A 122,882-nucleotide genomic window follows, 5' to 3' on the forward strand; every position below is an offset into this window, starting at 1 on the left:
GTGAATATCTGAAGGTTAGGACAGCACAGGGATATCAAAACTGAGAGACTTTGGCACCTCTGGGAGATGAACCAAAGACAGAGTTCATGATGAAGCAGGGAGGGGAAAAGGCAAGGGATCTGCATCTTGCAGAGCTGCCCATGTGAGAAATTGTCACTGTTGCTTGTTCTCCACTTTTAAGTGGAAAATGTCTTCCTCACATGGAGCAGAGTGTGAGATTGGAGGATGCAACTTAGACAGTGCTGGAATATGCAACTATCCTGGAATTACAAAGAGAGATGGTTTAGCTGTGTGACAAGGGTTGGAATTGCATGGTCTCCTGGATGGAACAGGATGTGGTGGTGTTTGCATGGCACTTCTGAATGGTGTGGGCGAGATGTGCACGATCAGGAAGATACCACAGATTGGCAGTGAGCAACATGCCAAGAAAGATTTTAAAATTATAGATGACCTGAGAAGAGGGAGGAAGATAAAATCTGCTTCCTTTAGAAAACTACATGCTGATACAGGAGCCAAATGTGAAAAGAAAGAGGAGAGTCAGAACCACAGGATGCAATGGCACCTCTGAAGATCTGCCTCAGGCAACAGACAGGGACAGACAGGAGAGGGAAGCAGTGAAGTTGCACTGAGTTTTCTCTCTGGGGATTATGATGACGTGCAGCCAACTTGGGAGATGAAGAAGGAAAATGCTGCGCCCAGTACTCTTGAAATAGCCCTGATTGTTCCACTGCTGATATCCTTTGCTGGCAGCACACATATCCCTGACTCACAGCCACCTTCCACCCCACACCTCCCCAGCTCAGCAATTCCCTGTTGCAGTGCAAGAAGCATCAGATTCCTGCTATATAGAACCAGTTGAGACAATGTCAGTGTTTCATTTCACAACCTTTGAATTTCTGTTGAGGTTATTTAACACCTCTGCTTGTACTTTTAGAGCAAATAAAAAAAAATTAAAAAGAAATTTGATTTAAAAATGTCTGAAGGCTGATACCCAAATAGATATTTAAGAGTGATAATTTGAACCTTTTGTAGCTAGGCTAAAAAATATCCTTGCATTCAGCTACACACTTCCTTGACAGCCCTCTTTTCCATATTTGAATCCATCCCCGATCTGCTTTATTTCAAAAAACTATAGCCCTTGTGAAAGATGGTGCCAAGTTGACCCACTTTTTTCCACACATCTGCAGGACCACTTCTACCAAATCCTATGGATCACACGGAAGTAGCAGAGGAGATGTAAAGCTCCTTATTGAGTAACACATGCAATCCTGAAGGAAAGGGGGTGACATAAGGGAAATTTTTCCACAAACTGCCTTGTGAAAGGACTTCACCTTTGCTTAATGTCATTTCTCAGCTCTTTCACTGCTGTGGGCTTGTTTATCCATAGCCGTGTTGCACAAATACTCCTGTTCCAGGACTTGCCCCACTGCAGCTGTGAAAATCCTTTTTCTTCTTCACAGGCTGACAATCCCGGGTGCCCTAAAAAACTCTGAGGATAGAGAGGTCGAGATTCTCTTTATAGTAAGTAATTTGTGAAGTGGGTTAGGAGGGACAGATACATCAGCATGTGAGGGATATTTAGGGAATGAGGAATTGTAGGACTGTAGTTCTTTTTCCCCCTTTCCCTTCTCAAGCTTCAGAGGGGTGCCAGAAATACTGTTGAAGGCAGGGGCATCACAACTAATGGATAAAGGCATTTTGGAACAAACAGTCTCTACATAGCCATTTTCTGGACAGACTTGTCATCTGAAAGCTCAGAGCACTGGGAGCACAGAGAGGGCCAAATATGAGCAGTTCCCAGGCTTTACTTGTCTTACATGGCAAATAGGAGGTCACAGGCACACCCAGAGCCACAGAAATTGATGCTTGCTGGTAAATCCTTGCATGGTAGATAAGGAGTAATCAGGAGAGTCTCTGCTTTTGAAGGCCACAGATGTGGGCTTTGCAATGATGGTGCATTTGGTGCATTGCAATTATATCCATGCAGCCTCCCAGGAGCAATGGTGAACTGCAATTATACAGAAAGCATTCAATTCCAGAAAGGCTGTTATTTACAGATAAGAGTTTTGTAATGAGGTTTCAGAGACACAAGTGTTCTAACAGCTTGGTCACTGAGCCTCTGTGTCCTCACAGTTTGATTACCTAAAGATCTGTATCTGACATCCTGTAAACACCCACCTTTAAAACAGTGCTGGTCCCTGTACATTCTCTTCAACTCATTGACGTGGTTTCCCAGAACTTCTCTATACTGTGATACCCATTCCAGCCTTACACCCCAAATCTGTGTTGCAAAAATGCCCAGCAACTGGAAGAAAGAATCATAACATCACAGAATGATTTGGATTGGAAGGGACCTTAAAGATGGTCTCATTTCAACCCTCCTGCCATGGGCAAGGACACCTTTCATTAGACTAGACAGACCAATGTGCAGAGATGGACAAGAAAGCAGCCACCTCATTTTCTTGGCAAATGGGGTTCAAAAATGGCAATACATCATAGAGAAACAAGACATGATGCATGGATTGGGCTTTTCCAGAAAGCAAATTATCAGTGCTTCTTTTCACTTTGAGTGTGTGTTGTGAACAGTCTGAGGGTGGCTCAAGATGAGCATGAGTCAGTAGATTCTTCTCACCATTTTGTAGCTTATCCTCTTACACAGAGAATATTCTCATTATCTCATTTCAAATGGCACAGAGATAAAGATGCTACCTATTTCTGATGGATCTACTTGTTTCTGCAGAGTAATGTGAAAGCAGTGATGACATCTCCGGGCTAGATATTTCTGCCAAGTAATTTCTATTTACTTCTGTCATCTCTGAAAAATCCAATAGTTATCCAAAGGAGCCCTTATTAGGAAAGATTTTGAAGATGGAGATCACCATGAAGGCTGCAGGAATTAAAATAGAACAGCAGGTCAGCAAGGAAGGCAAGACAGTAAATTCATGGCAGCTGCAGTGAAATGCCATCTGTCTGCCTTGTGTATAGAAGGATAACCAAACTGAATTACAGGCTCAGATGACTGTCACTTTTCCCTCAACACTGAATGCCTTGGAAAACCCATCAGCATATGCCGCGAGAAATAATATGATGATGCTTGCTATAAAAAGCTATTGAAACATACTTGTGATTGTGAAATGTAATCGTGAAGAAAATGTGGCTTCAGCCCAGAAGCCTATTTATCAAGTGAGGTTTACACCTTCGTTAGGGGGCACCTCGATATAATTGATCCCAAACTTTGCCCCTGAGGTAGAGCAGACAAATACACAAGTGCACAATTGTGAGAATCAGATATTGTGACTTGTGGCAGCCTAAGCAGTGAAGGGAATGTGACACAGCAGATGAAGAATGAGCAGCAACTGCACCAAAACAGAGCAAATATTTGTTCCAAGGGTCTAAGAATCGGAGAAGCATGATGAGGGTTCTGTCTACACTCTGCAGTGCCCCCACCCTGGTTGTACTCTGCCATAACATGGTGCAGAACAGAACTCATTTTTCCCAGTACGTCATTCTGCTGAACGATGGGAATGGGAGCATTTTATGGTCTTCAGGACCATGGTTCAGCTGCAAAGGAGTCTCTCTGAAACCAGAGCTACAGACAATTCTGGTGCTGCAGGCTGGCCTGCTTGTCAGGAACGTCTGCATCACAGCAGGATGGTATTTGTCTGCCAAAATACCCTTGTAATTCTCCACTCAATTACTCTCAATAACAGGCTATTGCCCTTCTTGAGTCACTCATTTTCCAGGTGTTTCTTCAGAAGATTTGTCTGAAGATTTACCTGGGATTTGCCTGAAGCTGAGGGAATGATCACAGCAGTCCATTTTCCCTGAGGCAACTTCTACCATTAACTGACTCAGCTGTACCTGTCAGGTGGCTTGTTTAGTCCTGCAACACCAGAACTGTTTGAGAACCATTTCCATATCCTTTGGCTTTTCTTTCTGCACAAAGAGCCTGTGGGAGTTTGCTGCTATGGTGACCCTAAACACCTCTGAAAACTTACTTCTCTTGGAGCTGCTGCAATGTCACTGCTAAAGTAGCAGCTGCATTTAGTAGGACAATGTTCTCATTAGTCCTTTTAAACTGAATTTCTACCTATAAGCTACAGTAAATGTAAGAGGTGTAATGAAGTGGGTGCTTTACAAATGCAGTGAAAAGACAGTCTGTTTCCTAAGAGCGAAATATTTAAATTAAACTCGTTAAACATAAACCATAGGGATCACAGAAATCCATGTGGTTTTTGTTGGGTTTTTTTTCATTAAGTTAAACTTCCCATGAAGCATTAAGTTAAACTTCCCATGAAGTACAATTTTTCTGATTCAAGCCAGCTTGCTTTAATCCATTCTTTATGTTGAGTCCCTGCAGAAATGGGCTCAGAATATCACTCTGCTTTGTCACTGCTAGAGAGCTAAAGAACATAATTTACATTTCTAAATCTGCTAGGAAGGTGTGACAATGCTTTCCATCTAGTGGCTTCCCTACAAAAAGAGGAAGATGGAGAAGGAGGAAATGAGGATACTGGGTTTGATTTCTCTTATTTTTTTATACATAAGTAAATCCACTAATCTTATCCATGAATTATTCCTGACTTATGCTGCTGTAAATGAAGGGATTCAGATTCTTCAGTCAACACATCTGTTATGTTAGATCCAGGAAAATATAGAATTCAAAAGTCTGTTATAACACCAAGAATAAGCCACTCTCCACCTCTACGGTCTCCATTTTATTGCTGCTGGTTGTGAAGAATCTCTGATCACAAGGATGTAGATGAGGAAAAGGAATAGTTCTCAAATTCTGTTTTGGTTGGCAGGATGATTTCAGGGTAAAAAGAACATTAAATATACTTACAATGTGCACAGCCCATGTACAGACAGATATAGCTTATATTCCTGAGTACAAATAATACCTACAAAATATACTAGGTATGCAAGTGAGCCAAACATAGCTTGTGCTATGGTGGGAAAATGCTTGGTGGGAAAAAAAGAGAAGGTTTTGGAAGAGCTCTTTCACCACTGTCTTCTGCTTGATTGAATTTAATAGGCTTTTCCATGTGGTTTTCCAAATACTTCTCTGGAATAGCATACTTCCTTGTGTTCTGCACATCACTTTCTGCTGTGCCTGTGAAGGGAGTCAGTCTGTCAGCCAGTTCACTTCTCACTTTATCAGCTGCATTTTTCCAGAGATTCTCTGCAATAATAAATCATTAAAATGAGAATGTAAGACTGCAGACACTTAACAGCAGGTAAAACACAGGATTGACACAAACTCCCAGCAAACCAGGTGAAAATTTTCTCTGGGATCTTACAACCCCCATTGATGCACCCTTTTGCTCAGAAAGTGAGATGCACTGTGGTGCGGTGTCAGGTACTATTTTGCTCTCAGCAGGGAAAAGGGCTTTCCATGTGAATCTTTAGCACTTCCAGTCTTCTTCCTGGCAGCTGAGCTAAAACATAAGGCATGCAATTCTACACAATTGAGGAATAGTGCCTTTACCCACCACATTTCAGTGGCTATCTATTATCTCCACACTTTCACCTCCCCTTACTCCAGGCAGATGACTAAACATGAAGAAATGACAAACACTGATAAAAATGCACTTAGATCTCCAGGTAGAACATGCTTACGAATTGCCTCTCTTCTGTTCTCAAGTGCAGAGAATGAGCCATCACTCATCTTCCTTGGAGCCTGTGTTTTCTGCTTGGCCCGGAATATCTTTGGCTCTTGGATCCATGCGTGTTTCATTGCTTCATCAGGAGTCATGCGCAGGGAAGGTTCCCACCTTAAATCCACAGGAGAGAAATCATTATTCAGCTATTTCTAACTGAAAATTAGTACAAGGCAAAAGATTCAGTGTTGTCTTCTGAAAGGTCATTTTTTGAAACAAAATAATTTTACCTTTTTATCTAAAAATATAGAAAAATTCTCTGTGATCTTCTCCATCCTTCAAAGCCTATTTACTTCAGCACTGTGCTGATCAAACCCTCTGCAGAATCAAACCATTTTTAATATGCGATTCCTGGTGTTTTTAGGGTAGGGACCCAAAATTACTTGTGTGAGGTTTTGTTTTTTACTTCACTGAAATTATTTTCTAAAAGTTCTGGTTCAGCCAGAAAACCAAAATGGATCAATGATTCACAGAGACTTGGCAAACAGAGAACACTGAAAGCAACCTTTTCGTGAAACAGAGTGGGATGATTTTTTTCCCTTCCTATGTAACCACAAGTTAGTAGTTTCTTTAGGATTTCTTTAGGAAAATGCTACTGAACTGCTAGAAAGACATTTAAAGTCACTACTAAAGAAGACATAATAAACTGTCAATAATAATAGTTATACAAATGCTGCCATGTGGAGAACAAAACAAACTTAAACCCAAAACATCCCACAAAAAAATGAAAAACCAAACCCAATAGGTACAAAGATTTTAAAGGCACAAGAGAATGAAAGTAAAGTCAAAACTAGCTTGTTGCATGCAATCTGAACTCACATTAGGCATCCTTTCAAAAAGTCCAAGAACCCAGCATCATGGGTATTCAGCACTGTGCTTAGATCCTTGGAGTCTGGGCATCTCTTTTTCCCCTTGCTGTTAGTTATGGATTTAGGACATCCTTTGGAATCTTAAAAAAATAAGGAGATGCTCCAAAAAATTACATTAGAAACCTTCACTAAATATTTTTAAGAGTTGCATGAACAGTGTCCATGTCCATCCCTCTAACTCCAGTTTTGCCCTGATAGATTGATAATCTGCCAGCTTTATGGCAAGCAGGATTGGTTACATCCTAGAGACCATATCCTCCACTTTGTTGGTTTGTTTGCTTTGAACAATTTCCAAAGCCAAATTATACATAGAGAAATGAACAAAGTAAATTAGTTCCCAGAGCCCATTGCATTCCTTCCAGCATCAATATTTTTACGGAGTCAGAGTGGAATAGTTTTCCCAATCCCTTCCCTATCACTTTGGCAATTAGAGGCTTGTAAGACAAGAAGAGCAGGGCACCATTTGTAGACCTCATGTTGTCCTTTTACTTTTTTTCCATACCTCTGCCTGGAAGAATTTTTATCAGCTAGGAATTAGCTAAAGGTCTCTGACCCTACTCTCTAGCAGTGCTAATTATTAGTGATTAACTACCAGGGAGGGATCCAGCAAGGACAAACAATCAAAAGAAATTACCAAAGAATGTTCGTTTCCTTGATGCAGCCTGGATAAAATCAGCTGGTGGAAGACCCAATACCTTCAACATAGAAAATGAATTCATAGAGTTACTCCTCGTTTCATAGAGATACACAATACCACCAGTCAGATGTGGCGTTTTGCCCTCTGCACAAAAAGATGTTGAATGTTGCAATTTACTGTGAAATATCTAAAAAATATTTCCTCTTGTGCCACTTACTGTGGAGGGAATTAAGGGATTCTTTAGTGCTCCCTGTATGTGTCTTTGTATCAAAAATAGCATGGCCAGCAGGACCAGGATAGTGATTGTCCCTCTGTCCCTGGCACTGGTGAGGCCAAACCTCAAGTGCTGTGTCCAGTTCTGAGACCCTCAATTCAAGAAGGACATGGAGGGGCTGTAGCATGTCCAGAGAAAGGAACGGAGATGGGGAAGGGTCTGGAGCACAAGCCTGCTGAGGGGAAGCTGAGGAACCTAGAGGGGCTCAGCTTGGAGAAAAGGAGGCTCAGGGGGGATCTTCTGGCTCTTCACAATTCCCTGACAGGAGGGGGCAGCCAGGGGGGATGGGGCTCTGCTCCCAGGAAACAGGGACAGGACAAAGGGAAATGGCCTCAAGCTGTGCTGGGGAGGGTCAGATTGGACATCAGGAAGAATTTCTTTGCTGAAATGGGGATTACACACTGGAAGGGACTCCCCAGGGATGTGATGGAGTCCTGATCCCTGAAGGTGTTCAAGACATAACAGGACTGTGGTTTAATTGATGTGGTGGTGATCAGTCAAAGGTTGGGCTCCAATGAATTTGGAGGCCTTTTCCAACCTAAATGATTCTATGATCTTATAAAGGATGACACTGGGATCTTCACCATCACAGAAGGTTCTAAGGACAAGCATCTCTTTAACAGGACGTCACATGAGGAGATGCTGCCTTTGGAAAAACTTGCATGAACTAACATGGCAAGAGAAGGATCAGAATCTGGGGCTGAGTTCTACATAGGTTGCACTTTAGAGATTCCTATGGAGTACCTAAGTAACTGGCCTTCATAGGTTGGTTTTCCACCCCTTCTAACATTTACACTGGGTAGCTGATCTGAGGTAGGAAATGGCACAGCTCATTCTTAAAACTCCCTGAAAAACATTTACAGAGGTGATAGAGCCAAACTCCTTGGTAATGACAGTAATGAGAAGCAACATCCACAAAGTGATTTGAGAAGTGCGGAGTGACTGTTAGGAAAAGCTTTTTTCCAGCAGAAGAGCAGAGCAGAAGCTCAGCAGGTCACCCAATGTGTTTCTACTCAAGCCTCTGTGGTTTTCAAGGTTTGTTAGTCAAAGCCACAGCTGACTATTCCACTGTGAGCAAAAATATCTCTCAGTAGAAGTTTGGACAAAAGACATCTGATTTGACCAACACAGTATTTGATTTCTAAGAGAAGAGGAGTCTGTAATAATTGGAATTGTCTTTCTTTCCCCTTAGATATGCTTCTTCTGTTCTAACTCTTACAAATTCTGAGCAGGTTAAAGCATGTTTCCTTCAGTAGCAATGTGAGTGTACAAAGCAGTGTTTAGCACATGAAATGTGACAATAAATAATAGCTTTGTTCTGGATCCCATCCTCTCAAAGAGCCATTTGGCTACATTTCGCCTCCCTCTGAAAGGCCAGGCCACAGCCAATCATATTTCATTAGTGCTTGAGATTTCTCTTTGTTGCTAGTGGTGCAGTTTATCAAATGAGTATGCAAACCAATCCCAAAAGTTACCTCCATGATGCAGGCAAGTTGGTCAGCTTCATTTTCCCCTGGGAACAGTGGGTAGCCTGTGTAAAGCTCTGCTATGATACAGCCTAAGCTCCACATATCAACAGCCATAGCATAAGGATGACCAAGAATCACCTCAGGGGAGCGATAAAAGCGGCTCTGAACATAGGTGTACACTGTATCAAAAATTAGACAAGAAGCAAAATATCACAGTTGGGACTGAAATGTCAATTGCAGATTTCATAGAAAAGTGGAATATGTTCAAGCATCATAAATCTGTCTATCCATGGATTGCTCACATAGGCTCTGAAAACATTTTCTAATCCCATCCTAAAATTAATGGGTGATACACTTTCCACTGCTCTATTTGGAAATTGTTCTTCAACAAGTTTCAGTGAAGGAAATTTTTCTGCTAAGGCTTTGATTTGGCACTCCATTTCCCTATTTGAAGGTGTTGCTTTTGCATCAATCAAAAGTTCTTAAATTCAAAGCACAGTTCTCATTCCCTTCCCTGTAGCATTCATACAAAAGGTACCAATTATAATTTAACCATCTCACTGAGAAAGGCTCCCTGGACCTGACAAACCTCTTGGTAAGTGAAATATTTGGATTATCCTCATAAGTTTGTTTCAGCTAACCATTCTTGAAAGTGCAATTCTGATTTCAACAGGAATAGAGGAGCTGATCAGGCTTGGGACAAAGAAAAGGAATGGTAGTATCTTACTTGTCTCTACCAGTATTTGCTCCACCACCAGGGCTGAACAGTTCGTCAGGTTCTAATCAGGGGCATCAGTCAATATATTAGCCCAATCAAAGAAACAGTTTTTCCACATTATTTAAAATTAAAAAAGCGTATGAAGAAAATTACATCAACTTGACTTTTCTGCAAACCTCTTTGGTCTTCATAGCAGCTTGATCCAAAATCAATAACTTTGACTGAACCTTGGCCATTGTGGTATAATAGTATGTTCTCCTGGAAAGAAATCACAGGGAAAAGGGGGGTTTAGTATCATATTAAGTTAGTGAACACTTCAGAAAATCAGAATGCAAATCGCATTTACACTTCTCTGCATAATGAGAACTTCAAAATTCAACCTCCTTTGCAATGCATTTGCTAACATGAGAAGGCAGCCAATAATGTGCAATCGGGCAAATCAGAGGGGAGATTTGGAAAGGTACCCAAGCTGAAGGTGAGCCAGACAGGACAGCAGTGAGCTCACCAAAACTCAGGGTTGCTTATCCAGTAGAAGCCAAACTGCACCTGGTTTCGTGCTGTGCTAAATTAACCAGAACCATTCTTTTGTAAGCACAGACAGCCTCTGGTCCATGAAGGAGCAACACTCCACAGTTCTTCCCTGCACTGCTTGCTCCAGACTCTGTCAGCCCACCCCTCTCCACCTGTGTGGTGCCCAGGTCTCAAGTGAGGGATAAGTGGAAAAGGCAGGGTCCTTTGGATTCTTAGCTGGGTGCAGGTGGATACAGCACTGGGTGCCTGCAATTCCAGCTGGAGAAGTGATCCTTAAACAGCCAGCTCAGGGATATGTGCACTGATGAGCAAATATAGCCTTCTGCTCTCTTCTGCACAGTTGAGTTTTATCCTCATTACAAGTCTGTCTAAATGAAGCATTTCCTTCTCCACTCCTCAGCAGACAGATGGTTACCTTTACCAACCAGTTTTACAGTGATTATATGTCAAAGCTTTGAAGGACTGAACACTTCCCACGTGGATGCCAAATAACGATGAAGTGGTTTCTTGGATAATTAGCTGGTAAGGAAATGCTTCATGTGCCAGGAAGGAGAAGATGCTGCTAGTGAAAGTCAAGGCAAAGAGTGACTTCCACACTCCAGGTGCTCCTGGCTCCGGTAAGGGAAGTAGCATCCCCTCTCTGCAGCTTAATCCCCCTTCGTGCTCATGGTAGAACTCTGTCTGTAATACTGAAACCCTCACAATGCAAGGCAGCTGGAAAAACAGGATCAACTAGAAAATCAGGCTTTGGAGGCAGTGATTACATTGCATTAAGGCCAGAGAAACTCCATATTCCACCTTCTGTTGAGAAATATCATAGGAGGCAGATGGGATTACAGATGTGAGTTTCAGGCAACATAAATTCATGAAACTATGATTGTTGAATGAGAACAACATTGTCTTTTAGTTAGCTCACTAATTTTTCTCTGTTATGTTACTCTGTTTAAATACAGTCTGTTTAAATACACACTACACTAATTGATGCTGCCAATGTGACTCCTTGTCAGTGGCTGCCTGGAAACAAGTTTCCCACTGGGCTAATTGTTTCTGATTCAGACATTCTGGTTATCTTGCAAGCCTCTCTTCTCACTGCAGATTGGTCTGGGAAAGATATTGGTGAGACAACGGGTACAGACAGTATGTGACTTTTCAGAATTCTGAATCAAGATACATAGAGTGAAGTGAGAACAGAAGTTTATCCTTAGCATTTTTACTTGAGATCTTATTTATTTCATTTGTTGCTCATTTGCCCTTTTGAAAGGGAAATCAAGAGAAACATTCACTTGAAATGAAAACAGAATTAAAATCCTTCAGAAATCTCAGAAAATTGAAAAAAAATTAAATTTGAGGCTTAAGGAGAATGGAAATGTTTCATCTAGCATGAATGCTTAGCAGATACAGGAGCAGGAACTGGATGACAGATGTTCCTGTAGGAACAGATGAACACCCTAAATACTGTTCTACAGAATTCCCTTGCCATTTTCTAGGCTACTCAATTTTACAATTAAAAAAGGCATATGGAATGAAATATACTCAACAGGATAACCTGAAACAGGTTGCTTTGTGAATAATCCTTGCATTACAATGTCCCTCCTATTGAAATCCTTAATTTTACAAGCACTTTTTTTTTCTCTAAACAAAAAGTCATTACATGAATTTGACTCATATTTCCATACATTTTGGCAACCAAATAATCTCATTTAAGGCTTCCATGAATGAACTGCATCAATGGTAATAATCAGTTGACTGTAGCATGAATATAGTCTGAAATAAATGACAGCTTCTGTACAAACATCCTACTGGGTTTTAGGGTTTCTCCTAACAGCTCCTCTCAATCAATAAAAAATAGGATGAATGAATGTATTCTGTACAGAATAGCAGGTGATGAAATGATTGTACTTACAGGCTTCAAATCACAGTGAATGATTCTTTCCTGGTAGAGCACTTGTAAACACCTCAGCACACACCGAGTGAAATGACGAATCAAAGACAGGCTGAAACCTTGGAAATTGTTCTTTTTGATCAGCTCATACAAATTTATTCTGTGGGGGCAGAAGAAGCAGCAGACAGAGAGCAGATAAGAGATTGGGGAATTTATTTTTAAAGGCATGATGCACATAATTCCAGTGCATTAAGAGCTTGTCTTCCCACACAAGGAAGGACTCACGCAAGCAAAATGACAGCTATTTTCCTCCCTGAGAATGCTGCTCTTCATGTGACATGCACAAACACCTCCCAGATCTAAAGCAGACATAAAATCAGTGCACTTGCTTGCTAAACTCTGCGCTGCTTAGCAGCTGTGCTGATTTTCACAAAGAAAAATATCCATTCAGGAACTGAAATACATTTTCTTCTGTCTCCTTTTGCTGTCATTCCTCTTCGCTTTGGCATCTTGAGTAAATAATTTCTAGATAACTTCCCCATCAATTCAGGTCTCGTTAGGTTTTTATATCCCTTCTGTGACCATCACATCTTAGCTCCTTCCAGTAGTCCTGCCCAGCAGTGTGGAGAAGGGAAGGCTCTGGAAGACTTCATAGCAACTTTCCAGTATCGTAAGTGGCTTATAAAAAGGAGGGAGAGAGATTTTTATAACGATAATGATAGGACAAGGGGTAATGATTTTAAACTGAAAGACGAGTAGGTTTAGATTGGATATTAGGAATAAATTCTTCCCTATGAGAGGTGTCCTCAGCACTAGCACATGTCTGCAAGGACATAACCACTAGAGATTTCTGCCTTTGCCACTTAAGTGTCCACTGGTGGCAGGCACAGCCCATTCTTTGAGAATTAATGTTGCCAAGACTTAATGGAAAAGATCACAAATCAAAAACTTTTCACTGTATTTTAAAGGCAATAAAAATTTTACCAGACAAATATTTTTCTATGACAACCAGTCTTCAACTCCTCTGTAAAGAGCTAAACATAGTGGCTATCCCATTTCCCTGCGTGTTTCCACAGCAGCTTTCAGAAAAGACTGGAGAGGAGTCAACTCTTACCCTGTGTGCCTGCAAGTGACAGACTCACATGCAGCAACACAAGGAGTTTAGGTTTCTTTGGGATAAAGCTGTCCATATGATGCTGAATCTTCAGCAGGGGCTGTAACACAGGCAGCAGTGGGGGTTTTACTCTAAGGGGTGGGGAACTGTGGGTAGCCTCCATAATTCTAGTTTGATTCCCTGATTACAAGGAGGCTGGTGAATAAAAGCATCTGACTTCTCCAAAATTCCTCCTAAGATGTCCTGCAGCAAAGACTCATAAAAAGCAAGAGGAGGTTTTATATTTAGATTATTTGATATTATTCATATTTATATACCCTGAAGTTTGCCAGTCCTGCATTGACTCTTTTCCTCATAGGTCTTTCAGGGAAGAAGACTTCAATACCCAGCACAGAAAATAAGGGATGGATCATGTCATTGCTCGTGTAAAATCTGAGCATGGCCTTTTTCAGTTCACCTTGGGTGATCAAAGGCTCAGTTATGCAGTCTGTAACTAGACAGTGCTCCTTTCTAGCTTCCAATTCTTCTGAAGAAGGCATAAAAATTAAATCTTGTAACGTACAGGATCTACAATTCTCCTTAAGGTGTGTGTAAAGGAAAATATACTTTACCCCAGTAGTTCAAAGGAGATACAGAAGTGATTGCGAAAGTAGAAGTATTCCTTCATGTGGATGATATTGTGAGTATCATCTTTGTCTTTCTTCAGGAGAGCATCAAGGATCTTCACTTCTACCAAAGCCTGGCTGTGAAATCTGAAATATCGCGACACAGGAATGGTGACATTAACTCAGAGTAGCCTTTGTATTTCTGCAAATGCTACAGACACCATGAGTTAACCACAGTAATTTTAATTTCTTATGATTGATTCCTAGTTTAAACACACTGGCCTTACATAACACTACAAGGTACCTAATTTGACTTGTCTGAAAAAATCTTTAAATGAAAAGGTTTCCAATAAGCATCCAGACTAAAATCCTGGTGCTCTCTAAGTCCATAGGAACGCATTAGTTTCCTTGAACAGGGCCATGTTTCACACCTACCACAGTCAGACAGCCAATTTTGAAAAGCATCTTTGCACTCAGTGTTCACTGAGGGGGAAAACTGAACATCTGAACATCTGTTTCATTGACTCTGCTTCAAGTTCACAAATTTGTAATCAGCCACTTAACAAGAGGTCACTTAAGACCACAGTGTAAAATTTTTCATGCTGAAGCAAGTACCGGGAGCCTCCCAGCACATTCCTGTAGTTTTGGAGCCTTGTGGGGATGCTCCCCGCTCTCAGTCCTACTGGGCTGGTTACCTGGGTTGTGTATTCACTGTGCAACAGATAGAGACCTCCTTGTAAGCTTGGAGAAACTGTGCTTGCTTTCATAGACTGTGTCTCCTCCAGGTCCAGGCCAATTCCTGACATCATGTTTCCTCACTCTGCCCTCACTGTGCTTAATGAACATACATGAGGTTTGATTTTGCTTTGTTCACATTGTCGCAGTTTGTCTCTGCCTCTGTATAACAAGGATGATTGCACTGGTTTAAAGTCAGCAGATATCTCACCTTTTCTTATTCCTTATTATTTTCAATGCCACTAACTCATTGGTTTTGTGATCCAAGCATTTGGCCACCTGCCCAAATGACCCTTTCCCAATGACCTCCAACACTTCGTAGCGGTACGCAATGTGGTCATGTAAAACCTTTAAAAGAACACAAAGTTCAGATTCAAAGAGTACAAGAAAGATCAGGCTTCCAAGTAACTCGTGTGTGTGAGTCTACTGTCCATGACAGGTGGTGGGTTAGCTGCAGATGAAGTCTACAATAAGGGTGACAAGGAAAATCACAAGTGATGCTTCAATAGACCACCTGCCTTGCATCAATGGCAACGACAGGCAAAGTGGATTCTCTGTGAGCTTTAAAGTGATGTTTTCACTATGTGAATATTTCTTTTCTAGAAACAACATTTATCTCACATACAACACTTAAGAATTGGCATAAAATCACTACAAACTTATCGAGCTCAAAATGAATACCATTATTTTTCCACTTACCTTTAAGTAAGAACCATGCTCATCATCATAACAATCATTATTCTGGGTTTCAGGCAAACCTTCAATCTTTTTAGCTTCCAGGCCAAGAAACCATAGCTCTGTATAATTGAAAATTTCTTTTTGCTCATAGACTGTTAACTGGTTTCTAAAATTTTTCAAGGCTTCTAAATCAGAAAACAAGAACGTAAAACCAAAAATCAATCAATTGTCAGAAACCTGATGGCAAATTGCTTTTACAAGGGAACATTTCACAGCAGAGCACACCACTTTGAGCAGGATGCTGAGAAAAGCTGTTAAAGGTGCCTTTCAACTAAGATTTCTATGCTCCTACAATTTTGTACAAATATTTAAGTTTTTTTTCTGGCTTGCAGTATTGAGTCAAATAAAGCATTCACCATCTGTCATAAAGACTTTTAAGAGAGCTTAGCTAAAATTATTTAATTGTGAGGGAAGTTATGTACCTAGATGATTTTGAAAATCCCATCTGTTGTCTATTGGATCCCTCAAACTCCATAGCTTACATTAAAAAGTTATATTTTCATTGGTTTGATTGCCATATTTATAAAATGGCAGTAGTTAATCTTTAGTTAACCAAAGCTTTCAAGTACTTGTTTTTCTACTAAAAATCATCAAGCTCAGATATCTGAAGTTAGGGATTAAATGGAGCCCAAATCTGCTCTTCTCCTAGTTCTGATTCTTCCTGCATAGAATTTCAGCTGCCCTAACAGCTCCATTCCCATCGTTTTAATGTGGGTATATATTCAGACAGGAGCAGTATAATCAATGTGTTGCATGCATGTGTGGGTGTTTTGTTAAACAGTGGCAGATCTTCATCCAGTAATGCAGGGATTCTAAATAATTTCAAAGCAAAAGGCCACTACTTTTTTTTCACTAGACTCCTTCTAGAAATAGATTAACTCTGTCAGAAGCTTTCTAGATCTGAGAACTCCCAAAATGCAATTTAGCCCACATCAATAAAATGGGACACAGCCACAAGCAAGTGGGAAAGGGTTTTATCACTGTAATAGAATATTGCTATCACCTACCCCACCTAAATCTTAGACAAATATACATTCTTTTTTATATTGCATTTGTGTATGCAATTGTATTTGTGTTAGTCAAATACAAACTGTATTTGTGTTAGTCAAATTTTTCTCCTTTTGGGTACCTCCCCAGGCTGCATAATTAGAAATCACTGAATCCATCCATGTTGCTGTGCTCTAAATTGTTAAATATTTCAGCAGCCATTTAGCATGGGAACTTTAGTCCCTGAGTATCCTGAATCCTGACTGCTCACACTCCTTGTCTGTGCAGGCAGCCTGTCACTCCAGTTCTTTTAGTTTATCGAGGGATATTCTACCTGAAGCTGTCATAGGCAGTTTGACACTGATACTGGTGCTCTCCATTTCAGATGGTTTTGTCTGGGCACTGGTTTCACTCTCAGGAAGACTGTCTGGAACGTTAAATTGGGAAAAATTGCCTTGAGTTCCATTTTCCTGCCAAGCAGAAAAAAAAAATTAAAAACCACTATAGTCACAGAGACAAAGCTGCAATATATTTATTTTGGATTAGTGGAGCAATCTCTATGTCAATTTTGTGCTGAGACAGAACAAGGAAGCTTGGGTATTACAACACTGCTTATCTAGACAGCAAATTCTACCAAAAGCACTGAAGGTTGTTGGACCATGGAAAGATAAATTTCCATAAATGAGAGAAAGAAATTTATCTTCCAGATTCATTCAGTACACAGACTCTCTAGAAATGCCACCTATACCAATTCTGGTCAGCCTTTGGGGGCTATAGAATAATTCCTCTTGGAAACCATTCCAAACCAAATGAAAGACAAGAAGCTGATTTGGAATAGCCAAACAACAAATGTTTTCTGAACAACTTGGTTGTGTTCTCTGATGAAGTGATTGACTTGGCCAGTGAGAGACAAGCAGTGGACATCATAGACTTTGCCCTGAGCAGGGCCTGTGACACTGTCTCCCACTGTATAGCTGAAGCCCAAAGAGTGAGAGATGAACTGGATAAATGGATCATAAAGTGAAGAGCCTTTTCCAAGTTTGCTCCGCTTATTAGTGGGAGGTTGGGCTAGATGTCCTCCAGGAGTCCCTTCCAACCTAAATGATTCCCTAATTTATTTATTATTTCTCATCCCTTGAGAATGTCCTGATGACCCACAAAAGTGGGGCAGGATGGAGACAAAAAACCTCAGTGTCTCTCAGAGTCAGAAGGATACCAAAGCCATATTCAAAAACCAGCACATAGTTGCCAAGACAAGGAGAACCCAGGTGATGGAATATGGTCTAATCAGTGGACAAGCTTAGTCCACTGCGTTCTTGCAAGTAGTCCTGATTGATACCACTTCAATATGAGCATCTTGGTGCTTCTGGGGTTTCAGTTAAGGATGTGTGCAAGTAGAAATGGGTTCTTTCCATACTTGTCTCTGATTCTGACACTTACTCTCTCTTCCCCCACACTTACACACCTGTGACACTACCACTGACACTCTCTCAGTGGTACTTAAAGAGAGGCTGGTTCACCAAGAAAACAAGATGTCCAAGAGCTTTATAACTCACCTGAAGAGAGGGGAGGACACTCTGCAAGCTCTTATTTGCTATTTGAGGCAGGCTGCCCTCAAAGGAGGGAAGGTTTGCAGTGTCTGCAGCCAGACCATGCTTCACTTGACCTTCCAGATGTGGGAGGGAAGGGACACCACGACTGACTCTCTATACAGAAAGCACAAGTAAATGTCACGTAATGACCTAAGCAAGCATTTCTGTGCCACACTTATGAACAACAGAGGGATTTAAATAATTGGAAAATGTGTGTGATTCACTTCTGACAGTTAATGGCAAAGAGGAAATGAGCAGATGGTCCAGCAGCTCTCGCTGAACTAATGGGCAGCAGAAGACCGTCTGGGCTATCTGACCCATTTTAGGGAATGAGATTCCTCAGAAGAACACTTCCATCCAGCATCCGAGCAGTGACTGCTTCAGCTGCAAGAGATGGTTGGGTTTGGAAGCCGAGCAGCCATTCGAGGCAGCAGGACTCCCGGGAGAGGGGAAAATAAAGCCCACATAGGGTAATAAGTAGGCATGAAGTGTCAGTGGCAGAAAATATAATTAGCTATTTCCAGTGGCAGAAGAGAAACTGGGACTGGACTGCTGCCAAACACCAGGGGTGGGCACAGTGGGAAGTATTCCCTGCACAGGTTTCTCCGTATTTTCTTCCCCTTCATTTCCTGTGGTGTTCAGTTTGACAAGGCCCATTTGTTGCACTCCTTATTAGTGAGGAAAAGGCAAGATCTAGGCAAACTTTCCGAAAAAATAAATGCTTATACTCATTTAAAGAATCCAGGGTTATTAGTCCAACCTAACTTCTCCCATTTATTATTTGCAAACATTTCTATACCACTCATTATTTAGAGTCAGTCATTTAAGGGCACAGTTTCATGAATATCTTGAACATCTTTTACCATTGTCTTGAATATTTCAAGTCAGAGAAATCACACTCGTAGAAGCAAAGAAAATATTTCAGGTAGACTACTTTTTTGCTAAATAATAATAAAAAATAGATCTGAAATAGATCAACTATGCACTGTGAAATGCATAATAGGGTCCAGAGAGCTAAAGCTACAATCCATATAAACCTGTGAAATTTTTCTCCTCAGGGAAACATAGAAACATATTTGTCAAGCTTTTGACAACAAAGGTGAGGTTTGATATTTTCTCAAAAAGCAAAGGAACAATGCTCTCAATCCAATCAACTTCAATAAGTAAGTTTTTCATTTCTGTGGAAAAGTCTTTAAAACCTTAGAACTGGGATTCCAGTGGACTTTTCCCGAAAGCTTCAAGGAACAAAGTGATTTGGCAGAAGAAATGCCGTAAATGCTACTGAACAAAGCAAACCCAAAATACTTGCAGGCATTTGGGACAGTCATACAGCCACAGGAGAAATGGAAGAGCACAGGGAATAGAGGACTTGCCTCTACCCATATTCACTTATAATATCACTTAGAAAACAAGCATTCAGGTATTTTTAAAGTCAGCTGAAGAGTCACATACCTGACGGAAGACTCTGTTAGAGCCCAGATGATCTCTCTCTTGAACAGTCAGCTGAGACTGAGCAAAAGCATCCACATGGGAAGACTACAAACATGAAGCGATGCTTTAATAAAAATTATTCTAGAGAAGAAAAATCACAGAATATCTGCACAGTTTCTGTGTTTCCTTCCTTTGTGGTAATGCCTGTGCCAACATAGGGTGTGAGAGAGGGCCACAAAAGCTGTGAAAACACGTTGCACTCTGGCAATGCCTGTCTCAGTTGAGAAGCCGTTCTGTTGGCAGGGGCAGAGACAGTTTATTTTGCTATTATGCCTCTCAGCATGCTTGGTGTGCCCCTGTGCTCAGCCAAGGGGAAGGGGCCCCTCTGCCATCCCTCAATATGTACGTAGAAGCTGGTAGTGAATCAGCTTGGAAGAACAACTTTAAACTGCCTCACGAGGTAGACTGTGACCTAAAGGTAGCATTAAACTGATTCAGCTTGTGGTAGAGCTTTTATAAAAACAAAATCAGTGTTTGACCTTACTGACATACAGAAAAAACCCACTGCTTCCAATGGACAGATAATATTAGCAATACCTACAAAAAACCCCATCAGGAAAGTGCTAAGCAGCTCACCATTTTTAAGACTTTGCTGGTGCTCTCAGCAGTTTTTTAATAAATATGGTAAGTAGCATTGTACATTTCTGTCCAATAACAAACTGCAATGAAATGCCAAAATCTTTAGGATAATTTAGACTGTGAAAACTCTGGGGCTAAAGCAGATTGGAGTTTTGCTCTACAGGCTGCAGTGAGCCCCACTGTGTTTGGTAAAAAGGGCTCCTGCAAGAGTCTGTCTGAGCCTGGAAGAAACAGGGACAACTCAGATTGGATGCTTCACCTGTGCCAATACACTGCAAATAGATAGATATACAGATATAGATATTGTAAAAATATATAAAAATATACATATGTATATATATACATATATATAAGCTATAGTGGGTGAGGGATGCTTGTGTGCAAACTGATCCACACACATGCAGTGACCTTGATATATGCAGGGCAAACTGGCATTACCATAAAGGTGGGATCAAAACGAGGATAATGTTATCCAGGTCCAACTCCCTGCCATTGGCAGGGTCAGTTCCACTGTCCCAGTGTTGTTCCAAGCCTCATCCATCCTGGCCATGGACACTTCCAGGGATCCAGGGGTAGCCACAGCTTCTCTGGGCAACCTGTGCCAGGGCCTCCCCACTTTCCCAGGGAACAATTTCGTCATCATATCCTACCTAAACCTACTCTCTGTCAGTTTGAAGCCATTCCTCCTTGTCCTGTCATTCCAGGCCCTTGTCAATAGGCTCTCTCCATCATTCCTGTAGGTTCCCTTCAGGCACTAGAAGGCCCCAATGAGGTCACCCCAAAGCCTTCTCTTCTCCAGGCTGAACAATTCCGATTCCCTCATCCTTTCCTCACAGCAGAGCTGCTCCATCCCTCTGATCATCTTGATGGCCTCCTCTGGACTGGCTCCAGAGGCTGTGGCATATCCAGCTTTGGATATGTCCATAGATTAGAGGCACTAAAAGACTTGCCCAAAGTAAATATGGAAACAAAACTCTCTTTACAGATCTACTGACCACATGAAGGAAATGCTGCCCTTTGACAGGTTCAGATGTCTCATCATCAACCATGGAGACACCACTCATCTGGACAAACCAGCTGGAAACTGCCCTTGAGATAACTGTGCTGTGTGTTCTCTTCCTGCTCATCTGAGCACAAATGAATAAACCTTTCTGGAAGGGCAAACTTCAGATTCAGAACAAACTGAGAACAGCAGCTCTGGCTTGAAAGGAAGGGTCATGGGTGGCTGTGAAGCACAGGAGAATGGCAGGAAAAGCATAGATCTCTTTGCTAGACACAGTAATTCCCATCTTTCAAACTGGAGATCAACCAGCCAGGGATAAGGGATGATATGTTTTAAATCCAAAATATTCCCAGTGCCGCCACCACAAATGCCACAAAAGAGAACCACTGGACTTCTGCATCCTAAACAGGAGTGTCTTAGAGCACAACATAGTTTGCCCAGAGCACCAAATATCCCTCTGTGAATTTCTTTAGATGATGGTTCCATGGACAACTCTGGGCCAGAGTATTTTTACAGACAAACACTTCTCATGCAATCCACATATCTTGCATTTTATGGAAGAATCACATTTGTTATGAAGGTGAGTCTGGGATACACATTCAAAACTTATTAGATGTATCAGCCCAGCTCTTAGTAAGACTATTAATTTTTGTGACGTTACACTTTTTCCACACTTCATCTGTACTTTATTCCCAGCTAGCTATAATTTTGAGTTTCTGGAGCTGATGAAAATAGTACATTTCATTTAAAGACAGTTTCTTAACTGCTTCATGCTTGCCTAGCTACAAGTCAATGTAAACCTAGGATTATATGGAGAAAGAGCTATCACTGAAAACCAAGACAACAATGGACTTCACATACCTGTACAGACTGCAGAGTCATCACTCCAGAATGGCATTTTGTTTCTTAGCAATACTTCTAAAAATCTGAACAGCTATGTCTTTATTACTAAATTTTTTAAAATAGATTTACTAATTGACACGAAAAATTCCCAAAATGTCTTTAAAACTGAGCAAGAGCTAAGGAAGCAGGTGAGTAGGCTCCAAGAGGTGCTGCCAGAATTTGGAATCCCTTTCATTTCCATTCAGTGGGGAAATATTAACAAGATTTTGAGGTGGACATTTCTCCTTTTACTGTGCAAAAGCAAAATCAGTCCCTGCCTTCTTTTAACTGTGGAAATCTGTGATCCTATTTGTCCCCCTTTCTCAAAATCTACTTTTTAGGGATTTATTGCTCTTCAGGCAATTTATTCAAAACATCTTAAAATCAGTAAGTGACAAACCTTAAAAAAATTCCCCCAAATAGCTAAATTACATAAACTTTTATCTGTAGAAAAACTGATCTGTGCTTACACCAGTCCTGCTGGTGGCTGAATGGGGAGCAGGTGGATTTATTGGACAGCCACACAGTGGTTTATTTGATGGCCTTGATCCAGGTGACCCATCAGAGCTGCTCTAGCCAAATCCTGGACTTGTCCTATGGGCTCTGTAGCTGAGCTGTTGTGGCTGGATTACTTCTAGCAGATGAACTCCAAAGAAAAACTGCAGCAACTGTTACTATTCCACTCCATTTCATTCCTGGTTTCCCTGCTTCTATAGCACTCAACCTTGTCCTACAGTTTGAATGCTGCAATCCCAGACTATCATCTCTTGCTCTTCCAGCCCTTCACATCCTGGATCACCTTGCTCATTCCAGTTACCACTAATGAAACAGAACAACGTCCTCATCCACCACCTAGCCTGCAGTTACAAGGGGTTTTAAGTTTATTTTTTCATTACCACATTGATCATAGAAATCAGAAATGGATTAAAATTTTGTAAATTTTAAAATACACAACCACATAAAATAAAGACCCCATTGTCTCCTCATTCAAATGGGCACTTTCTTCCCTCTGTTCTCAAAACTGAATGAAGCCTGTAGAACACATGGAGAGAATGCAACACAGGTGCTAAATCATGCAATACATTAAAAAGCCAGAGCAAATACACTCTCACACACTCAAAATACAGTAGGAACACAAACATTTTCCCCACCTTGTCAACTATTTCTGTCAGCATTCCTGCAAGAGCTGATAAGTGCAGGATAGAAGCTGTTTATTCCATTCAGCGAAGGCATTTCAGGAAGCCCACCTTCATCTAGTCAGAGCATAGCAGGAGCAGCTTCATGCACAGTGCCCTGAGCAGCAAAAAGTGGATCATGCTTCTCCTAGGCTTCAGATTTAAATTTTTCTCCCGGAAATATGCCAGTGACTATTAGCTGCTCCAGTATTCTTTTGGTGGCCATCTGTTCCCTTTCTCAGCCTCCTTCTAGCCAAATATAATTTTCCATATTTATCATGGCAAGTCAGTAATAAGAAAGACAAATGTAACAGGATTGGCTGTTCTCCTTGCCATCTCAGTCTGTTCTTTCTCACTGAGCTCATGTGCTTGCGAAACCAAAAAACACTTGAACTTGGATTTTGCCAAAATTTGTCACAGCAACCTTGCTATATACAGTGAGCAAAATCTATTCCCCAAGATTGACAGACTGGAAAATGAAAATAAATTAATTCCTCCAGGGCTGGTTTCTCATTGGGTATGATATGTCAATTAATGAGGATCAAGCTGTGGCATCTTATTCTATTGTTCTTGACAGTGTCAGTGCAGATATGCTCTGCCCTGTGGGATAATGAGGCTCTCCTTTTTATTTCATTCCATTATATCCACACCATTTTGGTGTGGATAATGAGACAGAGCTTAGCTTCCCTCCTGCTTGTCTTGCCTTTTCCTCCTTTGGTGCATGTGTGAGGGGGCACTGATGGAGGTGTCCCTATTCCCTAGCTGTCTCAGGGGAAAATCTAAAATGAAAATACAGTGTGGTCTCCTCCTTCATACAGCCAAAGAATGGCATGTTCTCTGCTGATATGAAATCTGTCAACAACCCAGATTAGTTCTACTTTCACTCAGAAACCAGGGTTTTCAAGGAAGAAATACATGCTCACCCACAGAAGGCTGCTGCTTTTACAGATGCTCCTGGAATGGTCAGTGCTTCCCTTAGTGGTCAAAGGACAAACAGTTATTTGTTTGCACGCATGGTGGTCTCTGCAAAGCCTTTCCTAATGTAATTGCTGGGCTGCAGCATCCTAAAAAGCACATTGCTCCCATTTCCATCGCTCCCACTTTTCCATTCATCCAAGCTAGGCAACCCTCTAATCAACAAATCCTCCCCAGTATTGTAAAACTCACATGCAAGAGAAACTTCTCATTTTCTCACCAAATAACCACACAGGCCACAACAGAGGCGGCATGGAGATCATGGAGTCCCAGAACAGTTTGAGTTGGAAGGGACCTTAAAGACCAACTCATTCCAACCCCCTGCCATGGGAAGGGACACCTTCCACTGTTCCAGATTGCTCAGAGCCCCATCCCATCCTGGCCTTGGACACTTCCAAGGATCCAGGGGTAGCCACAGCTTCTCTGGGCAACCTGTGCCAGGGCCTCAGCACCCTCACAGGGAAGAATTTCTTCCTAATATCCAACCTAAACCCACTCTCTGTCAGTTTGAAACCATCCTCCCCTGTCCTCTCACGCTAGGCCCTTATAAAGAGTCTTTCTCCATTAGCATTCCCAGGATAGCCTCCATAGAAAGGAGGAAAAGACAGATCTGTCCATGTTTCAGCCACCCCCTCTTAAGAAGAACACCTTCTACTTTATTTCTTTATTTCTCTTCTTTTAAATGCTTTCTTTCCTCCTCATTTTATTTTATTACATTCTTGTGAACATGTTCAAATTTGCTGTGATAAGTCATGCAGGAATAAAAACAACCTTCAGGATCATTCTTTTGTCATAACTGAAGAGGACCAACTAATTTTTGACAACACAAGAAATGAGTAAAATTTTCTCCTCCGTTTCTCAACAATATTCTCAAAGCAAGAGAAGACTGCCCAGATTCTTACTAAGTTTCAGTCATGTTACACTGAAGTAAAAAGCAGTGCATAAATATTTTCAGCTATAAATTTCAAAGCAGTTTTTTTTTAAGTTTGAAGGAAATATCGGTGATCTTTGTAAGCAATTTGTTTTTAAATTACCCACTTCTGAAAGTGGGTAATTTAATTAATATTTAGTTAAAGGAGTTGAGTGCAATGGTGCATAAATTTCTTGTGGATGTGATCACTGTCTGTAATCATCAAACAGACAACATCTTTAACTACAAATTCCTTAAGTTTGGCAACTTCTCTGTGAAGTAGCATAGTATTGGTGGTAAAGGAAATTAGAGAGCTTCCCCAGCAAAGAAAACCCCATGCATCCTGGAGTGGGAAGAAGATTCATTCCATCTGAGCTAAGCATTGAAGGTAAACAAATTTCCCTGTGGAAGTGCCCCTGTCTTTTTATTGGCTTTGCTTGAGAAGGAGACAGTTCCAATAATGTAGACTAAATATCCCAAGCTTTTACATCCCCAGAATTAGATTTGACTAATTCTACTCTTTATAGCATTTACTCTGCTACTCCTGCACTTGAGTCTTCCTAAGAGCAAGGGCAAAGGACACAGAGGAACAATGTACTGAGCGCTGTCTCAGTCTTGTGCTGTTGTATCCATCTAGGCCTGAGCAGTGCCACAGAGAAAGTCCAACGCTGCCACTGCAGGCTGAACTAGGGAAGATAAATACCAAAGTCCCTAAAGTAATGTGAGTGGTATTGACAGAAAACTTCTTAAACCACACCTGCTCTATTTGCTCTAATAAAGCATAGGAACTATGGTTTTTGCCTTTTGCAAAGTTAGTGCAAAGGAAATGGGTGATTTAAGGTTTTGCATACATTTCCTTGTGCAAAGAACCCACCAGATGAACCAATCAGCCCAAGTCTGCTAGAAATGGAAAAGCCAGTCACAGGTTCTGGCTCCTTTAGAATGCGCCTTCCACAGAAGAGTGCAAAAGCTTGGGACATCATAAAGTCAAAATTCTAACATTTAAATTAGTTGCTAGTAAATTGGTTCTTTAAAGTTTATTAATAATTTCTGTCACAGTTAAGACCTGCTCTTTCTCCTAGCAAACAAGAAAAAGAAATTATAATACTGTTCATTCTAAATGTGCTCAAAAATGTGGATAAGAATCATGAATGCCATTTTACACAAGAGGGAATTAAGGGACTTCGTTGCTAAGGACTCTTTGAGATAATTCCTAACATTTGAGCAAGTGTCCTTGACTGAATTCAAATGTTATTTGGGTACATAGGGATTTTCCAAACAGCTCTCTGAGCGTATAAAGCCAAAACGACCCCAGCAACGTCATCATTTCTAGAAAACAGACTGGGCAAAGAAGTGACAGCCCAGAAATCAGTACTCCAACTGCTTTTTCTAATGCATCAATCTGTTCTCAGGACTATTCCGAGAACAGAAAATACGGTTATTCCTGGGCTCACAAAATGAAGAGGAATCACATGAAAAGCAGGAATTGGCCATGAACCAGATAAGCTGATTTAAATCAAGCAGGGTGCACAGATGAAATGTACATCCAGGTATGTTGAAAAGTCACAGGCAAAAAAACCCACACCAAAATTTGACAGGTAAATATATCATAGAATCCTAGACTATCCTGAGATGGAAGGGACCCACAAGGATCATCCAGCCCAGCTCCTGGCCTTGCACAGATGCCCCAACAATCCCATGCTACGCCTCTCCTGGAGCTCTGGCAGCCTTGGAGCCATGACCATTTCCTGAGGAGCCTGTTCAATGCCCAGCCATCCTCTGGGGGAAGAACTTTTCCCTGATATCCAACCCAACCCTGCCCTGACACAGCTCTAGCCCTTCCCTGGGTCCTGTCCCTGGTCACCACAGAGCAGAGATAAGTGCCTGCCCCTCCTCTTCCCCTCGTGAGGAAGCTGCAGAACTGCTGTGAGCTCTGACCTAGTCTCCTCCAGCTGAACAGACCAAGTGCCCTCAGCCACTCCTCACGTGGCTTCACCTCTAGGCCCTTCCCCATCTCCATAACCCTACTTTGGACACTCTTTGAGAGCTTTAGTCAGTCTTTCTGATATTGTGGTACCCAAAGCTGCCCCCAGGAAAGATGAGGCTGCCCAAGCCCAGAGGAGAGTGGGACAATTCCTTCCCTGGTCCAGCTGGTGATGCTGGACCTGGTAAGATCATTATCATTATAGAAAATAATTTTTGGCTTTCTTGTCAAGCCCTGAAAGCTTTGAAAGAACTTCCATTCAGGAAAGAGCTTCACCTCTTTCTATCAATTTTCAAGTGAAATTTGGGGAGTGCCTGTGTTATCCCTGTACTGCCTGTAGTGGAAGCTGGAGAGGCAGATCCAGGAGAACCAAGGCCTCTCAGTCTTTGTGTAGCTCATAATCATAGTTCCTAAATACCTCCCCAAATCCTACTGATATCAGACATTCACCTGTGCATTCAGACACACATCCTAAATAATGCCCTCTGAGGAGGAAAACCAGGGACATCATTTCACAACTTCATCACTTCAGAGGGGCTATACTGTATGAAATCAGCAGCTCAGTAATGAGTGACCCCTCACAGTGATTTTTCTCCAGAAGGTCAGTTTAAATAAAAGTATCAAATGTCAATTTTAAACTTAGAAACACACTTTTTTTTTTTTTTTTTTAGTAATGCAGAACTTTTGATTTCAGAGTAATCCAACTCACTGGGATTTCTATGTAGCATCTTTTTTTATTCTTCTAAAATAAAAAACAGACCCACTGTCTACAATATACATATATTTTTAATAAAGCACAAAGCCTTTCAGATAAACCCAAAGGTCAATCTGAAATCTTCTGCAGAACCCTAGGTACTCTGAGGTTCTATAAATTAATTACTTGCTTAGTATTTATGCAGAAACCTGTAAGATACTCCTGTAATTTTAAAATGTTAATTTCTTATCTTTGCAGTAATAATGATGATACTGCTTTCATTAAAAGTTGCCATCATAAAATCATAAACTCATAGAATATCCTCAGTTGGAAGGGACCCACAAGGATCACTGAAGCCCAAATCCTGGCCCTGCACAGGACAGACCCAAGAGTCACACATCTTAATTCTACTTCTCCAAAGAAATTTAAATAATGGTTAGTGTGATAAAAATATCAAATGGAATTGATGGCAGATGGCACAACTGACCAAACTGTCTTCTTTCTGTTTTCTAATAGTTATTTTCAGCTCCTCACAACAGGTATGTCACAACCTAATACAAACATTTGTACATCAAACAGTAAAAAAAAAGCCAACCATTATTACCTTAGAATGGACTCTTATTTCTTCTAATTTGTAAACAAGAGTTACTGAAGAAGCTGAAATCACAGCAGCTCTCACTGCTTCTTTCTTGCTTTTCCATGACAAAGCTCCATGTTTTAAATCTGTCTCCACTGAACTGTTCTCTTTGTAATTTAAACCTAACACTGAAATTAATCTGATCCAACCCATGCCCCTCTGTGAACAAAAGCCTGGGCTGACTAATGATTTTTAGAGTGAGCTGGCTGGAATCAAGTCCCAGGTTGTTTTACCACGTTCCCCAGCACTGACACAAACCAAATTAAGCTGAGTAGGGAAGTTGATGCACCATGCAATCTTTGAAGACTTTGCACAAGCACATGTTTGTCAATTAGGCCCAGCAGGGTTGCAAACCCATCCCTTGTGGTGCCTCATTTGCTTTGCTTTCCTTCCTTCCATTTTTAAATTCTTTTTCAAAGACACAGCCACAGCTTTAGCGCACCTGCTCTAAACATGAACTGTCTGATGGGGGTAAATCGAAGGTAATTCCCAGTGTTACTGAGAATCCCAACAGTACCCCTGAGCATCACACTCACAGCTCCCCCTTAGCACTCAAAACTCTTGGCAATCCTGCAATGAGTGTTTCTAAGTAGTCTTAGAAACTCTGTTTACACTCTAATCCTCTATGGACCCCTTAGATATTCCATCAGCAAATGCCTGCAGCAGGAGCAGCCTCAGCTTGGAATATTAAAGGAACAGACCTCTGCGATCTTTTATTCAAGCGCTCCTGACAGACTCCATGGGAAAATAGCTAATGCTCAATCTCAATTCATTATTTTCTTCACTTTTCTTATGAAAATGATAAAGCAATTCATGTTTTAAAAATATGCAGGAAAAATTGCAGACACAAACTTTACTAAAGTGAAAGAAAAGTTTTTAAAAAGTAGAGGATCACTGCCAGCCTTAAAACAATAAAACCACAGCAGGTTTTGAATTAAAAAAGATAAAAGAAATCTTCAAATCAGCTTTTCTTTTTTAATCATGGCATCATAAATTAGCCTGCATTGGAAGGAACCATTGGAAGTTCCAACCCCCTGCCATGTTCCCATCACCCAGTTCCAACACCTTCCACTATCCCAGACTGCTCCAAGCCCCATCCAGCCTGGCCTTGGACACTTCCAGGGATCCAGGGGTAGCCACACCTTCCCCGGGAATCATGTGCCAGGGCCTCACACCCTCACAGGGAACAATTTCTTCCTAATATCCAATCTAAACCTCCTCTTCGTCAGTTTGAAGCCATTCCCCTTTGTCCTGTCACCCCAGACCCCGGTAAAGAGTCTCCATCTTTCCTGTAGGCTCCCTTCAGGCACTGGAAGGCCACAATGAGGTCACCCCAAAGCCTTCTATTCTCCAGGCTGAACAATCCAGATTTTTTCAGACTTTCTCCAGGGGAGGAAAATCAGTTTGACATGAAAGTGCCAGTGAACCATTTAATAGAAAAGGCACATGACAAATGTAATTAGAATGAGTGGATAAGTACAGGAATGAACTTCAGCTCTGCAGATGAACTTCCTAATTGTTACCAGAAAATAAGGTCCAGATCAACATGGAAAAAAATCAACCAAACAACGCAAACAGTAACAACAACTGAAAAAAGAAGTCTCTGACTTCCCAACTTTTGGAATTAGCCTCCTGAAAGAAATCACCTCTCTCTCCCTACCTCACTTCACTCATAACCTCAATCATCACAACTGCAATTGCATGGCTCCTTCTAAAACAAAAATAAGGACAGTACTGTTCCTATATTTTTGAATAGACTTAAAACCAGATCTATTGATTAGGTGTAAATATGGAAAGGATGCAAGTTCCAAGTACATCCCTGTGTCCACACTTTCCTCTAGACCTGCTCTGAGTGTTTTGGATAGCTCTGTCTTCCTGCAAGGGCTGTATGTGAAGCCCAAAGATTTTATTTAGGGAGGCTGGACTGCTTTCTGCTGGAATCTACTTTTAGCTCGTGCAAGATGCCTACATTTAGCTACACAGGCCAAAAGCCAATTTTCAGGGATGCTTCAGGCACTTGGGCATATGAGGAATGCAGCTGGATGCTTGGTGCAGTGGCTCACAGCTGTCTACTTCCTCCCGCTCCTAGCCAGTGGACAGCACTGGAAGCTCCTGGGATTCAAACTGCTGTCTGCATTTCAAATGCTGTGTACTCAGTTATGTCTTGAATAACCTAGTCAGCCTCCTTTTCTCCCGGCTAAACACCCTCAGCCACTCCTCACAGAACTTACTCTTTAGCTAAATATCTCTGTATCTGCATATGCTGAATTTTAATACATTAATCTCAATGTATGGAAGATAAATGTGCATCAAGTCCATGCTTGGCACATGTGTATTGCTATCATTAATTAAAACACAGATTCTAAGGATAATTTTGCCTTACTTTCTCTTTGGGGAGGAGGAATTTGTCAGTAATCATCCCCCAGTGGTGTTTCAGGAGAAATATGTATTTATTAAAAGAGCTTTCCAACTATTTGTAGAAAACATTTTAATAATACTCAATGTACATTATAAAATCTCAGAATATTAAGGAGATTTCAAAGGAGAACTGTTTCATTCACATTATTTCATACAAAGAATAATTAGAATTAAAGTAGATGATTTCAAGCAGTGACTTCAAATCTAAACAATTATGTGTCTGTAATAGTGCAATGTCACTCCCACCACACCAGCCCTGTGTTTTCAGGTGTGTTACCACAGCCTTGTCTCACATTTTGCACAACAATACTCACTTTACACCCTGTGTGAGACCTCCCTGCATGTTCAGCTACAGAGTGCAAAATAATGTCATCATCAGGACAGTAATAAATCGTATCACATTGATGCCTGGAAGTAAAACAACACACTTTCGAGATAATATTAGTATAGGAGGTAATACAAAGGCTGGTCTTTATTGGAAGCTTCCAAGGGGCAGATATGGAAAATGCCCAAATGTGCACCCCCACATGGGGTGAATACAGTTTTATAAGTTTAGCAAATTAGCATAATTGACAAAAATCCCCAATTAGAGACATAAGGGGTGAGGTAATTCCTCCCCAGTTCAACCCTCTCTGAATCCTCCCACCTCAGACAGTAACTAAACTTTGTTTATGAAAATGTGTCTCGAAGAGCTGTTTTCAACCTTGGTTCCCAGGAAGAATCAAGATAGGATAGCCTAATACCACCAGCTTGGAGTTCTGGAATGAGTTTTGTCTTTCTGCCTATGGAAGAGGTAGGGCAAAATACCAGAACTAGCTACAGATACAATAATAGGCTACAGAGCTACAAATGTATGTGTAAAGAATATAGAGAATATGTAATTTAAAAGAATCATTCTGGCAACAACATGTTAACAAACCCAAAATTTGCTCATAAATCTGCTTTCTTCCTTTGGACAGAAGAAATGAAGAGTGTACATAGGAGCTACTGCAGTATGGGCTGGGTAACATCTCAGGAATTATACAGATCAAAATTTGGGAGTTAGGCAGTGTTCCCACTTAGGAACAGGCTGTAATGTGTGGAGGACAGAATGCTTCCCATCACTTCAATAACACACTTCCCCACTCATTTGGGAGCAGCTGGAAAAATCTGTCTCCAAATTTCTTTGACAAGAAAGATGAATCAAAGCAAGTCAGGAAAGGGGAAGGAGAAGCCGATCCCAGACAGGCTCTAAAGGGGACACAGTTCAGCAGGGAATGTATTCTCCATTATCACTTATTATTGCAACCTCACTGGGGCTAATGAAGATAGAGGGCACGAAGGTGATGGATGACGAGAATCAGACTTTATTCTATACACAACCATCCAAATTAAAGGTGGAAAACACATCTCCTACAGGCCATGATTCTTCTTAAAATGATCACTTCCAAACTATTCAGTGCTACATCTCTTCCTGATTTGAATATTCCCAGGATTGTTGGCAGCTCTCCACATTTGCAGTTCCTCTGCAGGTAACCTAAATGCAGCCAGCTCTGGGTAAATGTATCTCATCTGCCTTTGATTTACGGGCAAGATTCATCCTTCCTAGAACAGGCTTTGAGTAGGTGGAAGGGGAGGTGGAATGGGTGGGGGCACCAGAGAAGGAAAATGAGCTTAGAAGTGTTGCACTTAATGATCTTTCCCTCAAGCATAACAGCTGGCCTGCCTTCCCAAAACCTGGCAGTAGCTTCACGGCTACATTTGCACAGCCAAGTGAACATAGTCAAAGGGATTAACTTTTACAACGGAATGGAGCTCTACCTAAAATCACTACAGGACATCTAGATATTATCAGAGATTATTTACAAGGGCATGGAATGACAAGACAAGGGGGAAAGGCTTAAAACTGACATACAGTAGGTTTAGATTGGATATTTTGAAAAAATTCTTTCCTGTGAGGGTGGTGATGCATACTAAAACTCTGTATCTATGGGTATGAAGACATAGCAGATGCATCGTAATACTCAGAATCATATACATAGAATATGGATACATAGAATACATAGAATCATGGAATGGTTTGGGTTGGAAGGGACATTAAAAACCATCCAGTTCCACCCCACTGCCATGGGCAGGGACACCTTCCACTACCCCAGGCTGCTCGGAGCCCCATCCAGCCTGGCCTTGGACACTTCAAGGGATGGGACGACCACAGCTTCTGTGGGCAACCTGTGCCAGGGCCTCAGCACCCTCACAGGGACAGTGACTCCACCACCTTCCAGCAGAGCCCATTCCAATGTCTAATCATGCTTTCTGTGAAGAAGTTTTTCCTGACAACATTGTCCAGTTGCTGCCTCATTTCAATACAGAAAAGCACCATGGCATTTTGACTTACTGGGGAGCTCAATTTGGGCCTCCAGCTTCTGAGGCTTATGCAGTTCTCTTAACTTCTGTTGTCCTGAATGCATCCCTTCTCCTGACTTAAATGCTGGAGAAGATCACAGAACCCCAGAAAGTGTCAGGTTAGAAGGGACCACAGGAGGTCATTCTAGTCCCACCTCGCTGCTCCAGCAGGGCAATCCCAGAGCACATGGCACAGGATTGTGTCCAGACGGTTCTAGAATATCCCCAGCAAAGAGACTGCACAGCCTCCCTGGACAATCTGTTCAGGGCTCAGTCACTGCACAGGACAGAAGTTCTGCCCTGTGTCCAGGGGGAACTTCCTGGGCATCAGTTCCTGACTGTTCCTCTGGTGTCATTGCTGGGCCCCTGGAGCAGAGCCTGGCCCTGCTCAGAGCCCTCCCTGCAACCGGGGACAGGGATGAAGGCTCCTCTCAGCTGGGGCTCCTCTGGAGGCTGAACAACCCCAGCTCCCTCCGCTTTTCCCTGTAAGAGATGCTCCAGTCCCTATAAATCATCTCTGCAGCCTCCACTGGCCCCACTCCAGGAGCTCCATGTCCCTTCTGTCCTGAGGAGCCCAGAGCTGGGCACAGCACTCCAGATGTGCCTCACAGGGCGGAGTAAAATTTGCCTCTTCTTACATTTTTTGACTTACAGGCAACTCTGTTCCTATGAAATCACAACAGAGACTCTGAAGCAGCTTAACCATGCTCACAAATTGCATCTATATGACTTTTACCCAGGGAGGGGCTGATATACGCTTGAGAAAAATAATAGCAGACCACTTAAAAAGAACTATATGTTAAAGCTTCTAACTGAATTAAATAATGCAATAAATACTTATTATTATTCACTTACCTATGAAAATGTATTGGAGTGACACTGTGTTGCTGATAACACTTGTACAAAGTTAAGATAGTTAAGGCTTACTAATTTCCTTTTTGTTTTTCTGTTCTTGATATTTTGCTCACGCTTGTCATCTGACCATTTGATATGCAAACACTTTGCAAATACAAGTGATAACCATAGAGCTCTACTGCACTGGAATAATAACTTGATGTTATTATGCCCTCTAATGTTGATTTCCTACACAGTTACAGACCTAACATTCTATAAACTGTGCACCTGTCTACTAACCTTTATGCTGGGATGCGGTTCACAAGGTATTTCTGAAAGAACTGCCTGATTATAACTCTTTAGAATCTTCAGCTTAATGAATCCTGCAATGATAATAAAATGAAAACAAGATTTACACAGATTTACTGGAAGTAAAAAAATGTGTAACACCCAGGTGAATCTCTTGTCTATTCAAGGAGGGAAACAGCATCTGTCATCTTTGGCTCCACAAGATGGTCTGTCACCAAGCAGGTAAGTATCATCTGTTTCAATCAGTTCTAATTTCTCATAATTTCTTTATGCATTGGAGTACTGTAATTGTCCCCAAGGGCTGTCAATTTGGTGAGAGGAATTGAGATGCCTGAGCATTAAACAGAGCTTTAATACACTAAGGAACATGTAGATTCCTTTACACTCAAGGCCAGTTAAGCTTTAAGTTCTTCCATGCTCTTATTTAGTTGAGGCTAGAAAAAACTAACCTTAAACTCTTGAGGTTGTTACATTCAAAAACAATTTTAAAAAAACAAACTATGGGGAAAATACAAAATGTAAGAAGAAATTTCAGTTTTTCAATATCCCAAATGTACAGGGAGAACTCGTTCAAAGTCTCCATTTAAATGCACACAAGTACATTTAATGTATTTAATGTATTAAATACACAAGTGTATTTAATGTAAATATGAGGGTGGGAGGACAGATTCAGCACAGCAGAAACAGCCTTGACCCAAATAAGGGTTTTTTTTCATCACAGCTTTTTGGCTTCCTCTCAAGAGAACAATGTCACATCTGAGTGGAGACAGACCAGAAATTCTTTGTAAGCAGCAGGACAGTGTTTTAAATGCAAAGAGCAGGGTTTTGCACAGAGGGTCACCAGAAGGGGTTTCAGAATCCTGTTTTCACCTTTGTAGTTTGCACTGATATGCTTCAAGTCTGTTGAGTAAAAGAAAGTTGGAACAACAAAAGTGATCTGACATGAAAGAATAAATTTATCTGCTTAGAGCAAATTATACCCAATGCCTCTATTGAACATTAAAGAGCAGTTTATGGAATTCCTGATGCAATTGATCTCAGGAAATGGCATTTGGATATTTTTTTTTCTATTAGAAAAATAATGGGAAAATATTCAGTTTCCTTATTAAATCCCATGTCGCTGAATAAGCATTAAGATACATCTTTATTATTTAGCCACTTTAAAGATACACAATTTCACATTAACAGAACATCTGAAAATAACCAATACAGACCTGGGAAATCAAGGTTTTGGACCTTCTGAAGTACATAAAGAAATAATCACATTCTGAAAGTTTCTGAAACAAAACTAAATTCTGCTTTCTTCAGAAATAATGAAAGCTGAAACAGTGACCTTTGCCTGATAATAACCTGATTGCTAACGCATCAAGGGCCAACAGACAACCAATCTGCAACGAATCAACAAAACCATTAACAGAAGGCTTTGCAAAGGCATAGATTACACCTGAAGGATGGGATGTCATCCAGAGGCATCTGAACCAGCTCCAGAAGTGGTCCAAGGGAATCTCACGGGACATAACAAGACCAAGTGCTGGTGCTGCGCCTGGGATCAATCCAGACTGGGAATGAGCAGATGGAGCAGCCCTGGGAGAAGGACCTGGGGATGCTGGTGGGTGAGGGCTGGCCCTGCCCCGGCCATGTGCACTGGAACCCAGAACATCCCCTGTGCTGAGCTGCACCCAATGCCCCATGGGCAGCAGGGGAGGGGGTGATTCTGCCCCTCTGCCCTCCTGAGATCTCCTCTGCAGGGATGCATCCAGCCCTGGAGCCCAGCACAGGAAAGACATGGAGCTGCTGGAGCTAGTCTAGAGAAGGGACACCAAGGGGATCAGAGAGATGGAGCAGCTCTGCTGTGAGAAAAGGCTGAGAGAATTGGGATTGTTCAGCCTGGAGAAGAGAAGGCTTTGGGGTGACCTCATTGTGGCCTTCCAGTGCCTGAAGGGAGCCTACAGGAAAGATGGAGAGAGACTATTGACAAGGGCCTAGAGTGACAGGACAAGGGGGAATGGCTTCAAACTGATAGAGAGGAGGTTTAGATTGGATATTAGGAAGAAATTGTTCCCTGTGAGGGTGTGAGTCCCTCGCACAGGCTGCCCAGAGAAGCTGTGGCTACCCCTGGATCCCTGGAAGTGTCCAAGGCTGGGCTGGATGGGGCTCTGAGCAACATGGGATAGTGGAAGGTGTTCCTGCCCATGGCAGGAGTTGGAACAAGACAATCTTTAAGGTCCCTTCCAACCCCAGCCATTCTATGATTCTATGGTATTCCTTTGTTAATGCAATTCCCTCAATCATGAGTAATACAGGCAGAAATGGAACTGCTGCCCTCCACTGTAATTAATAGTGATTAGATAGGAAATTACTGAACTTGTGGATTAGTAAAAGCTCAGTTTCATTAATCAGTAACAATCACTTCACTGCTTTACAAAACCCCTGACCTTAGCATGCTATCAGGGTCCTGAATGAAGCCCCAGGAGCTCCAAGCAAATTCCTCATTGTCTGTGCCTAATGCTGCTGAGTTCCAGTAAGAGCACACACAGACAAAAATATTTGCAGACTGCAACCAACATTTAAAGTGACCTTCAAAATTAATAAATCAAAAGAATAAAATCAGACTATAGAAAGCATTTTATTTTAGTTTTTCTCTTTTAAATAGAACATTCTAAAAAACATTTCCCTATCATCCATACTGCCATAGTGCTGTCTAGACTATTTTAATGCCAAGAGTTGAGGTATTAGAAAATTAAAATTATCACAAGCCAACAGGCAACATCTCTGAATATAACACATCAAAAAGCTGGTGGCCCAGATGTCACCTTGTTTAAATAATGCTATTATTCAGGAGCACTTAAGGGTGCCTAGCAATTTGCAGAATAAAAACTCGCCCTAACATGAGACACATCCATAGCAAGAGTCCTCCAAAACGGATGATGCCAGGATGTTGCCCACCCTCTGTTTATCAACAAAACCCTTTCCACAGTCTTTTCCTCTGTGTGGCACTTTGTCACTGACCATTTAACTGCTGGTAGCACTGGGATGGAGTGGTTTGACTCTTGCCAGTCTGGAGAGGCCAAGTCTAAGGCAGTGAGTAGGCGACTTAACAGGAACACATTTCACAGAGGCATTACTGCTTCCTGATGGTGCTGGAAATTATTTTAAAACAAAAAGAAGGTATTAGAAGTTTAAGGGGGAAAAAAAAAATCGTATGATTGTTGTCTTCTAGTAGTTTTGCTAGCAGAACAAAAGAAGCATTCTAAAGAGAGTGCAAAACATTATGAACCACAAAACACAAAAATTACCCACCAGGGATCCATCCCTCTGGGAGCCAGCACAGCAGGAATGGTGCACAGATTAATAAACCAGCCACACAACTGCAGCAACACTGGGCAACTCTTCCCAGCGTCCTGTGCATTTTCAGGCACTCCCCAGAGAAACACTGAATGTAACTCCAACAGGGAAAAGAAGGCTTGAGAGAAAGGAGCCAAACAGAAAGAACCATGTACAGAAAAGAAGAGCAAATACGGAAAAAAAATCAAAGAATCAGGAGTCAGCAGCAGCATGCTCAAACACCTTGACAAAATAAAGCTTCTGAGCATTTGCTTTACTGGAGCAGTCAAAACACTCCAACATTTCTCTAATATTATTTGCATAGAATAGATAATAATTTAGCACATACCAGAGATGAAGAAAGCTTTAATAAGAGAGAAATGGACACAAAAGGATCTTTTGATTAAGATCTGATCTGCAGTTTGGAAAATAACACCATGCAGATAAACGAGTTAAGGATAACGGTGTAAAAGAAGCACAGATATAGCTTTCCTTCCTTTCGCTCTTTTCTGTTTTAAATCTGTCAAAAGAAAATCTTTATAAAAGGTATATAAAGGGCAAGCATTTTCCTGGAATAGTTTATTTTTTTGTTTGCTTTTAGAAGAGATTTCTAAAAACTTAAGTCAACCCATGTATGTGTCTACAATTGCAACCTCACCCATCCATACCTGGTGGTGCCCATTCAGGCTTTTTATCTGTGACAGGACTTGATGTATACAGCAGCTTCCCAGCTGCTTCTGACATCATCTTCTGCCTCGGCTCAGAGTTTTGTCCTGTCATCCAGGAAGGAGAAACCACAGGTGACAATGGGATGGAAAATAAAATTACTTTAGGAAGATGCTTTTTAGTAGAGAAATCGTCACTTAAGACAACAGATCACTGCACAGCAGAAATGATGAGGATGGTACTGTATTATCCCATCTGAGAGAAGCAAATATTTACTCAAACACATCACCTGTCAGGGAGTGACAGAGAGATGGATGCAGCTTCCTTTTCCAAGAAATGAGAATCAGAGGACAGAAAGAAGGGAGGCTACTTCCTTTTTTTAAAATAAGCTTAAACAAAGCCAATTGTGAAAACTCCAACACCTGATGGGTGTCCAGTCACTGTTTCAACACAAACACCAAAAAACAAAAGGAAAAATGAACAGAGCCTTTTTGAAGAGATGAAACTTTCCTGGATAAGAAGGGCAGAAGAAATTTCTCCTGACATACAAATGCAGAGATGCAGCAAAATTTGGCTGGTTTAGGGATGAATAAGCTCCAGTGTTTAAATTTGTAAAAGTGCAATTGAGCTATCAAGAGTATGAGGAGTAATGCTTCAGTAAGGGGGGAGTAAGGGAAAATACAGTCAAAGCATCACAAATTTCACTGAAAATTGAAACAAAATATAAGACATCACATTCAAAGCCCATCTAAAGAGACAGTTTTTGTGGAGAACTTACTGGGTACTGAGTCTGGCTCAGAATCAGGATCATGGTTTCTGTCACCACTATTTACCATCAATTTGTGATGTGCTGGAACTTTGGAGGCTGCTGTCCTTTGCCTCCCATCACCCTCAGATGCATCATCCTCCATAACCTGATTGAGACCTAGAAAACATTAAGTGGCTCAATTAATTCAAATTCAGAGTAAATCAATTCTCCTTCTCTAAACGGATTTGATATTTGAGTCCCCAGAATTCGTTTTGGTAATTTGGAGTTACACTCTACAGAGTGTAACTGACATATTTCACTGACATTTGTTTTCACGTGATTCTCATTTTATTTTCTCATTGTCTAATTTATCAACATTTCTCTGTAATCAGGCTAACAAAAACACAGAAGACCAAAAATAAAAGTGGAAAAATTAAGTTTTAAATGGCACAGCAAATATCTGGTCATGTTTGGTTGATCCTTAAGACATTATGAACCCATTAAGGAGTTGAGGGCTAGGAGTAGCTTCCTGAAGAATTATATAAACTCAGCATCTAAAAATGTCACGTCTGGCATTTCCAATTTGTTACAGATCACACTTTTAGTGATCTGTAACAATCTCACTCAGCAATCCACAGATTTGCCCGTTTCAAGACTAGGACCAAATTTTTAATGAAATAATTGACACATCCTTCAACCTTTATTTAAGATAAAGACTCTTCTTTCCACATCAGTGAAAACCAGAAATCAATGGAAACAAAGAAGAGATAAACTACTTATATGCTCTTTCTGAAAGAGTATGAGAACAACTTACCTAAAAGTTCACTGTCTATGCTGCAGTTGGAAAAGGGGGGTCTCCTTTGTGTATTTTCTGATTCGACATTCTTACCTGTTTTAAGATTCAGGGAAAAACATAAAAAGAAATATTACTATACAAAAAACACATTAGAAAAAGTTATGATATTAAGAAATTAAAATAGCAAAAGTTTTCATCTGTATCTAATTCAAGTATCTATTTGGAAGATCCTATAGAAGAATTACTTTTCTCACACAAAGAAACCCAAGAACATAAGAAAACAGGCAATACCTAGAAACTCTCACTTTCTTGTCATGACACCTTGAAATAAAATATAATTTTCAATCTATTTCACTGTAAAAGAAATTGTTCAAATTCACTGCATATAAATAGTGTTACATGGAACTGTAAAGTAACCTTGCTCTTCTGAATTTTGCACCTCTTGGGGATTTGCAGACTTTTCTTTGACAGATAAGGCTAAGGCAACTTCCAAATCTCTTTTATAAAGTTTGTCATCCAAGGACAACCTGGAGAAAAAATGCCAATATGTTAAATAATAAAACAATTACATGGCTGTTACAGATCTATTTCTATCTCACTAAACTTTTAAAAATTCAGAGACTTGTAAAGAGATTAATATTTCAAAACGTACTTTCTAGCATGCTGTGTTACAAATATTACATTTTGAAATTTTTAGACAAAGTACACACTAATTTTTAAAGCACTCTATACTTAAAAGCGTTATGATCGCAAAACATTGCATATACATACATATATATCTATACACACTATATATATATGAACTATTAACTGGCATCATCACATTTGCTTGAAATGCCACACCAAAATGTAATACTTAAACACAACTTTACTAATAAAAATTAGCTTTCTCTTTTTCATTGACACTGACAGCATCTTCCTTTAAATATATTCTTTTGGAAGAAATCAAACTTCTCTCTTTATATTTCTCTCATTTAGGAGTCCCTTAAAATCTCAGAATTTTTAGTTATTTGCAAGTGGATCAATAAAGCTCAAAATCTTTATTACAATCATGTATTAGTTGTTCTCAGCTGCTTAAAACTCTAGGGGAAAAGAAACCAAACCTAAATACTCTTACTGAAATCCAGTTTTACACAGAGTTGACCACAACATTTTTTACCTTTTAGTAAGTGTCCGTGGTGGAGTCTCTTCTTTGGATGACTTTTTTTGCTTCTCTTTTTTCTCCTTCGCTTCCTTGAGCTGTGTTCTGGATTTTTTGCTTGAAGGTGCAAAGTCTTCATCTGTTGGAAAACAGCAACAAAATCTGATGAGTTTTCCTATATTCTTAAATGTCATACTTATGTTTCATTGCACACTGAAAATACATCAAAATAACATTTTTTGGAAATGAATTCTATTTTAAAAGAACACAACTATAACTGCCCTATCCTTAAATGTATATAAAACGAAAATTCAGCAGACTTCTTTTGCATGTGCTTTTATGTAAGAGGCAATGATTTAAAATTCTTGATGTACAAGAACATACCACTTACCATCATCTTCCAAATCCCCAAACTGAGAATAATTGACAACTTTCTTGTTCCTGTGGGAAAAAAAAAAATTTAAAAAGTAAAAGATTCACTATTAATCCTTTCTGAGTGAGCATCTTGATTTGTTAAACACTTGATTTTCAGGTAAATCATATTTTGCAAGGAAAAAAAGGCAATATATCTTCAGGTGTACAGGATTACGGAATCGTAGATTATCTTAAATCGGAAGGGATCCACAAGCATCACCCAGCCCAACTCCTGGCCCTTCTCAGGACACCCCAACAATCCCACCCTGTGCCTGAGAGCATTGTCCAAATGCTGCAGGAGCTCCGGCAGCCTCGGGGCTGTGACTATTCCCCGGACATCTGTTTCAGTGCCCACCACCCTCTGGGGGAAGAACGTTTTCCTGATATCCAGCCTAAATCTTCCCTGACACAGCTCCAGCCATTCCCTCAGGTCTTGTCACTGGTCACAGAGGGCAGAGATAAACCTACAACCAGTGCAACTGTACAGGATGGGTTATTCAGAACAGCTTGTAGATTTTTTTAAAAAGACTGCATGTATGGGAAGATGAAATAAGAAAGCCTTATAAATATGATTACCTGGCAGAAGATGCTGAGAATATGGAGACTGAAATGAAGGCAAACTTTGAGTTACCAACCCCAGTTACTGAACAACTAGAAAACAATGGTATGGCCGACATAAGGTAATCCCCCTCTTGATGAAACAATACCCTCTGCCTGCAGGCAGGTCCCAGGGTCAGAGCAGACCCTGCCTCCTTGGCAGAGGGTCCAAAAAGCAGTTTTTAGGGTTTAAAATATAACGCCGTATGGTAATGCGATGATTCTTGTAGGTTGTATGTAAATGTTGTAGGATTTGTAGCTTGTTCTAGATTGGTTAATGAAAATTGAACATTCAACACAGAAGATGATTTATTGTATTGTAAACGGCAGCTCATGCTCTTGGTATCGATATCTCTCTCTCTCTCTCTCTTGCTTCTCTGACCTGCTTTAGGCTGCATCTTGCAGCCCCTGGCAGCTCTCCTACACCCACGCCCTTTCACAATAAACCCCATGCTCTAAGATCTGACTTCAGAGATCTCTCGTCTCTGTCCCGACCATCCGAAACCGACAAACAGACCTTCTAATCCTACAGATCTACAAATCTTACAACTGGACACCCTCTGGACAATCCGTTCAGGGCTCAGTCACTGCACAGGACAGAAATTCTGCCTTGTGTCCAGGGGGAACTTCCTGGGCATCAGTTCCTGACTGTTGTAAAGGCTGTGCTGGGCCCCTGGAGCAGAGCCTGGCCCTGCTCAGAGCCCTCCCTGCAACCAGGGACAGACAGGGATGAAGGCTCCTCTCAGCTGGGGCTCCTCTGGAGGCTGAACAGCCCCAGCTCCCTCAGCCTTTCCCTGTAAGAGATGCTCCAGTCCCTATGAATCATCTCTGCAGCCTCCACTGGCCCCACTCCAGCAGCTCCATGTCCCTTCTGTCCAGGTCCCTCTGAAAGGCTGCACAGCACCCCAGGATATGGGCAACTCCTGCCAGCTTTGTGTCATCAGTGAACTGCTGAGGAGACATCAACCCCCTCATCCAAGTAATGGATGAGCAACTTAAACAACACTAGATCCAGTATTACCCCACCTGCAGAACTGCCTCCAGCCCTGGAGCCCAGCATAGGAAGGACATGGAGCTGCTGGAGCCAGTCCAGACAAGGGACACCAAGGGGATCAGAGGGATGGAGCAGCTCTGCTGTGAGAAAAGGCTGAGAGAATTTGGGATCGTTCAACCTGGAGAAGAGAAGCTTTGGGGTGACCTCATTGTGGCCTTCCAGTGCCTGAAGGGAGCCTATAGGAAAGATGGAGAGAGACCCTTTACAAGGGCCTGGAGTGACAGGACAAGGGGCAATGGCTTCAAACTGACAGAGAGGAGGTTCAAATTGAATATTGTTCCCTTTTGAGAATGCTAAGGCTCTGCCACAGTTGCCCAAAGAAGCTGTGGCTGCCCCATGCTTCGAAGTGTCCAGGCTAGATGAGGCTTGGAGCAACATGGGGGAGTGGAAGATGCTCCTGTCCTATGGCAGGGGCATTGGAATGGGATGATCTTTAAGGTCCCTTCCAACGCAGACCATTTTACGACAGAATCCCTGGAGACATCACTAATGCCAGGCCTCCAACACGACCCTGCGCCACTGATCACCACTGCTCCGGGATCCGCGATCCGCTGGTCCGCTGGAAGGGAAAAGGATCACCCTGGAACCTACAGAGGCCCCGACGGGAGCGGGGAGCCCCTCGTCCCACCCCCCGGCAGACGTACCTCCTGCTCGGCCGCGCCATCCCCGCCGGCGCTGGCGCTGCTCGGCACGTTCGCCACGGGAGCAGGGCCGAATCTTCCGCTCCGGACGCGCAGCTGCGATGACGCGTAAGGCGGAACATTCCCCGGCCCTCCCTTCCCCGCGGCCCGGTTAACCCGCGGCTGCCCGCCCGGAGCCAGGTGAGCTGGGGCGGGCCGGGCATGGCTGGGAGGCTCCTGGTGCCCGCGGGCGCTGCCGCAGCCAGAGGAGGGAATGAGCTACACCGGGAGCTGCCCGAAGCGGGGAGGGGGCAGCTGGGATCCCCCGGGCCGTGCCCTGCTGGCTTTGATCCTGCTTTTCCAGGAGCAGGAGGTGGCGCTTTGGGACACGGGCTTTGTCCCCCTCTCACTCTCCATCACCTTCCTCCCCATCTCCTCCCTGCATCGGGGAGCAGCAGAAAGAGCTTGGTCGGGTTTGTGTTTCTTTCTGAATGTTTCCCTTTGCATCCTACTCCCAGAGGGGCCGGGACACTGCCTCTCTTCAGTATCGGCGCTGAGGTGTTTGTGAGATTGACTTGTTTAATCTGTGTTCAACACGTTTGTTCACAGAAAACCCACCCCAAAAAAATCCACAAACCCTAAACCCATGAATTCTGCTGTAGAATTTTTAATTGTTGTTGTTTTTTCTTCTCGAGCTGTGGTTTTTACCACTGGAAAGGGTTCAGCTGAAGCAATGTGTCCAGCTTGGCAGGTGGTCTAAACAGAGGGATATGAATGAGCAGAGGAGCACAGTGGAGGGGAAAAATACCAGCACAGATACGTGCTCCCAGCCCGTGTTTTCATTCTGCGCAGTTCCCTTGCATCTCTTTTGGCTTATTTTTAATACAGGGTACAGCATGACAAAATCAGCTCTTTCTAAATATCATTGCAAATATCTGTTCCCCCACTCCCCAGGCCTAGCACCTGCAGAAAGGAAGAAATAAAATCACTATGCACTGTGAAGGATTTCAGCTTTTGAGACATCCGTGGCAGAAGTCAGAGTATTTAAATTAGTTTTCTCTTTATCAGGATTCCCATCTGCCCTGGTTCTGCTTTTAAGTCAGAGGATTCCTAATTTTTAAGAGTAATTACCCAAATTCATATACTGACACACTCAAATAGATTTTACAATCACTTCATAGTTTGGAAACTGTTTTTTATGCTTCAATTCCAGCTGTGTGTGTTTGGAAGTCAAAACTGAGTATCTATGAAAATTTAGGGATGATTTATCTATGAAAATTCTTGGCTGTTAATTATTGACAAAGCCATGTGTTTCATTAGCATTTTTTTACTTCTGATTTTGCAAGAATGTAATTCTTGCTACTGTCATTTCTGTTGCAGGAAACCAGCACAAGAGGATGAAGCCTAATAAAGGAAAGACTTTCACAAGGGAAAGAGACTATGTGTACAAATTCAGTGCTGGAAATGAACATTTGGTGCTTACTGTGCCTCTCAAATTCCCTGTGCAAGAGAATATCAGTCATTTGCATGGACGTCTGATGGTTCTGCACAACCTGCCATGCTTTATAGAAAATGGTATGAATCAATTTCCTAAGTTAATGTCATGTATCCTTGTCCACAGGTGTTTTATAGTTTGCTTTAAGAAACCAAAAGAATGCTGTTTTACTAGAACAGTGCTTAAAAAAATTGGTTTTTAAACAGCAAAACATCATAGAAAATTGCTGTCAGTACTAGCAAGTGCTAGCAAGGAAAAGTTTTCAGGTGAAAAACTGTATGTATAGATTTCCTGGAAGATTGCCAATGTGTTCTGTTGATGGACTATTTTCTTCTTGTTGTAATAGACCTGAAGCAATCTCTTAGCAAGTTTGTAGAAGAGAAAACTGTAAAAGATTATGACAGAGAAGCTGAAGTGGCTCTGGAAGCAGTGAAATCAGGAAAAGTACACATCAACGAGCTGGCAGATACTTGGGCTAAAGCTTATAAAGAGGTAAGATTAAGGCTGGAAAGTGAATATTCAGGGCTTGTTTTATGAGAGTATGTGTGTGTGCACAATCAGTGAAGATGAAAACTTAAACTGGAATTCATTTTTACTAATCAATTATTACAGTTTTTTCTTTTTATCTGAAAGTGAGCATTAAGTCTTCATCCTACAAGTTTTTGGTCAAGTTTTCCTTGAATTTAGTAGACTCAAAACATACAAGATGGAGAGGCAAATGGTTTGTTCATTTAATAGCTGATACTCAGAAAAAACCAGATACAAAGCTTGTAGTGCCTTAGAATTAAAACAAGAGGTAATAAAGTGATACTCCTATCCTAAATCTCAGTCACAGCAATTAAGGCTAGAAGGGGAAAGTGTACAGTTGAGAGAGACTTTCCAGTTAATTTTTTGAGTTCGTGTGACTATTTCACATTATTTAGGAAGGATGAGGCTTTAGCTGGAATGATGTTTCCAGTTTTGCATGTCATCTTTAAAGTAGTGGAATGGAACAGAGCTGAAGGAGTCCTAGTGAAGAGAAAAAAAGAATGAAAAACCTGCACTATTTGGGGAAGGGTTTGCAGGAATTGAATTTGCTTCTCATGTAATGTAGAAAAATGTGAAAAATTCCATAAAGAGCTTGCAAAGCTGGTGTCTTTGGGCCATTCTTTGTTCAATAAGAATAGCTTTTCTTAAATCAGTGTTATTGGTCAGATTCTTAGTGATATCAGAGGTTAGTCATCCGTACTAAAAAAGCATTTATGTTTGTACAGATGCTGGTTTTGACTTTATCTAAAATTCATTAGGTACAAATATTATTGTGGACAGGGCTGCTCTTTCCAGATTAGTGTTGTGTGAAAAGTGGTAATTCCTCACTGTAGTCCAAACCTCAATGACTTTGACTTCAGTTGCTTTGAAATAGAAAGCATGGGAAAGAAGAAAATTGAAAGCTAAAATAGAATACAGAACGCTTAAATTAGGAAAGATAATTTATATATGGTAAAGGCTGTGTGTGTGCCTCCATGGTTTTACCCCACCTTTTTGAGGGATCCTTTTATGTCCTAAAAGGAACCTTATACTTTAAAATCTCTTATTTTCTTTAGACAACGTTAGAGCATGCCAAACCTGAAGAAACCAGCTGGGATGAAGATTTTGCAGATGTTTATCATGATCTGATCCATTCTCCAGCTTCTGAAATGCTGTTAAACCTAGAACACAATTATTTTGTTAGCATCTCGGAATTAATAAGTGAAAGGGATGTGGAACTGAAAAAACTACGGGAAAGGTATTCTTTTTTTTTTCTAATGTGTTCCTCTCTCATATTAAATAGGGGTGCATGCCCTTGGGTGTGTCAACTTGTAGGGCAACATGTGTAACTTGCATTTGTCTGTATAAACCCAAAGTCCTTCAATGCTTGGCTGGCACAAGACCATGTAGAGATAGGACAAGGGGGAATGGCTTCCAATTGAAAGAGTGGAAATTTAGATTGGGTATTAGGAAAAAATTCTTTACTCAGGGGGGGATGAGGCCCTGGCACAGGTTGCCCAGAGAAGCTGTGGCTGCTCCTGGATCCCTGGAAATGTTCAAGGCCAGGTTGGATGGGGCTTGGAGCAATCTGGTCTGGTGGAAGGCATCCCTGCCATGACGGGCTGGAATGAGATGAGCCTTTCTGTTCTTTCCAGCCCAAACCATTCCAGGATTCTGTAATAAAATTAGGGTCAGCTATCTTATATTATTAGTTTAATGGCCTTTTATTATTTTCAGTGATTGAGGAGAATATAAATTTTGATTTCCAGAAAGTGTTGAGTTCCTGAGTTCTGGGATAAGCTTGGATAGCTGCAGGTGACTCCTTTGTCCACAAGAGGGAACACATTGAATGTGGATTTTTCTTTTTTTGTGCCAGAGTAATTTCAGTAGGTCTGTTTTAGCATTCTGGGTGGCAATATTCATCTTGAGCTGTGTGTGTTTAAGCTCACATTACACAGTGCATATCAGTTCATACTATGATTTCTTCTACACTGAATTGAACAGATTTCTAATTTAGGGGTAAATGTTGCCAGTAAGGTGTTAGCAAAGCTTTTTGCTGCTCACTGACTGTTCTCAAGTGTGCATATAGAAGAAAGAGCAGTAATGTTGTAGAGCTGAGGTGTGATGTAGTTGTGTATTGACGCTGTTGGAATTTATCACGTCTCTGTTAGAATTTATCACATTCCTATGTTGGTGAGAGCTGAGACTGTCCCAAATGAGCATAAATGGTGCTCTGTTTACACAAGAGCTGACTTGAGTCCCTGACCCTTAAGTCCAGTTTGTTTTGTGGATATTCATTGTTAAATCTGTGATCAGTAACAAACAACCAAGTAAGTGTTGTATCACAACAAAGGGTGTTCTGCTGCCACTCTTGAAATCTGCATTTGCTTCTCTTTCAGGCAAGGAGCTGAAATGGATAAAGTGATGCAGGAACTTGGGAAATCACTGACTGACCAGGATGTGAATTCCTTAGCTGCTCAACATTTTGAGTCTCAGCAGGTAACTAGAATATGTCATGCACATAATCACCTTAAAAAGAATATCCAAACCACTCAAATTATCACTGTTCTCCTGTCAGGATTTGGAGAACAAATGGACCAATGAATTAAAACAGACTACCGCTATCCAGAAGCAGGAATATCAGGAATGGGTGATAAAGCTTCATCAGGACCTAAAGAATCCACACAACAGCTCAGTCAGGTATTTAATTCTTCTGTGTAATAGCTCAGCTGTGTAATTCTTCAGCTGTAATAGTTCAGAGGATTTGCATTTACATAATCTTTTAAATAGGATATTACAGTCCTATTCATTAGGATTATGATAGTATCTATACAATAATTTAAATAGAATAATCAAAGTAAATAAAAGGCAAATAAACCAGCATAGTTAAATATGAATAATTTTAGGAGCTTCTTCATGGTGTGATGTTACAACCTCTCTGTACCAGAAAGTGTTGTAATGCACTAAACTACAGCTTGAGTTGAGGGGAATTTCCTCCTATTTTACCTTTATTTCCTACGTCTGTTTTAAACACTGTTTCACAGGGCTTTCTGTTACCACCTAAGGATGTTCTGTAGAATAATGGTACCTTAATAAATGGTAACATTTTTTAAATGGAATTTTTTAATGTGAACACTATTTTATAACTAGGTATTGTGACTTATTTTTATTTCTCAATCTTGGAGTGCTTTACAAATGAGCCAAGCAATGTAAATCTAACTGTGGAGTCTACTCTTGCTGCTGCCAGGAAGATAAAGGTGAAACCTCACGTGAGCAGAGCTCACGCTCATAGGTCTGGTCCCCTGGTTTCCACAGACCAATTGAGAAGACTCAGGATAACTTGCCCAAGGTTTTTGGTCCTGAACAAAAATTAGGATAAACTTTCCAGTACTTTTCTCATTATTTTAGTGATGAAATAAAAGTTCAGCCCAGCCAACTGGGGGAATCTGTGGAAGGAAATGTGAGAATTTATGAAGAACAAAGGCTGTTAGAAGAAAGCTTTACTATTCACTTAGGTAAGTGAAGTACACCAAACGTAATAACAGCTGCTAGTAATGTATCCAAGACACATATTATTTACAGTATTTAGCAGTCAGCGTATATAATCTGCAGTTTGTAATTGTTTTATGTTCATTCTTTACATATGTAAGAGAACAGCCTGGTGTAAACTGTATCAAGCAGTATCTGGAATAGGCTTAATGGGAACCATTCTAGAAGCAAATTTTTATCGCCTCTGGCAGGGTGACTCATGTAAAAAAGCACAGCAACAGCAAAAGACCTATTGCTTAAGAATGATACTTCAACTTTTCTTACATTTGGTAGAAAATGTGTTTACTAAGTTCAATTCCCATGATCAGTTGACAGCAGAATAGATACTTGAAATTCATATTTTTTGCTTGTGCAATAGAGTCTTCTTGTGCTGTTTTGAGCATATTATGTTGTGAAGGAGTGGTTTAGGTCACTTGAAAAATCACCAGCAAAGGCATCAGCCAAAACAGGTTTGATAAAAATTTGCAAAAGAGCGAAGAAGTTCAAAGGCAAGGTTCACTCTATTACTATATAGGTAAAGCACACAAAGGAAAATTGGATTATAATCAAATCTGAAATTATTTAGGCAGAGATGGGCAACAAGAATCCTCCCAGTATCACAAACGTGGCAGTTTGCAAGCTCTAAGAGGCATCTCTGTCAGAGGGAGATGCTGGTGAAGCCTGCTGTGGGTGCAGGAAAGCTCAAAGGACATCCCTTAGTACCGTTGTCCATAGGGTCATAAAATGATTGGCTTGAGTAATTTGGAAAATGTTCATCCTCAAGTTGAATTGCTGGAGTTTTCAAAACAGCTAGAAGTTGTTTCCAAAACTCCAGCAGCAGTGGTACTGTTTCCCTTGGGCCATGGGTCAGGTAAGGAATGTTTCCTTCCCCAGGCTGTCAGGGGCTGACTGATTATCGCTTCCCCTCCATGCAGTTCCCACTTTGGCCGTGCAGCAATTCCTGGGATGGTCAAGGGATACCTCACCACCCAACCCATTGCACAAATGCCAGGGCATAACAGGAGTTTGTGGAGTGGTTCTGGGGAAGGGTGGGAAAGGATACACCACCACACATTGATATGTCATCCCTGGCTTTGCAATATTCCTCAGGAAGAATTTCTTCCCAGAAGGGGTTGGAAGGGGCTTCCCTGGGGGTTGGAGGAGTCCCCATCCCTGGAGGTGTCCGAGGAAGGCCTGGACATGACACTTGGTGCTCTGGGCTGGGTGAGAAGGTGGGGATCAGTCAAAGGATGGACTTGATGACTTTGGAAGTCTTTTCCAACCTTAATAATTCTGTGATTCTGCAATGGCAGCAAGGCTCATTTCAAGCATGAACAAGCCTCACTTTGTGAAAACACTGTGTTTTTATTGCTACTTTGCAAATTGCTCATGTTTCTAAAACTGAGTGTGTGGCTAAAAGCTTTGGTTGTTACTGGTTACAGTTCCCTTAGGGATCTTTAGAGAAGCACTTTGTTCCCTTGCGTTTCAATCCCAGTCCTGAGTTTAATCTTCTCCTGGGATTAAGCCACATGTGTTCTGTGCAGGAGCTCAGTTGAAGACCATGCACAACCTGAGACTGCTGAGAGCTGATATGCTGGACTTTTGCAAACACAAGCGCAATCACCGCAGTGGAGTGAAGCTCCACAGGCTTCAGACTGCAATGTCCCTCTACTCAGCTTCCCTCTGTGGCCTGGTGTTACTGGTGGATAACAGGATCAGTTCATACAGTGGAATCAAAAGAGGTGAGCCCTCTAATGGGGTATATCATCTGAGGGAAAATGAATAAAATAATAAGGATAAAATCTTGTTGTCTTCTCTCACAGAAAAATAATCATTGTAAAATTAAAATTCAGTGGAGTCACTAATGTTTTGGATATGGTATTGCAAAAGGGTAACAAATGCAAAAAGAGATAAGGATGAGGATGGTGGACAGTGTTGTGCTGTTATCTGTCATCTCTTCCCTATATTTTGTGTCTGAGTAACATACTGAAGAGGACCCTTAAATGTTGATTTTGCTGCCTTAGGCAAATTTTTTACAGGCGCTTCTAACTCTCCAATACCAGATTATCACAATGAAACATATTTGCAAAAATGAAAAAGGAATATGCTCATTTAAAGTGATAAGTAAATGTATAAAAATACCATGTGCTTTTGATACTGTGAATGCCATTAAAAATGAACAATAGGAATATTACTTCCCTACTACTGGAAAGTTTGATTAATAGGCATTTTAAGCTCATTTATTCTGAGTAACTGGGCACTGTGATGGTGTTTTCTATCAAGGTTAACCAATAAAACTTATGTTTATTCCTGTTTGACATTCCCACCTCCATCTTGAACTTTAATACCAAAATACTCACACTTGCAAGGTCTTTTTTTGTCTACTACTTCTTATTCTTGCATGCCATAAAAAAAAATACTGTGGTAGTTGATATTTTCTGGAAAGAGTTGGAATTAGGCTTGTAGCAAGAAGAAGAGGGAAGTGTACCAGGAAAAACTGCAGTTGCATTTGTGCTGATGATGGTTCCCAAGTTGTTCAGTTGTAACAGTATTATTTTGTTCTTGTATTTATTTGCAGTTACTTTTTTAATTGCTTAAATATTTAAATTAATAACAAAAGGGGAAGATTTGTTTTTATGCTAAATTTCAGGCGATGAGAGAGGACAGACATTTAAATAATACACTTAAAAACTAAATTGCATCTTCAAGCCACCAGCTAGATCCTGCAGCCACAGTCAATGGGAAAGTATGTCATAATCATGTAATAATCTGTAAAATAATGTCATAATCTGTAAAATATAATCCTCAGTAAATTTTAGGAGAGGAGTCCAGCAGGGCTTTATCTGCTTTTGGGGGCATTGCCTTTATGGCTGGATTTACTTGATCAGTAGAGTAGAATTATATAATATTACTGAACACAACCTCAGAACATGCATTTCAATTTTATTTTCTTCCTAGATTTCGCAACCGTTTGCCAAGAATGCACAGATTTCCATTTTCCTGGAATCCAAGAACAACTTGAAATTGTCCAGAAGGCGGTACTTAAGGCCAGAGCACAGCGTAGCAGCAAGAAAAAAAGACACCATGGTCAGTGACAACCACAATTACCCATCTTGAAATAGAACCGTGGTCAGCTGGATGTTTGTGGGCAGGGGCGAGTTGATGCCACTCTTTTGCAGTTATTTCATCTGTAAAATGGAATGTTTGGGTTCATCAAGAAATTCTGCATTAAATTCTCTCTTCCCAGAAAGAATGTGATATTCAGGTGGTGTCTTTGCTACCATAACAGGCGTCCTTTAGAATAAAGCAATATAAAAGTCAGCATGGGAAGTATGTCAGGCCATTCTGCTTTCCTAAGCTGCCTGTACAGCACAGACTTTATCTGTCTTTATTTTTTTATTGCCAGTTAACTGTAAATCTTTAAAAATTGCAGAAAAGGAGTTTATGACTTTCCCTCCTTCCTTTAAAGTGAATGCTGAAAACCAGATGCCAAATTGCCTAAATGTTTATACTTTGCTGACCCAAGCTTTGTGAATGGTTTTCCTTGCAGTTGTGTTTACAAATGGCTGGGCAATGCTCTGATCAGTTGGTGTTAAGGCAGTGCAATTGTCCATCATGAAGCTTTGTTTTCCTTGCAAAAAACTGCTTATGCGATTTAAATGCATCAGGAACATGAACAAGTATGAGTATATAGAAAAACAAGTTTTCTTGGGAAGCTGCCTATTGCTGTATCTCAAGGAAAATGGTCAAAGCTGTTTTTATTCTGCTGATTTATGTAAATCCATTAGCTACAAATTTGCTTTAATTTATTATATTATTTAGTAAGAGCAAGGTGCTATGTGGTTGTGGGGCAATTTGGAAAGCTTCATGTTATACCTGAGAATATTGTGTTTGCTTTCGTCCAAGTGAAGAAATATCATAGGAGGATAGTAAAAAAGGCAATGACTTGAGGTAGGATTCAGTTTGGTGTGTGTTGAAGACAGCAAAAACACTGCTACCTGTCTCCCTGCTTTCTGGGGACTTTTTGGTAACTTCATGGTCAAAATTCAAGCCAGATACCGGTACACAGAACTTTTCATGCCCAAGTGTAATTAATAGAGGATGTGTTTAACATTTGTTCCATGTGCTCATACACAGAAAACAAAATCAGTGGCAATGAAGATAAATTAAAGAATATCGAACGAAACCAGTCAAACATTTTGCCGGGTGAGTTGTGTTGCATTGATGCTCTCTTCTTGAAGCAAATTGTTTTTATACATTCACATTTTTAGCTCCAAAGTCAAAACATAAATTACAAACTAAACCCGAGCTGACCTCAATCAGAGGAGAAGGATGTTGCTGTGGCTGAGGCAGAGGACTGGGTGTCAGGACATCTGGTTTCTATTCCCAGCTTTGCCACTGCATCACATGGTATTGGGCAAATCACTTCTCTTTGCCTAACATTTCCTTTTAGAATTTGAGGGAGAAAAAAAAGGAGAACCTTTCGAAAAGGTGAAACTTCAACACTAGCAGCTAATTTTATTTTTGAAAATGGCTATATGTGCATCACTTTCGTCATACAGAAAACCATTTTGGAGTGGATGTGTTGACTTTGAGAAGTTCCTCTCTCAGGGAAAGTATCTTCTGTGATGTTTAGTAAGGAAAGCTGCTGTGGAATTTGAAGATGAATTTACAGTTGGAGGGGGGAGGAATTAAGTCCATGCAAGCCACTGGCTGAATGAGGGCTTCTTAAAATTGATTTCATGACTGTCTTAAATCTTGTTAGTGGGAGTGGATTATAAATCAACTTGGATCAAATAAATCCAGGTGTATCTTGCAGCAGTGGACTGTTTGTTACTGTTCGTGGATGGTCACTGCTGGGGATTCCTGCCTCCTTAGCAGTCACCCAGAAGGAGACCCATTCTCCAGCTGTTCCAGTTCAAAGAAAGGATCTTAACTTCAGTGACCAGTGGGAATAGGGTTGAAGGAAGATGTTTATCTGTTGACTGAAACAGTGGGGGCATTGCACACCTGCTTTTCTCTTGAGTGTAGACTATAGACTTTGGATCTCCAATGCAAAAGAACAGTGAAGAGACCTGAATTTCACTGCCCCTTATCTTTGATAAATGAATACCGAGTCTAAAAATATCCCCAACAAGATGTCTTATATATGTTGCTACTTTTTTCAAACAACTCTGTAACTCACCTTCCCACTACTCTGAATTATTTTAAATTCTAATGATCACTGATTTCTTTGAGTTCCAGTGCTGTATCTCAGCTGTTACATAACCCACTATCTTTTTGCACAGGCTCTGTGCATCCTTTATTTGAACCCATCCTTTTTTTGGCCTTTCCGCCTCCCACGTCTGTTTGCAATTCCATGCTTGCATTGTGTATTTTGAGTATCGCGCCTCCTCTGTGTTTGTTTTTCTGTTTTGTGCTATATAGAGATCATATCCTGTACTGGCACTGTTGTGGTTTATTACACCACGTGGCCATGATGGCAGTAGAACCCATCAAAGCAGGGAAGAGAGTGTGGGATGGATGTAAAACTGATATTCCAAGAGGGGTTTAAATCTCTGTGTATCTTTGTGTCTGTTCTCATCTCTGTTGTATATTTGTATTTGCCTTTTATCTTTCTTATATTGCGAAACAATTGGATTTCAGTACAGATCACCACCATGATTTCTTGCCTTCCTGGTTTGCCTTATTGTGCAGGAGAGTTCTACATCACACGGCACTCAAACCTCTCAGAAATCCATGTTGCCTTTCACCTGTGCGTGGATGACAATGTCAGATCTGTGAACGTGACCGCTCGGGACCCTGCCATCATGGGGCTCAGGAACATCCTCAAGGTCTGCTGCACACATGACATCACCACCATCAGCATTCCCCTCCTGCTGGTGCATGAAATGTCAGAAGTAAGTTAATGTCAAGATTTAGGTTGGGTTTATATCCTTGGATTTTTGCAAAGGGTGTGTTTCATGCTGATTTACGCCAAATGAGATGATTTTTCTCAGTCATAGGCTTGTGTCACACCACATGGCACTTGTGTCTACATGGTGACCCAAATTAAGGAGCTGGACCAATTAAAAACATCTCAGCCAACTGAATCGCTTGGAGTTTTTATTCCCACCCCTCCTTTTGGAAAATTTACTTCCTGGATCCAGCGCACTGCACAGTTGTACAAGTATTAATTAAGGATGAGACTGGAACTCTTGTTGCAGCAGCTCTTGCTTAGAAACTCTACCTTCATAGTTGCTGATGCAGTAGTGATACCAGATCCCCACTTCTAATTGTTATTAGCTATAAAACATTAAAACTAAGTTTCGGGAGCAGCAGAATTGGCAAAGCTTGGCTTAGAGTTCTGTAAATCTAACCATCCTCTACCGCCTCAGCCCTACACAGGAGCAACCAGATTTCACCTTTACTTTGAACTGTCTCCTCTTTCACTACCTGATTTCTGTCCCTGTTTCCTCTTGAAGTCCCCCCAAATACTGGCTGTGCAAGAGGCAGCATATTGCTGATGCTCCTTCTGTTCTTACTGTGCTGAGTTTTATAGTCTATCCTTTAGTGGGACTCTGTTGTAGAGCTGTTTTTTTAATCAGCTGTAACTCTTCTCAATACACAGTAATTTAAAACCATTGGCAACCTCCTTTCTCTGTCACACCTGGCTCACAGAGAAGAAGAGGGGGTGAGAAGTGATGGGCAGGGAGTACAGCGATATGCCTAATATCCTGAAGAGCTGGAAAGTCTGTAAACCTAAAGAAATGAGAAAAAGAAGATAATTCTGTAATCCATTCAAGGGTATCAGCAATAATTACAATCTGTTGTAGGTGGGGTTTTTTTTAAATAACCTCTAGATTTTTCACTTGTAAATTCAATATTACCTTTCCTTCTTTGAAAATGGCTGACTCACAGCAAGATAAAGGTTCACCAGTGGATTACCTTTAATAGTGGCTGGTTTTACAAAGGAATTTCGCTGGAACACAGAATAGAACTGACCCTCTTTTGCAGGATCAAAGTCTATTGCATGAAACGCAAGCAATGAAAAAGGTAAACGCCCAGTGATGAAGCTTCTAAAGGATGTATTTCCATACATAAAAGTAGACCTTCAGAAACAGATGAGATTATTTCTGAAATTTTTCATCTGTTGTATTGAGACATGGTTTTGGGCACAAATGCAAGTAATCAATGTGCAGAACAGCAGCCTGGGTCACTTATGGGACCCAGTTCCTGTATTTCAGGAATTTATTGATTTTTTTTCTTAATCCAGTTGCCACCTGATCACATGCTTCTTCTTATTTTTGTTTTCTTTGAGCATGGTTAGTTTTAGCTTCTCTTTGCATGTCTGTATTTTAAACTACAAATAAAACACATGAGCAAGTGTTCAATGTGCCTTGAGAGCGTATTGCTGTTTGGATGTGTGAAACTGAAGAATTATCTTCTTGTCTAGTGCTGGATTCTTAAAAGGTTGTCATGGGTTTTAGATAGGACATTGCCAGGAGGACGCACGAAAAAGAAAAAGGGCAAGCAGACTTCAAGCTTAAAGTTGCAAAAAGTGTTTTAATTACTTAACAGAGCTGGAGGATAAATGCAAGGTAAAAATAAACTTTTCATACAGTTTTTGTTCACTCCCCCCTCCCTCTTACAAACCTATAGTATTCACCGCCTTTCCTCCTTTACAATCCACAAGCTGGGTAGGGAGGCAGGGTGTAGGGTCTCTTTTCAGTCCACAGAGCAGATTCTCAAATTTATTCTTCACTACAATTCTTCTACCACAAATACTCTTTATCTCTACTTGTTTTTCTCTCTCTCCAGACAGCTTTTTTGCTCTCATCCCCACCCTCTTAAGAAGCAGTCTTTGCACTCCCCCCCCTTCCCTCTTCCCAAACCAGCAACACAGACAGGGGGCAGGGTGAGAGGGGTTCGCTGGTCAGTCCAATCAAGGAGACGGGGTCTCTGCTTAGCTACGGGGTCTTTTCCCACGAGAGACAGTCCTTTGAGAACTTCTTTGGCGTGGGTCCAATCTCACGAGCAACATCCCACCCGAATTCTGCTGCAACATGAGTTTTTTTGTCTGTAAGGTGCTGTGCAGACTCCCCCGAGCCGAGGCCAGGCTGCTTCCATCCCAGGAGCAAGGCCTTTCTCTCTCAGTCAAGGCCTTTTGCAGTTTTAACTCTTAGATGAGACTCTCACTGGTTCACAGTCTTTTCCAGGCATCCACCTGCTCCCCTGGAGTGAGCTGTGGGTGGATTTTTGCATCCTTATAGACTCCATGGGCTGCAGGAGAAACATCTTGCTCCCTCATAGCTTCCACCACGGCTAGCAGAAAGTTTTCAGCTCTGGTGCCAGGAACACTGGAGCACCCCTTTCTCCCCCCTTTTTCACTGACCTTGGCAATCTCCATGCTGTTCTCCCTCACATACTTTCACCTCCACCTCCTCCTCCTCCAACTACAAAGAAGTGAAAGAAGTGCGTGCCTCTTTTGTTTTGATTTCTTCTTAAATATGTTTTCACAGAGGCATAACCAGCACCTCTAATTGGCCCAAATTTGGCCAGCAGCATGTCCATCATTTTCAGAGCCATCAGAGATTGGCTCTGCTGGACTTGATGTAAAAGCTTCCAGAACTTGCACTCAGGACACACAGGAGCCATCTTTGTGCCACACCCCACCCCTCAGACACCTCCCTAGGCCTACTACAACAGCTTCTGAGGGGTCCAAATTTCTCATAGATGTTAAAAATACTTTACTGATGTTTTGGACCAATCAAAACTACCACAAAGGTCCTGGTAAAACAATTTGCCTTTTGTATTAAGTTGCAGGTCTTTGTGGAGGAAGCAGAAAGTGACCTGAATTGTTTTGGCACAACTGCTTTATGTGAGTTAAGGTTGCTTATTACAGTGCTTTGCAGCTGGCTGACCTGATTTGAAACACACAAAAATGTAACTCCTTGATGAGGAAAAAGTGAATAATGAGAGATTTCTGAAAGTTACCTTGAAATCAGTGCCTTTGGCCCCAGTTCTGACTCTGCGTTTACCACCTACATAAGAGCATTTTTGTGAGGTGGTTAACCAGAAGCCCACTTGCAGAGATGTTTCCATGCTTCCCTGGGACAGGCATTCATGAGCAGTGTTCCCTGTGCTTTTCCCAAAGGTTCTCTTCTTTTACAGATACAAGAGTGGTGTTTATAGCCTCACAAAAGTAATCACAGAATCATAGACTACTTTGCTTTGGACCTTAAAGATCATCCAGTGCCACCCCTTGCCATGGGCAGGGACACCTTCCACTATTCCAGGTTGCTCCAAGCCCTGTCCAGCCTGGCCTTGGACACTTCCAGTGATCCAGGGGCACCCACAGCTTCTGTGGGCAGCCTGTGCCAGGACCTCACCACCCTCACAGGGAAGAATTTCTTCCTCATATCTGATCTAAGCCTCTTCTCCATCAGTTTGTCTGTGTCAATCTCAATGAAGCCATTAAATTTCATTATTAGTATGAAAAAAAATAGTCAAGATTTCTGTTTTCCTGGTTTTTTGTTATGACAAGGAAAAGCAAAACAGATCTCTTTCTAGTCTGATCATTAAGTTATGTGAAGGAAAGAAACTGGATTTGATACCTAAGAAAGGCAAAAGCAGGCGAGTTTGAATTCAGGACAAGTGAGGTGTTTCTGTCTGATCACTGGAATCTGATATAAACTGGGGAAGGGAAGGGTCTGACAGCAAGGCATTGCTAAAAATGACAGAACTGGCACCTTCCCTTGGTAGTTTCAACTTCGCTTTTTGTCCTGGCAGCTGTGACAAAAATGTGACTCTTTAGTGATATCAGTCCAGTTGTCTCCATTACCATAATTTAAGACAAAATTGTTTTTAAAAAATGTGGAAATGAAAGGAGTGTAAGCTGTGTAGCAAATATTTATGAACATGGTTTGTTTCCATAGAGAGGTTGTGGATGGGTGTATTAACCTCAGATGTTTCTCTCTGAGTTTCCTGTCTTTAAATTTCTGTGTGTTCATCCAGTGTTTATAATTTGCACAGATACACGCTGACTTAAACACCTTGCTGATTCTTACTGAAATTAATCATTGAATTTTGGTTGGAAATCTTTTTCCCACGTGATGTTTATGGACTTTACTGTTTTCATTTCCTGATTATGACATTGGTCTGCAAAGGCCAAGCCCTAAGCAGCCCCATGTAGCAGCCTGTCACCAATTAAATGAAAACAAAATCAAAACAGTTGCAGAATATCTTCCTAATCAGTGAAGCTGGTCTTCCTTCCCCCCCCCTTTTTGCGTAGAAAAACTTAATGTGACAAAATGTTTGCATCCTGAAAAGGGTGTCTCTGCTGGTAAACAGCACCCAAAGTTCCAGGTGTTTTGGTTTTTTTTTTTTTTTCACTTTCTTGAATGCTATTAACCAAAACTCACTATAGGAGGTTGGCTGTTTGCTTTTTTTTGCTTTCCTGTGTTTTTCTCTGTATTTTGAATTGGTGCTTAGCTGATCCTTCATCATTTCCACAACAGAGAAAACTCTGGTAACGTGGTGAATTCATGAGAACATACATTTGTGAAGATGGATTAGAGTTGAATCACTACTATGTAATTTTCAGTTCTTGTGGCTTGCGTGGAAAAACATTCTGTAATTTCCCTGAGTGCCTACAAAGTTTAACCTCTCTGTTCTTCTAAAATAGTCCAAGGAATGGTGTCATATCCTGCTGTGTTCATCAGTCCTTCTAAGGCCTAGTTCCCATCACTGATTGTACAAGGTGCTCCCAAGAGAGAACTTTTCTTCTTAGTCACTTGTTTTTTACTTAAGCCAAAGCAGTGATCAAAACCAACAATAAACACATTACTTGTGACAGAAAGCACACATGGGCGGATGAGCTACAATAAAGACCAAGTGTTGCTTCCAGAATACTTAAAAAAGTCAAAAAGGAGCCACAACAGTAAAAAATACAACCCCAAACTTGTCCAGGACTGTTCTGTCTGATTAATGTGGTGTATATCCTAAAAGCAGCATATAGTGATGCAGTGATTTACATAATGAAAGTTTTATGACAAAATATTTCAAACTTACCCTGTTCTTAATGTACAGTGTATTTTTAGGGGATGACTGGAGATACTCCCACCTAAGTAGGAACTTTGGCTTTCAGTAGTAGTTTAATGAAGCTGCATGTTCAGTTTATCAGTTGTGTTATCAGTGGGTATTCTTAGATCACTTTGCTTCTCAACTTTCTTTAATCCTGAGAAACTCTTTGATTATGACAGATTGCACTGTGTGTTTGACATTGCAAAATAGAGACTGGCTTTAGTGAATAGAAAATTATATAAAACTTACATTTGAAAAGATACCTAGAATGATAAATTGGTTTCCACACCCATGTTCCTTTATTCAGACTAGAAAATGCTCATCCTCATGTTGAAGAGTACATCAGAACAAATAGATACTGTTTTCTTCTTTCTGAGAAGTGTTTACAGTGAGTCATTCTGTAACTGATAGAATTACATCATCATCATGTAATTGACTGTCGCATACAACCAGAAAATGTTTCATGAACTTTAAACTTAAATTATTTAGCCCAATGCTTGTAGCCCTATCTTAAACCACTCTGTTTTTCATGTCACATTTTCCAATTTAACTTTCAGTAAGTATTTGCTGGCTGTTGATATCTGAAACTCCTTCACCTGATGAAGATCAATTTTGTTTGTTCTCACACTTACCATAAATGTGTCGTTAGGGAAGAAGGTCTTCTTCCCATTCGAGTATTAGAGAGAAGGTTTTACTGAAGGCTGTAAGTATACCAAGAAACCTTAAACAAAATCAAGACCAGATAGGAGTCATCATTATGCCGTTAGGATGTAGTCTTTACCTTTTCATTGCTGAAGCATGAACCTGATAGTTATCAGTTGGATATTAGACTTTTTCTGCAGCTCCACAGGGGAATGAAAGAGCCCAGTTTCCTGTGGACTCAACAGCATTTTTATTCAACATCTCAGCTTAAGAATGTATAATATTGTTCTGACACTGGGTCTCCTAGCAATAAAGAGTGGCAGTGTTTTTATGGTCACCTGTAAGGTGTAGCCACTTGCCTAGAATGCTCTGGAAAACTGGGTCCTTAATGCTGCTTGAAAATGATGTTCTAGGGCAAAAATCTTACTGCTTTTAATAATTTCTCAGCTGCCTTTTCTGGCTAGATCCATGGGGCATTGAGGCTTTTCATTTCTTCATTTTTAGGAGATGACCATTCCATGGTGCCTGAAGAGGGCGGAGCTTGTGTTCAAGTGTGTCAAAGGTATGGGAGTGGATGCTCCAGAGGGACCTGGGGAGCCAGTCCAGAGCAGGGACATCAACTCATTATAGGTCTGGAGCAGCTCTCCTGTGAGGAGAGGCTGAGAGAATTGGGATTTTTGAGCCTGGAGAGGAGAAGGCTTTGGGGTGACCTCATCGGGGCCTTCCAGTACCTGAGGGGAGTCTACAGGAAAGATGGACGGAGACTCTTTACAAGCACCTGGGGTGACAGGACAAAGGGGAATGGCTTCAAACTGACAGAGATCAGGTTTTGGTTGGGTATTAGGTAAAAACAGTCCTCGTGACTCAGCATGGTTTTCTGTCTTTCCAAGTGGTGCTATTATTTTCTGCATTTTTGTGTGCTGCCCTTCAATAGTTGAACCAGTCCCTTAGAGTGTTTAAAATGTTGGTAGTGTTCTTTCAACCACCTGCTTGAAGAACTTCTTCATATTGTAATAGACCTTTAATACTTCATAATGGATGTGTCATTTATGTAATCCACTTTTATTAATCAAGTATTTTCCTGAGTGTCCCTATTTACCACGAGAGTATTCCTGTGGCCTTTGTAGTTCATTTGTAAAGACATGGTACTGTAAAGAACTGGTACCATCTGTCACCACTTGAGCAATAAGTGAGTGCTGAGCTATTTCCATATAGAATCAGCATAGAATCATAGAATAGATTGGGTTGGAAGGGAACCTAAAGATTCCAACCCCTTGCTGTGGGCAGGGACACTTTCCTCTATCCCAGGTTGCTCAGAGCCCCATCCAGCCTGGCCTTGGAAACTCCAGGGATGGGGCAGACATAGCTTCTCTGGGCAATCTGTGCCAGGGCTTCACCACCCTCACAGAGAACAGTTTCTTCCTGATATCCAGTCTAAACCTGCTCTCTGTCAGTGTGAAGCCATTCCACCTTGTCCTGTCACTCCAGGCCCTTGTCAATAGTCTCTCTCCACCATTCCTGTTGGCTCTCTTCAGGCACTGGAAGGCCACAATGAGGTCACCCCTGTTCCTCAGTGAAAGGAAGCCATGGAAAGAACTTCTAACACAGTTTGGAGAACCTCCTCACTTCTGCTGGTTGTCACTGTGCTGCATAGTAGGACTCAATATTCTGTTTGTCAGTGTTGATATTCTGCAGAACTCCTTGTTAGATTTTCCACATTTCATTCAGCTTGCCCAAGTCAGATTTAAAGACAATTGAGGACATCCTTAATTAAGGCAGTTCAAGCCCTGTTCATCTATGAAAACTCCCTCACTGCCTGATCATGCTGTAACTGTTGGGGAGTATTGTGCAGGTAATCTAGACAGTGTCAATGCTGTTTTTTTAGGTTTCATGATGGAAATGGCCTCCTGGGATGGAGGAATTTCTCGGACTGTACAATTCCTGGTACCACAGGTAGGTGAAACCAAATTCATATCCAACCTAGGAGACAGCTGGTAAAAAGTTAGATGTCAGCAGATATATTCCCTGCCCCTTGTGAGTGAGTTTAAATTAATCAATCTGGTGTATTTTCTGAGAGGATGCTAAAATTTCAAACTGGGAAGTTCATCTTTAGAAATGGTGAATGCATCACCTTTGAGAAAGAGACTTTTTTGCTGTTACTTACTCTGAAGAGATGTGCTAACCTTGCATTATATAACGTGAGGTGTTTATTAGTCATTCTATCTAGCAACAGGGAAAGTTGCAATACAGTGAGTTAAGTCATGCATCCACAAAAACGTTAATTACTCCAGGCGTTTGAAGTTAGTTGGAATTAAGATTCTGAAATTACTTAATTTGGAGTTCTAGCTGATCTTCAGAGACAGAAAGTTTTCTGAAGGTGGCCAGCAGTAGGTTTTCTTTGTTCTAGGAAGCAGTAAAAGCGGAGTTATGTTAGGAAAGGAGTAACATGTATTTCTTAACAAAGTAAAAAGCTGCCGAGCAAGGAGGAAGCCACAAATGAGTTCCAAAGTTGAATCTAATCCTGGAATGCAGAGAGCAGGACTCCTGTAGATAACAAGCAGCACTGTCTTGCTTATGTTTGGCCGAAATAATCCCTGGAACAAGAAATCTACTGGAAATGGATATATGGATATGTCACATAAATACTCAGCCAGTATTTTTAGGTCAATCTTTTTGTTTACTGGATTCAGTACAATTATAACACACAGTTTAAGAATGACCTTTGTTGTCTTATGAGCAGCAGCAATTCTCTTAAATACCAAGAAACGAAGTTGAGAGAAACTTAATTCTTCCAAACTACAGCAAAAAGCCAAAGCTTACCTGTATGTTGTTTTTTTTTTCCAGACAATTTCTGAGGAAATGTTTTACCAGCTGAGTAACATGCTGCCACAGATCTTCAGAGTATCCTCTACATTGACTCTGACCTCCAAGCACTGATTTCTGTGGAGCACTAACATGGATCCTGTTAATTGAGAATGAGATTAAGGAGATTCTCGACTAGAATGTCTCTTTCCTGTGGAGTGATGCCCCTGAAGTGGCATTTGTTGCAATTTCAAGAATAGTGTTGTCATAATAAAAGATAAATGCTGTCTGTACTTGGGTGATAGCAGCTGATTTGCACCTCTTGCTTTGTTTCAGCACAACACTGATGTTGAGTTCCTCACATTTATCTGAAAGACTTTCAGTGTAACTTGTATGAAATCTACATAAACATATAGGTAATTCTCATACATAGGTAGTAGGAATAAGAGCTTACGGTAGGAACAAAGTCTTCTGGCTGGTAACTTCTACATTTTCTGAATTTTCTCAGAGAATTTTCAAAAAATATGGAGCAGGTCAGGTGTCTCCTTAGAATAAACAGTGTAATTTGTCACAGTGACCACGGAGTAAATGTGTTACTGCCTCATTTTACTATTACAAAATGGAAGACTTGAATCAAATATTTACCCTGCTTCATTTTGTAGATCATGGAAGTGTTTAAAAAAAATCAAATTAATATGCACTTGTGAAAATAATGAGAACTTCTAAGTATTATTTCTTCTTCTTTTTTTTAACTATGTTTGCTTTTTGCTTTATTTACAGACTTCAGATTGACCAGTTTATTATATGAACAACTTTATAAGAACACTGAAGTATTCTGGACCCTGTTATATAGATAAAATTGGCTGTGTATTAATCATTAACGTTTTATGACTAATCAAAAATGCCAGGGAGACAACTAAAGGTGCAGCTAAGAAATTTCTTGGGACAAATTTGAATCCAGTAAAAAAAAACCTAATGAAACCACCTGTGAATCCCAGTGATCAGGGATAAGGGAGACATTGGGAACTGCTTTTTCCCCAATCATGGATATCTTGGAACTCAGCTGTAGACCCAGGAGGCTGAAATAACTGTCCATGGCCACAGGGAAAGTCCTGTCTGGAACTGGGATTCTTGGGATTGCCAGAACCACTGCTCTCACAGCAAAGCAGCTGTGGAGGCAAAGGTCCCAGTGGTGGGATTTCCAAATCCACGGTTCTGTGGTGTAGGAATCATAGGGATCCTGGCAGAGCAGGCTTTGACTCAGAAACTTCCTCCTATATACTGCTGAAATTCGTCACTCGGAAACTGGAGAACCTGAAAGCCAATTAAAACCCAAATTATTTTCTATCTTCATTGTGATTTTTTTTAGCTTAATAAATGTGAAGATTGTAAAGCTCTCTTTTGAGGGAGCTGCATAATTTGAAGTTCTCACAGAGAAGCAAAGGAATATTCACCATTTCACTATGATAATAAAGTCACTGCATAATGAACAGACACAGCTTAGTATTTTTATCAAGTCCTGCATGCTGCAAGTAATTTTATCAAGTCCTGCATGTCAGTGACCCAGCAAACATCTCTTGCTGAACTGTCAAATACTTTCTTCTCCTCTGCCAGCAACTTCTAAAGAAGAATCATGCAAGTAATGTGACCTAATTTGGTGTTCTAGAAAAGAAGGATGTAAATTCCTCTAGAACGAGCTGGATTAACCCTGTTGGAGCTCATTTTACATTGCTGGCAGTAAGCTGAAATCAAACTCTGGTCCCAGAAAAGCAAGTGGTCTAACAGTATTCTGTCTGGGAAAGGTGTAGAGAGAGCTATGCAGAGCTATATCTTTTCAGAAGTTGTAAGACATATCTGAGATGTGAAAAAGGTCTGTGTAACCTACTTACATTAGTTTTATATTTTCTTTCAGTCAGTAAATCTACCAACAAGGAACACCAACAATTTTTGAGCAAGAGTCTTGCTAATAGAATCTTGCTAATATTTCTAGACTCTTTGTTAATAAAAATTATGCCTGGTATTTTTGCCAAAGCGTGAAGACACCATTTAATTTAGTAGCACTTGTGTAAAACTGCCACTAATTTCTAGGAAAATAACTAAGCTTTTTGCCTTTTACTTTTGTAATGTTTGTTTTCAGTCCTCAGCAGATGGAATCTAAACTTGTCAGCAGAATAACCAGTTTGTTTTTCATACTGAAATGAACAAACAAGTTCTAATGATGAGGTTTGGAAAGTCAAAGTGGAAGGAAAGGTATGGGAAAACTATTAATTCTGCTTGCTGAAGTCTGACCCCTGTAAATGCTGAATAAGCCTGCCAAAGGGAATCTTTGTCTGGAGGATCTGTGACAGAACATTTAATATTCCCATTTTTCATATGTGTTCTCAAGGAAATGCTAACAGCAGATTTTTGCTTGTTTTTGTACAAAAACAGAATATAGAGATGGGCTGACCTAAGCTGTACTTTCTGTTTGCTCTGTGCCTGGCAGCTGTAGAATACAGGCTCCAATTTATGATGCAGAGCCACTTTAGGAATCCTGTTTCAGTCATGAAAAGCTCTTCAAGATTAAGAGGAAAATGACTTAATGAGCATGAGGTTTTCTATTTGTATATGCAGTGCAGATTCCTTGGAAGGGTGACAGTGTTTAATGCCATGAAAATGTCATGTAAAATTATACACATGGCTTGAATTGAAAAAAAACTCTTGCCACTGGGAGAAGTGAGGAGTCAATGCCATTGTTTAGCTTTTTTAACCTGCCCATGGTGACCACTGTAAACTACAGGTGCCCTTTACAGAGTCTGAACTGAGGTTATTGCAAGGAAAATAATGCCAAGTCTGGATTTGTCAAGGATGCAACTTACTGCCCTTCACCTCTTGTTACCAGCTCTAACACCTGTGTCTGTTTGCTTCTGTGGGAACTGGTGACAAAGAGGAGGAGAAGAATGCAGGTAGTTGAACACATGTACAGACATTGTCCTGGCCAGGTACCTGTACCCTGCAATGCCAGAAATGTCACTGTTAGTAGGTGGCACTGCCTGGACAGTAATATCCAAGGTCCCACCTTCTGCAATAGTTCCCTCTGGACAGCAAAATCTCTAGTTAATGAAGCACAGTTTAAAGATGAAAGAGTTATTTTACAACTTACCCTGTTGTATAAGAGGTGAATGAAGCCATAGAAAATTATTATGGAGAGGAGATATAATGTAAAGGAGGAAATTATCATTGAATGGTTTGGGTTGGAAGGGACCTTAACATCCAGTTCCATCTGATCGCACATTTAACCCAATTCTGCTATTTCTGTGAGATTAAAAATTGATCAGTTTATTGCATCTGTACCTCATTTCCCCCTCATTAGAGGAAAGTTTAATTTATGCTAGTCTAGTATTTTGAGCATTAGTCTTTCATGTCGCATTTACGCCTATTTTTTGTTGATGCTGTACCAAAAATGCAAAGCTATTCCCTGGTATTCACACCAGGTCAGATGTGTAAAGAGATGCCTGTCCTCTTCTTGTATCTTTGTCTCATGGGACCCTCAGGACAGACTATCAGTGCTGCATAAAATAAATTCATTACTTCATATTATATACTGGATGTGGTAGAAGTCAGTAGCAACCACAGGACTGTGGTTCCATGGGACCACAGATTTACAAGAATTATTATTATTATTATTATTATTATTATTATTATTATTATTGACAAACAGGTTTATTTCTGGTTGTATAAGTTGAAGGGCTTGATTTATGCTATAATAGCATTCAACACTAAGATGTAATCTTACCCCAACATTTAGAAGCAAGTTCTTTTGAAGATTATTTCTTGGCAGTTAGACCAGATTCTGGGTAAAGAATGATGATTCATGATTCTTTATTTCCATTCCCACTTCTGTCAGAATAACCTGCAAAGGGAAAAAAACAACATTCACCCTTTATAATAAAGGCTTCAAAAGAGAAAAGCCATGGAAACAAGTCAACTTAGGATGTTAAGTCAGTGTTGCAAGCTCTGCCAAGTGCAGCTTGGAGAAGATGAGACAGTTTGAGCAAGCAAAACTTCCTCTGGGCACTTTCTTTCCATGTGAGATATTTTTTAAATTGGGAAATGGACTATGGACTTCAGTATGTAATGCTCAGTTCTGGTCTCATTGGCCAGTTACTCTGCGTTCAGAGTAGTATTTTCAACAAGCCCTATACAGGGCTGAGAAAAGGTGGAGAAATTATCTCTGCTGGAGTAATTATCAGAACTATAGGAAAGAAAAGTCACTGAACAAAACAAGGCTATTGTGCCATGTTTGTAACACAGACATAGAAATATGAAGTATGTAGTATCAAATATTCTATGTAACATAGAAAAAGCCCTCAAAATCTGGCAGTGTTAAATCATGCAAGCACTCTGCATAGACCAGCACATAATGATATGCTATATCTCACTTTTCAGAAGAGCCATGGTAGGTACTGGCATGTTCCTGATGGCTGTTGCTGTCACAGCTTTGTCTAAATCTTGACACCAATCAAGGGGAATGCAGAAAAAAATATCATGATAGAAAAAGCACCAACCTTGTGCAGTCTGTGGCCTGCAGAATGTGTTGCTAGTTTTGACGGTCTTCTGGGTTTTTATTTTGGCACTCACCTTCTGCTTTATGTTTTGCTTCTGTCAATTCAATGTCTACCAAGTTCGCTGACTTACTCCAAAATTAGAGATGTAACTGAGAGCAGAATTTGGCCTTGTGTGCCCTGCCAAGGGTGCTAAGTTTGAAGAGATACATACAGAACAACACTGGCTAAATGGGAACTGAAGGGGTACATGAAAACCATCTGTGAATATTTACAGGATGCAAAGACTAAAGAGAAGGTGGCTTTGGACTGCATGTTCCAAGAAGAATTTCAGCTTAACTAACAGATAAAACTAACAAAGGAAAATAGGGAAGATTTAGAGAATTGATATTTCTGAAAACTTAGAAATCAGTCTTATAGTGTACAAACATTTCTCTGAGAATGGAGTGATATCCACTGTGTCATTTCCATGACAACAGGACGATACAGCAATGCCTTTGTGTTATAAAGTACTCTTAAGCTGCCTGGGAGATGGCAAGCTAGGGCTTCATGTCTGCCTTTCTGTTTGGTCAGCTGAAACAGATTGATTTCTCCCTCCCTCTGTTCCATCTTTGGGAAACAAATGGATGACCATCTGGGTCCAGACAGATGTGGTTCAACTCCAGTTAGCCTAATAAGTTGATTGATTTTAAATCTGCATAAAGGAGGATCCCATGCAGAAAAACTCCACATTCCTTCAAGAGATACTTTCCATGAAGGACAAAACCTTGGGGGAAGAAATCCTTAAGTTAAATTATTTCATGTTTAGATGAGGGGTAAAGAGATTCACATGCTCCAAGGCACTATCAGCTCTTTTCTAATGAGCATTGGCTCACTCTTAACAGTGCCAAATATCATCGGAGTATCTTTGAGATCCAGTGGTTTCCACAGGAGTTCAAGGCCCGTGGCCCCCAGACAGGAACAGACCCTGTACATGTAAATTTTAGGAGTATCTTGAACTGGGAAGTTACCAGAGTTGAAGCTGATTTTGTTGTCTCCCAAAAGTCTTATTTTAAGCTCTTTAAACTGAACCATAACAGCTCCTGCCTGGCATAAATGATAATCCTCCAAAATGCTCTGTACTCTCTCATGCAAGTCATTTATAGTGACTGTTTCAACTCTGTTCCAAAGAGAGTTTTAAACCCTAGCAGAAATAGCCTGACCCCACAAACAGGGGCTGCTTCCTTCCGCCAATCCTTGTGCGTGCAGCACCTAAGTTATCAGAGTGCTCCATTCCTACTGCCACAGCGGAAATCCTACCAGCACAGGCCAGCCAAGCCTCCTTTTTGAGAAATTAATTTCTCTCCCCACTCACCAATCAAAGATGGAAATTGCAGTAGGTCTCTGGCAGGAGCTTGGCCTCAAGCTTGACCAACTACACAAGAGGATGTGAGTGCTTCTGTTGAGTAGTTGTTTGGAAACCACTGCCTGACCACCAGTTGTTATCTTGGATGTGTTTTTAGCCATTTTGGGCACTTCTCCCTGCCCATTGGAAGTGGTTCTTTCTTTCAAGCAGTCCATAAATTATGGGCAAGTCATGCAAACTGATGTAGCAGCATCCAAAATGGCACACAGCACATTTATATCTTGCTTTTTCTTACAGTGGGAAATCTTTTGCTGCAAGAGCACAACAACATTTTCTAGTTTTTCTTCTCCCCGTGATTATTTTACAGCAAGTAGGTATTTATGGATGAGGACAATCAGGCCCTTTGCCTGTGTATGACACCTAGCAGGTGAGTCAGCACCTCCTGATGGCTGAGAAGTGGTGTCCCCAGGGGTCAGTAAAGGGACCAGTCATTTTTGATGTCTTTATCAAATGACTTGGACAGTGAGATAGATTGCACACTAAGCAGGTTTGCAGATGACACCAAGCTGAGGGTGCAGTGACCCACCTGAAGGACAGGAGGCCATCCAGAGGGACCTGGACAAGCTCAAGGAGTGGCCCACCTCTGGAGTACCAACACAGTAAGGACATGGAGCTGCTGGAGCCAGTCCAGAGGAGGGATACCATGGGGATCAGAGGGATGGAGCAGCTCTGCTGTGAGGAAAGGCTGAGACAATTGGGATTGTTCAGCCTGGAGAAGAGAAGAAAGGTCACGGGGACCTTTCAGTATTCCAGGGGGCACTATAAGAAAGATGGGGACAAACTTCTTAGCAGGGTCTGTTGAAACAGGAAAAGGGGCAGTGGGTTTACGTTAAAAGAGGGACGACTAACATTAGATAGAAGGAAGAAATTCTTTACAGTGAGGGTGGTGAAACACTGTCACAGGTTGCCCACAGAGGTCGAGGATGCCCCATCCCTGGAAACATTCAAGGGCAGTCTGGACAGGGCTCTGAGCAACCTGATCTGTTGAAGATGTCCCTGCTCATTTCAGGGGAGTTGGGCTACACGGCCTTTAAAGGTCACTTCCAGCCCAAATGCTTCTATGATCCCATGAAAAATGCATCAAGAATTTGGGAGGATGGGCTCTATACAATACATGCTGGAACCACACCTTTTTTTATTTTCCTCTTTTTTTTTTTCTGGGGAAAGATTCATTCGTTTGGGACTTTTGGGAAACTCAGGCCAAGCACATAAAGGAAAGAGCTCTCCTGCCTATCCAACCACCAACCAATGTCTCCAGTTTTGAGAATCCAAAATAGAGCAGGTTACCTTTCAGCTGGGGGATATTCAAGGCTTTCTGAGAGCCAAGCCAAACCGCCTGGAGTTTAGTGCATCTCGTAATTTAGGGGTATTTGGAATTGCAAGCCATTGGAAAATCCTGCAATGACACTGTGCTAGGGCACAGTCTGACTGTCTCCCTGTGCTCTCACTGATGGCAGCAGTGCTGTTACAACGAGCTCTTTAAAGAAGCATTCTGCTCACCAATAACTGGCCTGCTGGATCACCTACTTTTGTATAATCCATCTTAACTTTTATGGTGGAGTCACACAGCCAGACCTGCCAGACACTTTTAGAAACAAAGGATAGAAAACATAGAGTAGTCAAAGAGAGGTAAGGATGGGCCAAGCTGGGAATGGTGTGAGAGCCTTTAATTTCCTATTTGTGTGAGGAAGACATTGATAATGTACAGCAACCCAGGACCTATTAACGTGCACTCCTGTAGCCAGTCCTTAAAGGGGCTCCTCAAGGTGAGGATTATTGTGCCATGATCACAATTAATTTTCACAACATTATTTCCATGAGAGGTTATTACCCATTAAATTACAACATTCCCATGCCTCCAGGCTTCTTGTAACAGTAGGAGAAATGGTGGGCTGCAGAAGACAGCTGGGTTTGCACGTGGTCTATGTCAGTTTACTTAAGCAGAACCATTTTACTGCTGCTGGAGGAATGCAGCAAAAGGTCAGTGCTGAAACTCCACTAAAGTAAGCTGAGCACACATTCCATCTGCCAACATATGCTCACTCCCTACTTGATCAAAAAGGAAATTTCAGAGCTCTGCTGCATGCTTTCCTTGACCCTGTTCCACACCGCCTGTCCTGTGGGCATCAGACAAACCATTCTTTAATCCTGCATGGAATACACATTCTGCTGAAAGGATGCTTAGAATAGCTGCACATTAGCAGCAGCAGCAGCAGTGTAATCCTAAACTAGGCCCATGTGCAGGGAGAAGTGCAGGACAGCATAGAGAGGGATGTCCAGAGAAGTGTTACATGAATACATGAAATGTGTGGGTTTATTTCTTAGTCCTGTGTGCCCGTCACAACCTGATCCTGTCCAAATGAGACTCATCTTTGCAGGGGAAAAATAAACTCAACCTTGTTATTCAGCTCTTGCATTTTCTTCACCTGTTTTCTTCAAATGTTTCATCATCTGGAGTCTACCTGCTCTGTCACTGTCAGAGGAGGAATTCTGTACTAACAACATGCACAAGAAGCTGCACCAACTTAATTGGGCTGTTAAAATTTGCAGAAGTGAAGCTCTTGTAGCTACAAGAGCTTTTGGCTGATTTAGAATATGCCCTCATAACACCACTTGATAAAAATAAGACTTGGGTTTTTTAATAGAACAAATTACTTAGACTTTATATTTAACCACGGTCACTATTAAAGCTATAACTGGTTTTCAGAATATTTTAGGAATCTGATCTTGATCTTCCAGATGCTAAAAACCATCACAATAAATACTTTACACTGCGGTTCCTGATGAAGAAATAACAAGATGGCTGCAGTCTTAAATACCAAATTTGCTTTGGGCCCAGATTTGATACTGTTCAGAGTAACTGCTGGAAATTATCATTTCAAGGCAAGGAAGGGGGCAGCTTTGTACCAATGAATCTCACAAATTTGCATGATTTTTGTAGAGAGAGCACTAGTGTTCTAGTTACAGCCAGCTCTTCAACGGTGGGAAAAATGGCACCAATATTGAGGCCCCCTCGATGCACTGAGAGCAGAGGATATTTTGACATAGAAAGATGGGCTCCTTTCTGAAAACAGAACTTGCAGGCTTTAAATATATTATGCAATGACCATTGCAATCAACCAGATTAAAACAGGATTTACTCATCTCACATTGTCTTTGGGCTGTGCCTTGGGGGGAAGCTTCAGGCCAGTTTAACTGTAGAGTCACGGATTATGAGGAAAACATCTAAAATCATACACAGACAAAAACGTGAGTGTTACAAAGGTGAGGTTAAAGAATGAGGTCTTTGCTGGCAGATGCCAAACCTGTTTTTCTAATATTGCATTTTGCTATTGTATTTCACTATGTGTGATGAGCACATAGAACGAAATCACACTGAACAATGATTTGGACAATGGAAACAACGTGCTGCATGAATGTGGCAGGCATTTGAGGAAGAATCCATCACTACCCTCAGATTAGTTTCTTTTATCTGACTCCACAAGTTTGCAGTTGGCAACAATAAATTGTAGGAAAAAATGATACAATGAGGGTAGGGCTGGTATCCAGCTAGAAAGCTGGAATAACAGGTTGACAGGACTGTCATGTAGTCTGGCATTAAGAAATGCAGAGCCTTGACCCTGGGAATACCTTATTCCTGGCAATAGTCCCAGCTGGGCACTGATTGACAGGGGAGCAGTTTTGCATTGAGAAGAGGCTGGAGATCATGGTGCAGAGAAAGCTGAACCCAAATTTGTAGTTGTGGTGAGGCCTAGGACAGCCACAGACTGGGCTGCATTAGTCCGAACATGGCCAGGAGCTCAAGGGATGAGGGAAGGGATTATTTCCCATCACTGGCATATATGGTGTGCTATGGTCAGTTTAGGGCATCCCAGAACAGGAGAGAAGTCAACAGATGGGAGGAAGTCCAGTAGAGAGCCCCAAAGATGCACAGGGAGCACATTGAAGGTGTTCAAGGAGAGGCTGAAAGTGCTCACAGCAGCTTCTGAAGGATCAAGGGACGGCTCAGCTGTTTGGAGCATTTTTGACCAAAGGAAAAAAAACTTCTGTTTGCCTTGGAAAGATGCCTTTTGAACAAGACCCTGGATATCATCAGGGAAGTAATTCTGTCATCCTGCTGTAGAGAATTCACAAAATTTTGTCATAAATGCATGCCTTTATCAAGCACAGAAGATGCCAACAGGGTGCAACCCTATCAGCTCTCTGCAGGAACTGTACAAGTCTTGCAGAATGAACAGACAACAGTGGGAATGGGAAGAGGGTGGCAGAATAGGAAGGGAAGAGAAGTCAAAAATAATATCATTTCTACGGAAATTAAACAACAAATCACAACTGCTATCGAAGACGAATTACAAGCTTTAGACCTTCAGATGTTGCCTGCCATACAGGAAAAAGAACAACTTGAAAAACCCAGGAAAAAGTTCAAATGACTGCACGGATAGGTTTGAGAATTCTCCTTTGAAATCAGAGGGAGGATCCAGACCAATGGATGAAGAATTGACATGCAAGAGAAAGTCCTCAACTGAGCTAATGATGCACAACAGAAGGAAGACACAATTACCTGGCAAATTACAGAAATTGCCATTAACATTCTATAATGGATTACATAATTTAGTCTGAATAGTTCTATGTTCAGGAGTCACACAGAGGTCATCTGGGCCATTGGACAGAACTGCATCACCAACAACAATAAAAACAAAGGATTTCTTTGGTTTCCTACTCAAAATGTTGCTTAAACATGACATTCAGTATCCCTGTTCCTGCAGTGTCCCTGTTCCTGCTGTAATGAGAAAACTGTGCACATAACAAACTTAAACCAAATTAAACATGTCCCTTGTCATTCATCTCTTCTAATAAATAACACCAAGCAGATCCCTGTGGGGGTGGTGGCTGTCACTTCTGTTTTCTTCAGGTCAGCCTTTTACCCTTGGACTGCCTGTCCTTGTGGGGTGGGAACAGCTGAGGAGGTGATGAGAGAAGCAGAGTTGGCTGGTGGGCACAGTACCAGGTGGAAAGCCACAGGTTCACTGTGGAGTCACCACTCTGACAGTCATTCCCATTTCTATGGGATATGAAGAGGCAGACATAGCCAGCTCAGGAGACAAACATGGGCATATTTGTATCTGTGCTTGTCATATCCTCTTCAGAGAATGAGTTTAGCATAAATAAACAGTAAACCAAAATCTTTTTCCAAGCAAGCTAGAATCTACCTAATCCAAAATCCTCCAGAGTTTCCTGTGGGAGCAGATCCTTTTTCCCACTTCCCTCCAAAAAGAAAATAGCAACAAGGTGCTCTGTGATTTGTGCTTGCCTGTAAGAAACTGGCATGTGAAATCTCAGCAAAAGATTTCCCTGTAGAGAAATGGGAAGACAATTATTTTAGATTACTCAAAGTTGTTAAATGTACACACTGTCTTGCCAAGGTGTGTCTGAGTGGCCTAGCTAGGACCTCTGTGTGTGACAAAATGTAGGTTCCCTGTTAATATCTTGGCTTCCTCATGACTGGTGATGACAAACCATGTTTGAGCAGGTCTTGTACGTGCTTTACAGCAGCTGTAATGAAGCGATAGTTTTGGCCTGGAAGTTTGCTTGCTTCAGCCTCAAAGAGCTCATCAGCTGCCAAGAGTCTTAGGCAAGGTTGCTGTCTGTTGTCTTGTTTATTCATTTTGAGGATCAGTGTGACAACAGATCTGCCTCTCTGTTGGATTATAGGAAGAGAAATAACAAATACAGTATGCTACAGCCCTTTTTGTAATCCTCCTGCTACCAGAGCTCAGGTCTTCTGCTGATTAATCATCTATGCTGTGGCCCTATCCAAATCAGCCTTGATGCCAACAACACATTGCTCAGTGTTACCAGCTCTGCAGCTATTGGTGGGGTCCTTGGGTGTCAGTACAGCCCTGCAACTCCTGCTCTATTATTTTTTTTCTGCTGCTTTCAGACTGTGATTAATACTTCATTCATAATAGTCCTGGTATTTGTGTTACAAATGTCTACATGCTGGCCAGCAAACCCCTTTAACCTAAAGATGATCAGATGGGACTCCATGGTCAGAATTGGGCTTACAGATTTTTATGCAACTTGTCCAGAGTCTGCAACACTTGTTCTGCCACAAGAGTCAGATTTATCACCTGGAAATCTCCCTTCTCCACAGTCCACCACCAGCCTGGGTCTTCACAGGCAAGGTGAACCATTGTGGTCCATCCTTCTGTGCTCGAATGAGGGATTGCTCTTTCCAGGCCTTAAAATAGGGAGAGGCTTTTAGCAGATTTGAAAATGAAACTTAGGACCCTAAGTCATCACACATTTTTTGGAAGACATGCTCTGCATCCATATCATGTAACTGCTCAGCTGCAGGACTTTTCTTAGACTATCTGAAAGTGGATCTGAGCTGTTCTCCACAGAGAGGTTATTTTAATATTGTGCTGAAATACTGACAATGAAAACTTGTTACTTTAGTTAGGCAGTGAGCACTGTCATTCTGGGTCTTAAGAGTTCAAGTAAGCTTGAGTTTCATTGCTGAAGTAAATTTTCACCATTTTGGAGTTCACAGGGTTTATTTTACTGCAAATGCTATTGGTGTCTCCCTTCCAAATTTCACTGGGCACAAGAAGTCAGAACAACATGCTATCTGAAAATCAAAAGGTTACAGTGTGTTTTCTGGACACAGTCACTTCAAGGGCCAAGAGGACAAGTTGAAGCAGAACAAGGCATCTTTCAGCGCAAACAAGACTTGCCTAATTGAATCAGAAGCTCCAGAGTTTACAGGGCAGTTCATCTTCAGATGTTAATAAACAGAAACTCAGCAGCCAGCTGGCCACAGATCCAGCTAGAGTGTGGTTCAAGACTCATTTCAGCTCTGACGCAGAATTGCTGAGCAGTACAAGATTGCAGAATGCACCCCATCTCTCAGCTGCACACACTTGGTCTGGGGCCAGATACCAGGACTCCTGGTCTTACAAGGGCCAGGTGTCCTAGTGAAATCACATGTTTAAGCTGTTTGGTTTGGTTTACAGATCAGGCAAGAAAAGTCGCGATTTTTTGCAAGCAAGTAATCCATGCACCCGTTCCATACAGAATGCTGTCAGATTGACTTGCTCAGCAGGAAACTGCTGGAGCAAGGCTGACCCCAGGATCACCACAGCCCTCAGCAGTCACTTTCCAGCTGGGCTAACTAAAAGATAAAGCAATGCGTCCCATAGACTTGTCAGAAATTATTGTTTTGTTTTATTTTGTTTTGTTTTGTGTCTGACCACTTGGTTTTTCTTCTAGGATCAAGGGTACTGGAATGAGACATGGTGCATACCACAAATTATTCCTTTAATATGTGCCGTCAGAACAGCTTATGGGGAATCTGCAGTGGCAGACGTGCCAATGAAAGTTAGAGGAACTCATTTAGCTCATGGCTTGTCTTTGCTATAAGAAACCTGAGTAATGAGACATAAAGATGCAGAGGTGATTAAATCTGAGGATGGAAATCCAGCATTGCATCCATTACACTTGAAAAGTTTTCTAAGGGGAAAAATACACAGGAAAGAAAATATTACAATGCATGTTTTTACAGACAGTGATAGTTCTTAGATCAGGCAGTGTTGCCAGGAGTCACATGTATTGGGAATAGGCAGGTTTCAGACTGTAGCATAAGAAAAACTGGAAAATCTGTGCTCCTTGCTTGTAACAGGACTTTTTTTCCCACTGATGCTGGCCTCTCATGAAGACTGAAGCTAAGATAAGAGGATGTAAAATACTAGTATTATTCCTTCCTAAAAATTATCTGTGTGCTTTGCATAGATTAAAAATCCTGAGATGAAGTAGAAGGCAGGAGAGAAAAGGATCTGAGGATTTTCTTTGTCAGCAAATTCTTTCCTTTGGCCACCTACCCCCAAGCCTGCCAGAGTTCAGGAAGTGTTTGGACAAGGCTCTCAGGCACAGGGTGGCATTGCTGGGGTGTCCTGTGCAGGGCCAGGGGTTGGACTTGCATGATCCTAGTGGGTTCCTTCCAGCTCAGGTTATTTCATGATTCTGTGATAATCCAAGTGCTGCTTCAGCAAAGGCACAGAGACCTTGAAATGTCACCTGACACAAGCCAGGGCCTAGCCCTGTAGTTCCCAATTATGTTATTGCTGAGCCTGTCTCACGAGAGCAATCAATATTTACAGACATCACTAACTCTGACTGCTCACCTGCTTCAGGGCTGCCAGGGGCTCCCCTTCACCTCATGAGGCTTGCACTGGGGAGTCTGCAGTGTCCCAGGGCTCATATTACATCTCTCCTAATGTGAAACTGTCATGCTGGGTGTGCTCAGTTTAATTATGCTTCCAGGTACTCTCCTCATTAGCAGGCTTCTCAAATGACACAGAAGAGGCAAGGCCTGTGCTGTGATAAGCTGACAGATATATTCACAACAGTATTTGTTTAAATCTTAGCCATTTTCCTCTGAGTTGTGTCTTGATAAGTTCTGTGAAACTAATTAGACTTAACTAATTAAGTCTAATTAAGTCTAATCTGTCCAGCTCCCAAGGAGCTGAAACAGCATCAGTGGGAAATGAGGGGAAACAATTATGACAGTCTGAGCAAATGGAAGGGGAGACAAATTAAGATCGTCATACAAAAAAAAAAATTATTTGGGCTAGAGGAAAGGAGACAGTGAAACACTGGGAAGCTGTGGCCATCTTGGTTTTTCCTTGTCTTTAACACATTGCCTAAGTCCTTGTCTTATTCCTACAAATACGATTGCCTCCATGCAGGAGGCACACGTGCTCCCCGGGTAAACATAATCATTTGGAAGTCATCTCAGTGAAAAACATGAAGGCCTAATGTTCCCAGCTACATGTCACTGCAAGATCAATGCTTCAGCCTGTGTGCCCTGCTCAGTGGAATTCCTGCTGTGATAAAACCATCAGGGGCTGGGGCTTCCTGTCCCTGTCGAATGGCTGACCTCTCCTTTAGCCAGCCAGGAGCACTCCTTGCAGAGGTACAAACAGAGGTGAGCAGGTGGGTCACTCAGTAAGAGGTGCCTTGGCTTTGCAGGGTAGCAAAAAGAGCTGTGGCCGCCTCAAACCAATTGTCCCTAAGTATTGAAGTGCCCTGACAAGCACCTGCCGGTCGTGCCACCAAGGAAGTGGCTGCAAATCTCTCATTGCTCACTGATGAGATCCAGAACTGTTTTTACATGTTCTTCTCTAAATAAGGAAGCTGCCTGTGAGGCCTCTGACTACCCGGCCAATTTGACTCCTTTGCTTCCCACAGCCAATGAAATCCCTCTCCTGCTTCCAGTCTTGGGTGACAGCACACCAACCTCAGCAGGCAGGGAGGACAGCAGCTTTGGGTTACAGCCCTGGCAGCCTCATCTTAGGCAGGCTGTTGATGTCAGAATGATGATGTGGGGAGGGACAGCCCTTGCACTATAAAGATGGCTCAATCAAAACTAACAGAGGCTGCCCAGTGGGAAACAGAATCTACAAACCATGGTCCCCACCAGCTGGAGTCCTGCTGGCCTGTCTCTGCTCCCAAACCAACTGCTCTCAGGCTTTAGTTTCAGGTCAGCAAGCTCTATTTGCCTTCCAAAAATAAGCCTCTGCCACCATGCTGAAGGGAGAAAAACAAGAAGGGTGGTATTTTTAGGGCCATTAATTCTGACCACGTGCCCAGGAAGTGAACCGGATGGCCACGGCACAAAGACTTCTCATCACTATGTCTTGCGACGCCTGCATTCACTGGACATTTCCTGCGTTCCTTCTCCTGGGTTTGCTAGCCGGGATTGCGTCCACACACCCAGTTGTAAGCAGAACTAATGGCACATTGCTGGAGAGAGGATGGCAATCTCTGTTGTCCAGGTCCATGGCTGGGATGTCAGGGGAGAAGGCAGATGTGAACTGGGAGAGTGACTATTTGCTAGGAATCAAGAGGCAGCGGAGGCTTTACTGCAACGTGGGCATCGGGTTTCACCTTCAAATCCTCCCAGACGGAAGGATAAGCGGAGTTCACAATGAAAACCAATACAGTGAGTTGCATCAAAAAATTAAATAGAATAGATGTCACTTAATTGCTGTGAACTCTAGGAATTGCCCTTCATAGAGTGCAAATGTTATGACTTGATATTATTAATCTCTGCTACATCTGTTGCCTTTTAAAAGTCTTGGAGATCAATAAACATGAGGACCCTTTGGGTTGAAATGTGGCACAAATGCTTAGACAAATTTAGATAGAATTTATTTTTACCTGCTTTGTTGCACAGATGAGAAAAGACAAACCAGGTCGAAAACTGACTCTCTGCTACATTTGCTTGCTCCTCACCTTCTCATTTGCCTTTTGAATCCAGAGTGCCAAGCATAATTTTTGAATCCCAGCCGACCAGTATTTTTGGGACGTCCAGTGTGTCCCATGGAAGGGGTTTGCTGTTCCTGGTTTGCTCATTCTTGTGGGTGATGTTCTGTTACCCTAAGAATTAAAGAAAGCATTAGTCATGTGGATTTGAATTTCCTGTAGAGGGCAGTTGCTAAAATCTTTTGCAGCTAAGATGTCATGTGGGACTTCAAAATGCAAGCCACGCATCTCTAAGGCTCAGTAAAAAAACTTTTTGCAAGTATAGCATACTACATAAAAATAATTTTCTTTTTGAAGAGGTCCAGCATTTGACAGATCAAAAGAGTCTGATAGAGCAAAAGGCTTATACAGAATGTGACTACAAGTCTAGAATAATTACTTTCAAATCCTGTGACATGTAGGAAAACCTATGATCTTCTCTGTGTATATTTAATTTGCTGCACTAGGGAGATAATTCTCATAATGAATATATGCCAAGTTTTTTAGGGTTTGAAAAAAAATTATATCTGAATTTCCTTCCATTAGCTCTAGATTCTGTGATAATACTTCTATTAAACTTCATGTTTTTCAGGTATCTTTGAAATATCCACTGTAGAAAGAGGTGTTGTAAGCCTGCTTGGTGTGAAAAGTTCTCTCTTCATTGCAATGAGCAGCAAGGGGAGGTTGTATGGGACGGTGAGTACAAGTGCAAGTAGATTTTCACAGTTTAAACAAAAATGTTTAGAAGTGGTTTGTTTTGGTTTAGTGTTTTCCTTTGTTTGTTTGTATTTAGTTGGTTTTGGTTTTTTCCTTATGGAAATCTCTGATTACAAGTAGAGAAAATAGCCCTCAAGTTACAGGGAGCCTGCCCAGCCTGGTGTCACCAGTGCTATTAATGCAAGGGGAAGCATGGCTATTACAGGGCTGAGATTTTAAAGCTTTCCTGTGAGACTGTACAGGGAGCACCTTAGGAAAATGAATATATTCTGAAAATAGTACAGATTAATTAGATAACTTCTTTTAAGGTCACAGGGCTTCAAACACATTCTAGCAAAGCTGAGCTCTGTTGATTCCATTCTGCATTGCATTGTGTGTAGGAGAGGCACAAGTAGAGCTATTTCCAACACTGCCCTCAGTAAAATAATGACCACGTGCTCCCTCCTGCCAAAAACAACCACACCACGAAGAATAAATAGGAAGTCTACCCTACAAGGTCAGCATATGTGGCTGCGGTTATTTTAATGATCAGTTTTGTGAGATCAGTTGCAAAGGGTGAGAAAACAATAACTATTAACAATTATATGCAAATCACACTGAAAAACCATCACCTTCATCTAAATGATTTGCTATCTAACTGCAGTTTCACCTCTGAGATGTGAGCAACACATCTCCAGCCCCAACATCCAGCAGAAAAAGTGCTTGTTAGGAGGTGCATTTGAAAGAGGCTGGCTTTGGGCAAAAGGCAAAATCAGCCCATCTCAAAGTAACGAACGGCACTGGTTGTATCCATCTCTTTTGTCAAGGAACAGCAGAGTCCTTTTGGAACAGCTATAATTTCAACAAAGCATTGCAGTTGTTTTAAAAAATGCCAAATGTTCTGAAGGACATGTGGCCAGTACTGACCTGACTGATTCCTTCTCACATGGATAATGACAGTGGGACAGTTTAAGATTCCACTCTAGGAATATTCTTTCAATCATGTCTGATCACAAACACCTCAAAAGTGCCACAAGCCAAACTGCTTTACATAACTGTGTCTTCCTAAAGAAATGCAGGGTCTGGCTTCAGAAATCCCTTTGATTCCCCGCCCCCCCAATTTCAATACAGTTTTGTGTGTCTTCAAGGACACTTTCAAAAGCTGTAAGAGATGTGCATTTTCCCTTGCACCATACAATGCTGTAAGTTAAACTCTTACAGGCTTTGGGTGGTGTTATCACACAGATGCCCAAATAGAACAGCACTGGTGGCATCTCATGTGCCAGATATTTGAAGTGAGAGACTTATTCTGCTTTCTCTTTTAATTTCCTCTTCATCTGTCTCCAGCTTGTCCTTGCTTCTCTTCTCCCAGATAACTCCCTCTCCTTGGTTTTTTGTGATTTGGCATGGAGAAAATTAAAACTGTTTTCCCAGCTTAGAACCAGCTGCATAGTTAAATACCACTGGTGGTTTAAGAAAGAAAAGATTTATTGCTAATCAAATCTCTCTTTCAAGCAAGCAGTTCCCCCTGGACACTGCTGTTCGGAAGAGCACTGAAGGTTTTGACAGCCAGCATATCTTTTATAAACAACAAGACTTATGGCATAAGGGAGGTCTTAAATAAAGCTGTCATTTGGGCAAGAGGGTGTGACGCTGACAAAAATCATTACTTGTAAATAAAACTAAGAAATCCATGATTTATAATGAATTAACTAGATCTGCCACAGGAAGTACACAGTCTATTATCTGGGCAGGTGGCATCTGAGTTCATCTGACGCCAAATTAGCACTGAAGAGGGAGATTTATTGTTGGCTGCAGTGGCTGCAGCACCACCTGTCGCACACTGCAACGAGCCCTGGTGTAAAAACGTGAGGAAGAAAGACGACCTGGGCCTTGGTGGAACACTGTACCTGATTTGTACCCCAACCCCTCTCCCCTTGCTGTTCCTTAGGCTGTTTTCCAAGATGAGTGCAAATTCAAGGAAACCTTGCTGCCCAATAACTACAACGCATATGAATCCAATGTTTATCATGGTGCTTACATAGCCCTGAGCAAACACGGGAGGGTGAAGAGAGGGAACAAGGTTTCTCCTGCCATGACAGTGACCCACTTCTTACCAAGAATATGAACACCAGCAAAATAGAAGATTAAATCCCAGAACATATTGTTTTGTTTTGCACATGAGGAATAACTTCCCAGGTAAGGTATTTATACTGGTCATTGAAGAAAAAAAGAAATCTCTATATGTATATGTATATTTGGATAAAAATACTTGTACTAGATTCATCATATAGCATATGTAATATGATGCTGCTTCTCTTCTACTCTGTACAAATTTTACATGGCTATGTGCCTTCTTTGGTGCTGTACCAAAATACAAGCTGGAGTACAAAGGAAGTCTTTGGAAGAGATGGAATGGCTGTGGGCAACTATCTAATCAATGATAGGTTATTTACTAAATATTATTTACCTCAGATAATAACCTCTTGTAGTGAGCTGTTTACATATCATGGGCCAAATCACCAGATGATTTTGCTTCACGAGAATTTCAGGCAGTTCACTCCATCTGAACATCTGCCTGCATCCCCCTCTATAGACTGTGTCTTTTCCTGTAAAGTCCTCAACCTATTCTGATCATTAAGGTGCCAATTCCACAATTGTTTCTACATGAGCGAACTGTCTATTCCCGGAGCCCCTCTGTCTCTGAAGGGATTCTCCAGGGTCTCCTCACGTGGACTGGTTGGCAAAATGAAGACCTACAACAAATTTCCCATAAGAAGGGCCACAGGATAAATCACAGATGCGTCCCAAATGCAAAACTTATTTGGAACTGAGAATTTTGAATGTCATTTTGTGAGTTAGTTTAGACTTACCTCAAATATAGATGTGTACATCTTTAATATTAATATTTGTGTGTATATAGACATGGGATATGTGAGTGTGCATCTATGTAATTACATGCTTTTAATGAATCAATAATCCCAGTTTCCTGATGCCCACATGCCTTTATATTGGTATACATGTAAAAGAACATAAATGTTTAAAGGCACTCTTATTTCATTTAGGCTGAATGTTGTTAATCTCTAAGAACTACAACTGGTCTGTGGGATGCATATTATAAAATGTAAGAAATTCATGGAAACTTCCAGCAAAGGGTTGTTTTAGAAAACACTGTGTTGAATTTTCACTGTCTTAAGTATATTTGGCTCTCTAACATACCTCCCTGAGGTATGAAGGACAGAGAAAGAAGGAGGCGACACAAGCATATGTTCCCATGTTGGGACAGAGGAATTTGTGCCATAACTCCAATTTCTGTCACTTGCAAAGCATCAAAGACAACACAGCAAAGCTCTACAAAACACTCTTCAAAGCTCTCCTAGAAGCTGTACAAATGGCACATAACCTTGCCTTGCTATTTTGACAGCCCTTTTCCAGGTCACCAATAAAGCTGCATTCTTTGTGCCTTTAAAAGTATTTTAAGAGGCCCTAAGTCAATAGTCACTATAAATGTCAGTTACCAGAAGTCTTGGGATTCCTGCATTGGTGGCATGCACCTAAATTTGAAACTAGATTCAATGCCATGTCAGAACATGAGCATTTTCAACATAGATGGACCATGCTGCTGCAGAAGTGATCTGAGTGCAAGATTATCTCCCACATCCAACCAAAATGGGGCTATGTCCAGCCTTGACATTCCATTCTATTTACAGGGGCTGTCTATTCAAAATGAATTTGAGCCTTCTCACATGCATGAGAGACACTGTCAGGGCCAGATCCTCAGCTGGAGTAAATCAACCCAGTAAAACTATCAGTTTATATCTGCCGAAGGATTGGCCCAAAGGACATACCCACAAGGATGTAGCCACAGCCACCGTTACTGAGAAATTGTCAAGGCAATTGTTTTGTGAACAAGACACAGTTTCCCAGCATCTTTAGTGTGACTTATACTTGAATTTATCTGGCTCCAATGTAAGTGGTGATCCCAGTGTAAATGAAGAGAGAAAAAGAGTGGAATGCTGCTCACAGTACGTGAACAGGATGATTTGGATGATGCATTGGAAGGAAAGGAGTTGCTCTTCATTTTCTGCTCTTGTAGTATTTTAGAGAGAAGATAAGTTGACACACTTTGTTCACCCACATGTGCAACCTTTTGCTTTGGAAAAATGTGCATTTGAAGTGAAAAATCAGGATGTTTTGAGTGGGGACAGTGTAGGTCAAAGTTTGGAGGGTATCAGACAGTATATTGACCTAGAGTCCCTAGAGGTACAGAGCTGTGCTGAAACACATTAGCTGGCAACCTGTACCCTGGTGTTATATTCCTAAATGTCTTTGAAATTAAGTTTGAATAGGTATGGAAGAGTCCATGGATGTTGAATGAAACAGAGTTCGAATGCGGACACCTTTCTGATCACTGCTTAAACCAATGTCCTCATGACAGGATAGTCTGTTCCCTCTTAAACCAGGGCAGCCTAGAGAAAGTTATTTTTGCAATGGGATAGCTGACACAAAAGGTGGGAGTCAGACTCACTGGCTCCATTTTTGGTGGGAATTAGACTCACTGGTCAAGTGAGGACAACTGTAAACCAGGTCACAAGTAGTCAGGACAGGCGGAAATGGCCTCAAGCTGTGCCAGGGGAGGTTCAGTTGGATATCAGGAAGAACCTCTTCACAGAAAGAGTGGTCAGGCATTGGAACAGGCTGCCCAGAGAGGTAGTGGAGTCACCATCTCTGGAAGTGTTCAAGAAATGACTGGATGTGGTTCCGGTCTGGTTGCCAAGATGGGGATTGGTCAAAAGTTGGACTTGATAATCTTGGAGGTGTTTTCCAACCTCAGTCATTCTGTGATTCTATAAATGTGTTTAGACATCACCTGCTGGGCTGAGATTGTTTTCAAGAATCACAGACCCTTTTGGATGCAGTTTTGGTGGGCATTTGGAAAGCCCCATCAGTTACTCTACTGAGTTACTCCTGACATCACTGCTTTTTTCCTGATTACACATCAATGCCAGCCAGATCAACATGGAAATCAAGGCTGAAATCAAAAAAGGATATGTGACTATGTAAAGAAAACTCATTAAAGTAAAGGGATTTCCCAAATCAGGGCCAAATTAGAAACTTCAAAACATATCTCAGTGTGCGTTAACAGGGAGTCATGCCATACCAGTTTGTAGTGCCCAGATTTTGCACAGGGGATTCTCCTGTGGAGTTGATGCCTGTTTTCAAGGTTTCTCCTTCCTTAGGCAAATCCCATAATCTAAGACTTAATCCACCCCTGTTAGAAAGCAGACTTGGCTGGAACTGAATCATGTTCTTAAATAAATGTATTTTCCCCAAACATGCAGAGACACAGACACATACAACACACACAGTGGAAAAGCCGTCATATTTGTATACCTCACTAAGTATGATAATTCCAAGATTTTATTTTGCACAGTAAAATGGTGTCAAAGTTCTCAGATTACCTTTTTTTTTCTGTAAAATATACCTCATATTCTGATTCAATATGGACTCACATTTGAGACTGTAAATTTACAAGAAACACAAAACTGTCCACTCAATTGTTTGCAAAATTGCTTCTATTTTTATATGTATGTGCTGTGCACAATAGTTTAATGTATTCATAAAATAAAATTTTATACATTTTGGTAGTGTTTGGACTCTAAATCCCTCTTAAAATTTGGTTTTTCCCTTGATTCAGAAATGTTGCATTAGCTTCTTCTCCAAACCAAGTTTTTATTCACCTCTAGAACCAGAGTATGTATTGGTACACTTCAAATTCTTGTCGACTTTTGTGTTATTCAGATTTATTGCCTTGGAAGTGTCCATGTGTCCTGGTGGGAATGGGAACTTCCCATGCTCCCTTCACACTCTGTGCTCTCAGCTTGGGGGATAAAAAATCTTCCAGGAATTTTGGGGACAAGAGATGGTGGATAAGCCCCACACCTCTATGAAGAATAGAAAAATTTTGCTGAGTTACCTAATTTTCTGCTTCCTCCCAGTTAATTTGAAAATAATGTCTCTGTTTTATGCAGACATTTAGATGGGAGAGGATTGTTGGAAAGCTTGAATCCAACCTCTTAGAGGAGTGAAGGATCAACTTCAAAGCTAGGGAAGGTTGTATCAGGAAGAATCCCATCTACCCACTTGTGGGACAGCCACTTCAACAGCTTCATGATTAATTAAGCTCTGGTTGAAACTCTAGATAGTAACTCAAAGGTGATGAAACACAGACAAATTTCTCAAAAGGGTCACCAGAGCAGCCCATGCTTTGCTGCAAGAGTGTGAGAGGGATTGGCATCTTCTGAAGGGTCTTGACACAAGACACATTTGTACTGTGCATTGACAGAAAGCGTCCCTCCTGCTGGAGCTAACCCTTACCAACACAAATGACTGCAGAAATTATCTGAATGATTCAGTACCAAGAAGGGAAAGGCAAAAAAAGGAAAAAAAGAAGGCTTTCTGATAACTCACATTTACAGGATGATCTCAGCTGCAGGTACACAAAGTTGGGCAGAGGACATAGGTCCATGAACTGTGTGGCTTCAGTACAGCCTGAGCACGTTCAGGGAAAAGGGCAGCACCAGTGCCAGTGCTGGGATCCAGAGCCCCCTCCGTGTGCTGGGCTGACCCCCCAGCGTGGGCAGCAGGCGACGGGGGGATTCTGCCCCTCTGCACTGCTGAGACCCCATGCAGAACTGCCTCCAGCCCTGGGGACCCAGCAGAGAAAAACCATGGAGCTGCTGGAGCCAGTCCAGAGCAGGGACACCAAGGGGATCAGAGGGATGGAGCAGCTCTGCTGTGAGGAAAGGCTGAGAGAATTGGGATTGTTCAGCCTGGAGAAGAGAAGCTTTGGGGTGACCTCATTGTGGCCTTCCAGTGCCTGAAGGGAGCCTGTAGGAAAGATGGAGAGAGACCCTTTACAAGGGCCTGGAGTGACAGGACAAAGGGGAATGGCTTCACACTGACAGAGAGCGTGTTTAGACTGGATATGAGGAAGAAATTGTTTCCTGTGAGGGTGCTGAGGCCCTGGCACAGGCTGCCCAGAGAAGCTGTGGCTGCCGCATCCCTGGCAATTTTCAAGGCTAGGCTGGATGGGGCTCTGAGCAATCTGGGGTACGTATTGGTAATCTAATTAATGATATGCTTGTAAAAGGAAATAAACAACCCCAAATCTCTCTTGCATTGTTTTTTTGGGGTTTTTTTGTTTGTTTTACTTTAGGCATTTGCTGAATCCATCCTGCTCTGCACAGGTTTAAACAGTGGAGGAGAAAATTAGATCCCAGGTATTTAACCACAGGTGAATTTGTTCCTTGGGAAAAGTGGCCCAACTGCAAGCCCTTGAGCTCCATGTTTGGAATCACAACAACTCAGCAGAAGCCAAGAGGACATTTGGTTTCCTTGTCAGAACCCAAGAGTAAAGGAGGAATTAAGAATCTCTTCCAGCTGGTGGATAACTGAGGAGGAGACTAAGGCTAAGACAAAACACCGGGAACCTCTAGGTTTAATATATGTAATGCAAACTGGAATTGCAGTGAATTGCAGTGAATTGCAGTGGACCAATCCTAGCTGAGGAAATAGCTGTCACTGGAGAAAAAAAATTATAAAAACAAACAACCAAGTATGCAGCCACAAGCAGAGATTTCTTTTTTTCTCTCCAGCCAGGCCCTGCATCCAGCTCAGTCCAAAAGCATGTTTGTTTTGGAAGCCATAGGCTGCTGAAAAGTGTTTGGCCAAAATCCAAGGGGTCAATAAGCCCAGATGAGCTGAACAAGCTGTGTCCTTGGATCACGAGATTTGAACATATTATTCAACCCTGGATGTCACGAGCACATATTGTTGGCAATTTTTTGTCACAAAGTGTGGAGCAAAATGCCTTGATTAGGACTAATTGTTTTTTCTCCTCAAAATTAACTGTTTACAACTCACAATTTTATTATGTGCTTGTGATTTCATGAACTCATAGCTCTGGAATAGCTTCTCCAAGGGCAATGTGACCACACCAACTTACATCAAATGAGAAATTGTTAGGGATGTTGTATAAAACAATACAGTTTGTAATTTTTAATTTGTAATTATATTTGTTTCAGGGCTCTCTGCAGAAGAGCTTCCTCTCCTCTCCTCTCCTCTCCTCTCCTCTCCTCTCCTCTCCTCTCCTCTCCTCTCCTCTCCTCTCCTCTCCTCTCCTCTCCTCTCCTCTCCTTCTTTCCCCTAAATAATTTTTATGAGAAATTATTTATCTTGACTCATCCCAGGTGGTTGGAGTGTGCTTTTTTTCTGGGAGTTAACCTCATCTATGACCTGAGCCCAGGGCTCACAGGTCCGACACAAGTCTTCCAGCTTATTGAAGAAGAAATGAAACAAAATAAAGAAGGAAATCATGACGACCAGCATAGGTGTCACACAGTGAAATCAGGAGCACTTTAACTACCTCAGTTATCCAGTGAGGGACAAGCCAGCTTACAATTAACCCAGGGTCAAAACACAATGAGATGGTATGGTTTCAAACTGACAGAGAGCAGGTTTAGCTGGGATATCAGGAAGAAATTCTTCCCCATGAGGATGCTGAGGCCCTGGGACAGGTTGACCAGAGAAGCTGTGGCTGCCCCATCCCTGGAAGCGTTCAAGGCCAGGTTGGACAGGGCTCTGAGAAACCTGGGATAGTGGAAGGTGTCCTTGCCTATGGCAGGGGGTTGGAATGAGATGGGCTGTGAGATTCCTTCCAACCCAAATCATTCTATGATTCTATGATGATGACTATTTTGCAAATGCAATGACTACAGAAATAGAAACTGTGGGAAAGGGGATATGTCTGGGTGTCAATTTCTGTAGATCTTGAGCAAATCTGTTGACGTGTTTGCACATTTTAAAGAGAAATTTGCAGATTTCAAACTAAGAAAAAGCTAATCTCAAATGGGATTTATTTTCTACACCCCTATAACAATCAACATGAAGGTCTACAGGCCACCTGGGTGAGTGGAATTTCTTGTGTATGACATTGCTTATGTCTGTTTGCATTCTGCGCAACCTCAGTTCATGCTGAGCTAGTTATCAACTGGTCATGAAGGTGGTAACTTGAATTCATTTCCATTCTTCCACCAAAAGTGGAGACCGGGGGAGGAATCAACCATGGAGCAAAGGGTCAAAAAAAGGGTCAAAAAAACGAAGACATATAGTCATGTTCAGGGTAGGTAGACGGGCTAACCAGCTTCTGGCATGTAAGAAAGTCCATTAGGGATAATGGAAAGGATAATGAAGAAGATTTTTTTACATTTAAAAAAACAAAGTGTTAAATTGCATTTCTAAGTTTTAAAAAAATTGTCAGAGAAGAAATCTTTGCTTTTGGAAAACAGAGCAGTTTGATGAGAGTCCAGAACTTCAATAAAGATGACAAGAACAATCTGATCGACTTATTTGAAAGAGAATGCGTTTCCTAACCAGCCCTGGCATGGCACCAGCTTGTGACAGCTGTGAAAATGGCCAAAGATCAGTAGGGCCCAGGTGCAGGATCAGTGTCCCAGCAGCTGATGAACCTTTGCACAATGTGATTCTCAAGCTCCTCCTCGCCAGCAACGTGACAGGGTAAGAAAGCAACATGAAGAACTATTGTGTCTACAATGCAAAAAAAAAAAAAAAATTGTAGCTGCACATCTACCTGAAAAGTCATTTTGTAAAGAAAAACCTGAATCGAAGTCAGACATATTTTTGCCAGATTTCTGTTGTCTCATAAATCCTCCTCTCTGTGTTCCAGGTGCCCCTGTTGTAGAAATCAACAAACAGAACCCAGCTTCTGAGCAAAGATGAGCTAACAGAGTTTAGCTGAAGAAATGAACCCACTGTTACTTGTCTTGCCCTGCCCCTTACAAACTTTGCTCTCCATGTTTCTTTAAAGGATGCCAGAATCATATACTGGTCTTGCAGTGGCTTAGGGAATCTTTCTATTTTCCTTGCATTAGATGTATTGGGTACAAGGACAGTGTTCAGTTATGACTTTCTTCATTTATTATTTAGGCTTTAGTGTTAAAAAATTACTCTTAAAACTTACAGAGAGCAAAGACTTTTCCAATGAAGTTGTAGTTTCAAAAAGATCCCACAAAAAAATGTCTCAGAGCTAAAGAGCAACACCTGCACTTGCACTGAGGCAGTTCTAACAACAGACACATGCCCTATTATTACTGTCCCATAGTAAAATTGCCCTTGGCTGATGATGACCTCTGCATATTTTCTCTTTTTGTTTCACTACATTCCCCTCTCTCTCTTTTCATTCTCCATTCCTAATTTCTTTAACCTAAGACTTTTTAATCTCTTCTTCAAGGAGACAGATTTGAGTGAAACAGGTGAACTGAAGAGATTGGAGTAAGTTTAGAATTAGGTTACAACAAAGTTTTATTACTGATCCTCATCTTCTGCCTAACAAGGGGATAATTTCCATTTAGTTTACTGGTAACTGTCAATGAATGTAGTGGCAGATGTCATTTAATCAGAGAAATACTCAGATCAGAAGGGGCTCCTGAATGTTTGTAGTCCAAGCTGAGATAACAATGTTGGGAAATAGGAAACGTTACATAAACCAAAGAGTTTTCCCAAAATAAAACAGTCAGTCTGCCTGCTTTTGGGCACCTTGCAGTGTATTCCAATAGGAGATGGATGACTAAAGGGATTTTCTTGTTGAGGCTGTATATCTGTGTCCCCAGGATTACTTAGGACCTGGAAGCAAGCACACCAGGAGAAAGAAAATACTTTCTCAGAGAAGACACACTGTCTGGGAAGGTAGGTCAGCAGGACTGGCTGTGCACAGGATAGATTTCAGAATCCAGACAAACTTCAGCCCTTCCAGGTCTCAACACCAAATCAGAACATTTTGTGGCCTTCCAGACCTGACGGGAGTCTACAGGAAAGATGGAGAGAGGCTCTTTACAAGGGCCTGGAGTGACAGGACAAAGGGGAATGGCTTCAAACTGACAGAGAGTAGGTTTAGATGGCATATGAGGAAGAAATTCTTCCCTGTGAGGGTGGTGAGGCCCTGGCACAGGTTTTCCAGAGAAGCTGTGGCTGGTCCTTCCCTGCAAGTGTCCAAGGCCAGGCTGGGATGGGGCTCTGAGCAACCTGGGATAGTGGAAGGTGTCCCTGCCCATGGCAGGGGCTTGGAATAAAATTATCTTTAAGATTATCTTTAAGATCCATTCAGGCCATTCTGTGATTCTGGTTTGTTTTTTTGGGTTTTTTTTGTTTGTTTTTTTGGGGTTTTTTAATTTAAAAATTAAAAATTAAAATTAAAAAAAGGGTATCAGCAGCTCTCACCACAGATTACAATCATTCTCTCTCCTACAATGTCTAAGAAAACTCAGACCCCTTAAAATGACAGAAACACCCTCTGTTCAGAGAACAAAACCTTTTAGGGACTGGTTCTGCTTTGCCTGGGAGCTGTGCCAAGGATTTCAGCTGGAGGGGGAATGAGGCCCTTCATTTCAGTTCATTAGAGCAGGCACAGTGCAGAAACTGCTGGTACATGCTGTGGTCTTAAACCCAGTGGGCTGTGCTTACCTCATCTCTTTCACGTAGGTGAGCTGAGCCAGGATGTTTTCTTTAGTGGTGGGCAGTGTGACAAGAATGGGGCCTCCAAATAAGGCCACTCAGGATGTGTTTAACAACACCGGGTTAAGTCTGTGGCAAAGGCTTCTGCACAAACACATACACAGAGCATCCACTGTACATTCCCTCAGCTCAGTGCGTCATTATTCCTAGAATAACTGCTGGAGAGGCACTCCACCCTTGTACTTCCAACACTGGAGATATGATTGTCCCAGAGCCACTTGTTACAGTGATTTTAAGGAAGGGGATGCAGAGGGAAAGGCCCCTGATTTCCATTACTTCATTCAAAGAGATGCAGAGATGCAAAGGAAATTATTAAGAGCAGAGGTAGTTTGGAATCTGTCAACCCAAATTCCCTTGTGAGCTGAGCAGCAAAGAGCAAGAGGCTTCCTAAGGCCAGCACAGGCACTCAGATGGCACAGAATTCTGCAAAAGGGCAAGCCACCCACCTGTTTAAATATAAGTCAATATGGTTTATTAGGCAAGAGTGCTACAGGTGCTCCTATGTGACGAAAGGGACTCCAGCACTGTGAGGGGACGTGTACTTTTACTCGCAGGAGAATCCTGGAAGGCAAATCCATTAGATTGAGTAGAAACCCTTTTTTTTTTTAACCTGCGGATTTCTGAGGGTCCTGAAAGCCCTTCCAAGGGGTCTTAAAAAAATGACTGAAAGTCACTTGTAGTAACTTAAATTTGTTGTAAAAAAAAAAGCTTGCCTTTGCCTTGTGAGTCCTGTCCAGACTGAAGTAAGACACAGTAGAAAAAAAAGCAGCACATGGGATGACATAGAGCTGCTGAGATGAGGGGTTTACATAGTTGAGGTGGAAAGTTTGGATCAAAAAATGACCTAAAACTGAAACTCAAAGCAGTCATAATGGGGGAAAGTCAGACCCCAGTCTGCTCCTGTGACTCTCAGCTTGTTTTGTGTACAGTTTTGGGTATAATTTTCAGTTAAATGATGATACCAGGGAGGCCTGAGTGTCACCCGTGTTCCAGCTGAGGCACCTGGCCCTGGTGAGGGCCCAGAATACCTGGCTTAGCCTCAGCTTAGCTGCCTCTGGAGCAAGGAGCAGGTGGCAGTAGGAGCAGGCCTGGGACAAAGGCATGACAGAGAGGGAGGAGAATAAGACTCACAAAGAGCCGGAGCATCAATCAAACAATCACAGAACGATCTGGGCTGCAAGAGACCACAAAAATCATCTTGTTTCAATATGGCATGTACCCCTTCCCCCTAGACCAGGTTGCTCAATGATTATCTCAAATAAATTTCATCATGAAAGCTGGAGTCTGTCTTATCCTCTCTTTTCCTCTCATCTTTTGCTCTCGAGTGAGGATTTCCTCACTTTACCTTGGTTCCTGACCTTCACCATAAGTGGTAGCTTCTCCAGGCTGTCTCCCAGCTCCCTTTAGAGGATACTTCCAAGGAGAGCCTTGCACCACTGTGGCACCTGACAGTGGCTGTGTAGCAGCCCTGCAGTGGGAAATGGAAAATGTGGCAATGTGAAATGGTTTTGATCTTTAAATTCAGTTCCATTTTTTCCTATTTTTTCCTCACAACAAGCAATTTCTGTTAATTATCAGGAATTTCTTAGCTGAGAACTGAGAAAAGCCATCTCAATTCATCAAACACCACAGAAAAATAAAGAAATCTGAAAAATCAGTACCAATTCCTGCAGTAAAAGTTGCAGAAATACTGTTATTGCTGGTGCATCAGCCTAACACTGCAAGATGAGAAAGGTTGTCATGCCTTCTATTCTAACAGGCTTGGCTGAAGCAGTAAAGCAGCTTTCATACATCTGGTTACGCCATCAATAGCTGAATGAGTAGAAGATAAGTTAAATACCCACAGAAGGAATAAAGTGATCAGCCTGAAATAAAAAATACACGGATTGTAATAAAAACAAACAAACAAACCACGACAAACCATACACAGTGGGCATTTCTAGGTTTAAAACAAAAGCGTTGATGAAAAAGCAAAATTTGTATTATCATCCTCACAACAAGAGACTTAATAAATTCACTTTAGCCCAGCAGCTTAAACAGAACTTGGTAAAGTCTGGTGTTTTGCTGACCCCATGGGAAGCTTTAGAAAATATATATATATATTTAGAAAAAAAATATATATATATTTATATATATATTTAGATATATTTAGAAAATATTTAGAATATATATATATATATAAAATGCCAAATAATTTAAGCATGTAAAAGTAATCATTGCTTCTCTGACTATTATAAAAAGAGAAACAGCTGCTCACAACTGGCATGTGCTTAAATGAGGTTGAATAAATTTTTCAAACATCTGAGAATGTTTTCTGTACTACCAAGGCACTGGAAAGAGATCAGATCAGTGCATGCTGGCAAGCACAGAAAAATGTCATGGTGAATATGAAACATCAAACCAGAAAAACTGCATTCACAAAAGAATGACAAAATATTCCAAGAGGGTAGAGTGCCTCTGTAAGAAACTTCTGCAACTGCCCCTGAGGTATCAATATCCACATTTCCATAGAAGTCTAATAAAAGGGGCAAAGAAAACAAAAAACAAAAAACCAACCAACCAAAACCCCCAAACATTTATTCTAAGACCAGAGTGAAAAATATGGGTGGGCAATTTTAACAATAAATAGAAATATTGCTTTAAAAAGGAGAAGAAAAATTACCCTTCATTTCCTTCCAAGCTATCCTTTAATGTAAAGCATTTCAGATGTTATAATGAGTAAAACATCGGAGGCCTGGGTTGTCTTTCAGTGCAGCCAGCTTTGTCAGTCTACTAAGTTTAAGATCTGACCCTTATACACTTTGGCTAAAAAGTGCTGTCATTTACACAGGTGAATATACTCTGACGCAAGTCTCTGGATTTACACAGGTGTGGCAGCAGGATTTGGCAGAATTTTGCTAATTTTAAACAATAAAAAAACCAAAATCAGATCCACTTTTGCAGTGGGTTACAGCTGTATCAATTCATTAATGTTATCAGTCTGGTATAGGCTGATGGCACAGCTCCACAGCTTGTTAATGAAACTAAGAATTTTTCACGTTGTGTCCAGCTAGAGACTGTAACTGAACCTAGCACTGCTACAGTTAAAATCCTCAGGTTTCATTAAAGAAATATTCATTTATAGTTTTGTCAGTTTGACATTAAATTTTGAAAGAAACCTTAACACAGTCTAGTTTTAGAACCTGTCACTCCTGTCATCATTGATTTACCCATATATAGTGTCCCATTAGTATAACATTTTCATATAATTAATGGAACCACATTTTTTAAAAAATCAGAAAATTTGTTTGTAAAGACCCAGAACACTGACAGGACACCTGAGAAGCAGGTCTTGTATCTTGGAACATTTTTTACATCACTATCCACTTACTAATTTTCAGTCTGGTCCTTTCCAGTTCAGGATAGTCTGTGACTCTATGTCCCTTTTTAGTTCTTCCAGGCTTGCTTGTTGTACCTGGAATAATAATTATGGGCTGATTGAGGTGATTTCAGGATTGATTCAGACCCCAGAACTGCTGCCCACACTGACCTGTGGTGTTCTGTAAAACTGCCAGCCAGATGTGCAATGGAGGATCAAACATTCACCTTTTACGGGTTTTACATGTTATTTTCAGCTGTTTGGCCAACTTTAGATTATTCGTGTGACTCAGAATGAAACAGGAGAAATGAAAGGGACAGTTTAGTAGAAGTAGGCTTTGCTCATATTAAGTTCCCTTTGCTTAAATGGAGTGGCAGAAATATGAATCCAACAGGCTTGGTGTGGAACTTACACCATAAGGAAGGGGGAATCAGGCTCAGGATCACTTAATATTAACTTTTGGCATATTTGCAACAAAATTTTAGCTGTATTTGATGTTTCCACTAAATCAGAATGCAGCTTGGAAATGGTGAGGGGAGGTGGGAGTCTGAATAAACACATCTGGAAAAAAAAGTAAGATAACTCAGGTTCGAAGGGTCATTCCCTTCAGTTCAAGTGCAGTGGATTACTCTTCCTGGATCCAACAGTAGGGGCGTGGGAAGCTTTCAGATGTCACAGGGTTGTAGATAACATTTGAACATATGATTAGCTTTCATGAGCTGTCTTTAGAAACCTTACATTTTTCCCCCACACACCTTAGCTGGAGATCCTTCCCTTGAGGTTTCAGAACACTTCAAATGTTACTTTGCGAAAAATCAAGGATGTGGAGAAGGTTTTCCTGTGTGATGTCATGTTGCTGCCCTTTATAAGCCTCTGCAGAGAAGAAGGGATCCTGTCTGAGGATTCACACTCCAGGCACGAGGAAAAGCAAGGAGCAGACGCTGACCCACCATGGAGTGGCAAGCCAATCCCCAGGGCATTCCCTGCAGCTCCCTGCTCCTGCTGCTCTGCAGCGTCAAGGCTTCCCTCGCCTTTCCCAACTCCTCTCCACTGCTGAGTGCCAGCTGGGGCAATGGAGACCACCTGATGCACCTCTACACTGACACAGAGAGGAGCAGCTTCCACCTCCAAATCAATGCTGACGGCTACATCGATGGTGCTCCTCACCAAACCATCTACAGTAAGTGGCTTCCTAAGGACCTCCATGGGAGCAAGGGAGGGACAAAAAGATTTTTTACTTCCTCATTACCTATGGAAAATTCCCTCTTCTCATTAGGCAGGCAGAGGAGCACAGCTATGAAACAGAAAATACCCATCATTATAATTGCCCTTTTATTTAACAAATAAAATCACTCCAAAGAAATCTAGTGAATGGGGAATTTCATTCCTTGCCTAGGACAACTGAAGTCCTATGGTTCCTGTAATACTCTGCAAGGAAAAACCACCTGAATTATCCTTCACTTCATGATTTTACCCACAGTTTCTTGTGGAAGTTCCTGTTAGAAGTTGGTGATGACATTCCTCAAATAACTGATGGTGCTACCACTGACAGTGCTACCAAAAGAACTGCACTGAGGGAACTCACCAGAGCAGTGCTGCAAAACTGATGTCACCCATAAAATCTGTATTTTGGAGTAGAGGGCTGAACACGAATAAAACTTAAGTTTCAGTGTGGACAGAACATGGGCATGCAAAGGTCAGTTAAAAAGGGGAAAACTATGAAAGACCAGACTGGCATAAAAGAAGTGTTGAGCTTTTGGGGCTCATGAGAAGTAACTATTCCCTACTAAACTAAAATTGTGTATTCACAGTTTATTTTATTATATATTCTACTATTCTATTTAAACATAGAATAGTTTACTGTTCTTCTTCCTTTGCTAAATGGCCCAAACCCTTTAGTTAGCAGTCAAATGTAGGGGGTTTTAAGACAGTGTTATTTTATTTCAAAAGCACTTCTCTCTTAGCAGCACTCAAATCACAAGTAGCTATGCACCCTAAAATCAAGTAGTTATTGGTAGTAGTAGTAGTTGAAGTAGTAGTATATCTATTTTATACACTCAGTTAAAAATCTAAGGCTAGGTAATGAAGCTTTTACATAAGTAAATTAAGATTTTTTTAAAAGTTATAGTTGAATGAATGAGAAAAAAGGATCATATTCGGCTCGTTTTTGGAGGAATTGATAATGAAACACTCACAGGAGTGGTGGCACTGTCTTGTTATTCTTACTCTGTATTTACAGATTTTATAAAACTTATTTTAAGTATGTTGGTCAAGAACCAGTGTGGGATTTTAGAGAACAACAGACAGCAAGTACCACATTTTCCCATATCTGCCATGAAACAAGTACAGCAGGGTTTGAAATGGTGGAGCAGGAAGGGCGGAAATCAGACAGCAAAAGGGATTATGAGAAGGAGGGTTTTGCTGCCCCTGAGCCACCAGACACTGGGAAGCACCGAGCTTGCACCAGGGTGGCATGGTCTAGGTGTCATGATCTCCTGGGTGTCATGATCTCCTGGGTGGGACACGAGAACAGGCACTGACTCAAACGCAAGGAGCAGATCAAGGAAAGTTGTTATTCCCACTTAACCTGGCACCAGTGGCATTGCTCTTGGAGCACTACAGCAACCCCAGTTCAAGTTTGATGAGGAGAAGGTGGAGCTGGTCTGGCAGAGGGTTTCCAGGGGGCTTTGATTGTGATCTGTTGGGAAACGCTTGTGGTTTTAGTCCAGCAAAAAGGAGTTAAGGGTAATGTAATCACAGAATCACAGACTGGTTGAGGTTGGAAGGGACCACAGGGGGTCACCTTGGTCCTGCCTCCCTGCTCCAGCAGGGCAATCCCAGAGCACATGGCACAGGATTGTGTCCAGACAGCTCTGGAATATCCCCAGTGAGGAGACTGCACACCCTCCCTGCACAATCTGTTCCGGGCTCGGTCACTGCACAGGACAGAAGTTCTGCCTCATGTCCAGGTGGAACTTCCTAGGCATCAGTTCCTGCCCCTTCCTCTGGTGTTACTGCTGGGCACCACTGATAAAATACCACAGGGCAGTCACAGAGATAAGGATGACAAACTCCACCTGGATGTGGGCAATGGCAGAACTGAGGGGCAGTGTCCTCAGACCACGCTTTGGGACTTCAGAGGAAATAAAAAGATGTCTTTGGGAGGTTAGTGCCACATTGGAACAGGGCACCCAAGGAGGTGCTCTCCATTCTGAGAGATTTCCAAAGCCACGGTGAACCTGATTAAGAGTGGGCAACAGTCCCAGGTCATGAGGGAGGTTGGTTTGGACTCCCAGAGGTCAATTCCAGCCAGAGCACCTGTGGATCTGTAAATGCACTGTCGAACTGGATCTTGGATTAGATGTTTTTGTTGTTCTGAACAGGTGCCCTAATGATCAAGTCTGAGGGTGCTGGCTCAGTAATAATCACAGGTGTGAAGAGTGGACGCTACCTGTGTATGGACATGAAAGGAAATATATTTGGCTCGGTGAGTGTCCTTCCCTAAGGCTTGAGGCTGAATAGCCAGTGCATTCTGCTGTTGTGGTGCCCATTTCCCCAGTCAGGGCAAGCCTGGGTAGCTGCAGGTGGAGGGGGCAAATGTAAGAAAGGATCCGACACTTAGGTAAAACTTCCCCCTCTTCTTTGATTGTATTGAGTTGTAGAGCTGACAAAAATAACCTGAGATCCTGCATGCATAAATGAGGATAAAAAATGAGATCCAGTGAGGGACCAACCTGAATTCCTGCTGCAGCACAGAGCCATGCATTGGGACCCCCTGGGAGAAAACAGGGTTTATCATTAAAATTCCTCTGCTGCAAGCATAGACATGCAACTCAGATCTACATTTGGATCACATACAGACCTGGGAGACTAGAAAAACACCTGCTGCAGTATCTCATTTCTCTTTCCCTCTTTAACCATTGTTTATAATTCACCAGATCACTCTGCTCACAGGTGTCCTATTGTTTTCCCTCAGCATTACTTCAGCCAGGAGGACTGCGTGTTCAACCACAGGACGCTGGAAAACGGGTACGATGTGTACCAATCCCCCAAACACCACTTCCTGGTGAGCTTAGGGAGAGTTAAACAGGCCTTCTCCCCTGGTATGAATCCACCACCATACTCCCAGTTTTTGTCCAGGAGGAATGAGATCCCTCTGTTTCGATTCAACACCCCTGAGCCCCACAGAAACACCAGGAGTGCAGATGTCGATCCAGTGGATCCTCACCAGATCCTGGTCCCGCAGAGGAAGACCCCAGTGTTCAGCTCCCCACTGCGGCAGCCAGCAGACTTTTCCCACATGCCCAAGGAACCCATGAGAATCAACCAGAACGACGTGGTGAATCCTGACGATCCCCACGCTATGATGGAGGCCAGGAGGTACCCAAGCCCCCGCTTCTACATCACGAGATAATTGCAGCCCTGGCGCTTGCCAGGTGAAGACAGGGGCAAAGGAACTGTCTGTCACACTCAGCCTGAATGCTAAAGTCGCTCTTAGAAACCTGGGAGATATTGGGAAAAATTCCTTAGTTTCCAATCTTGTTTTGTCAGTAAACTGTCATCTGTAAGTACAAGCTGGACTTTTCTAACTGGGGCTCTATTAGAAGGAAGATCCATTTTGGAAAAGAGTAACACAAACCAAACCTTTTAGGGTCTGAATCACCTTAAGTTTGCATCAATGAGAAAAAAAAAAAAAAAAAAGAAATCCCTTGAATTAAATGGGAAACTGATGTTATGTCACTGATGTACAGACCTGGAGCATCTGAGATTCCAGCAGAGATGTGGAATCCTCTTACTAGAATATCCTGTCCAAGCACAGCAGACAAACTGTCAGGTGGCGTGCTGTTTTATTATATAAAAATTACTATATATGTCACATGTCCAGTATTTGAGGGGACTACAAGGAGAGCGGCTCTTCATCAGGAACTGGAGTGACAGGACAAGAGGCAATGTCTTCATTCTGATAGACAGTAGGTTTAGATTGGATATTAGGAAGAAATTGTTCCCTGTGGGGATGGGGAGGCACTGGCACAGGTTACCCACAGAAGCTGTGGCTGCCCCATCCCTGGAACTGTCCGAGGCTGGGTTGGATGAGGCTCTGAGCAACCTGGGATAGTGGAAATGTCCCTGCCCATGGCAGGCGTGTGGAACTGGATGATCTTTAAGGTCTTTTCCCAACCCAAAGCATTCTGATTCTTTGGTTTTAGCTTTTAAGTTGTAACTTCATTCTCTCTTCACCCATATGTGTCAAAAAAAATGACCACTCTGCTGTCAGAGGAGCAGCACACATGGAAAACTGGAGGAAGTGACAGGACAACAGGCAGGATCAAAGGGTCCTGTGGAAAAAGAGCAACTTCTCACACTGAATCCAAGCTGAGATTTTGAAAAATAGAGGAGACTCTCACTCTCTCTCTCAAGTGCTTCTCTATCACAGTTCTACATTGTAGCATCACAATATGGAAATAAAGATAATTAGTTTTGCATATTTCTAACCCAGAGAGAAGTACCAGGATTAATAATAATCAATAGCGTGTTAAACAGAATGGTTGGTTTTGCATAATGCTGAACTAATCCAGGGGAAAAATTTTAAAAATTATGTAGTAAAATTATAAGTAAAAAACTATTAATATTTACACTATAATGAGGACTCTCATCTAATGAATGAAAATTAGGTTTGTATTTAGAAAAGGACTATTCAATTAGCATCCATGTTTGTATTGAGTTCTAAGCAGGTATCAGATGCTTTATACTTGAAGAAGTGAAATTAATCAGATCTCTAATGCTGACAAAACCTTTTCCTAGATTAGTTTATACTTTGAATAGGTTCACTTTGAAAAAGTTATTCTTGATGAACTCTGCAGAAATCAGGAGTAAGGCCCTGATAAGCAGCACAAAAATCCAGTGTGACAGAGATTTGAGAAGAGGTTTTTATTTTGTGTTTTTTGCATGTCAAGACACAGATTTTTCTGCTCTGTTTATTTAGAGTATTTATCAGCCTGACAACAATTTGAAGTGGCACATTTCTCCTCAGTGTGCTCATAGCAACACACAAAAACATTAGGCTGGATGCTGGTCCTGTTCTTTTTTCCTTTCTCATGAAGTAATTCACTCAAGCCACTGGAGTTACATCAATGCAACAAAATCAAAATAAGACCCCCCTGTGTTTCTTGCTTACATTAACTTTTTTCTGGATTTAGCACAGGCTCTGTCTGGCTGACAGCATTTAAAATAATCCCTTCCCCCCCCGCCCCCCAAATATGTATATATACATGACATCTCTTTATCTACAACATCTAACTCATTATGTTGGAAAAGTCATAGGTCCTGATTCTACTCTTAGAATAGTTTTCCTCCATGGAAAGAATCCTAATTCATATAAATACTTAAGAGGACAGGACAAGCCAAGTCATCAGGATTAGGCCAAGAGTCCCATCTCTTAGAATTTGTTTTTCTAAACTCGTAACAGTTTGGATAATTTCTGAAGGAAAGGAGTGATTCTAAAGAATTAAGGGAATTGCAGGCAGGCAGACTGTTCTGCTTTTTCTTGCTTATTCAAAATACAGCAAGACTTTTTAACTTGGTATCTGTACAGTGGAGAGGTGTGATTTTATTTGTTTTCATTTGATAACTTTACTTGATTCCTTTACCATTATTCTTGGCTTTTGCTCCTTGAGAACTTTGGATTTCAAGTACACCAGTAGAGTTTGCATTTTGCATTAATTGCTGGAACCTCCACAGAGCTAGGAGTCTGACACAACTGACATACAAAAACTGGAATCATTAAAAGCTCTGTCCACATTAAATTTTGATGGGAAATGTTGGAAGGGTTAAATTTCTAGACCATCTCTATGTTCCTAAATTAGAACAGGATAAGTAGGGTTGTTCATTCTATCAGTAGCCAGGGGACAAGCAAGCTAAGACTGAATACATAGTGGATTTTCCATTAAAAAAACCCATATTTGTAACTATAAGCAACTGTATCAAAATGTAAAAGAATTTATTCTTCAATGGAGGTGCTGGCAATCACCAGCTAGTAAGGAAGCATTACTTATTTATGTCACAATATTTATTTATTTATTTGAGTGGGTCTTAAATCCTGCAGAATATTTATAAATATTTATAATGTATTACAGAGACTATTTCCTTTTGTAGAAGTACCAATAAACTTTTCCCTTCTCTCCAAATGGTGGATTCTGCATTGTCTGTTCAAGCTCCCCATTCCAGAAATACTTGAGTGAACAAATAAAAGGTAGTAGCAGTATCCAAAAATGGTTGTGTGCTGCTGTCCCCGGTGACTTCCAGCCTCACAGGTTGCAGCTTCCTGGGTGTTTCATGCACCACAAATATAAAAGTTCTGGGAAAGGTGATGGGAAATCAGTGTCTTAGTAGGTCTAGACTCACCATGAAGGGATTTTTCACCTCTATTGGGAAACGTCTTCTGCAAACAATGGAAAAACACTGTTTTCCAGTGATCAGTTTTTTCCAGTTTGTCAGTTCAGTCCTGCTGGGAATTATTTGTGATCGTGGTTTAAAGATCTCAGGGTAAAAGATACTTAGTAAATTAAAAGTCTACAGAGAGGGCTCTGAGCAGGGCCAGGCTCTGCTCCAGGGGCCCAGCAATGACACCAGAGGAACAGTCAGGAACTGATGCCCAGGAAGTTCCACCTGGACACAAGGCAGAACTTCTATCCTGTGCAGTGACTGAGCCCGGAACGGATTGTCCAGAGAGGCTGTGGAGTCTCCTCACTGGGGATATTCCAGAACCACCTGGACACAATCCTGTGCCATGTGCTCTGGGATGGCCCTGCTGGAGCAGGGAGGTGGCACCTGATGCCCCCACTGTGATCCCTTCCAGCCTGACCCATCCTATGAAGACTCAAGCACTAGTCAGATTGGAAGTTCATCATTTCCTCCTCTGCCCCACATAGTTATTGATGATGCTTTCTCACTAATACTTCCACATTCCTGTATTTTTATTCCAAGTCATTATCAAAAAATTGCCCCCTGAGGAACTTAAATAGCAGCTTTACTCCAGCTCAGTGCTCGACCTTGGACATTACTACTTCTAAGCTCACTAATTCCTTGCACACCTACTTTAACTTTTTCTTCTCCTAAGCAACATTTATCTTTTCCAGCTAAGCTGATGGTTTCTACTGTGGCATTAAGCATTCAACTAAAATTCACCTAGACCATATTGCATTTTTCCCTTGCCTATACATTAGCTTCTTCTTTAAGGAACTACCCATTTAGTCTAGTGGGAATTACTTAAGGTAAAAACTCATTTATTTATTTATTAGATTCCAGGTTTCATTTACCTCTTTTGCGTGTAGTTACATTCTCCTTCAGAATTTGTTGCATTAACCATTATTTAAATTTCTTTGGAGAAGTAGAATTAAGATGTGCGATTCTTCGGACTGTCTTGAGTCAGAAATCAGGAGCTGGACTCAATGATCTTTGTGGGTCCCTTCCAATTCAGAATATTGTATGATTCCAAAACTAATTTTGTGATTCCTGCCCTTTTGAAATCAAATCTCCTTTTTTTACCTCAGTTTCGAACTCAAGTAAACTCACTTTTCAATGACCAGCTCTTCCAAAACATAAGCAGGACTTACTACAGTCAAGTTTGGTGCACCACCCTTCTCCCATTCAGCTATGGCTAGACCACCCAACTGGGCATCAGAAGGAAAGAACATTACACCCGGTTATGCCCCGAAAGGAGTTCTGCCTGGACCTCAGGTGCATTCCTTTGGTTACTCAAGATTCCCAGGTTTTATCCCTCCTGTGCTATACCCTCTGTGCCCTCAGGAGCCCTGCTGCCAGCCTCTGGCACTCAGGGAAGTAATCCATTTCCACACTGGGTCCCTTCACCCCAGGAGCCCCAGAGCTGTTTGCAAATGACACCAGATCCATCTCAGTCACACAGGAGACCATCCTGAACAGCACGGAAGTCACCACACACACACAGACCCCTCACACTGGCTCCACCATTTTTGTGGATGCCAGAAAAACAGCTCACTCACTGTGTAGTTGATTTGTGTCCAGGAAGCTGCCATTTACCTGGGATTATACAGATCCAAAAACCTCAGGCTCATGGCCAAAGCCCTCAAAAGCAGGATACATCTGGGGGAAATCTGACATAGTTTAAGTCTGGGCATGTGGGCTGTGGATCTGAGGCAGCCAAAAGCTTCAACAGAGAATGCATCTGATTTAAATTCTGTTCTAAATGCAAAGAAAAAAAAAAAAAGGAGAAAAAGAAAAAAGGAAAAAAACTCCAAACTCTTCCTATTGCAAAGGCAGGGCTATGTCTGGAAATGTTTTTTCAACAGAGAACTGTGGGAACAGAGAAAATATCTTTGCATTAGAGGAAGGAAATTGTGGTACTACCATAGCTCTCTGCCCAATAGCTGCTCGAGGTGAGGCAGCCCTGTGAGGAGATGATGTTGGTGGAGACAGCATCCATTGCCACTACTGAGTAATCCCTCAAATATTTATGTTGTTTCTATTCCTAACAGACACATCTACTGGTGCAGCTCTCCCTTCCAGTGATCCCAATAAACTGTACCAATTTTCTGTACAAAAGCACAAGAGTCACTTGACCAAAAAAAGATTTAGTCTCAGTGTCAATGTAAAAACTTAGAAAGAGGAGTACTACACACAGACCTAAAGCAAACAGCTTTTAGGATTATCTTTAGAAGACCCCAAAATAAGTGACTTTTTAATGCAGAGGGAACTTGATATCTGACATAACGAAGGAAAAATAACAAGTGCGACTATTTTAGGGCAGGCTATAAGCTCACCTAGGCTGACATCCAGCAATGTCAAGTGCAGATACAGAGGGAAAAAGAACATTTGGACTACTGCATGACACTTGTCACTGCTTTGTACTCCTTTGGCCACTGGCAGATGTGTTTGCACCATTTTAGTGTGTTTTACAAAGTCTGAATTGGGAGATTCTGACTCATTTTCACTGAAAAATGTTACTTCATTAACACAGGAGCTATTTAGAAAACGTGAGTGGTTTCACCCTTTGGTATTTTTCCTTGTTAGGCACCACGGTACCATCTGCTTGCCCTGTGTGAGAGTTAGAAGAGGAAAGAATTTGGTAATAATAACTTAAAGAAAATAATCACAAAAACAGGTTTCTTAGGATGGGTCTAAATTTTAACAACCTATAAATAAAGAAAAAGGAGGTAAAGCGTATTATAAAGCAAGAGTCCAAAATCCCTCTGGGAAGGGTGCTACCCAAGCAGTGACAAAGCATTTAACAAAAAAATAGATGCTCTCCTAAGTTATTGGCACCATCAGCAATAACAAAATATTAATTACCTGCTTGAGAGCAGGCAAGAAAGAAAAATAAGCCTTTTAAAGTGAGAAGCACACCAATTACTAGTGTGTTTTGAAATAACAGACAAAATGACAGACTTAAGGAGAAAAATGTGTCACATCTCCACTCATCCTGCATTTTCAATTCCATTACTCTGGCTACAAGAATTAGTAGAATGACTGACTAAATTCAAGACATGGCAATTCCAGGGAATCCCAGCAGTCTAAAGCACTGACAGGAGAATTCCCTGCTATGTAACAGGCCTTCTTGAAATAAACAGGCACTACCTGGGACAGACAAATTCAGAATGAACTCCTGCCCTACTCTTTACCATTAACTCTGTTAGAAGTCATAATTAAAGCTTTTCTGTCTTCATTGGCTGTCACCATCGATTTAGTATTGAGGAGCCCTCAAGGAAGATGCATTTCACACAGAGCTTGAGGACTCCATGCAAAAGTCCATATTCCCATTTTAGCTTCCTGTGAAGACTTATTTCTTTCAGTATATTGAGAATGAATTATTATTTTATTTGTGAAAAAGAGCTGTGGACATTTTTAAACAAGTTTTGTCCACAAGTCTTCCTGTGAACACAGCTTATTTCCTTCCGTATATTGAGAATGAATTCTTTAATTTGCAAAAAAGAGCTCAGGACACTTTTAAACATCTGCCCTAGAAGTCTTTTTCACAGTAAAAGGCCAGCCTGGGGTTTTTCAGGAAAAAAAAGGAGGAAGTTATGTGATCTGAGCAAAGCTTCACAGGGCAATATTAAAAAAGATTTTTACCTCAAAAGAAATACAGATGAAATGGGAATTCTATTCAGGAGCCTCTAATTTTTTTTAAAACAGGCTTAAAATATGCAAATAAGGAAAAAAAAAGTTAGTATTTTAAATAACAGAAACCAGATAAGCTCACACTGTAACACAATAAATACCCCAGAGGGGAAAGAATGCAGTATTAACATCAACAATGGCCAAACAATCAAACTTGCCTTGCTCTAGGCAAAAATATTCATAGAACCAAGTGCGCGACTGCAGCTGACAGAAGAATTCCAGTCAAGTTCAACTCACCCCAGAGAGAAAGATCCTTTTTCAGAAAGGAGACCATTACTATGTGCACATGAGGTTTCTCATCCTGCTTACAGCTAAAAATAAATGCTTCGTGTACAGTGCTCTTCCACAGAGATCTCAACAACCTGAACAATTTCTTAGGAAATACTCCTGGTGAGGTAGGTTTATCATCATTCCCACTCTACAAATTCAAAGGAGACTTGCCCAGAGTCTCACAGATACTCAGTGTCAGAGTCACATCCCCTGGCTCTGCACAAACCTTTCCCGCTGGGCAATGCTCATTCCCAGGTTATACTATAGCATTCAAAATTTTATTTTAAGACAACATGTGTGTTTCATATTACAATATAGCATTTTGTAGCAAAACAAGAATACAGTATAGCTCATCTTTGAGGTACCACTCCTCTCTCCTCCCCAACTCTTACACTTGGAGGTAACCAAAATAATTATGGAGTAATGCAAAAGAGTCATTTAAAATATGTGCTGTAGGAGCAGATATGCAAGTGACTGGAAGTATTACATTTCTGAGAACAGAGAATAGTTGTTTTATTTTGCTACTGCCAACTTATACTGGGCATTAGACCATGCAAATTCTATTTTTTAAGATAGCAAGCAGTTGCATGTCTCTCTTTTTGCACTTCAGTGTCAGCACTGAAGTGCAAAATCCAGTCAATCTCAGTAATTACCACAGATACTTTTCCCAAGTTTAGCAAGACAGCGATCTAAACCCACTTTCCTCCCACAGAAACTCTTAGAACACTTTTGAAGCTACACATTCAGCTCCCACATCCACTAAGTGAGAGTCCTGGTTCAGACAGACACATGTGATTTCAGGTTTTAACAAATTCCTGTTTTCAAGTTTTATAATGAAATGACTGACTCCTGTATTGGGACTGACAGAAGACAGCTGGGACTTGGTTAAATTTGTTGGTAAGGTACAGCTGAGATCTGAAACAAAATAGCCAATCCAGTTCCTCATGTAGGCTCCATGACTCACCACCAAAATATTGGCATCTAATATTGTGGAAGATCTGCTGCCGTCAGAGCTCAGCTCCGCCTCACTGCAGTGGTTTGTCCAAGGGAAAACAAAGTGTTCTCCAGATGTTCCTGAGCTCCTGCCTGGTGCACCAGGCTTGCTGTGCTCCTTCTGCTCCAATTCAACAGCCAGCTGGCACAGAAATTCAAAAAAATCCCTTGCACGTTCTCTCACCTGCAGGGAAAGGCCAGAAGGGAACACTGTGAAGAACAGAGATCACTGTGAAGCAAGCACAGATTTTACCTTTCAGAACTCTGACATAGAACTACTTCAGTTAAAAGACACAAATTTATCACAGACGAGGCTCTGAAGTTACTGACTGCTGTAAAAACTCCTCTGCCCACCAGAGAGTAATTGCCATCATCCTCCTGTGAGCGAGAGCTTCATGAGGAGTCCATCACAAAATCAGTATTTTAGTTACAAAGAGATTCCCCACTTGGCAGCCACTGTTGTCAGGCCAAGCAGTGGTTTTACCTTAGAAAATATCTCTGGTTGGACTGAGCTCTCAGTAGGAAGCTTCCAATAGCTGCAATTGTAAAGATAAAAATGCCTAGAAAGCAGGGCAATAAATAAATAAATACCATACTTCATCCAGTGTTTCTCCTCCAGAAGGTGTGAATGAAGGACATTGCTCCCCAGCATCCTTTGCCATAGCCTTGAGGTCAGCCAAAGGCCTCCCTTCTGCAACACCATATTTCTGTAAGAAAAAAAGGGGGTTTGGCAGGATGTGTCAGGTCTCCTGCAGCCTTCCAGAGGGTGCAAACAGCTCTTCGCAGCTTTGCTTTCTTGGATTCTCAAGGCTTAGCTATCTTTTACATTTTATCACAGTTTTGAGCAAGGAAATATCTTTATACACATTCTTTTAAATAGCATATATATATGTGTATATATATATATATATATATATATGTATGCTCGGTGGAGAAATACATTAAGAGCAGCATTTCATTTAAAGCACTGACATTCAAAATAGGACCTTCAGCCTGATCTTTGACTTGAGATTTCTTCCTCCACTGACACTCATCCCCAGCGCAAAAAATTCAAGTCTCTTTGTGATTGAGGTCACAGTGCAAGTGCTCCTGTATGTAGCCTTTTACAAAAGGATAAACTCCATTTACTTTTCACTTGCAGAAAGGTTACAGGGAATTATTGCTCACATATAAGAAACCAGTATTTTCTCTACAGACCTGTGAAGTCTCCACATGAGAGGATGGATCCATTTTCAATTCAGAATTTTTGAAAAAGGCTTAAAAAAAAGAAACAGAGCCACACAAGTACCCTTCCGATTAAAAGCAAACATTAAGGCCTTGCTTATTTCAGAGGAAGAACTGGAATTTCTGAGAAAAAAAAAGATTAGGAAATGCTACAATCATGTGCTGCTCCTTAAACATTGAATCTTACCTTATTTAAATCATTAAAGAATCACAGTTACAATGCTCATCACTAAATTTTGGCTCTGCTTCACCATTCTTCAAACAATTTATTGTCCCTGATGTGAATAGTTCAGTTTTCAATGATTAAAAGCACATCAATCAATGCTCTCCACTGTTAAATCCACTATTCAATAAGCCAAGATACCCATCAGCAGTAAGTTACATTTTCAAATTTTTCAATATTTGGTAACAATTTCTTTTGGCACTTACTCTCTCTCGCAGTCTTGCGTCATACTTGATTTCCAAATCTCTGCAAAGCTTGTTTTTTCCTAGAATTGCAGCAGCAGTCTAAAAAGTGAGTATACAGTTATATCAATGGGACAGAACATAGACCATCTTACACCACCACAGCCGAGGTGAATCTCATCAGCAGCACCTCACAACCCACATGAACAAAACAAAGTTTTTCAACTACCAGTATGTCAGAATTGGATAGATGGTCCAGGCCAGGACATGAAAAAATAAAGAAATAAAGACTGCAATCTTCTGGCAGTTCCTTCCCAATTCAAAGTCCAGGGCAGCTGAAGACACTTAGCACCTATGAGAGGTGGGCAGCAGGGTTTACCGGAATAAGAGCCACATCCTCTCTTGAGTAGAACACAGAGCAATAATGTCCCCAAATTCTTTACATGTAGTACATGGGCCAGACTCACAGCTCTGTTCCCCAAAATGCTCGGTTAATCCAACTGAAAAAACATCTGTCTGACAGCTCTCCGGCTGCCACAGCCAACCCTTAGGGCTGGAAGGGACCTCTGGAGATCACCCAGTCCAGTCCCTCCACCAAGGCAGGATCACCTGGAGCAGCTGACACAGCAATGTGTCCAGGTGGGCTTGGAGCGTCCCGAGAGGGAGACTCCAGGCCCTCCCAGGGCAGCTGCTCCAGGACTCTGCCAGCCTCAGTGTACAGAAGTTCTTCCTCACGTTGAAGTGGAATTTTTTGTGTTTTGGTTTGTGTTCATTGCTCCTCATCCTGTGGCTGGGCACCGCTGGAAAGAGCCTGGCACCATCTTCTGACACCCCTTGGAGATATTTATATGCATTAATGAGATCCCCTCTCAGTCTTCTCCAGACTAACCAGGCCCAGCTCCCTTAGTCCCTCCTCATAAGAGAGATAGATGCTCCAGCCCTTCATCATCTCTGTGGCCTCCACTGGATCCTCTCTGGTATCTCCTTGTCGTTCTTGGGAACTAGTGGACAGCTGACCTGCTCCTGGTTCTTACATGCACCCAAGTGTGAAGGCTGCACTGGCTTCATTGACAGTTTGGACTCTGCAAACATCCACACCCAAACAAACTGACATTTAAATAACTCCTTTTGAAAATGCTCCTTGGATTCTGGCACAAATAAACAGCTTTGTTGCACTATTGGCACATTTCACATATTCCTCAGGACAAACTTTATGTTGGAACTTTAACCTTTTGCCAAAGAATAATGTAGAAATAAAGATAGGGTTGAATCCACTTCATTGTGTATATGCACAGCATAGTTATTTGTATGATTATATGCCGGAATTTCCTCTTTTGCAACAGAACTTGTACACTCCTCTGACAGTTGAGCTGTGAAGTGACAGCATAGTAACAGGCCCTTCACAGACTTGCAGCTGCCAAGAAAGGTAGTTCCAGCCACATGGAAACTTCAGCCTTATATGTCTGGGAAAGCTTTCCCAATGCCTGGACAACTTGACAAACAAATGGCAAAACACATTTCCTGCACGCAAAGGAAAAATTCAGGTCTTTCACATTATGAGAGTGCAAATGCTTCTCAGGGTAATGGCTGTCTCTCTTATATAAGAAAATAAATCCCAAACCAATTCCCATAAGGCAGGCACACAGCACAGACCATTTTATAAAAGTTAGTAAGCACTCTTAGTGTCTTAAAATATCATCACTGCCATTCACACATGTGAATGAAGTGACCTGCTGGGCAGCTATCCTGCATTTTTAAAATATCCAACTATTGCACTCTTCCTTCCTTGTCTCTTTTGTTTTCTGCTTAAGTTGTGCTGCTACATCAGTTTCTGGAATTATGCTGTAAAACTGATGAACAATGTTAATGGTGAGTGTTTTAAGGAAAAAAAGGGAGATTTATACTACATGTTGTTGATCTGGTTTACAGCACAGCTTCATGGACTTTTTGCTAAACAACTGTGCAAAAAGCAAGCAAGCAAGAATGGCTTAGTAGTTTCAACCCTCCACATGTCTCCTGAAACCACAGAATCAGTAGAAGAGAGAAACAAAGACAGGCCCACACAGGAGACATTACCTTCCTAGAACAGCTGATCTCTAACTTTAAAAGTTTTGGCTCCCTAATTTTAAGTATTTCATAATTCTGCACACAAAGTCACATGAAATCCCACTCAGTAATTAACATTTTTTCCTCTTTATTTAATCAACAGTGTATCTTTACTGCATCAAGGCGAGAGATGTGACGTCCCTCACAAAATTGAGCATCTCTGCACATTTAATGATCCTTATGCTAACTTCACAGTAAAACTTGATCTTGCCTGTGTTGGTCTGCATTCCTCAGAACACAGCACACAGCCACAGTGCATGAGACAGTACAACAATGTCACAGCCAACCTGATTTGTCTGTTCAAAGAAAAACTAATTTCTGTGTGTGATGCCTTGAAGTCCCCATTACTCCTTTAGCATAAACCAATACACATATAAAATTGTGGTGGTTTTGATTGGCCCAAAACATCAGTGAAGTATTTTTTAACATCTAGGAGAGATTTGGACCCCTCAGAAGCTGTTGTGGTAGGCCTGGGGAGGTGTCTGAGGAGTGGGGAGCAGCACAAAGATGGCTCCTGTGTGTCCTGAGGAAAAGTTCTGGAAGTTTTTACATCAAGTCCAGCAGAGCCAATCTCTGATGGTACTGAGAGTAATGGACATGCTGCCAGCCAAGTTTGGGCCAATTAGAGGTGCTGGTTATGCCTCTGTGAAAACATATTTAAGAAATCAAAACAAGGTAGGCACGCACTTCTTTGTAGTTAGAGGAGGAGGTGGAGGTAAAAATATGTGAAGGGAGAACAGCATGGAGACACCAAGGTCAGTGAAGAAGGTGGGGGAGGAGGTGCTCTAGGCGCCGGAGCTGAAAACCCTCTGCTAGCTGTGCTAGAAGCCATAAGAGAGCAAGAAGTCCCCCTGCAGCCCACGGAATCCACAAAAATGCAAAAATTCTACCCACAGCCCATGCCAGAGGAGCAGGTGAATGTCTAAAAAAAGCTGCAATCCAGTTAGAGTCTCGTCAAAAAAGTTAAAACTGAAAAAGCCTTGCAAGGGAGAGAAAAGCCTTGCTCCTGAAATAAAAACAGCCTGGCCTCAGCTCGGGAGAGTCTGCACAGCACCTTATAGACAAAAAAACTGATGTTGCAGCAGAATTCGGGCGGGATGTTGCTCGTACAATTAAACCCACGCCAAAGAAGTTCCCAGAAAACTGTCTCTCGTGGGAGGGACCCCATGGCTAAGTAAAAAACCCCTCTCCCTGATAGACTGACCAAAAAACAAACCCCTCACCCTACCCCTGCCGTGTTGTTAGTTTGAAAAAAAAAAAGAAAGTGAGCAAAAAGACTGCTTCTTAAGAAGAAAGAAGAGCAAAAAAACTGTCTAAAAAAAAAAAAGATAAAAAATATTTGTAGTAAAAAAACTGTAGTGACGAATAAATTTATAGACCTGCTCTGTAGACTAAAAAAATACCCTATACCCTGCCACCCTACCCGAGCTTGTTAGTTAAAAAAAAAAGAGTGAATAAAAATGAGTTAGTAAGAAAGAGAAAGTAAGTGAACAAACTAGTGTATAAAAAGTTTATTTTTGTCTTGCATTTGCAACTTTAAGTTTAAAGCCTGTCTGCTCTTTCTTCTGTGCGCCCTTCTACCAATGTCCTATCTCACTTAACTCATGAAGTTAGTATGTGTTTTTACAGGGTTTTTTGGAGCAAAAAAGAGTCGAAGTGCCTAGCATTTAATCAAAGTCAAACCCTGACAATGGCAAATAATGGAATCATGAAATGGTTTGCGTGGGAAGGAACTGTAGAGATCATCCAGTCCCGCCTCTGCCATGGGCAGGGACATCTTCCACTATACCAGGCTGCTCAGAGCCCTGTCCAACCTGGCCTTGGACACTTCCAGGAATGAGACACGTCCAGGAATGAGATAGCTTTTGGCTCTGTCACTGTATTATTTATGCATCACCCACAGCAAATAAATGCTAAATTTGGAAGCCAGCTGTTGTCTCAAGAAGCACTTACCTGCTTAGCTCGAAGGAGGTCACTTGAAAAGACATGGGTAAACTTCACATTACTGAGAAACAAACCAGCAGCATCTGCTTGCCTGAAACCAGTTGCAGAGAGTGGCTCATCCACTCCTTGACCTACAAAATAACAACCCCACAACATTAAGACATGCAAATTTTAGATCATTTAGCAGCTGACCATGCCTGTCAGCAATAAAGAAACTGCCCAGTCATAGTAAAATCTTTCTCCTTTAGTAAAGCCAAGCACTAGGAAAAGTCACTGCTCTTCTGTCTTCCCCAAATTGAGTCACACAAATTTAATGATAAAAAGGAGAAAAGTCTAAGAAGACAGAAGGATCATTATCAATTATATTTACATTAATCTATGCCTATGACAAATTTAAACATAAACAGAGACCTACATTTAATAAATATGGCCATTTTTAGAAGGGTCACTGGCTGGCTTCCTGCAAGACATATCTCACAGCTGAAACTTTATAAACTGATGTGTTAATTGTAAATAAGAAAGAGGACGATACAACTGAGAGAATGAGATACAAACATAAACTGTTGTGGCCTCTTCCTCTCCACCTCACACACTGACAGTAACGCTCATGCAAGCTGGAACAAACCCAGCTGGAAAGCAGCAAACCTCCCCAAAAAGTGTTTCCAGCCAGAAAGTCTGTGAGAATAACTGGTCACAGAGCTCTAAGACAATGTAGAGAGAAGCTCTGAAAACCCAACATGAGTGAAACAGGTGTGCTCCTGTCACAGCTCAGAGTCTGCAGGAGAATCCAGAACTGTGGCAGAGAGATGAACATGTAATAATCCACACCTTTCACCTATTCTTGTTCTGCAGGAAGCCAAAGCAGAGAGACTGAAATTCCCGTCAGATTCAGAACAAAATAAAAAAACCTAGTTTCATCCAGAAAATGCACAATCCAACAGCAAAAGACAGGACACCAGAAATCCAGAACCTGCGTTCTAAGCACCTCATCCATAATTCAGACATATGAGACCTCTGACCCCACTGTGCTGGTAGCAGGCCTTAGACTCCTCAAAACAAAAGAGGCTTGCTCAAAAAAAGAAGCTATGTTCTCTCTACACTGGAGAGGGGACAGGTAACCACTGCATGCCATTTGACCCAAGGAGTGAGGAATTCAGAAGACATCATTGATATTTTTAAGAAAGTAAAGCAGTGGAATATTATTTATTCATTTCATTTCATTATGAGCACAAATCCCATGTTGCCAGAACTGTAAATGGCAATGTCACAGAGGAAGGGAAATCTGGAAGCACAACTCTTCCTCTCAACACAAAGCATTGTAGAAAGTTCACTTTTTCAGAACTTTCACTGTAGGAAGTTCACTACAACCCCACTAGGTTCCTTGTGGCAGTAAGCCTTGATTTTCCTACAGTAGACATCCAGGCAGCTCAGAGTGTTCAGTTCTGGCTGTACAAGTCAGCAGTCACTAAAGTGAATCTAGTTTTAAATGTGTCTGATCAAGACTGCCTTCCTAGAAAGAGCTCGGATTGAACAATTCCAGCATTTAAACAATCCTTACTTTTCATTCTCCCTTGCTCTACTGCAGGTTCTTATTGCAAGTAACAGATTCCCTTCTCGAGGCAACAGCCTCCTTCACAACTGGATCTTTATCCATCCTTTGCAGCTCCTTTTCCCAGAAGCCCTTTTCCCAAGCTTCATATTAGTGGTATTTAACACAGTGCTATGGGATGCACTAGTGTCTTTAGTAAAAGGTGCTGCTACCACTTCATTTGATTACAGGCAACCGTTTTCTCTGTGCAGAAGAAGGAACTCTTCTAATACTCCTTTTGAAACCAGAAATGCATCAGCATCTGTTGATATTTTGTGAAGGGTGACAAAATCCTCTGTAAAGTTATGAAAGTCATGCCCTGGATTACACATAAAGTCTCTTAAGGTTTACAGAATTATACCTTAATAACACCTGAGCAGTCAGTGACAGGATTTCACCATGATTTTCCATCTCTAACCAGCTACCAGAATAACTCTTACTAACCTTGCAGTATCTTGTCTTTGTTATATCTTGTTTCTCCACTGAAAAAGATCATAAATAACAACAAAAAATTATCGTCATTTTAGTTGATCTTTAAAAACGTTGTTGTAATAAATACCAACAAGAGACAGCAGAGTCTGAATGTAAAAAATCCCATACAGTACAGCACAGACTCTTTTCAAAATAATATACACAAAGACTTTATAACAATAAAAAAATATTTCAAGTAGTCAATTCCAACCATACTGCCAGTATTTAATAAGACAAAGCCATCTAGAATAAAAGTAAGGGAAGTAATTTCTTAAATTTACCACAAATACAGCATAATTTATCTGTAACAAATAGACCTCCATGCTGGAGAGAACAAAGCTGCAGGAACACTCTGGAGCCCTCTCATGACAAGCACATGTTGGGAGCTGGTTCTCTGAACTTAACAGGGAACCAATTTCAGAGATTATCAAGGGTAGCAGCAGAGCTGCACACCTTGAAGAAACAGAGCTTAAGGAGTCAGAACAGAAGAAACCACAGTCATGGAATGATATGCGTTGGAAAAGACCTTAAAGATCATCTTGGTCCAACTCCCCTGCCATTGGCAGAGAACACCTTCCACTATCCCAGGTTGCTCAGAGCCCCATCCAACCTGGTCTTGGACACTGTCAACTGTCAACTGTGGGGCAGCCACAGGCTTCTCCGGGAAACCTGTGCCAGGACCTCACCACCTTCACAGGGAAAAATTTCCTCCTCATATCTAATCTAAACCTCCTCTCTGTCAGTGTGAAGCCATTCCCCCTTATTCTGTCACTCCAGGCCCTTGTCAGTAGTCTCTCTCCATCTTTCCTGTAGGCTCCCTTCAGGCACTGGAAGGCCACAAAGAGGTCACCCCAAAGCCTTCTCTTTTCCAGGCTGAACAATCCCAAATTCTCTCAGCCTTTTCTCACAGCAGAGCTGCTCCATCCCTCTGATCCCCTTGGTGTCCCTGCTCTGGACTGGCTCCAGCAGCTCCATGTCCTTCCTGTGCTGGGCTCCAGGGCTGGAGGCAGTTCTGCAGGGGGGTCTCAGCCAAGCGGGCCGAAGGACAGAATCCCGCCCCGCCCCTGCTGCCCAAGGGGCTTATGCCAAAGAAGGAAAAAAGCTCAACTTTCCTACAAATTAAAGTTTTCTCCTGCCAGCTGCAGGAAGCTGAAGCTGCTCTGTCCAGTCAACTAAAAACCTCTGTCAATGGAGTGGAAGTAGACCTTAAGAAGTCTCCCCGAGTAACAAACACCAATCCTTTAACGTTTGACGGGAGAAATGTTCACACCACCGTTCCTACTGAGCTCCTTGCCCCACCTGAGAGCTTTTGCTCAGTCCCCCCCTGCCGGTGCCCGTGACCGAGGTGCGGTCGCGGCCCGCGGGATGCGCGGTACTCACTGCCGCACGACCGTCAGCCCGAAACGAACCATGGCGCAGGGGAGCGCGCACGTGAGCGCGGATGTACGCAGACGCGCGCGCAGGCGAGCGCACGACACGCGCTCCGCACTGCGACGCCGCGCGCCCCGCCGAGACGTCATGGCCCCGCCTCGCGTTCCGCTCTGACGTCACCAGAGGCGGAGGCGAAGTAAGCTCGCGGCAGTTAAGGAGGATCGGGGCGGATTTGCGCTCCTTGCAGCTCACTGATGGTAGGGGGCAATGAGCACCGCTTCCACTCCATAAGCGACAGGACGAGAGGGAACGGCCTTACGGGAGGCTGGGGTTGGACATCAGGAAGAAATTCCTCCCCCAAAGGGTTATCCAGCGTTCAAACAGGCAGTACTGGTGTCTCCGGTCATGGTGGCATTTAAATGCCCCGTGGATGTGGCGCCTAGGGACGGGGTTCAGTGGTGGGCGTGGCAGTGAGATGTTAACAGTTGTACTTCTCCACCCTGAATGGTTCTGTATTCTTGCTTTGCAATTGCAGTTAGGAGGCTTTCACCTTAAAAGACTGGGTTTCGCAGCATCTCATGACGCTGGTGTTAAGGAAACTTCCTTGACTGAGCATTATGGAGCCACTTTGAGTCGCCTGAGCTGGGACTGAAGTCCGTTCCCAGCTGCCTCCCCCACATTCACAGTCGGACCAGGTTTCCTTACTGGCTCAATTCCAGGTTCCCCATACCAGAGTCTCAGGTGTCCAGATCCTTAAAATACTACAATCGTGGTGCAATTACTAAAGAACTAACAGTGTGAGCTGGTGCCTCCCAGGAGGTGCTCAGCACGAAGGAATCCCTGGGCTTTTATTACACACTCATAGATTAAGGGTAAGAAAGTCAGGGGCTTCAGCTCCTGATGTGTCTCTGAGTGCCCATCCCGTGCCTGGTGCCACATGGTGCTGCGTTGGATGAAGGGCTGGTAGTCCCCAGCTTCTTGTCTCAGCTCGGGCTGCTCCAGAGCTCAGCCTGCAGCTCCACTGCAGCTGCACCCTGAGCTCCCTGCACTGTGTTCCTCCACAGCGGGACCAGAGGATCGACCAGGCTTGCCCCTTTGCAGAACACAGATGATGTTCAGTCTGGTTACATCAGCTCAGTTAACACTAACTGGCAGCAGGGCTTTGCTTAGAGTAATATCATTGATATCATCAATACGTTGATATTTTTATATAGATGGATAAAGAACATTACTCACAAGTCAGTTAAAAGTCTGGGTAGCCAAATCACACCCCTGAGTAACCATCTGCAAAGGAGAGCCAAGGAACAGTTTAAACCAGCAGTTTCCAAGGCAGAACAATGTAAGGTGTTGGCATCCACATGCAGCTGGGACCACACTGGTCTTGTCCTGCAGAACTCATGGAATTACAGAATGGCCAGGCTTGGAAGGGACCTTAAAGATTATCTGATTCCAAGCCCCTGCCATGAGCAGTGACACCTTGCACTATCTCTGGTTGCTCCAAGCCCTGTCCAGTCTGGCCTTGAACACTTCCAGGGATGGGGCAGCCACCAGCTTCTCTGGGCAATCTAGAAATTCCTGCTGGGAAAATAGACAAAGTAACACAAAAAGTGACTGGAAATCATCCTTTACCCCTCAGCTGAAGTTTTGTGGTTTACAGACAATGTGATTAACCAAAATATTAGTTGGTCAGATAGCTGAGTGTATTTCCTTCAGGATTTCCGACCTGGATGGAATAAATCTAAAAATCAGAGAAATTCTGATTAAATTTCTGTCTAAAAATCAGAGAAATTCTTCTGGGCTGCCCAGAGGTCTGACCTCAGTTTGAAACTGGTTTGTGCTTTAACACCAAACACATTCTAAATGAAGACAGAAACGTAATTTCTTTCATTTAATAGCAGTTTAAAGCAGATGCAAAATTAAATATTTAATACAACAGTGGGTCTGGTTTTTTTCCCTTTTTATCTTCCTTTGGCAGCATGGCACTAACCTCGTATTTCTCCAGTACCTCTCCTCCACAGATCTCGGAACTGCCATTTTCAAAGGGTGACACCAGTGACAATCTTGCCTGTAATAGCCAGTGCCAAATGACTCGGCTCTGACCTATTTCTTTTGTATCATCATTAGAAACAGCCATGTTTTGCTGCAGTGATAAAACCCCAGCTGCATCTCAAGTGTGGTTTAGAGGAACAAGATTCAAACAGGAGCCAACACTGACAACATCTATACTCTTATAAGTGTGTGTTTTGATCCATTTGCAGAAGTGACAGCCCTTCAGACAAAGTCTTAGAGAGACTTTGAAGTCACTCAGTTTGGCTTTGTGAGAAAATAGCTTGAAAAGCCTGTGGCTTAGAGACTCGTGGCTTGGCTACTAGATCAGGTTTCTCATTCCCATTGCCATTTGGGATCTGATCTTGCTTCTTGCTCTTATAAATATACTCAGCAAAAACCTCTGCTGAATTTCTTCAGTTTTGTGCCACTGCACTTCTCTGCCTATATAATGCTCCTCTGAAGGATGTGCTGGTCTGAAGAGAGGCATAACGCAGGCAAATCCTACACAGAGATTGTGCTGTGGACAGTTCTCAAACTGGGCCTGCTAGAGAATACAGTTCTGTGGATTTCCTTCATGGAAGAGTGACTTCGGGAATGTTTATAAGCTGGTTCTCAGTGCGACATACAGGCTGAGAACAGGGAGCAGAGCCAGGGCCTTGGGACCGCTTTGGCTGCACCGAACGCCATCCCTTCTGCTGGAGCTGTGGCTGCGGGCTGTGTGGCGGAGGCGGGCGCTCGGGTGATCTGTGCCCCGGGGGTGTTCCTTTCCCAGCGCGGATTGCCGGCATTATCCCGGGGCGCTCCCGGCCGTGCGCGGTGCTCGGGCGCCCTCCGGCGGCACCCTCCCTCCGCCCCCGCACTCTCCAGCTCCTGCCGCGGCCCCTTCCCATTCCATAGCCCACACCTTTCCCTGGGATCACAGATCCCATCCTTAGGTGCACGCCGAGGAGACTCACACCCGTGGTTTAGGCATTCCTGTTGCAAAGCTCTGTAGCGTTAGTCCAAGCCCTAATACCTAAATTTGGGAGAGTGAGTATCACCAGCATACACCGGAAAGATCGATACTTTGTTGTGTCTAAACAGCAGATCCAAAGTAATTGCAATAAGCTTCTCAGAGAAGCAAACTAGTTCAATTTAGAATCACAGAACCATAGAATATACTGAGTTGGAAGGGACATAAAAGGATCCCCCAATCCAGCTCCTGGCCCTGCACAGACACCCCAACAATCCCATGTTGTGCATCCCCGAAAGCATTGTCCAAACGCTCCTGGAGCTCTGGCAGCCTTGGGGCTGTGAACACTGCCCTGGGGAGCATGTTCAGTGCCCAACACCCTCTGGGGAAAGATCCTTTTCCCAATATTCACCCGAACTCTCCCCGACACAGCTCCAGCCGTTCCCTCAGGTCCTGTCCCTGGTCACCACAGAGTTAGAGATCAGTGCCTGCCCCTCCTCTTCCCCTCATGACTGCTGAAGGCTGAGGGAGGTGGAATTTTCTCAATTTCTGTGACTAGGAAACCACAGCAACCAGGTACTCGAGGACCATTTGCTCTTTTGTAAGAGACAAAGGATGTGGCTGGGTGTGGTAAGGGGAGGAGGAAATCTGACCATTGGGACTTCACTTGCTCGCTGGGCACCAGTGGGGGAAGGGTGAAGCTGCTGCCTTCCTTTTGCTGCGACCACGGAAAGCCCAACTCTGCACTGCTTTCTCTTCATTGCAGGGTGAGCTTTGGTTTGAGAAAAGGCACCCTTTTCCCCACCCAGAGCGCGTGTCTCCCCAGCTGCACTCGCAGCTGCTGCAGAGGAGCCCAGCTGTCATTGCCCCCGCCCCATTCGCCAGAACACACCGTGGCGTGTGCCGTAACTGCGAAGTTCCTGCCGCCTTTGCTGGCTAGCCTGGGTGAGCCATTCCTGCCGCTCCAGCTGGAGGTTCTGAGCTCTCTGCTGCGCCGTTACCCTGCCCTCCAGCCCGGCCGCCATTACCAACCACGTGAGAAACACCTGACCTCGCGCCACAGTGCCACCTGCAGCTACTCGGGAGTCATCACACCTGCCCTGCTCGGCTGGGAGCTCAACAGCGCCCCTGCTGGTTGTGACTGTGACTACACCAAATGGGAAAGTGCTTGGCAGCCCAGGGACATCTGTCACCGGGTGGTTTTTGTTTGTTGTTGCTATTCTTGTTGTTGCTTGTTTACTCTGTTATAGATACTAGTAAAGAACTGTTATTCCTTTTCCCATATCTTTTCCTGAAAGCCCTTTATTCCAAAGTTATAAGAATTCGGAGGGAAGAGGGGTCGCGTTCTCTATTCTGAGGCAGGTTTCCACCTCTCTTAGCAGATACTTGTCTTTCAAACCAAGACAATAATGAAGCTGCAGACTGTGATGAGGTCTCCCCTCAGAAAGAACGTGAGGAAGCTGGAAAAATTGAGATAATTTTTTGGAGGGTGTGCTGGATAGCAATGCTGATTTCATTCCTCATCCTCCAGCTGGTTATGTCGCACTCACAGCTTTGCTCAAGTTCTGAAAACCCTCACCAGAAAGGTCAGTCTATTGCTGTTCAGGGATGCTTGCAAGTTCTCTGTCAGATGAACCAGAGCATTTGCTCTACAAAGCAGGTAATCTGAGGAGCCAAACGCAGCCGGTCTGCTGACCTTACCCTCTCTCCTTCACTGCACTGTCCTAATTCTTCTTGCAGTTTCTGCATGTTGCATTTTGGAAGAGCTCAAATAACAACCCAGTTTATTTTTAGAGAAAGTGCAATAGCAAGACCAAGCTATCACCACATAATTTCCACAGAAGGACAGGCATTTAAGGAGACAGACTTTCCCCCTTTTTTTGTTCTTTTCTTTGCATCAGCTCCTTTCTCTCTCTCTAGCAGGTTGCAGCAAAACTCAGTGGTTTTCGTTACCTCAATGTAAATCTCAGCTTTACACACCTTAATTTGTAATCTTAACAGGTTTTGACTGAATGCAGCTGCTGCTGAGGGATGCCCTTCCTGACAGTGTCCCTGGAGCCCAGCAGATCATTGACTTCATGTTCTTCCTGACAAGTATCTTCACTGAGACTCCCACAAGTTTCACTGTTGTCTCCTGGCTGCATCAGCAGGAAGATCAGCTGCCCAGCAGGAATTCAAATCACCTTTGAGAACCCTTTTAAATAGAATCACAATCACAGGATCACAGGATGGGTCAGGTTAGAAGGGAGCACAGTGGGGCATCTGGTTCAGCCTCCCTACTCCAGCAGGGCCATCCCAGAGCACAAGGCACAGGACTAGACTCCGCATCTTCTAGAGGGAGACTCCACATCTTCTCCTGACAACCTGTTCAGGTTGTGGTCACTGCATGGTTCCAGTCCTTCACAGGCTCCAAGCTGAGCCTACTAAATGCTAGAAATTGGTGGTCATGTTGTTCAATGGTGGTCAGAGAAATCCCAGGACTTGCTATGTCTTAGAATCTCTACCTTTGGTGCAGATAAGCTGGGAAATATGAGGCTCACCAGCCATTTGGCAGGGAAGTCTTCAGAGATTTTCCCTAAAACCATAGGTCCCAAGATTGTGTGATTATGGCTAGAAAGATCTGTATCTCCTGACCCCCAGCTTCCTGATTAATCAATATTTCCTATTAATTTTTAACTTATTCCTATTCATTCCATATTTCATAATTAATGCATATTTCTATCCATTATTATTTTCTATTTGTTCCTCTTTATTTTTGCTCGTATGTTTCTTCATTTTAGCAAAATTTGTTTTTTTCTTTTGAGTATTTTTCCTTCTCCCTGTTCATTTTATCTTGGGGTTTGTTTTTATGGGGTTTTTTTCCCCTTTTATCTTTGGTTTTGGCAGTATAATTCACTGTATGATGGTGTTTCCTCAGTGTGTGCCCAAATGCCTCTTCATTTTTCAGGGCCTCTTTGCTCTCCCAAGGGTGAA

The 122,882-nt window shown here is 41.9% G+C and overlaps 6 protein-coding genes and 3 long non-coding RNA genes across 19 annotated transcripts; 3 read left to right on the top strand and 6 right to left on the bottom strand.

Annotated features, from left to right (window-relative positions):
* Window positions 1-4,697: 4,697 nt before the first annotated feature.
* Window positions 4,698-23,113, bottom strand: DYRK4 (dual specificity tyrosine phosphorylation regulated kinase 4). Of its 4 annotated transcripts, none has more exons than XM_085049791.1 (14): window positions 22,918-23,113; window positions 19,264-19,347; window positions 17,776-17,925; window positions 16,554-16,689; window positions 15,194-15,357; window positions 14,706-14,842; window positions 13,766-13,906; window positions 12,062-12,200; window positions 9,804-9,885; window positions 8,916-9,088; window positions 7,164-7,224; window positions 6,480-6,609; window positions 5,620-5,774; window positions 4,698-5,182 (listed from the first exon to the last, which is right to left on the bottom strand). In XM_085049791.1, the coding sequence occupies exons 1-14, from the start codon at window positions 22,939-22,941 to the stop codon at window positions 4,947-4,949; spliced, it is 1,812 nt and encodes a 603-aa protein (XP_084905917.1). In that variant the 5' UTR covers window positions 22,942-23,113; the 3' UTR covers window positions 4,698-4,946. The 4 variants fall into 4 exon arrangements, with proteins under 4 accessions (XP_084905917.1, XP_084905918.1, XP_084905919.1 ...); XM_085049792.1 differs by having other exon boundaries at window positions 15,194-15,291; window positions 22,918-23,111; XM_085049793.1 differs by lacking the exons at window positions 15,194-15,357; window positions 16,554-16,689 and having other exon boundaries at window positions 22,918-23,105.
* A 13,578-nt stretch (window positions 23,114-36,691) lies between these two features.
* Window positions 36,692-43,613, bottom strand: RAD51AP1 (RAD51 associated protein 1). Its single transcript, XM_085049801.1, has 8 exons — window positions 43,469-43,613; window positions 41,151-41,200; window positions 40,778-40,898; window positions 40,036-40,145; window positions 39,637-39,711; window positions 38,852-38,999; window positions 38,077-38,213; window positions 36,692-37,224 (listed from the first exon to the last, which is right to left on the bottom strand). Exons 1-8 carry the CDS (start codon window positions 43,585-43,587, stop codon window positions 37,097-37,099), a joined length of 888 nt encoding a protein of 295 aa, XP_084905927.1. The 5' UTR covers window positions 43,588-43,613; the 3' UTR covers window positions 36,692-37,096.
* On the top strand, window positions 43,535-63,775 carry FERRY3 (FERRY endosomal RAB5 effector complex subunit 3). Of its 6 annotated transcripts, none has more exons than XM_085049800.1 (14): window positions 43,535-43,645; window positions 44,825-45,019; window positions 45,286-45,431; window positions 46,523-46,704; window positions 47,846-47,945; window positions 48,025-48,146; window positions 48,855-48,961; window positions 50,519-50,716; window positions 51,933-52,061; window positions 53,112-53,180; window positions 54,672-54,874; window positions 61,185-61,242; window positions 62,566-62,633; window positions 63,525-63,775. In XM_085049800.1, exons 2-14 carry the CDS (start codon window positions 44,842-44,844, stop codon window positions 63,615-63,617), a joined length of 1,653 nt encoding a protein of 550 aa, XP_084905926.1. In that variant the 5' UTR covers window positions 43,535-43,645; window positions 44,825-44,841; the 3' UTR covers window positions 63,618-63,775. The 6 variants fall into 6 exon arrangements, with proteins under 6 accessions (XP_084905926.1, XP_084905925.1, XP_084905922.1 ...); XM_085049795.1 differs by lacking the exon at window positions 43,535-43,645 and adding an exon at window positions 43,658-43,917; XM_085049798.1 differs by lacking the exons at window positions 43,535-43,645; window positions 62,566-62,633 and adding an exon at window positions 43,657-43,917.
* Window positions 56,500-79,915, bottom strand: LOC146442943 (uncharacterized). Its single transcript, XR_014849510.1, has 3 exons — window positions 79,728-79,915; window positions 67,258-67,374; window positions 56,500-64,796 (listed from the first exon to the last, which is right to left on the bottom strand). It is a non-coding gene; the product is annotated as an uncharacterized LOC146442943 (long non-coding RNA).
* FGF6 (fibroblast growth factor 6) lies at window positions 78,882-88,572 on the top strand. 2 transcript variants are annotated; one of them, XR_014849509.1, is made up of 5 exons: window positions 78,882-79,434; window positions 80,329-80,432; window positions 82,384-82,631; window positions 86,465-87,545; window positions 87,652-88,572. XR_014849509.1 is itself a non-coding variant. In XM_085049803.1 (3 exons), exons 1-3 carry the CDS (start codon window positions 79,095-79,097, stop codon window positions 82,558-82,560), a joined length of 621 nt encoding a protein of 206 aa, XP_084905929.1. In that variant the 5' UTR covers window positions 78,882-79,094; the 3' UTR covers window positions 82,561-88,572. The 2 variants fall into 2 exon arrangements, 1 of the variants encoding a protein (XP_084905929.1); XM_085049803.1 differs by having other exon boundaries at window positions 82,384-88,572.
* A 59-nt stretch (window positions 88,573-88,631) lies between these two features.
* LOC146442945 (uncharacterized) lies at window positions 88,632-96,270 on the bottom strand. 2 transcript variants are annotated; one of them, XR_014849511.1, is made up of 3 exons: window positions 96,138-96,270; window positions 95,395-95,478; window positions 88,632-93,889 (listed from the first exon to the last, which is right to left on the bottom strand). It is a non-coding gene; the product is annotated as an uncharacterized LOC146442945 (long non-coding RNA). The 2 variants fall into 2 exon arrangements; XR_014849512.1 differs by having other exon boundaries at window positions 88,632-93,492; window positions 96,138-96,268.
* Window positions 96,271-96,281: 11 nt separating this feature from the next.
* Window positions 96,282-102,566, top strand: FGF23 (fibroblast growth factor 23). Its single transcript, XM_085049805.1, has 3 exons — window positions 96,282-96,562; window positions 98,766-98,869; window positions 99,359-102,566. The coding sequence occupies exons 1-3, from the start codon at window positions 96,334-96,336 to the stop codon at window positions 99,794-99,796; spliced, it is 771 nt and encodes a 256-aa protein (XP_084905931.1). The 5' UTR covers window positions 96,282-96,333; the 3' UTR covers window positions 99,797-102,566.
* A 3,950-nt stretch (window positions 102,567-106,516) lies between these two features.
* TIGAR (TP53 induced glycolysis regulatory phosphatase) lies at window positions 106,517-117,074 on the bottom strand. Its single transcript, XM_085049804.1, has 6 exons — window positions 116,918-117,074; window positions 115,511-115,548; window positions 113,488-113,609; window positions 109,453-109,530; window positions 108,396-108,506; window positions 106,517-107,983 (listed from the first exon to the last, which is right to left on the bottom strand). Exons 1-6 carry the CDS (start codon window positions 117,055-117,057, stop codon window positions 107,525-107,527), a joined length of 948 nt encoding a protein of 315 aa, XP_084905930.1. The 5' UTR covers window positions 117,058-117,074; the 3' UTR covers window positions 106,517-107,524.
* A 1,695-nt stretch (window positions 117,075-118,769) lies between these two features.
* LOC146442948 (uncharacterized) lies at window positions 118,770-120,979 on the bottom strand. The gene is made up of 2 exons (XR_014849513.1): window positions 120,802-120,979; window positions 118,770-119,972 (listed from the first exon to the last, which is right to left on the bottom strand). It is a non-coding gene; the product is annotated as an uncharacterized LOC146442948 (long non-coding RNA).
* Window positions 120,980-122,882: the final 1,903 nt, after the last annotated feature.

The sequence above is a fragment of the Lichenostomus cassidix genome, chromosome 1Ab (assembly GCF_008360975.1).
Source record: "Lichenostomus cassidix isolate B80296 chromosome 1Ab, HeHo_3.0, whole genome shotgun sequence".
In the NCBI taxonomy this organism is placed as follows: Eukaryota; Metazoa; Chordata; class Aves; order Passeriformes; family Meliphagidae; genus Lichenostomus; species Lichenostomus cassidix.

Excerpts from the sequence above, each read along its gene's own strand:
- DYRK4 (XM_085049791.1), bottom strand. The coding sequence starts at position 22,941 with ATGCTGACAGAAATAGTTGACAAG. Across the intron at positions 19,348-22,917 it reads TGACAGAAATAGTTGACAAG|TCTTCCCATGTGGATGCTTT; the intron begins GTGGGGAAAATG and ends TCATGTTTGTAG. Across the intron at positions 9,886-12,061 it reads TTCACTGTGATTTGAAGCCT|GAGAACATACTATTATACCA; the intron begins GTAAGTACAATC and ends ATTTCTTTCCAG.
- RAD51AP1 (XM_085049801.1), bottom strand. The coding sequence starts at position 43,587 with ATGTTCCGCCTTACGCGTCATCGCAGCTGCGCGTCCGGAGCGGAAGAT. Across the intron at positions 40,146-40,777 it reads CCACGGACACTTACTAAAAG|GTTGTCCTTGGATGACAAAC; the intron begins GTAAAAAATGTT and ends TTTTTTCTCCAG. Across the intron at positions 39,712-40,035 it reads GCAAAATTCAGAAGAGCAAG|GTAAGAATGTCGAATCAGAA; the intron begins GTTACTTTACAG and ends ATCTTAAAACAG.
- FERRY3 (XM_085049795.1), top strand. The coding sequence starts at position 43,719 with ATGAGCTACACCGGGAGCTGCCCGAAGCGGGGAGGGGGCAGCTGGGAT. Across the intron at positions 45,020-45,285 it reads GCCATGCTTTATAGAAAATG|ACCTGAAGCAATCTCTTAGC; the intron begins GTATGAATCAAT and ends TTGTTGTAATAG. Across the intron at positions 62,634-63,524 it reads TACAATTCCTGGTACCACAG|ACAATTTCTGAGGAAATGTT; the intron begins GTAGGTGAAACC and ends TTTTTTTTCCAG.
- FGF6 (XM_085049803.1), top strand. The coding sequence starts at position 79,095 with ATGGCCACGGCACAAAGACTTCTCATCACTATGTCTTGCGACGCCTGC. Across the intron at positions 79,435-80,328 it reads TCACAATGAAAACCAATACA|GTATCTTTGAAATATCCACT; the intron begins GTGAGTTGCATC and ends CATGTTTTTCAG. Across the intron at positions 80,433-82,383 it reads AGGGGAGGTTGTATGGGACG|GCTGTTTTCCAAGATGAGTG; the intron begins GTGAGTACAAGT and ends GCTGTTCCTTAG.
- FGF23 (XM_085049805.1), top strand. The coding sequence starts at position 96,334 with ATGGAGTGGCAAGCCAATCCCCAGGGCATTCCCTGCAGCTCCCTGCTC. Across the intron at positions 96,563-98,765 it reads TCCTCACCAAACCATCTACA|GTGCCCTAATGATCAAGTCT; the intron begins GTAAGTGGCTTC and ends TGTTCTGAACAG. Across the intron at positions 98,870-99,358 it reads AAGGAAATATATTTGGCTCG|CATTACTTCAGCCAGGAGGA; the intron begins GTGAGTGTCCTT and ends GTTTTCCCTCAG.
- TIGAR (XM_085049804.1), bottom strand. The coding sequence starts at position 117,057 with ATGACGTCTCGGCGGGGCGCGCGGCGTCGCAGTGCGGAGCGCGTGTCG. Across the intron at positions 115,549-116,917 it reads GGGCTGACGGTCGTGCGGCA|TGGAGAAACAAGATATAACA; the intron begins GTGAGTACCGCG and ends GATCTTTTTCAG. Across the intron at positions 108,507-109,452 it reads ACGCAAGACTGCGAGAGAGA|AAATATGGTGTTGCAGAAGG; the intron begins GTAAGTGCCAAA and ends TTTTTCTTACAG.